This window comes from Oncorhynchus tshawytscha, linkage group LG04 (assembly GCF_018296145.1).
Source record: "Oncorhynchus tshawytscha isolate Ot180627B linkage group LG04, Otsh_v2.0, whole genome shotgun sequence".
Taxonomy (NCBI): domain Eukaryota; kingdom Metazoa; phylum Chordata; class Actinopteri; order Salmoniformes; family Salmonidae; genus Oncorhynchus; species Oncorhynchus tshawytscha.
The window spans coordinates 48681552-48791943 of NC_056432.1; the positions used below are offsets into that span (position 1 = coordinate 48681552).

At 42.4% G+C, this 110392-nt stretch overlaps 1 protein-coding gene and 1 long non-coding RNA gene across 2 annotated transcripts; one reads left to right on the forward strand and one right to left on the reverse strand.

The window, feature by feature from the left end:
* The first annotated feature begins 27362 nt into the window (after window positions 1-27362).
* On the forward strand, window positions 27363-32238 carry LOC121846370. The gene is made up of 3 exons (XR_006083247.1): window positions 27363-27935; window positions 28935-29051; window positions 31254-32238. It is a non-coding gene; the product is annotated as an uncharacterized LOC121846370 (long non-coding RNA).
* An 893-nt stretch (window positions 32239-33131) lies between these two features.
* cmya5 (cardiomyopathy associated 5) lies at window positions 33132-96842 on the reverse strand. The gene is made up of 14 exons (XM_042320177.1): window positions 96485-96842; window positions 88971-91620; window positions 84856-85296; window positions 63192-63287; window positions 62681-62905; window positions 59429-59451; window positions 55203-55324; window positions 54973-55107; window positions 53431-53577; window positions 53181-53328; window positions 46473-46606; window positions 46069-46186; window positions 45741-45917; window positions 33132-34202 (listed from the first exon to the last, which is right to left on the reverse strand). The coding sequence occupies exons 1-14, from the start codon at window positions 96580-96582 to the stop codon at window positions 33950-33952; spliced, it is 4767 nt and encodes a 1588-aa protein (XP_042176111.1). The 5' UTR covers window positions 96583-96842; the 3' UTR covers window positions 33132-33949.
* Window positions 96843-110392: the final 13550 nt, after the last annotated feature.

Below are 110392 nucleotides of genomic sequence, written 5' to 3' on the forward strand. Positions count from 1 at the left end.
TTTCCCCGGTCAACTATAAGTTCTGTTATTGTGAAAGGGAAACGTCAATGAGCAACAACGGCACAGCCGCAAAGTGGTAAGCCATACAAGCTCACATAACTGGCCCGTCGAGTGCTGAAGTGCGTAGGTCATAAAAATGGTCTGAACTCAGTTGCAACACTCACTACCGAGTTCCAAACTGCCTCTAGAAGCATCTTCAGCAGAAGAACTGTTCGTTGGGAGCTTCATGAAATGGGTTTCCATGGCCAACCAGCCGCACACAAGCCTAAGATCACCATGCGCACTTGGTTTTACAGTGTATTGTACACTTGAATATGACAACATTCAGTATAAAGCAAACCACTGTCTTTCTGATTCACCAATATAATTAGTTCGTAAAGGCTCTCCAAAGCAGATTTTTCTTAACCCTAAATAATATACAAGATCAGAGTATTTTTAAATATACCAATTGGTGCTGAAAATTAGATAACTGTGTTTATTTAACTTTGTCAAAGCAACAAAATAACTAGTCTTACAATGATGGTGAAACTTGGGAGTATTTTTTGGGAGGGGGCTAGTGGGTTAATATCTTCCTAGAAGTCACCGAGGGTGCATGCAGGGCACTCAGAAGTCTTTTTTCATATTGAAAATCTGATTTATAGAGATGTCCATGTAGTCCATATTAAAGGGCACTTAATTTCATATAACAGGCTTTTAAAATTCTATATTAGTGCATAATTTCTACTAAACATAAAGGGATTCAAAAGCATCTCATGGAATGACCCAGTACATGTTAGTTCTGCTGTTGGACGTTGGTTGCAATGCTCTCGTCAAGTTTGTTTATTTGTCATATGCACATGAAAGACATCACAACATGACCAATAACGAGTCACAACATGACCAATAACGTATCATATTTGTAGTCGTATTAGTAGCCATTTAAATGCATGTTAATGCTTTTGGTATGTATCAAGTACAATAAAAAAATAATTTTGAGAAAATATATTGAACCGGTGACAGCCTATTGGAATACTTGGAGGCGTGGATTGTTTGGAGCTAGTCTTTGTCTTATACCTTTTTGCCATTCCTTGAGAAGGATTGTCATGCAAGTTAATGTGTGTTCTGTGAATAAAGGTTAAGATTGCAGAAATGGCACTGTACAGTCTTAATGAGACATAAGTGAACATGATAACAAAGAGCCTACTAAAGTTTCACTGTTAAGACAGTCACCATTGCACTACTATATGATTTGGCACATTGTTTTATATTTAAATGCTTGTAGGAATATATTTGTAAAACATTTTTACAAAACACACACACATATATACATTTAACATAGAGTACATTCGGAAATAATTCAGACCCCTTGACATTTTCCACATTTTGTTACAGCCTTATTCTAAAATTGACTAAATCATCCCCCCCCTCAATCTACACACAATACCCCATAATAAATAAATAAATCACATTTACATAAATATTCAGACCTTTTAATCAGTACTTTCTTGAAGCAGCTTTGGCAGCGATTAGCCTCAAGTCCTCTTGGGTATGAAGCTACAAGTTTCTTCCATTCATCTCTGCAGACCCTCTCAAACTCAGGTTGGATGGGGAGTGCTGCTGCAAAGCTATTTTCCATTCTCCCCAGCAATGTTCGATCGAATTCAAGTCCGGGCTCTGGCTGGGCCACTCAAGGACATTGAGACTTGTCCCGAAGCCACTCCTGTGTTGTCTTGGCAACCGTGTCAGCGTGCATTGCGCCTGGCCCGCCACAGGAGTCACTAGAGTGTGATGGGACAAGGACAACCCAGCCGGCCAAAACCCCCCTTAATCCATACGATGCTAGGCCAATTGTGCGCCGCCTCATGGGTCTCCCAGTCGCGGCCAGCTGCGACACAGCCTGGGAATGAACCAGGATCTGTAGTGATGCAGCTAACACTGCGATGCAGTACCTTAGACTGCTGTGCTGCTCAGGAGGCCCTTTTTTATGATATAATGATGGTCCACAAACCATCGTTTAAAGGTGCATGCTGCCAACTACTGTGCTGGTGTGTGTGGTCAATTACAGTTTACAACATTTCTAAATCATTCTACCTAACTTAGTACTTCTAAGAAAATAAAAAAAGAGCCCTACACTCCAGACACAAACCATTCACATGCTTACCAACCAGATGTAATGACGTGTTCATTGTCCTAAGCGCAATTGAACAAACACCACCTCTTCCTTCCTAATATGACCTTTGAATCTTGGTCTGCCGACCTTTCTTCGGAGGGCATATAAATGCCGGCCCTTGTGCTCGGAGTGCCCTCTCTTCTGCCACACATCTATCAAAATGGCTCTGATATTACATTGGCCTCACCTCCACCCAGTCGAACATTACAGTTTTGTCTGATTGCTTAGGCACTCTCCTTGAAACTATAGGCTATTTTTTGCAAAACTACACACTAACCACAAAACCTTACACCAAACCAGCAAAACATTATAAATCTCTTGCAAAAGCAAACAATTCATGCAAAACTCTTCAAACTCTTTAAAAAGTGTTTATTTGTGTCAATACAGTACACACAAACCATAATTTGAATAAGCACACGAAGCACCAACTACGCACTGATAGTATAATTGAAAAACACTTGTGGCTTGTGCTTTTTCTGTGTGCAGGGCATAGCAGTTTGCAATAAAGTTGTCATACATGTAGTAAACACGCATACACACAGGTATCCAAATGTGTAAAGTATGGATGTTTATTCCGAACATTAAACATATATTAGCTGATGATGCACTGTATCTGCTTCTAGCTCCATGACTCTCTGAAAGAGGCAAGAAAAAACAATGTAGCACAGTACAAAAATACAGGGATGAGTCAATATGATGTAGCACCATAGATCATAAGTATGGTGACCGCCGTCCGGCATCGCCAGTCTTCTAGCCATCATTGATCCACTTTTCATTTTCCATTTGTTTTGTTGTCCCACATACCTGGTTTCAATGCCATCATTACATATGTGTATTTAACCCTCTGTTCCCCTCATGTCCTTGTCCGGAATTGTTTATTGTAAGTGCTTGTGCACGTCATATCTGGTGTGCGAAGGGTTTTGTACCCATTGTATTTGATCGTTTACGGTGATTTTATTATTAAACTGCACCGTTGTAACACAGTTTTTGCTCTCCTGCGCCTGACTTCTCTGCCGCCAGTACGCACCCCTTAGTTATTGTGTTCCTGACTCCCCTTCCTTGTCCTGCTTCACCTCTTCCTTCTCCTGCACCTCCTACTTCTTCTTCACCTCCTCATCCTCCACTTCCTCTAGTTCTCACCCCCTCATCCTCCACTTCCTCTAGTTCTCACCCCTCTAACTCTGTCCATTATTGGCCTCCATTGTTGTCCAAAACAAATGTTTACCTGCAGCCTATTGATAGTGCTCAAGCTCTGATTTGTAAGTGAACTCATTATCTAAAAGTGTTTTCACGTGTCAATGTGGAAAGTCAATTGGCGAAGTAGTGTTGCAATCTAGAGACCTATGTTTACAGTTTTGCTAGAAACGTGTTGTTAAATTGCAAACTGAGTGTAAAGCAGTGAGTTGTGTTAACAGCTTGCAAAAGTGTGTTATAAAATGACAAACTGAGTGTAAAGCAGGGAACGTGCATTCCATTTTGCACACTTGATAAATGCATTGGCAACAAGTGTTAATGGTTTCAGGGATAGTGCTTCAAGAATCACTGTGAGTGTTTTAAGCATTCAGAAAAAAACTAATATCAATTATATCTAGTTTCAAAGCCCTTTTGGCTAACAATTTCATTCCCTTCCACAACCGAATGTGGGAACCAGCAGAATCTCACTTCCACACCTATTCTCTCAATTCTCCATAATAACATTAATACCTCCAATAGTAAATCACTCCTATTAGATTTACCAGATGATAAACTATTCAATAAAGACAGATAATCTGAGCATACTATAATTCTAACAGGTTGTACGTCCTCCACCCACTGGAGGGAAACTATTATCGCCAACAGTTCAACTGAGTATACAGACAGTTCATCTGTTAGTCTTCTACATATCTGCAAATTAAATTCAGGAACGTAAACGCCTACGCCTGTGCGCCCACTATCTGGGTTCTTGCATCAATCTGTGAAAAGCTGTAAAAAAAAAAAAGCAAAAACAAACTTACCTACACTACGGGTCAATAGTTTCAGAACACCTACTCATGAAAGGGTTTTTCTTTATTTTTACTATTTTCTACATTGTAGAATAACAGTAAAAGACAACAAAACTAAGAAATAACACATGGAATCATGTAGTAACCCAAAAAGTATTAAACAAATCAAAATCTTTCATATTTGAGATTCTTCAAAAAGCCACACTGCCTTGACAGCTTTGGACACTCTTGGCATTCCCTCAACCAGCTTCACCTGGAATGCTTCAAGGAGTTCCCACATATGCTGAACAATTGTTGGCCGCTTTTCCTTCACTCTGCGATCCAACTCATTCCAAACCATCTCAATTTCGTTGAGGTTGGGTGATTGTGGAGGCCACGTCATCTGATGCAGCACTCCATAACTCTTCTTTTTCAAATAGCCCTTACACAGCCTGGAGGTAATTGTTCTGTTGAAAAACAAAATGATAGTCCCACTGGGGCTCCCGAGTGGCGCAGCAGTCTAAGGCACTGCATCTCAGTGCAAGAGGAGTCACTACAGTCCCTGGTTCGAATCCAGGCTGAATCACATCCTGCCGTGATTGGATGTTCCATAGGGTGGTGCACAATTGGCCCAGGTTTGGCTGGGGTAGGCCGTCAATGTAAATAAGAATTTGTTCTTAACCGACTTGCCAAGTTAAAAAAATATATATAATTAAAGCACAAACCAGATGGGATGGAGTATCGCTGCAGAATGCTGTGGTAGCCATGCTGGTTCAGTATGCCCTGAATTCTAAATAAACCACAGACAGTGTCACCAGCAAAGCACCCACACACCATAACACCACCTCCTCTATGCTTTACGGTGGGATATACACATGCGTCTCACAAAGACACAGCGGTTGGAACCAAAAATCTCCAAATTAGACTCCAGACCAATGGACAAATTTCCACCGGCCTAATGTCTATTGCTTGTGTTTCTTGGCCAAAGAAAGTATCTTATTATTGGTGTCCTTTAGTAGTGGTTTCTTTGCAGCAAGTTGACCATGAAGGACTGATTCACACAGTCTCCTCTGAACAGTTGATGTTGAGATGCGTCTGAGCCAGTTTCATCATAGCGCTTGATGTCTTTTGCGACTGCACTTGAAGAAACTTTTAAAGTTCTTCCTTATTGACTGACCTTCATGTCGTAAAGTAATGATGGGCTGTCGTGTCTCTGTTTATTTGAGCTTTTCTTGCCATAATATGGACTTGGTATTTTACCAAATAGGGCTATCTTCTGTATACCACCCCTACTTTGTCACAACACAACTAATTGGCTCAAACGCATTAAGGGGGAAAGAAATTCCACAAATGAACTTAAGAAGGTACACCTGTTAATTGAAATGTATTCCAGGTGAATACCTCAAAGCTGGTTGAGAGAATGACAAGCGTGTGCAAAGCTGTCATCAAGGCAAAGGGTGGCTATTTGAAGAATCTCAAATATATTTTGATTTGTGTCACACTTTTTTTGTTTACTACATGATTCCATATGTGTTATTTAATAGTTTGTCTTCACTATTATTCTAAAATTTAGAAAATAGTACAAATAAAGAAAAACCCTTGAATGAGTAGGTGGTCTAAAACTTCTGTCCCGTAGTGTATGTACAGTATTTGTCAACCAGTTTCCCTATATCACTGACTTCTGACCAATATTTCCTTTTCTCTATCTAGGTTAGATAAACAACAGGATCTGGGAGTAACCATGAAGGAACATCCCCTATCACCACAGAAGGGCCAGCTTCCAACTCACTCAAACCGCTCTCATCAGCAAGCTTGCCAACTGTCCTACCAAAACCACTGCCTTGTCTACTAGTACAGTGCCTTGCAAAAGTATTCATCCCCCTTGATGTTAGTACTATTTTGTTGCATTACAACTTGTAATTACAATTGATTTTTATTTGGATATCATTTAATGGACATACAAAATAGTCCAAATTGGTGAAGTGATAAAAAAAATATATATATATATATATATATTTTTTTTTAATAAGTGGTGCGTGCATATGTATTCACCCCCTTTTCTTTGAAGCCCTTACATTTTTTATTTATTTATTTTTATTTCACCTTTATTTAACCAGGTAGGTTAGTTAAGAGTAAGTTCTCATTTGCAAATGCGACCTGGCCAAGATACCACAAAGCAGTTTGACACATTAAACAACAGAGTTACACATGGAATAAACAAACATTCAGTCAATAATAGAGTAGAAAATGTCTATATGCTGCATGTGTAAATGAGGTAGGATAATGGAGGTAAGGCAATAAATAGGCCATGGTGGCGAAGTAATTACAATATAGCAATTAAAACACTGGAATGGTAGATGTGCAGCAGATTAATGTGCAAGTAGAGATACTGGGGTGTAAATGAGCAAGAAAAATAAGTAAATAAATAACAGTATGGGGATGAGGTAGTTGGAGGGGATATTTACAAAGGGCTATGTACGGGTGCAGTGGTCTGTGAGCTGCTCTGACAGCTGGTGCTTAAAGTTAGTGAGGGAGATATGAGTCTCCAGCTTCAGTGATTTTTGCAGTTTGTTCTAGTCATTGGCAGCAGAGAACTTGAAGGAAAGGCAGCCAAAGGAAGAATTGGCTTTGGGTGTGGGTGTGGGTGGGTGTTGCTTTGGTGACCAAAGCAACAAGAGCAACATCATTGATGTATACAGAGAAGAGAGTCGGCCAGAGAATTGAACCCTGTGGCACCCCCATAGAGACTACCAGAGGTCCAGACAACAGGCCCTCCAATTTGACACACTGAACTCTATCAGAGAAGTCTGTTGAATCTGCCGATAAGAATGTGGTGATTGACAGAGTCGAAAGTCGTGGCCAGGTCGATGAATACGGCTACACATTAATGTCTCTTATCAATGGAGGTTATGATATCGTTTAGGACCTTGAGCATGGCTGAGGTGCACCCATGACCAGCTCTGAAACCAAATTGCATAGCGGAGAAGGTACGGTGGGATTCAAAATGGTCGGTGATCTGCTTGTTAACTTGGCTTTCGAAGACCTTCGAAAGGAAAGGTAGAATAGATATAGGTCTGTAGCAGATCCAGATTTTGCAGCTCTTTCAGAACATCAGCTATCTGGATTTGGGTGAAGGAGAAATGGGGGAGTCTTGGACAAGTTGCTGTGGAGGGTGGAGAGCTGTTGATCGTGGTAGGGGTAGCCAGGTGGAAAGCACGGCCAGCCGTAGAAAAACGCTTATTGAAATTCTCCACAGAGCTCGGATTACGGAAGAGTGGCCAGGAAAATGCCATTGCTTAACTTCTTATGGTATAGGGGACAGTTGCGTCCCACTTGGGCAAAAAACAGGGAAAATGCAGCGCGGCAAATAAAAACAAAATGATATAAAAATCTAACTTTCATTAAATCACACATGTAAGATACTCAATTAAAGCTACACTCGTTGTGAATCCAGCCAACGTGTCAGATTTTTAAAAGGCTTTTCGGTGAAAGCATAAGAAGCCATTATCTGATGATGGCACAATAGTAAACAAAGAGGGTAGCATATTTCAATCCTGCAGGCGCTACACAAAATGCAGAAATTAAATATAAAACATGCATTACATTTGTTGGCACTCCAATATGTCCAATATGTCCCATAAACATCACAATTGATCCTTTTGTTCGATTAATTCTGTCCATATATATCCAAATATCCATTTATGACGCGTTTGACCCAGAAAAAAACAGCTTCCAAAAAACGCAACGTCCCTACAAAATATTTGAAAAGTTGCCTATAAACTTTGCCAAAAAATTTCAAACTACTTTTGTAATACAACTTTAGGTATTTTTAAACGTTAATAAATCGATAAAATTATAGACTGGTCTATCTGTGTTCAATACAGGAAGACAACAAACCAACGCTACTTTTCATGTCTTGCGCACTCTCAACAGTGTTACCCAGTTCCTAGATGGCCTACTTCTTCATTGCACAAATGAATAACCTCAACCAAATTCCAAAGACTGGTGACATCCAGTGGAAGCAGTAGGAACTGAAAACAGGTTCCTAAGAAATATCATTTGCCAATGAGATAGACAGAGACCAAAAAAAAATATTCCTGAAAGGTTAGTCCTCAGGGTTTTTCCTGCTACATAAGTTATTTTATACTCACAGACATGATTCAAACAATTTTAGAAACTTCAGAGTGTTTCTATCCAAATCTACTAATAATATGCATATCTTATATTCCTGGCATGAGTAGCAGGAAGTTGAAATTGGGCACGCTATTTATGCAAAAGCAAAAATGCTGCCCCCTATACCTTAAGAAGGTTTAAAGACAAAAATAAGCAAACATGTTTGGTGTTCGCCAAAAGGTATGTGGGAGACTCCCCAAACATTTAGAAGAAGGTACTCTGGTCATATGAGTCTACAATTGAGCTTTTTTGCCATCAAGTAAAACACTGTCTGGCGCAAACCCAACACCTCATCACCCCGAGAATACCATGTTTTTCCATCGGCAGGGATTGGGAACCTGGTCAAAATTGAAGGAATGAAAATACAGGGAAATTCTTGAGGGTAACCTGTTTCAGTCTTCAAGAGATTTGAGCCTGGGACAGAGGTTCACCTTCCAGCAGGACAATGACCCTAAGCATACTGCTAAAGCAACACTTGAGTGGTTTAAGGGGAAATTTAAATGCCTTGAGTGGCCTAGTCAAAGCCTAGACCTCAATCCAATTGAGAATCTGTGATATGACTTAAACACTGCTGTACACCAGCGGAACCCATACAACTTGAAGGAGCTGGAGCAATTTTGTCTTGATGAATGGACAAAAATCCCAGTGACTAGATGTGCCAAGCTTATAGAGACATGTGCCAAGCTTATGGAGACATAACCCAAGAGTCTTGCAGCTGCAATTGCTGCAAAAGGTGGCTCTACAGAGTATTGACTTTGGGGGGGGTGAATAGTTATGCACACTCAAGTTATTTTTTGTGTGTCTTATTTCTTGTTTGTTTCACAACAAAATATGAAAAATGCCAAAAGGGGGTGAATACTTTTGCAAGCCACTGCTCGATCAAACAGCTTTTCAACCTAACCCAATAAACTAATGACAATTGTTTATGCCATATATCCAAAGGCATCTCACCTGCATCCACTAGTATGGCATGTACAGATGTTGATTTAAATGCACGAATACATATTCTTATAGCTTTTTACTGGATTCTGTCGAGCTTCTGAAGCCAAATCTTCGCCGCTGTTTCATAAACTATACACCCATAATCATGTATCGTCCTGATCAGAGCTCTATAAAGATCCATCAACGATTGTCTGTCAGCACCCATCGACATGCACTGTCAACTGGGACCTAAGACAGGTGTGTGCTTTTCCAAATCATGTCTAAACAATTTAATTTGCCACAGGTGGACTCCAATCAAGTTGTAGAAACATGGATGATCAAGGATGATCCATGGAAATAGGATGCACCTGAGCTCAATTTCAAGTCTCATAACAAAAGGGTCTGAATACTTATGTAAATACATTTTAAAAAATGTATACATTTGCAAAAATGGCTAAAAACCTGTTTTCACCTTGTCATTATGGGGAATTGTGTGTAGATGAATGAGGGGAAACAATATTTAATCAATTTTTGAATAAGGCTGTAACATAACAAAATGTGGAAAAAGTGAAGGGGTCTGAATACTTACCGAATGCACTGTACATGGCTTTCTTTAATTCATCCCTAATATTCTGGAACGTTCTCTCCATATGTTCTAGTGTATGTTGAGAAAATCTAAATTAAAAAGGTACTTAGTGATGGCTTTAGATAAATGTACTGAAAACCCTACTGAATTTAAACTCCACAAGAACATCTGTTGGACAGCAAATGGAGAGGGTTTTCAGCGGCTAAATTTAATTTAGGGAACAATGTCTGCACAGCCCGTTACGTACCTGCATAATGTAAGTCTGAAACCTAACTACTAAAAAGTGCATAAGAAAGGCGTACATTTTCTAAGTCTGAATTGGGTTCTTGCTGTATTATTTACTGCTGAAACTAGCTATGTGTACAACTCCAGGATGCTGGCTTTTCACTGTTGACGTTGAGACTGGTGTTTTGCAGGTATTACTTAATGGAGCTGTCTGTTGAGGACTTGTGAGGCGTCTGTTTCTCAAACTAGACACTAATATACTTGTCCACTTGCTCAGTTGTACACCGGGATCTCCCACTCCGCTTTCTATTCTGGTTAGAGCCTGTTTGCGCAGTTCTGTGAAGGGAGTAGTACTCAGCGTTGTATGAGATCGTCAGTTTCTTGGCAATTTCTCACATGGAATAGCCTTAATTTCTCAGAACAACAATAGACTGACAAGTTTCAGAACCCACAAATGCTGATGCGCCAGATACTCAACTAGTCTAAAGGCTAGTTTTATTACTTATTTAATCAGCACAGTTTTCAGCCATGCTAACATAATTGCGAAAGGGTTTTCAAATGATCAATTAGCCTATTAAAATGATAAACTTGGATTAGCTAACACAATGTGCCATTGGCACACAGGAGTGAGGGTTGCTGATAATGGGCCTCTGTACGCCTATGTAGATATTCCATAAAGAATCTGCCATTTCCAGCTACAATAGTATTTTGCAAGATGAACAATGTCTACTCTGCATTTCTGATCAATTTTATGTTGTTTTAAAGGACAGAAAATGTCATTTTCTTTCAAAAACAAGAACATGTCTAAGTGACCCCAAACTTTTGAACGGCAGTGTATAGGTGTATCTACCCAACAATTGCTTCTGTAAAAGTCTGAATACTACATGAGCTAGCACACACACCATGTGGTGAGTGCACAAGCTTCTGAATCTAAGATTTGATTGATCAATATCCAACACATCAAAAACCGTTAGCAATTTTACTGATTTCACAACGCTGAAAAAGAATAGACAATGAAAATACCATAACCTTGATGAAAGTTAGCTATACAGAGATGATCAAGATGATCCAATGTGAGGTGCATGTTGTTTTACAAAAACGTTTCTTAAAAAACATTATGAACGTTAGATTGCCTGTCCCAGTCTTTACAACACTGTAGAACATGCAAACAAAATTCTAGACACTTCAATTTGGTCTGTATTGCTTCATTAATATCTCATCTTCATCATTCAAATAGGGGGACAGTTGTGAGCCAAGAAATATGATTGACTGAAAAGCCTTTAAGACTTGGCCTCCTACTCTGAAATGGACAAAAATCATGTGATTTCCTACTTAAACTTTTAAAATATAGCATGATCCCAACATATAGACCTTAAGGATAAGTGTAAACATGTTTTAATTTCGAAATTACAATTATTTGGGCATGCGCAGGTTGACTATTCAACAGAATCACCCATGAATATCCATAAAGTTTTTTTCAGAGTTAGAATGGCTGCAGTGTACGAGACCAGTGTCTACAGTAAGAGAATGAGACTGTTTAATATATTGCCCACAGCGAATGATGTGATGTATTTCTGCTGTGCGCATCCAGACCCCTGTTCCTGATCTGCTGTGATCAGTGGTCACTTCCTGAACAGAGACATCGGCACAGCATCTGTCTCCATTACAACAAGCAGCATATTCATCAGAGAGAGAGAAAGAGCAAGAGCAGACTCCCTGGTGCCTCACCATGCCTCTAATAACCCACTTCATTCACCTCAACTACCTTCCACTCTGGGTCAATGTATAAAATTATTGTCTATTGTTACAGCATTGCCATGAGCAAATAAAATGTATACCAAAATAAAAATCGATAGAATCTGAGATGCAGCAAACATCAGTGATAGAAACTAACCTGATCAGAACCAGCCTACCAGTCCTTGTGGCTCCACAGACATTGAGCTGTTCCAACGGCAACTCTCAGTTTGGAGTCATTGACTTCGGAGATCAGAGCCAATATTCATAAAGAGGAGTGCCTTTTAGATTATAATGAATGGACCTGGAGGGGGGGGCCCGATCCTAGATCATTACTCCTAATCTGAGCTGCTCTATGAAGTCCAGCCCTGTGGTTTAAGCAGCAACTGGGATCACTGAGACTACCCCAGAGCCATGCACTGACTGCACTGAACCTTGAACCTACCCCTTTAACTAAACTGCAAATTCTCCATTGTAAAACAACCCCCCAAAAAACAAAACAAAGTGTTGAGTCTATGGACCCAAAGACACTAGAACAGAAAACTACACCCATCGTTATCATATTTCCCAGCATGCTCTATTGCAGGTTGAAATCCAGAATTGTTTGTTTCAATATATGTTTGTGCATGTACATGAATTGATTAGTCGTATGCCACACAAAGATAAATAACATACATTTTTCTAAACTAATCCAAACAGTTTTTTTGCACTCGTTACTGAAATGTTTGTTCCAGTTTATATGCCTTGAGTAGTCTCCTCACAATGTTTCTAAACTTGGAATTCATTCTGATTGTAGGTTGCAGGTTAATACAAATTCCAACTGTTGGATATCCTACTTCTGTCTGGTTCTAGTGATGGGAAACAAAGGCTTTCTGAAGGCTTTGGTGCTTTCACCAAATTGTGTCGAAGAACGGTTCTTCATTATCTTTTCACAATGCACATTAGTGACATCTGCGGGTCAGCAATAAATAGCAGCGAGTGAATATTGCTTTCCCCCCCATACTTTTTATCAAAACTCCATGGTGCAGCGATAAATTGTTGGCTTTCAGGAGCCTATTATCAGTTGGAAAACCAGGCTTGCATCTTACATCACGCTTCTCTTTTTTGCCTTCAAGTTGACTGTTTTTTCTAAAACGTAATCTGTGGCACTATTTAGGATACTTAAGACAGAAGCTTATACTATACTAAATAAAACAAATGATTTGAACAGTGCAGAAAGTGTGGTTTCACAAAACATTAAGTGCGTCTTCAGACGGATTAAACCATATACCCTCACGTAGTAACTGAATGTTCCATAGTTACCTACTCTACCTGCTAAAATACCAGTCAGGTGAAACGTTTTGTACAAAATCCTAATTATATTTGCAAGTACGGTGTACAGTAGAGGTTGGTGTTTGAAAGCAGCTTGGAATCGAAGAAAGCACTGAAAATAAGGTGAAATCAGTGGGATCTCACATTTTGCAACACATAGCTTATGATCAAAAGAAGCGTCGGACGTCATTATTGGCGTACTTCCGATAAAGAGATGCACGCATCGGCACACTGCTTCAAAGTTAGCTGCATTCCTCGGAGCTCCGGTGTCAAAACGTAACAACCCTTGCAGGTAGGGTTGCAACATTTTGGTAATTGTCCCAAATTCCCAGGTTTTCCAGAAATTCTGTTTGGAATATTCCTGGAAACAGAAGCAGGAAATCCAAAATCCTACAACCAGGATTTTTGGAAAATCTGAGGAAAGTCAGACTTTTGCAGCCTTACTTGGAGGCCTGATGTAGCCTGAGGTATGAACTAGGGTACAAAAATACACTTATATAGTGCTCACAAGTTTGTAGTCCTAAAACTAGAAATAAGTACAGTTGAAGTCGGAAGTTCACATACACCTTCGCCAAATACATTTAAAACCTCAGTTTTCACAATTCCTGACATTTAATCAGAGTAAAAATTCCCTGTCTTAGGTCAGTTAGGATCACCACTTTATTTTAAGAATGTGAAATGTCAGAATAATAGTAGAGAGAATGATTTATTTCAGCTTTTATTTCTTTCATCACATTCCAGGTATGTCAGATGTTTACAAACACTCGATTAGTATTTGGTAGCATTGCCTTTTTAAATTGTTTAATTTGGGTCAAACGTTTTGGATAGCCTTCCACAATCTTCCCACAATAAGTTGGATGAATTTTGGCCCATTCTTCCTGACAGAGCTGGTGTAATTGAGTAGGCCTCCTTGCTTACACAAGCTTTTTCAATTCTGCCCACAAATCTTCCATAGGATTGAGGTCAGGGCTTTGTGATGGCCACTCCAATACCTTGACTTTAATTTCCTTAAGCCAATTTGCCACAACTTTGGAAGCATGCTTGGGGTCAATGTCCATTTGGAAGACCCATTTGAGACCAAGCTTTAAATTCCTGACTGATGTCTTGAGATGTTGCTTCAATATATCCACATAATTTTCCTGCCTCATGAAGCCATCTATTTTGTGAAGTGCACCAGTCCCTCCTGCAGCAAAGCACCCCCACAACATGATGCTGCCACCCCCGTGCTTCATGGTTGGGATGGTGTTCTTCGGCTTGCAAGCCTCCCCTTTTTTCCTCCTAACATAACAATGGTCATTATGGCCAAACAGTTATATTTTTATTTCATCAGACCAGAGGCCATTTCTCCAAAAAGTACGATCTTTGTCCCCATGTGCAGTTGCAAACTGTAGTCTGGCTTTTCTTATGGCGGATTTGGAGCAGTGGCTTCTTCCTTGCTGAGCGGCCTTTCAGGTTATGTCAATATAGGACTCATTTTACTGTGGATATCGATACTTTTGTACCGGTTTCCTCCAGCATCTTCACAAGCTCCTTTGCTGTTGTTCTGTGATTGATTTGCACTTTTCGCACCAAAGTACGTTCATCTCTAGGAGACAGAACGCGTTTCCTTCCTGAGCGGTATGATGGCTGCGTGGTCCTATGGTGTTTATACTTGCCAGAGGTGGGACCAAGTCATTGTTTTACAAGTTACAAGTAAGTCTCAAGTCTTAGCACTCAGCGCCCAAGTCAAGTCCCAAGTCAAGACAGGCAAGTCCGAGTCAAGTCTCAAGTCTAACTTTGAATTTCGAGTCCTAAACAAATCATAATGTGCTCTTCACCAAATGTAATACCATTTCATATGTTTAACAAAGAGTAATAGTTTGTATATTACATTTACGCAAATCATGAATGCTTTTAAAAATATCTATATAATTTATTACTTTCCAAATAAACGTTGCATTTCCATGGAAATAGCCATGAGAAAAACTTGTACGCAAATCACCCAACCACAATCGCCCAACCTTGTTTTAGGAACATCAGGCAGGATGTAGGCTACCAACTGCCTAGCCAGTTGTAGCTCAATCTTGGGTGCAATGATCATGTTCCCGCACCGACTGACTGTGTGGCGGCTCATTGATTTAACGTTACGCTAGCCTACATGATACCCTATCAAAGTAATAAAATATATAGTTGTCGGCTATATTAGCCACGACCATTCTTTGTGCAGCTTCAAATGTCGAACAAAGTTGGAAATTGTTGTGCCTCCGTCTGTAATTTTCTTCCCATATGTTTTGCAAGTTACAATTTGTTTATTGATGATACAGCATCGTCTTTATATCCGAAAATAATAATTTGGGGTATCCTCTTTCCAAGCGCACCATCTGAATTCATCCGCCAACGTTCCTCTGCACTGTCACCCACAAGTTTTTCTCAGCTGGCACAAATTGAATGGCTGCTGTCCGATTCAAACTGTAATCCGTTAAATGAAGAGTTTAATGCACTGTACACTTTTTTAAATAACATGTTTAATATTTGGGCTTGGAGAGGGTATCAAGTTAGGTCGAGTCATAAGGCTCAAGTCCAAGTCAAGTTATGAGTCATTGGTGTCAAAGTAGAGTTGCAAGTCATCATATTTGAGTCCACACCTCTGATACTTGTGTACTATTGTTTGTACAGATGAACGTGGTACCTTCAGGTATTTTTAAATTGCTCCCAAGGATGAACCAGAATTGTGGAGGTCTACAATTGTTTTTCTGAGGTCTTGGCTGATTTATTTTGATTTTCCCATGATGTCAAGCAAAGAAGCACTGAGTTTGAAGGTAGGCCTTGAAATACATCCACATATACACCTCCAATTGACTCAAATGATGTCAATTAGCCTATCAGAAAATTCTAAAGCCATGACATAATTTTCTGGAATTTTCCAAGCTGTTTAAAAGGCACAGTCAACTTAGTGTAAACTTCTGACCCACTGGAATTGTGATACTGTGAATTGTAAGTGAAATAATCTGTCTGTAAGCAATTGTTGGAAAAATTACTTGTGTCATGCACAAAGTAGATGTCCTAACCGACTTGCCAAAACTATAGTTTGTAAACAAGAAGTCTGGAGTGGTTAAAAAGCGAGTTTTAATAACTCCAACCTAAGTGCATGTAAACTTCCGACTTCAACTGTACCTCTGGTTCGTCCAGCCATTCCTATGGGGGAAGATAATGGAGAAAGAATGGGGTTTTGGGAAAAACGGTGGGATGGAGTTGGTCTGCCTGGTGAAATAAGTTAATTGACCAATTAGAAAACCTTTCAGCTTTCCCCTCCCCACTCAGACAATCGTAGCAAAATTCTTGCTTGACAAATTGTGCTTTGCTAAGAAGCTATGTGTTTATTTTTGATCATTTTACTTGAGAATAATTACAGTAAAGTACTTAATTGTTACCCAGAAATTATTTGATTGAGATAAATACATTTGAGTTGGATCGGTAAAGGCTACCACTACAGCGGCAAGTGTTTGTACACCTTTAGGAAAAAGGTTTAGATTTGTTCCTAGAGTGTAATATAATAGAGCTCCACAGAGGATGTCATGATGCCCATAAAACCAAGCGGTAAAACAGGGAAATGGTTCCAATCATTTTTCCACCATACATTTTTCTCATAGGTAATTTTAGAAACACTTAAAATAAGGGCTGTGTTTCATGTACGCTAACCCTGGCGTAACGTTTTGATAACCATGTAAATCACTTCCGGACAAGGTGACTTTTATCAATATATTAAGCTCCATTTACTCTCAGATTAGAAAATGATCATTAACATCAAAGTAGACATCATGCAAGTCTACAAATCCTTGCAAGCTCCTTCACGTTATCTCTAGCTGACACCTTTGCTAACAGGTATTGTGTCAATTTAAAACTTGCCGAAGACAGTTCACAGAATTGTCAATTTAAAGAAATGTAGCCAATGTATTTATTACTACATTTAGCTGACATTAGATAGTTAATCCAGAGATTCTTATTTTAAAAAATATATATATTTCACCTTTATTTAACAAAGTAGGCCAGTTGAGAACAAGTTCTCATTTGCAACTGCGACCAGGCCAAGATAAAGCAAAGCAGTGCAACAAAAACAACAGAGAGGCAAACGTACAGTCAATAACACAATAGAAACATATGTACAGTGTGCGCTAATGTAGTAAGATTAGGCAGTAAGGCAATAAATAGGCCATAGTGGCGAAATAATTAGAATTTATCATTAACACTGGAGTGATAAATGTGCAGATGATGTGCAAGTAGAGATACTGGGGTGCAAAAGAGCAAAAAATAACAATATGGGGATGAGGTAGCTGGATGGGCTATTTACAGATGGGCTGTATACAGATGCAGTGATCGGTAAACTGCTCTGACAGCTGATGCTTAAAGTTAGTGAGGGAGGAAAGTCTCTAACTTCGGTGATTTTGGCAATTCGTTCCAGTCATTGGAAGCAGAACTTGAAGGAAAGGCGGCCAAAGGAGGTGTTGGCTTTGGGGATGACCAGTGAAATATACCTGCAAGAGCACGTGCTACGGGTGGGTGTTGCTATGGTGACAAGTGAGCTGAGATAAGGCGAAGCTTTACCTAGCAAAGACTTACAGATGACCTGGAGCCAGTGGGTTTGGCGACAAATATGTAACAAGGACCAGCCAACGAGAGCATACATGTCGCAGCGGTGGGTAGTATATGGGGCTTTGGTGACAAAACGGAGGGCACTGTGATAGACTGCATCCAATTTTCTGAGTAGAGTGTTGGAGGCGATTTTGTAAATGACATTGCCGAAGTCAAGGATTGGTAGGATAGTCCGTTTTACGAGGGTATGTTTGGCAGCATGAGTGAAGTATGCTTTGTTTGCGAAATAGGAAGCCAAATCTAGATTTAACTGTGGATTAGTTATGCTTAATGTGAGTCTGGAAGGAGAGTTTACAGTCTAGCCAGACGCGTAGGTGTTTATAGTTGTCCACATATATTCTAAGTCAGAATCGTCCAGAGTAGTGATGCTAGTCGGGAGGGCGGGTGCGGGCAGCGATCGGTTGAAGAGCACGCATTTAGTTTTACTAGCATTTAAGAACAGTTGGAGGCCACGGAAGGAATGTTGTATGGCATTGAAGCTCGTTTTGAGATTTGTTAACAGTGTCCAGAGGGGCCAGATGTATACAGAATGGTGTTGTCTGCATAGATGTGGATGAAAGATTCACCCACAGCAAGAGCAAAATAATTGATATTTACAGAGAAAAGAGTCGGCCCGAGAATTGAACCTTGTGGCACCCCATAGAGAATGCCAGAGGTCCGGACAACAGGCCTTCTGATTTGACACACTGAACTCTATCAGAGAGAAGTAGTTAGTGAACCAGGAGATGCAGTCATTTGAGAAACCAATGCTGTTGAGTCTGCCGAGAAGAATACGGTGATTGACAGTCGAAAGCCGTGGCCAGGTTGATGAAGATGGCTGCACAGTACTGTCTTATCAATGGCAGTTATGATATCGTGTAGGATCTTGAGCGTGGCTGAGGTGCACCTGTGACCAGCTCTGAAACCAGATTGCTTAGCAGAGAGGTACGGTGGGATTCAAAATGGTCTGTGATCTGTTTGTTCACAGTTTGTCTAGAGTGTCTCCCCCTTTCCAATCTTTAGGAATCTCAGACAATACTAAAGAGAGGCTGAACAGACTAGTAATAGGGGTTGCAACAATGGTGACGGATATTTTTAAGAATTGTCTAGCCCAGCTGATTTGTATGGATCCAGATATTGCAGCTCTTTCAGAACATCAGCTGTCTGGATTTGGGTGAAGGAGAATCGGGGGGAGTTTATGCAAGTTGCTGCGGGGGGTGCAGAGCTGTTGGCCGGGGTTGGGGTAGCCAGGTGGAAAGCATGGCCAGCCATAGAGGAATGCTTATTGAAATTCTCGATTATCATTGATTTATCAGTGGTGACAGTGTTTCCTAGTCTCAGTGCAGTGGGCAGCTTGGAGGAGGTACTCTTACATAAGCCCTACCCTGTTTACAGATCTGAGGAAGCTGAAGGTGTGGGCTTGTGGCACCATTCATCCCAGCAGAGTGGGTTTTATTTCTTTGAATAGCGCACCCTCCAGTTTCAGAGGTTGTCCCACTAGCGGGACGCCTAGCCCAAACAAAAGACTCCACTATGCAAGTAACCATTTCAATAGAATGTCACTGCGACAACTGATGATAGACGTAGGTGGTAAATTCATTCTGGCGCTCTACTCCGTTTTCAGAGCACTCTCGTCTGAGTGTGCCAGAGTGCAGAATAACTGACAAATTTACAAACGCTCAACACCCGTTGAATACGACCTTTGTCGGTAAACGTTGGCAAAAAAAACATAATTAAATTGTTGCCAACAGCAGAGTTGCAGTCACCAACAACCTGTATACCATATAAAACAGCCTATCCAGCTCTGCTAGGGAGAGAAAGGGTCAGTGAGCTGTTCTCTCATTTGTTTCTGTAAGTAGCTAACCAAAGTTTGTCCAGCACCCAAGCTAACTGGCTGAATGCTTGGATCAAACCTACTCCTCTGCCAGACTGGCCAGTGTGCACTCTGAACTCCACGAGAGCGAAACATTGTCAGATTGTATGTTCGTCAATTCAAAGCTCTGAGTTTACGGGCGGGCTATAGCTTAAGATGGTGTGAACACTGCTGAATGGGTGTAGACAAAGAAGAGCTCTCCAGTGAGTGAACCAAAACATTCAAAGCCCATTTTCTCAAAAGTGGGGTTCCAAGTGTATCAACTTTCAAAGCAGAATTAATTTCCCATTGGTCCTCAACTGTAATGTATGATATACCATTTTCTAGCTCAGAGTCTCTACTTTTATCCATGTAAAAACCAAAATTTTAAATGTTGCTACATAGAACCAGATCGAGCTGGTCGGTCAAAATTACATAATGTTTGCAGTGCTGTTTCTATTCGTCAAATTAGGCCTACACAATAACAACATATGCAGGCTGTATAGGAGTATTTTTTGTAGCTTTATTTAACTAGCCAAGTCAGTTCAGAACAAATTCTTACTTACAATGACGGCCTATCCCAGCCAGACTACGCTAGCCTTTATGAAAGAAAAGGTTGGAGACCCGTGCTCTAGCCAAAACTGTTTAAATATGACCCATAAGTTTGACATTTTCTTATTTCTATTGCAGATTCAGGGGCCACAATTTATGGATATACAGTGCCTTCAGAAAGTATTCATAACCCTTGACTTTTTCCACGTTTTGTTGGGAATTGAAAAACTGATTAAATATTTATTTTTTCTCACCCATCTACACACAATACCCCAGATTGACAACATGTTTTTAGAAATGTAAATGCAAATAAGAATTTGTTATTAAGCGACTTGCCTAGTTAAAGGTAAAAAAAAAAAAAAAAAAAGTAGTGTTAAAATCTTTTTTATTTTTTTATTTTTACCCCTTTTTCATGGTATCCAATTGTTTTAGTAGCTACCATCTTGTCTCAGCGCTACAACTCCTGTACGGGCTCGGGAGAGACGAAGGTTGAAAGAAGAAGGTTGCGTCCTCCGATACACAACCCAACCAAGCCGCACTGCTTCTTTACACAGCGCGCATCCAACCCGGAAGCCAGCCGCACCAATGTGTCGGAGGAAACACCGTGCACCTGGCAACCTTGGCTAGCGCGCACTGCGCCCGGCCCGCCACAGGAGTCGCTGGTGCGCGATGAGACAAGGACATCCCTACCTGCCAAACCCGGACGACGCTAGGCCAATTGTGCGTCGCCCCACGGACCTCCCGGTCGCGGCCGGTTACGACAGAGCCTGGGCGCAATCCCAGAGTCTCTGACGGCACAGCTGGCGCTGCAGTACAGCGCCCTTAACCACTGCGCCACCCGGGAGGCCCGGGATGTCATATCTAGGAAAACCAAAATTCCAAAGCCTGGGCCTAATAGAGTGTATAAGAGGTCATACAATAAGTTTTGTAGTGATTCCTATGTAGTTGATGGTAAAGAATATTTGGTGATCCGTGGTGTGGAATGAAGAGCAAACAGATGTTGCACTTGACACGGTTATGAAATTGCTTTTCTCAGTTACTAATAAGCATGCACACATTAAGAACTACACTATGAAACAAAGATACATGACAAAGAATGATAGTAAAAAGCTTTGGCACTCATTCAAGGACACTTTGGGAAAATAGGCAAACTCAGCTCCATCATTCATCGAGTCAGATGGCTCATTCATTATAAACCAGACTGATATTGCCAACTACTTTAATGATTTTTTCATTGGCAAGATTAGCAAACTTAGGCATGATATGCCAGCACCAAACGCTGACACTACAAAGCCAAGTACAGTATATCTGACCCAATGATGAAAGACAAGAATTGTAATTTTGTTAAGTCAGTGTGAAAGAGGTGAAAAAAATTGTTGTCTATCAACAATAACAAGCCACCGGGGTTTGACAACTTGGATGGAAAATTACTGAGGATAATCATGGACGATATATATTGTCACTCCTATTTCCCATATCTTCAATTTAAGCCTACTAGAAACTGTGTGCCCTCAGGCCCGGAGAGAAGCAAAAGTCAATCCACAACCTAAGAACAGTAAAAAAAACTTTCAAATAGCCAAACAGTCAGCCTATTACCAACCCTTAGTAAATATTTGGAAAAAATTGTGTTTGACCACATACAATGTTATTTTACTGTAAACAAATTAACAGACTTTCAGCACGCTTATAAAGAAGGATATTCAACAAGCACAGCACATACACAAATTACTGATGATTGGCTGAGAGAAATTGATGATAAAACGATTGTCGGGGATGTTTTGTTAGAGTTCAGTGCCGCTTTTGACATTATCGATCATAGTCTGCTGCTGGAAAAACTGATATGTTATGGTTTTATATTCTGGATAAAGAGTTACCTCTTTAACAGAACACAGAGGGTGTTCTTTAATGGAAGCCTCTCCAACATAATCCAGGTAGAATCAGGAATTCCCCAGGGCAGCTGTCTAGGCCCCTTACTTTTTCAATCTTTACTAATGCCAGTGTGTCCATGTATGCGGATGACTCAACAATATAAATATCAGCTACTACAGCAACTGAAATGACTGAAACACTTAACAAAGAGCTGCAGTTAGTTTCAGAATGTGTGGCAAGGAATAAATTAGTCCTAAATATTTCCAAAACTAAAAGCATTGCATTTGGGACAAATCATTCACTAAATCCTAAATCTAAATCTTGTAATAAATCATGTGGAAATTCAGCAAGTTGATGTGACTAAACTGCTGGGAGTGACCCTGGATTGTAAACTGTCATGGTCAAAACATATTGATACAACAGTAGCTAAGATGAGAAGTCTGTCCATAATAAAGCGCTGCTCTACCGTCTTAACAGTCCTATCAACAAGGCAGGTCCTACAGTCTAGTTCTGTCGCACCTGGACTACTGTTCATTCATGTGGTCAGGTGACATGGCCCTCTCTACATATCGTTCACCAAACCCACTCGCTCCAGGTCATCTATAAGTCTTTGCTAGGTAAAGCTCCACCTTATCTCAGCTCACTTGTCACCATAGCAACACCCACCCGTAGCACGTGCTCCAGCAGGTATATTTCACTGGTCATCCCCAAAGCCAACACCTCCTTTGGCCACCTTTCCTTCCAGTTCTGCTTCCAATGACTGGAACGAATTGCCAAAATAACTGAAGTTGGAGACTTATCTCCCTCACTAACTTTAAGCATCAGCTGTCAGAGCAGCTTACACAGCCCATCTGTAAATAGCCCATCCAGCTACCTCATCCCCATATTGTTATTTTTTCGCTCTTTTGCACCCCAGTATCTCTACTTGCACATCATCATCTGCACATCTATCACTCCAGTGTTAATGCTAAATTGTCATTATTTCACCACTATGGCCTATTTATTGCCTTTCTGCATTTGCACACTCTGTACATAGATTTTTCTATTATGTTATTGACTGTACGTTTGTCTATCCCATGTGTATGTGTTGTTTTTTGTCGCACTGCTTTATCTTGGCCTGGTCGCAGTTGTAAATGAGAACTTGTTCTCAACTGGCCTACCTGGTTAAATAAAGGTGAAATATATATTTTTTTTAAACAAGAATCTCTGGATTAACTATCTATTGTCAGCTAAATGTAGTAATAATCTGTGAACTGTCTTCGGCAAGTTTTAAATTGACACAATACCTGTTAGCAAAGGTGTCAGCTAGAGATAACGTGCAGGAGCTTGCAAGGATTTGTAGACTTGCATGATGTCTACTTTGATGTTAATGATCATTTTCTAATCTGAGAGTAAATGGAGCTTAATATATTGATAAAAGTCACCTTGTCCGGAAGTGATTTACATGGTTATCAAAACGTTACGCCAGGGTTAGCGTACACGAAACACAGCCCTTATTTTAAGTGTTTCTAAAATTACCTATGAGAAAAATGTATGGTGGAAAAATGATTGGAACCATTTCCCTGTTTGACCGCTTGGTTTTATGGGCATTATGACACATCCACTGTGGGGCTCTATTATATTACTCTTGGGAAAAAGGTTTAGATTTGTTCCTAAAGGTGTACAAACACTTGCTGCTGTAGTGGTACCCTTTAACGATCCAATTCAGATGTATTTATCTCAAAATCAAATAATTTTTGGGTAACAATTAAGTACCTTACTCTATCTATCTATCCCTCCAGTGTTAATGCTAAATTGTAATTATTTTGCCACTATGGGTTATTTATTGCCTTACCTCCCTAATCTTACTACATTTGCACACACATGCTGAGAAATGAGTTCGGATTGGTCTGCCACGTAGCATGCCCATAACATCAGCTGCTCACTATGTGTAGATAATCCTTTCTACCACAGCTTTTTTGAAAGATATCATTGAAGAACTGCAAAAGTGTTGCTTCTGCTCTCAACTTTCTGGAAGACGATAGTGTCATACGGACTCTCCCTGACTCTGAAAATGAATCAGGCAATGAGGAAATGCCTGATTTAGGTAAAAACATTTTAATTGAACCAGACATTGTGAAGTCTTCTGACAACAGTGATGGGGAATAAACGGTGACCAATCATGTAGTCGTCATGGAAGAAGCTGACTGAATTTTGAAAATCAGTGGAATGCCCAGTGAAAGCACAGTATGATAGCTAAGGATATGGAGAAAATTTAGGCGTTTGAGTGTGAATATGTGGAGGGTCGAAAAAAGACAGAAGGCTGTTGTAAAAAATTTTAAGTCTCCAGATTACATCTTCAAACTAAGGGAAAACATGGCATCTGTGACAGAGAGGGAGATATATCTAACTTTGTCAAAGTCTTTTTCATTGCAAGTTAATGCATACTGTTAGCAAGCTAGCTAACGTTAGCTGGCTGGCTTGCTAGCTAACGTTACATGTATGATCTGTGTAGTAATATTATTTTTTATCTCAGAAAACCATTTGCATTGCTAGTTATAGCCTAATGTTAGCTAGCTAGCTAACATTGAACTTAGTTGGTTAGCTTTAGCTACCTGGAGATTCATGCATGGTGGCTAGCTATGATAATCAGTATGGGTTGGGATTGTTGCCAAGTTCAAAACAACTGGGAACTCGGAAATCTACAACTTCAGTTTGTTCAAGACAACGGGGAACTCAAAAATATTTTTTTATTAAAAAAATTAAAACAAGCTCCTAATGAACGGTCGTCCAACTCGGAATTTCAACTCAGGATCTCGGGCCTCTTTCTGGAGCCTGTCACGAATATTACCGAGGGTGACTCCCCTTCTTGTTCGGGTGGCGCTTGGCGGTCGTCGTCACCGGTCTACTAGCTATCACCGATCCTTTGTTCTGTGTTCGTTTGGTTTTGTCTATTGGTATCACCTGTTTTTGTTTGGTTGTTAGGGTGGGGTTATTTAGTTTGTTCAGCCCGCTTCTGTTTCGTGCGGGCTTGTTCGTCTGTTTTGTGTTAGAGTGTATTTTGTTTGCATTTTGGGTGTCGCGCTGTCCGTTAATATTTCTGTTCATTTGTTTTCCTACTTTTGTTCATGTTATTTTTCCTGGACATTAAAGCGTGTTTTCCCCCACATCCTTTTTCTCTCTGCGCCTGACTCCACACCTCTTCACTCATTGCACGTTACAGAGCCCCTACTTTCTGATCTGAATATCACTGACATCCTGATTTGACTTCATATTTTTTCAAGTTCGCAGTTATTTTGAAAGCACCAGTGTTTAGCTAGCTAGCTACATGGCTAAACAAAAGACTCTACTTTGCCAGATGATAACATTACCGATCAAGTTAGCCCAGTGTGTCTGGAGGTGATTACGGGCATCTATTGTATTTCATGAACATGTGTACATGTTTAGACAATAGTGACCCATCCACTTAGCTGGATGTGGCTGGGTGGTGGTTATAGCCTTTCTTTCACATGACCCATACAAGTGTGTCTTGGGAAAAATCATCTAATAATTATAAAATATTTATACAATATTTATCTGGACACTTTCTATATTGCTACTATGCAACTAACCATTTCACTGTGCCGTTTACACCTTCTGTATCCTGTGCATGTGACAAATAAACAGATTTTATTTCATATAGTGTGTGTTTACCAGAGGTGGTAATGTGAAGAACATGACCTACACCAAAATCAGATTAGGATATAGGCCAATGAGTAGAGAGTGTATTTTTCTTCTACTTTCACCACTTTTAGTCTTGAAATATTTGGTTATTAACTACACTTACTCGCTCTGTTTAGTGAGTACACCTTACTCACTGTTTAGCACATGGCCTCACATGTGAATACTTAAAGAGATAGGTGGGGCTAAGGCTTAAGAGGTTGTGAACGATGTTGAATGGGTTTAGACAAAGAAGAGCTCTCCAGTAGATGTACCAAAACATTCAAGGGCCATTTTCTCAAAAGTGGGGTTACAAGTTCATAAACTTTCAGAGCAGGATTACTTTCCCCATTGTTCCTCAAAGCACTGTATGATATACAATTTTCTAGCTCTGAACCTCTACTCTTTTATCCAATGTAAAAAAACAATTTCAAATGTTGCTACATAGGACTGGTTCGGTCACAAATGTTAATGAACATCAAACATATACCTACAATGCAGATTCCTTTACCTCTAGTGACTAATTTTAGGCTCACAAGTTGACAGTTCCCATGTGGATATTGCAGAGACAGAGTCAGAAAAACAATTTCACACATCAGCGAGCTAAATTATACAAAATACTAACTTCCATTGCATGGGGTCTGTCCATAGGCAGTTAAGCTCAATATCAGAAGGCTCCACTGCAGGGATAAATATGATTATTTCTAGCTAGATCTACAGTAGCTAACCAGTTCTAGCTATATTGCGGTCAGAGAAACCCAGCCCTCACTAAAAAGCTATCTAGCAAGACGCATATTGCTTTGCAAGCAACATTTACCATTAACTAGCTAGTGTTGGCAATACAATTATATCTAACACATATGAACTCAAAGCTTTAATATCTAGATGTGTTAGCTAGCTCGGTGAAAACTCTTGCTCGCAGGCAGTTTAAGAAAATATATTCTTCCTGTCACCCGCCAGGTAAAAAACACATTTTAAATTAATGTTATGATTATATTATCAAATAAAATGCCATTATCCATGAGAACGATTTTTGGCGCTGACACCTGCCCTTCTCCATCTGGAGAACTTTCAACATTGCAACAGCTGCTCTGTTAGTTGGAGGTGGGCTGGGGGCAGAGCTTAGAAGCATTTCAAATTGTGATTGACAGCTCAGGAGAAATATATTTCTAGGTTCATGTATCTCTTTTCGAAATAAACATAGCTAATATTAGTATGTTTAATAAATGGCAGGTAGCCTCAATAGTTGCATAATTAACTTTAAACTTTTGCATGCAAACCCCACTTTGGGAGCCTCATGCCAAGCTACCAGAGGTCAATAGACTCAACATTAAACAATTCAGCATGATACATTTTAATTAAATAGATTTTTTCACCACATATATACCATTTTATATACATTTTATGTGCTCAACTTCTATATTTAATGAATATATTCTGGAAATGTATGTTAACACATGTCGAATTGCCCTCATATATGTACACATATTATAATACATGAGTTTTCCATATGGGGAAACTATTAGTGTGTATAAGATACTACTGTAAAAAGCTGTATGAGCTATGGAATAGCAGTTTCCTGCACTTTGTAACACAGTAATGTAGCATTCCAGCAGCCTTACTCACCAACAGCTTTTTTTCTTTGTTTCTTTCTTTCAGAAACTCTGACTGCAACCTTTTTTCGTAAGGTAAGAGTTATAAATAAATGTGTGAATGACAGAGAGAGAGCGCGTGAGAGAGAAACTACAGTAAACTATTGCTCTCGTGAGACGTCAACCAACGACCACGTTACCTAAGTTCGCATGTCACAAAATTTGGATCTGATGAACGCACGTCCCAATGGAAAAAACTACAATGGAAAAGCATCCTATGCATCCAGTGTACTTGCCTAAGAGAAAAAGTTACCAGGCAGGACAATTCATTCGTTCAAGGCGACCTATATGCTGCTCCTTGATCTGCGCGGTGAGGTATGGGGGCTGTGCAGCTTTGTGAGCAAAAAGCCTTCAGCGCACGGAGGGCAATATAACGTGACGCAAGACTACTTTTTGGTTGAGTACCCAGTGAATCATCAATTCAATAATTCCAAGTTGACTGTACAAACATAACAGAATTCATAAACATTTACCGGTCCGAAGCTTTGGTGAGGTGGCTAACTTGGAGCTTTCATGTTCGTGAACTGCTGCTGTGCTGTGCTCCTGATTGAGCTCTCACCTTAAGTAGCCTAGGGTCTATACTTGGGTCTAGTGATCTCTCGTGGACGTTTGGAGCCTTTCCATACTGTAGATGTCACAACCAACGCCTCGACCACGCAAAATGGTAAGCTGCATCATCTGGATATATGTGCAACAAAAGTTCAGCATTCACTTTTTGATACCATTTATGTAAAGCAGCCTACGCATACAATTTGATAGATACGTTCGATGAATCCAACATATGCACCACGTAGAAGCACTGCCTCTGCAACGCAATGCAGCAAGGCAAAGGCAGCATTCCATTGGAAATTAATGTACTTCTGGTGTACCAAAACGCAAGAACACTGTTGGTGTGATCAAGGTGTAAGTGGGGTATGGGTGCATCCCAAAAATATCTCCTTTCTCCTGAAGTGTCCACCAGGTAAGTACTTTCCACAAATCTAAACACATTGGATTGGTGGAGGCAATTTGTGTTGTGTTGTGACAAGTTCGGGATGGTTAGGATGAGGAGCACGCAGATGAGCTTCCCTGAGACGGTTTCTGACAGTTTGTGCAGAAATTTTTCGGTTGTGCAAAGTTTCATCATCTGTCGCTGTAGCTGGTCTCAGACAATTCTGCAGGTGAAGAAGCCGGATGTGGTGGTGCTGGGCTGGAATGGTCAAACGTGGTCTGCGGTTGTGAGGTCAGTTGGACGTATTGCCAAATTCTCTAAAACAACGTTGGAGGTGGCTTATGGTAGAGAAAGGATCATTCAATTATCTGGCAACAGCTCTGGTGGACATTCCTGTAGGCAGCATGCAAATTTCACGCTCCCTCAAATCTTGAAAAATCTATGGCATTATGTTGTGTGACCAAACTGCACATTTTAGCTTCTTGATATGCCACACCTGTCAGGTGGTTGGATTATCTTGGCAAAGGATAAATGCTCACTATCAGGGATGTAAGCAAATTTGTGCACAACAATTTTGAGAAATGTGTTTTTTTGTGCATGTGGAACATTTCTGGAATCTTTTATTTCAGCTTATGAAACTCTTTAAATTATGTGTTTATATTTGTGTTCAGTGTACTTCATTACTGATTTCCCCCCTCTCTCTTTCTCTCTCTTACGAATATACACCGATAGGACCATTCACACAGTTCAGTCACTCAGCCATATCCAGTGGACATGATGCTATAAAGGTCCTGCACTACCACCTCCTACAACATCCTGATGAGAAGCATTAACCCTAGCCCCATGACTGTAAGTCTGCATATCTCTCTAACCCTGCTGCACCCTACTGTGCTGAGACAATATGACTCTAGAACAGTTTTACAGTAGTTTACTAATTGAATGCTCAACTGTGATTATTCTCTCTCTCAATTCAATTCAAAGGGGCTTTATTGGCATGGGAAACACATGTTAACATTGCCAAAGCAAGTGGAATAAACAATCACAAATTAACATTTAACTCTCCCTTTATCTCTTTCTCTCCCTCTCTTTCTCTCTCTGTCTTGACAATCCTCACAGTTCACTCACAGATGATACAGTTGAAGTCGGACGCTTACATACACCTTAGCCAACTAGATTTAAACTCAGTTTTTCCACAATTGCTGACATTTAATCCTAGTAAAAATTCCCTGTCTTAGGTCAATTAGGATTTAATTTAAGAATGTGAATTGTCAGAATAATAGTAGAGAATTATTTATTTCAGCTTTAATTTATTTTATCACATTCCCATTGGATCAGAAGTTTACATACACTCAATTAGTATTTGGTAGCATTGCCTTTAAATTGTTTAACTTGGGTCAAACGTTTCGGGTAGCCTTCCACAAGCTTCCCACAATAAGCTGGGTGAATTTGCCACCATGATGCTGCCACCCCCGTGCTTCACGGTTGGGATGGTGTTCTTCGGCTTGCAAGCCTTCCCCTTTTTCCTCCAAACATAACAATGGTCATTATGGCCAAACAGTTATATTTTTGTCTGGCTTTTTTATGGCGGGTTTGGAGCCGTGGCTTCTCCCTTGCTGAGCGGCCTTTCAGGTTCTGTCGATGTAGGACTCGTTTTACTGTGGATATAGATACTTTTGTACCTGTTTCCTCCAGCATCTTCACAAGGTCCTTTGCTGTTGTTCTGGGATTGATTTGCGCTTTTCACACTAATGTACTTTCATCTCTAGGAGACAGAACGCGTATGCTTTCTGAGCGGTATGACGGCTGCGTGGTCCCATGGTGTTTATACTTGTGTACTATTGTTTGTGCAAATGAACGTGGTACCTTCAGGCGTTTGGAAATTGCTCCCAAGGATGAACCAGACTTGTGGAGGTCCACAATTTTATTTCTGAGGTCTTGGCTGATTTATTTGGATTTTCCCATGATGTCAAGCAAAGAGGCACTGAGTTTGAAGGTAGGCCTTGAAATACATCCACAGATACACCTCTAATTGACTCAAATTATGTCAATTAGCCTATCAAATGCTTCTAAAGGCATTAAATCATTTTCTGGAATTTTCCAAGCTGTTTAAAGGCACAGTCAACTTAGTGTATGTAAACTTCTGACCCACTGGAATTGTGATACAGTGAATTATAAGTGAAATAATCTGTCTGTAAACAATTGTTTGAAAAATTACTTGCGTCATGCACAAAGTAGATGTCCTAACCGACTTGCCAAAACTATAGTTTGTTAACAAGAAATTTGTGGAGTGAAACAAAAAAACGAGTTTTAATGACTCCAACCTAAGTGTATGTAAACTTCCGACTTCAAACCTATGCATCTGTTCGCCACAGTTGAGTAAAAAGAAAATGGTAGGGGTGTGGATCAGAAAACCAGTCAGTATCTCTTGTGACAACCATGCAGCGTGACACATCTCCTTCGCATGGACTTGATCATGATTGTGGAATGTTGTCCCACTCTTTAATGGCTGTGTGAAGTTTCTTGATATTATGCGGGAACTGGAACACAATGCCTTACACGTTGATCCAGAGCATCCCAAACATGTTCAACGGGTGACATGTCTGGTGAGTATGCAGGCTATGGAAGAACTGGGACATTATCAGCGTACAGGAATTTCCTTGCTTGCTTGAGGTGATGGCGGCGGATAAATAGCATGACAATGGGCCTCAGAATCTCGTCACGGTACCCATGTGCTTTCAAATTGCCATCGATAAAATGCAATTGTGTTCGTTGTCCATAGCGTTGAAAAACTAGTTTTAATGACTCCAACCTTAGTGCATGTAAACTTCTGACTTCAACTGTATGTAGGCTGGTTGATGGCATCTGCAGGCCTGTTTGAGGGACAACTTGACAGAACATATCAGAATTATTGTACTTCAGCTGAGATCCTCCTCTCCTTCCCTGTCCTTTAAGAAAATACCCTTCTTTACACTTCCTATTAGGCATGATGCTATCAAAGTGTGTCTGTCCATTTCTCTCATGTCGTTTGGTATTATCTCTCTTTCTGTCCAGGATACATCAGAGGAAGTTGTCTTGCTGTTGGCACCAATTCCATCCTACTAAACTTTGTTCTCTCTTGTTCAACTGCCCAATTGCCCAATGTTTAAATTTGCTTCAAATATGTTTTTTACTGAAGGGTGACAGATGACACTTGTATGGAGGGCTGTGGGTGTGGGGGAGAGAATGGATGTAGATGGGTTTGGTTGAAGAAACTCCCTCTCCCCTACCTCCCTTCCTTCTCTTGATAGGGAATAAAAGTGAATGTTATTGCTGCATTTTACCTGTGACCCCAAATCAACTATTTTATGAGTCACAAGCTAAGACAAAAACACACATATATATATATATATATATATATATTACTTTATTTACACATCTATTCACTACTGGCCAAATGCAGTCACCTATCTCTTCAGACAGCATTTCCAGTTTTTAGGACTGTTTAAAAAATCTAAGGTAAACCACTTTATATTTGCCATAATAATAATATTCGGGAATCAAACCCACCCACCAGGCATTACAAGCACCATAATCTACCAACTGAACAACAATGGACCACTTTGGATTAAGCTTAAAAAATGTGATAGACTGTATTATTATGCTTATGTGTTGGTACTGTATGTACAATGAGGAATCGAATATTCTTCAATCTGTCATGGGTTGAAGTTACCACTATTAACTATTAATCCTGTGCCAAGTCTCATATATGGCTGAATTGTAGTGTATTTAAAGAATATGCCTTGTGTTGTACAATTCTTATACTCTAGATGGCAGTAACGTGCTACCACCTTCAAAGAGGTCTGTAAGAGTTTTTCTATTCGCCCTTCAAGTACTGAGCAAATGTCCAAATTAATGAATTCTCTGAATTTGCATTGCGAATGTTGCTTTTATTGATACTAGATATGACTGGTTGTGATCCAGTCCCATATGGAACATGTGACATGCAAAGTTCAATTGGGTAATGTCACACATTTTTAGCAAAAAAAAAACGCTGTTTTTTTTTTTGGGGGTGCTTTCCTGTTTTGCATGTTATTGTGGCATTAACATGTGTCACATATCAGATTGCAAACTATGTAAAAATTAATATATATATAATTGTGTTAACTTGTGTTGCAACACTTTTCCATGCTAAATTTTTTTGCATTCAGATCACAGTACGCATGGTAGCTTGTGTCAAATATAGTGGGGTGCCCTAAAACAGCCAAAATCAAGCTCTCTTTCAAGTTGCGTGACTCAGTGAGTCAGTGATTCCACAGTTTGTTTGCACGAGTCTTAAGAAGCATATTTGCTATTTTGTTCGTCTCCTGTATTTTATTTTAGGGTGGGTTGGGTTAGGGCTTTGCTGCATTGTCATGTATGTTTGTTTATTAAAAATAAATGTATACTTTCCCGCAAATATCTCATTGAATTTGTCCAAGAATATTAATCTTTAATTTTGACCTAATGTTGCTCATTCATTATATTGTTTTAGGGCCAGATTCAAACCGTAACGCTGAGGTTCCACGCTATAGTATGATTGAAATGTAATGGCAATGTTCTCTGTTCGTGGAGACTGCATTCATGGTAAAACATGCATGTCAGCTCAATTGAAAATTACCATTAAAAATCAAGCTCGCTATAGCGCTGAACTTCAGCAATACGGATTGAATTGAGTCCTTAACCTTTTAGGAAGTGATGACATTATTTGTTGTAATTGCTCCTGATAACGGCATTCTCTGGTTTAGTGCATGCTGTCACATCAGTCCCAAGCTGTTGCAGTTGTCAGGAGTCGCATGTGTTGTCTTTCAGTTCATGAAATTAAAGATCCTTCTAGATCTCCTTAGGAGTTTATTCAGTGCTGTCTCAAATACAAAAATAGCCATCTCTCCATCAGACTCTAACATGAAGACATTCAACAAAGAGAAAAAACTTTAATTCATCATCATTCAGAAATGATTCCAAACAAACACACAGAAGAGATTCAACATATCTGTTTACAAGGTTATTTATACACCAGTATTCACAACATGAAACAAAATAGTTACTAGTATCTTTATCCACACAATCTCCAAGTAATTAACTTGCCTTGCAAGTAGCTCAGTGGGCTAACACAGTATTGAGTCACACAGACTACCTGGGTTCAATACCCTGGTAGTTACATACAGTTTAATGTGCATCTCGGCTGTGTGCCTACTGTACCTACTAAAGGCTCTAGGAGAGATGAGTAAGATTGCTGAGAAAAGAGAGAAGGAGATACTGGAGAAATTAAAGCACACTTGACAAAACATGTTAGAAAATATAGCCAAAATATGAATTAATACTAATCTCAGAGATTAAACATTTCACCTCAACAAGAACACACTCAGTCAAATTCACAAGAGAAATAAAACAGCAATAATTGAGCGATAGATATTGACTATTGCTCTGATTGTTTTTCCTATTTATAAAATATTTTTCCTATTACCTTCAAGATTTGCACTTTCTTTCAAATCTATACTACTGAAGCAACTACAGTTCTTCCTCTCACTCCTGTCTCTTTCATCACTGAGTCAGTGAATGTCCTGATACAGCTGTAGCCACCACCCTCATCGGGGAGAGTCCAGAGAGATTGGCTATTTATTCCATTAAAAGTGTTGCTATCACTGTTCTAGCTTTATAAAATTTGATTTCTATTAAATCCATGGGTACTTATGATCACATATCTTGCATTGAGAAGTTCTGGTGCTTGGCTAGCTATGCTTGGCAAAGTCGGCCACCTCCAGGGCCATGCTGACTTTCAGGCTGCCTGGCTGCTCCATGCCCAGGACAGGGTGGCATGGCTGGGTGAAGCAGTGGGCGAGGGTCCCGAGCAGCTGGCCGCGCTGGGTGTTATAGAAGGACAGACGGCCTTGCTTGTAGTCTAGCAGTGTGCCAATATGAGAGGGCACCTCCCCCACGAACACATCTGACTGAACACTGCCGTGGAGCAGCTCAAACCGACAACTAGAGAAAGACGTGAGGGAATAAGAGTGAGGGAGTGAGAAAAAAAACATTGAGATAATTTCACTGTCAGTTAGCATTACGCAGCACTGTTTTAGTACCATATCAGTAGAGGTTGCATTTTAAAAACGCAGCAGCAATGGTTTTCGATGGGTGGGGGGTGGGGGGTAGTACGTAGTGGGAGGGCCGTTGTGATGCTCTGTTTTTCCATCAGAAAAGTTGCGTTTCCGTCAAACAATTGAAAACGTAGAACACTGTTTTTACCTAATCACTTCTCCTTACCACTACGCCCTCAGAGCAGGCATATCGCTTGTTCAACACGTACCTGTGTTTTAGTTTCAATGTGATTGCAATGTAAAAATGGGCTCCATTTCACCTTATTTTACCAGGGAAGACATATTGAGACCTAGGTCTCCTTTTCAAATGAGCCCTGCACAATACAACACATAAATACACTATATACAGTACCAGTCAAAAGTTTGGACACACCTACTAATTGAAGGGTTTATCTTTATTTTGACTATTTTCTACATTGTAGAATAGTGAAGACATCAAAACTATGAAATAACACATAATTATGTAGTAACCGAAAAAGTGCTAAACAAATCAAAATATATGTTATATTTGAGATTTTTCAAAGTAGCCACCCTTTGCCTTGATGACAGCTTTGCACACTCTTGGCATTATCTCAACCAGCTTCATGGAGGTAGTCACCTGGAATTTCAATTAACAGGTATGCATTGTTAAAAGTTAATTTGTGGAATTTCTTTCCTTCTTAATGTGTTTGAGCCGATCAGTTGTGTTGTGACAAGGTAGGGGTGGTATACAGAAGATATCCCTATTTGGTAAAAGACCAAGTCCATATAATGGCAAGAACAGCTCAAATAAGCAAAGAGGACTGACCGTCCATCATTACTTTAAAGACATGAAGCTCAGTCAATCTCAGTCAATCTGGAAAGTTTTCTTCAAGTGCAGTTGGTAAAAACCATCAAGTACTATGATGAAACTGGCTCTCACGAGAACCACCACAGGGAAGGAAGAACCAGATTTACATCTGCTGCAGAGGATAAGTTCATTAAGAGTTACCAGCCTCAGAAATCAGGAATTAACTGCACCTTAGATTGCAGCCCAAATAAATGCTTCACAGAGTTCATGGAACACACACAATCTCAACATCAACTGTTCAGAGAATCAGGCCTTCATGGTCAAATTGCTGCAAGGAAAACACTACTAAAAGGACACCAATAAGAAGTGACTTGCTTGGGCCAAGAAACACGAGCAATGGACATTAGATCTGGGGAAATCTGTCCTTTGGTGTGATAAGTCCAAATTTGAGATTTTTGGTTCCAACCACCATGTCTTTGTGAGACACAGAGTAGGTGAACGGATGATCTCCGCATGTGTGGTTCCCAGCTTGAAGCATGGAGGAAGTGTGGTGGTGCTTTGCTGGTGACACTGCTTTATTTAGAATATACAGCACACTTAACCAGCATGGCTACCGCAGCATTCTGCAGTGATACGCAATCCCATCTGGTTTGCACTTAGTGGGACTATCATTTGTTTTTCAACAGGACAATGACTCAAAACACACCTCCAGACTGTGTAAGGGCTATTTGACCAAGAAGGAGAGTGATGGAGGGCTGCATCAGATGACTTGGCCTCCACAATCACCCGACCTCAAAAAAATTTAGATGGTTTGGGATGAGTTAGACTGCAGAGTAAAGGAAAAGCAGCCAACAAGTGCTTAGCATATGTGTGAACACCTTCAAGACTGTTGGAAAAGCATTCCAGGTGACTGGTTTAAGCTGGTTGAAAGAATGCCAAGAGTGTGCAAAGCTGTCATCAAGGCAAAGGGTTGCTACCTTGAAGAATATCAAATATAAAATATATTTTGATTTACAATGGAAAGCATAGGGGCATATCCAAATCCAGCTCCCAGATTACAATTCCTATGGCTTCCACTAGATGTCAAAAGTCTTTGTTCAAGGTTTCAGGCTTGTTTCTTCCAAAACGATGAAGGATTATGAGTTTTAATACTGGTACTTAGAGTTGGAAATCAGTCTGTGTGCGTGCGCATCTGCTAATATTTTCCTATTGAACATACTTCTTTCCATATGAAATATTATACAGTGCCTTGCGAAAGTATTCGGCCCCCTTGAACTTTGCAACCTTTTGCCACATTTCAGGCTTCAAACATAAAGATATAAAACTGTATTTTTTTGTGAAGAATCAACAACAAGTGGGACACAATCATGAAAACTGATAGAGACATACCCCAAGCGACTTACAGTTGTAATCGCAGCAAAAGGTGGCGCTACAAAGTATTAACTTAAGGGGGCTGAATAATTTTGCACGCCCAATTTTTCAGTTTTTGATTTGTTAAAAAAGTTTGAAATATCCAATAAATGTCGTTCCACTTCATGATTGTGTCCCACTTGTTGTTGATTCTTCACAAAAAAAATACAGTTTTATATCTTTATGTTTGAAGCCTGAAATGTGGCAAAAGGTCGCAAAGTTCAAGGGGGCCGAATACTTTCTCAAGGCACTATAGTTTAACTACATTTTAGGGTACCTGAGGAAAACATAGAAATATATTTTCACTTGTTTTAACAAGATTTAGCGATAGCTTTTTGGATTCTTTTCTCTGCATGTTGAACGACTGGATTACTCAAAATCGATGGCGCCAACTAAACTGACTTTTGGGGATATAAAGAAGGATTTTATCTAACAAGTGTGATGAAAACCTACTCCAGAGCGCTCAGAACCTCAGATTGGGGCAAAGGTTCACCTTCCAGCAGGACAACGTCCCGAAGCACACAGCCAAGACAATGCAGGAATGGCCTCGGGACAAGTCTCCAAATGTCATTGAGTGGCCCAGCCAGAGCCCAGACTTGAATCCGATCAAACATCTCTTGCGAGACCTGAGATAAGAATGGGAGACACGGGCCTCCAGAGTGTTGCAGCAGTCTAAGGCACTGCATCACAGCCGGGTATGATCCCAGGCTGTGTCACAGCCAACCGTGACCAGGAGACCCATGAGGCGGCATACAATTGACCAAGCATTGTCCAGGTTAGGGGAGGGATTTCCTTTTTTCATCATGCTCTGACTACTTGTGGCGGGCCGGGTGCCTGCAAGCTGACTTCGGTCGCCAGCTGGACGGTGTTTCCTCCGAACACATTTGTGCTTCCGGGTTAAGCGAGCAGTGTGTCAAGAAGCAGTGTGGCTTGGCAGGGTAGTGTTTCGGAGGACCCATGACTCTTGACCTTCACCTCTCGAGTCCATACGGGAGTTGCAGCGATGGGACAAGACTTTTAACTCCAATTGGATCTCACGAAATTGGGGTAGAAATAATGTGAGAAACTTCTCAAATACAGGTGTGCCAAGCTTGTAGCATCATACCCATGAATACTCAATGCTGTAATCGCTGCCAAAGGTGCTTGGGCCAAATCAAGGCCAGACTAAATCTGAACCAAAAATGACGCCTATGATTGGTTCAGATTTGGTCCGACCAGAAATCAAATTCCGTGGATGAGATTCCCTAAAAACAAGCCACTTCGCTATAGCTATGTCTTCTTCATAGCAGGTTAGGAGACTTAGGGCTAGGCGTCCCACTAGCGGGGCACCTGTCGACATCTTCCGGTGAAACTGGAGGGCGCACAATTCAAATAAATAATCATACAAATTATGGATATTAAACATTTGGGTACATACTAGTGATGATAGTCGGGAAGGTTGGTGTGGGCAACGATCGGTTGAAGAGCATGCATTTAGTTTTACTAGCATTTAAGAGCAGTTAGAGGCCACGGAATGAGTGTTGTATGGCATTGAAGCTCGTCTGGAGGTTTGTTAGCACAGTGTCCAAAGGGCCAGAGGTATACAGAATGGTGTCGTCTGCATAGAGGTGGATCAAAGAATCACCCGCAGCGAGAGCGACATCATTGATATATACAGAGAAGAGTCGGCCCGAGAATTTAACCCTGTGGCACCCCCATAGACTGCCAGAGGTCCGGACAATAGACCTTCCAATTTGACACACTGAACTCTATCAGAGAAGTAGTTGGTGAACCAGGAAAGGCAGTTATTTGAGAAACCAAGGTAATTAATTCACATATGGTGTCCAGGGCACAGCTGGGGGCTGAGGGGGGTCTATGACCTCCACATCACCAGAGGAAGAGAAGAATAAGGGTATGGCTAAAGGCTATAAGAACTAGTCGTCTAGTGCGTTGGGGACAGAGAATAAAAAAGAGCAGATTTCTGGGCGTGGTAAAATAGATTCAGGGCATAATGTACAGACAATGGTATGGTAGGATGTGAGTACAGTGGAGGTAAACCTAGGTGTTGAGTGACGATGAGAGATGCTTAAGGACAACAAATTCAAGGTGTTGGAGTGGTCCTCACACAGCCCTGACCTCAATTCTATAGACAATTCAATTAAAATACTAATTGAGTGTATGTAAACTTCTGACCCACTGGGAATGTGATGAAAGAAATAAAATATGAAATAAATAATTATCTACTATTATTCTGACATTTCACATTCTTAAAATAATGTGGTGATCCTAACTGACCTAAAATAGGGAATTTTTACTAGGATTAAATGTCAGGAATTGTGAAAAAAATAGTTTAAATGCATTTGGCTAAGGTGTATGTAAACTTCCGACTTCAACTGTATACTGTTTTTGCATTAGGATTACACACCCGATTCAGAGGGGCTGGCCCACCTCTGTCCAGTGTCTGTTCTTTTGCCCATCTTAGTCTTTTATTTTTATTGGCCAGTCTGAGATATGGCTTTGCCTTTGCAACTCTGCCCAGAAGGCCAAGTGTTGTTTCCTACCTTCACCACCTGGGGGTGACCCATCAGGAAGTCCAGAACCCAGTTGCACAGGGCAGGATTCAGACCCAGATGGTGTTAACACGTTTAAATGTCTTACTCACATCGGCCACGGAGAAGGAGAGCCCAACAGTCCTAGGTAACGGGCCACGTCGGTTGCACGGTGTTATCCTCAGAGCGGGTGAAGGTGTTTAGCTCGTCCGGAAGCAAGACGTGTCGGCGATGTGGCTTGTTGTTTTCCTTTTATAGTCCGTGATCGTCTTTTGACCCTGCCGTTGAATTGCGACTTCACCTTCTCTATACTGATGTTTTGCCTGTTTGATTGCATTGCAGAGTGAATAACTGTTTGTATTCTGCCATATTCTCAGTCACCTTCCCATGGTTAAATGCGGTGGTTTGCGTTTTCAGATTTGCGCGAATGCTGCCATCTGTCCACGGTTTCTGGTTAGGGTAGGTTTTAATAGTCAGAGGGTATGACATCTCCTATACACTTCCTGATAAACTCAGTCACTGTTTCAGTGTATTAATTTAAATAATTTTTTGAACATATCCCCGTTCACCTCATCAAAACAATCCTGAGCGTTGAATTCCGATTGGTCAGACCAGCGTTGAAAAGTACGAAGCACGGGTACTTCCAGTTTGAGTTTCTGCCTAAAGGAAGGGAGCCGCAAAATGGAGTCGTGGTCAGATTTGCCAAACGGAGGGCAGAGGAGGGCCTTGTAAGCATCCCAGAAGTTTGAATAGCAGTGGTCGAATGTTTTACCCGTGTGAGTACAACAATCGATATGTTGGTAGAACTTCAGCAGCCTCGTCCTCAAAATCCCCAGCTACAATAAATGCAGCCTCAGGATATGTGGTTTCCAGTTTGCATAAAGTCCAGTGAAGTTCTTTGAGGGCTGTTGTGGTATTGGCTTGAGTGGGGATATAAACGCTATGACCGAGGAGAATTCTCTTGGGGGATAATACGGTCTGCATTTTTTTGTGAAATATTTTAGGTTGGGTGAACAAAAGGACATGAGTTCATGTATTACAATTACACCATCGTTAATCATGAAACACACACCTCCGCCTTTCTGCTTCCCGGAGAGATATTTATTCCTGTTGTCGTAGCTGAATCTAAATGAGTTTTTATTTTCATAATATGTTTGTGGGGGAAAAAGTCACTTGGGGCCCAGAGAGGGGAGAGGTCAGGATTGTCTTAATATGTGAATATTTGTTAAACCATGTGAAGGGCTACACAATGTCTACTCCAGTCATTCCCTCCTTTTCCCATTGGAGGGAGGAGTACGGCAGTGTCTGGAACCATTGTATGTCCCCTCCGATGTTGAAACGTATCTTTCATAGTATATGACCTAGAAGCTCACTCCTCTCAGAGAACTTGTCCAGGGGTGGGTTGTATTTGAGATGGGAGTATCTAGAATTGACAATTGATATATGCCATTGGATGAGGTAATGTTTCGGTAATAGGAAGTACCAAGAATGAGAAGTAGAACCTCGTCTTAGAGATCAAACTGAACGATAATTTATAGCTAATGCTATCTGGCTATGGGATTACTCTTCTTTCAAGGAAAAGGCCCTTTGTGACGTTTCTACTGTGGTTCGTCATTGTGAGTTGAGAGGGGTGTATCTTGGCTATAAAAGATGACGTATTCTTTTGTAAGCACTCTCAGAATTCATTTATAGACACTGAATTGATCTGAGAGTCAAAGGGCTATGGTGAAGCTCATATTATTAAAAGATTAAGTTTAAAGTATAACTCTGACTTGTGTGTGGTTTGTAAACTCTCCTTTCACTTAGTAATACAGGAAATTACCACGTCACTGTCTTCGCGATGAACTGAGAATCCCTCTGGCTGGACCGATTTCATTCCAGAGCGCCAAGTTTCCGTGAAACAAAGTATGTTACAGGCCCTGATGTCTCTTTGGAAAGAAATCCTTGCCCTGAGCTCGTCAACTTTGTTATCCAAAGACTGAACATTAGCCAGTAATATACTCAGAAGCGGTGAGTGGTGTGCAAATCTAACCAGCAGGCCGCTCCAAGTTCCTCTCCTCCGCCAGCGATGTTTTGGGTCGGCCTCTGGAATGAGTTCAATTGCACTGGGGAGAGTGAACAAAGGATCTGCTTCAGGGAAGTGTATTCCTGGTCGTAATGCTGGTAGTTCTGGTAGGTTACCGCCGCTCTGATATCCAACAGTTCTTCCTGGCTGTATGTAATGACACAACATTTCCTGAGATAATAATGTAAAAAATACATAAAAAACAAAATACAGCTAGTCGCGAGGCCGCCATGTCCATCGGCGCCAGACATGCATGTAATCATGTAAGTCTTGGTGGGGCAAACGAGAAAAAAAATGGGATGCATGCCAGCAAAGCCACTACACAACACTAAACAATAAATTGATTGCACTATAACGGTGACAAACGGGTGCCCACAAACTGTTTGGGCCTGCATAAAGCTGTCCCAACACCTTACCATTGCTACACCTGGCTATCAGTGGAGCCTTGTCTAGAAGCAAAAAAGTTCATTCAGCCTCATTTACTGCCTTTAAAAAACATAGCTGATAAGGCTGACTTGTTTGAACAAATGTCGTTTCTACTGACAATTTGAAATCAAAAAAACTTTTGATTTCACACAAATGTAACATTCTGTCATAAAGAGAGCATTGTACTTAATTATAAAAACACATTTTTCCATTCAAATAAACTCAACCTTCATTTACGTTGTGACATACTTCGGCACAAATGTTTTGGACATGACTGACTTTATGACCAAAACTATCCTATTTACATTTTGTAGTTAATGTTTGATTTCTTTATTCATCAGTATATTTTTTGTTATAACCTTGTCAATCCAAATGCCCAGGTATTTACACGCAGAAACCCAATGAATAGATATGTAGTTCATCAGATTTGTTGTTGAGAATTAGAGAACAACATGTACTTAATGTGGGCAAGACTAAATACAAGTTTTTGTAAGACAACAATGTCAGATTGTAGCTCTATCAAGGCCTGGTCTACATTTGGGGCAATGGCATACAGTGCCTTCAGAAAAGGTTCAGCCTGATTTTAAAATGGATTACATTTGAGTTTGTCACTGACCAACTATGTAGTTGCATGTGATAGAACGTTATTTGTTAGCTTTTCCCATCACATAACCTGACATAGCCCTATGCTAACACCAAAAGCTGGACGTAACAAAGTCTGTATCAGCCAATTACAAATGTTGATGTAGTTTGACGTGATTTAACACTTCATGAGAGCGTCCGTAACAGAAGTCACACGGCACCATCTGCTAATCAAAATTACTAGAACACACAAAAAAGTTTAATTCAGTGTTGCGAGCTAGGCTTCTGTTAATCTTTGCCATTTGCAGCAAGTTCAAATCCCAATTGAGTTTTTTCATTTGAAATGACAATTTAGATTTAAAGTGATAGTGAGTTGCCAAGAAGGGTGCAGCAAAAACCTTGTTAAATATATTCGTTACATATTAATTTATGAGGGGCTTCTTGCAGTCCCTCTTGCAGACCGACATAGAATACTGCTAGACAGAGGTGTAGATCTGCCAGAGCGTATCGGAGCCACGCTTCGCCACTTCTCAGAATGGTGCTTGTTTAATACATTTTAGATCAAAGCTAAATCAATGTCTTACAAGATCACTTAATGATTCATTAGTATTCTACATAGGCATATCATACCAAATATTACAGCATAGTTTAACATTACTTTTAGAGCAAAAAAACACTTAATTTCTGATGTAGGCTACACTCACATGCAGTGGCGATATTAGCATGTAAATCTTGGTGGGGCAAAAAAAAAAATGTAGGATCCATAAAGCTGTCCCAACACCTTACCACTGCTATCAGCGGAGCCTTGTCTGCCAGCGAATATTCATTACATATTCATTTCTAAGGTTTTGGCTGCACCCTTCTTGGCAACTCAATAACTATAATTTACATTTCAAATGAAAAAAATGAAAAAAAATTGGGATTTGAACTTTAAAAATTAAGAGAAGCCTAGCTCGCAACACTGAGCTCTCTCTCCAATTGAACTTTTGTGTGTGTTTTAGTCATTTTGATTAGCAGATGGTGCCGCGTGACTTCTGTTAAGGACGCTCTCATAAAATAAAGTGTTAAATCACGTCTAACTACGTCAACATTTGTAATTGGCTGATACAGACTTTGTTATGTCCAGCTGGTGTTGTTAGCATAGGGCTAAGTATGTCAGGTTATGTGATGGGAAAAGCTAACAAATAGTGTTCTATCACATGCAACTATATAGTTGGTCAGTTACAAAAACTCTAAATGTAATCCATTTTAAAATCAGGCTGAAACCTTTCTGAAGGCACTGTATGCCATTGCCCCAAATGTAGACCAGGCCTTGATAGAGCTACAATCTGACATTGTTGTCTTACAAAAACTTGTACTTAATGTGGGCAGGACTAAATACATGTTGTTCTCTAATTCTCAACAAATCTGATGAACTACATATTTATTCATTGGGTTTCTGCATATAAATACCTAGGCATTTGGATTGACAAGGTTATAACAAAAAAATATATACCGATTAATAAAGAAATCAAACATTAACTACAAAATGTAAATAGGATAATTTGTCATAAAGTCAGTCATGTCCAAAACAATAGTTCCGAAGTATGTCACAATGTAAACGAAGGTTGAGCTTATGTCAATGGGAATATGTGTTTTTATAATTAAGTAGAATGCACTCTTTATGACAGAATGTTACATTTTTACCAAGTTACTCATCTCAAAAGGCACCGAATTGGTGAAACAAACCTTGATGTATTTTGGACATTGTTTTTTTTTATGTTGACTACTTTAAAGACATGCTCCAGAACATTGGCGACTACAAAATATTTTTTAAACCTCCCGCTTTGGGCTGGATATGTCAAAGTGTAGTTCATACATGCATAATCTATAAGCAGAATTATTGTTTTACCTCAATTAGCCAAGAAATCTCTTTTTTTCTGAAAGCTGTGCACCACCATTTTCCCTATATTTTCCCCCACGTAACATTTTCCCACTAGCAATTCAAGTTCTACCAACGAGCTTCAGCCCCTTGCCATTTGAGTGACATCTAGCAAGAGGCACATCATGCACACATAGCAGAGTAAAAGAGAGAGCAATGACGTGGTGCACATGTCACATAGTATGCAATTTTCAGGGACCACTTTTGGCTCCTGAGCACTACATTCAGAGCTACTGGCTAATAAGTAAACAAAACTACCGGAGAATCTCTTTAAACATTTTCTTCTCTATAACGGCTGGACCAATCGGCACCAAATTTAGTAAGTAGCATCTCAAACATAAAAGGCTGTAACGTAACAAAATGTGGAAAATGTCAAGGGGTCTGAATACCTTCTGAATGCACTGTACCTTCATTTAAACAGGGAGTCACCATTGAAACCATGGTCTATTTCACAAGGGAGCCCTGCATATACAATTCATAATAAATTCAAAAATCAGATACAATGTAAAATTAAGATTACAGAACACAAATATTCCAGAAATACAGTGCGACGGTCCCCAATCAATAATTGAAATTGTCCAAGCGGCACAAAAACATCCAATTGTAATGTATTTTGTAGTTGGTTCCAGCAATGATGTGCATTAAAACTAAGAGCGGATTTACCTAGTTGAAGATCTTGAATGTTTTTTCCTGTCCAATAGTGCCCCCATGTGGCCAAACATGACTTTACAAGTTCTCTAGACTGACATCCATCTGAGTCTAACAGTTCGAGATATACAGTGAGCACCATCATTTATTGGACAGTGGCCATTTTTTGTTATTTTGGTTCTGTACTTTAGCACTTTGAGTTTGAAATGATACAATGCCGATGAAGTGCAGACTGTCAGCTTTAATTTGAGGGTATTTTCATACATATCGTATGAACCGTTTAGAAATGACAGCACCTTTTGTACATGGTCCCCCCCATTTTAAGGTACTACAAGTATTTGTTGAACTGGTGTGTGTCGTTAGGCAGGTGTATTCATTTGTGTCGTTAGTGAATGCAGGAGAGCTGTTAATGAATAGTATTGATTCTAGACTTTGCTATTGCCTTTGGAGGTGTTGTTGGGGTGTGACAACATGAGGAAGACAGCTGTGTCAACTCAAATGAAGCTGGCAGTCATAAGGCTCAGAAATGAAAATCAATCCATCAGGAACATTGCAAAAACCCTGGGCATGCCCAAGTCAACAGTTTGGTTCATCATTAACAAGAAAAAAAACTACCGGTGAACTCAATTATGTCAAAAGACCCGGTAGACATACTACCTCAAATCAGCCTGACTAACCGGTGTCTATATGTAGCCTGTCTTTTTACTGACATTTTATTTTTTTACCTACCTATTGTTCACCTAATACCTTATTTGCACTATTGGTTGGAGCCGGTAAGTAAGCATTTCACTGTAAGGTCTACACCTGTTGTATTCAGCGCACGTGACAAATAAACTTTGATTTGATATTGCTTGAGGGGGTGTAGGCCTGGGCCCTTTACCGTCTTGCAAAGTCTTCACCTTGTAGACCTTACCATCTCACAGGAATTTGCATTGGAATTTGCCCTTACAGAAGAAGAATTAATGCCAACAAATAGAATAGGGTTTCTCGCAGCTTCGCTGCTTGAACCCCTAATAGAAAAGGCTGTTGGGAAAGAGGATAGATAAGAGATTGGATATAAATAAAGGAATAGATACCTGTAGGGTGTAGGGACACAATGCAGACACCAGGAAGTGCTGTTCTCCCCCAGTAGACTGTCCCTATTGGCTGTCTCATATGCCACTCCCACCCGGTATGCAGAACTTCTGGTCACATTGGTCTCCCAGTAGTGATGCCCCCTCATGGGTAACAACTCACCCAGGACAGATGGACATCTAGGGGTAAAAAAAAAAACACACACACACTTAGCATCTCATTTATCCAGAGACCTGGCAAAATGTCAGCCAAGTAAAAGCATAAACTTTGCATTACAGAGCAGCACACACATCACACAGACAGAAGATACCTGAGCAATACAAAACTCACTCGTTAACCACATCCCCTCTCTCTGTGTATGTGTCCTGGGGGTAGTACAGGGTGGTCTGGTCCTCAGACAGTTTCAGGACAGGGTGAGCCGAAGCCTTCAACAGGTGGAACCTAGTTCCTGGATACAGTGTACAGAGGTCAGTTTTAATTTTTTTAAATTTTACCTTTATTTAACTAGGCAAGTCAGTTAAGAACAAATTCTTAATTTCAATGACGGCCTAGGAACAGTGTGTTAACTGCCAGTTCAGGGGCAGAACGACAGATTTGTACCTTGTCAGCTCGGGGGTTTGAACTTGCAACCTTCCGGTTACTAGTCCAACGCTCTAACCACTAGGCTACCCTGCCACCACAGTGTGTGTGGGTGTGTGTATGTTAGTGTATGTGCGCGCGGGTCTCGCTCTCACCCCTGGTAGATATGAGAGCAGCTTCGCTCTGTTCGCTGGCTCCAGCCTTGTTGACAGCTTTGATGTAGAACAGGTAGTTCTCATTGGGATGCAGTATTATCCTCTGTTGTCTGCCCTGGATACCTGAGATAGACCTACACACATCCATGCACCCACCACACACACACGAGGGATAATCCATTGCTTGACATCTTTGAATGACGACATGATAGCAGTTTGTAAATGGAAACGAAGGTTACGTATGCAACCACGTTAATGTGAGCTATATGGATCACTCCAATATATTGGTATCATTGCGCGGAGGAAGGATACATCCGAGGTGAGGATTAACAGACTTACTCCAGTGTACACCTGTGTCACGGCTGGGGTCTGCCCCAATATACAGACCCCATGGCCGCGACACGTTCTACATCATTTGAGGTGCCTCTAGCACCGTAGAGGTTTGGAGTGATCCATATAGCTCAAATAATCATGGTTACATAACTAACCTTCGTAATGTATCACTATATTGGATCACTCTAATATATTGGTATACCCGTACCAGATTAGTCAGTGCTAGAGGGACCTGGCCAGCCAGCGGCAAAGCTCCAGCGCGGGACCGAGACCCAGGGGCCATCAATGTGGAAGGGGAAGCAACGCCCAGGACCACTGAACCAACTGCAGAGGGAGGTGCCATATTTACCGGATAGTACCTAGCAAAGGTGCAAGAAGAAGCCCAGCTGGCCGCAGCACAGATATTAGCGCCCAGGACGCAGCCACACCTCATGCTGAATGTGCCACCTCTGTAGTTCTCACTGACCTTGTCCGCTCCACATAGGCAGCCAGTGCCCTCACAGGGCACAACATGCCGCAGGGAGGCCCAGACTCCCCCACCACTGCTGGGGGGAGGTCATAAGCAGACAGGATAAAAAGGGATGTTCACATGTCTGCCTGACAGAACCTTCGAGAGGAATAAAGGGTTGGGGCGGAGTCCCTCAGTCCACTCTGATGGTTGATGTAAGCCACCACTGTGTTGTTGGCTGTTCTCACCAGGACATGTCTTCAGATGTGGAAGGAAAGACTACAGGGCAAGCAATACAGCTCGGAGCTGTAGTGTATTGATGTGCCTGCCACTCTAAGTGGGTAGCCAACAGCCGCTGGCCGACCTGGCCTTGGTCAGGTCCCAGGGGAATAAACAACAAGGCTGCCGACAGAACCTTGGGGAGGGATGAAGGGTTGGGGCGGAGAGATACACTCCTCTCCCCAGGGTCCATCCAGTAGCACTCAGAACTCACCAAAAGAGCATGGAGCTCACCCAGCCTCTTCATGGAAGTTATCGCGATCAAGAAAACCACCTTCACAGAGAGGTGTTTCAGGGAGGCAGGCTTCAACAGTTCGAAAGGCCAAAGCTGCCAAGACCACATCCAGATCCCAGCTCGCCATTGAGCGGGTCATAGCTGGACACAGGCAACAACAACAAAAAAACTTCATAAACCTAGAGACCAAGTGATGGTGTCCCTCTGGCCTGTCCATCCACCCCGCATGGCAGGAAGATATAGCGGCCAAATACCCTCTCAGTGTAGAGGCTGCCAAGCCCTCATCCAAGCAAGACTGCAGGTATTGGAGGACATACTGCACCCCGCATGACTCAGGCACAACCTCAATACCAGTGCACCAAGAGCAGAACAATCGCCAGCGCAACTGGTATGCCGCGGTTGTAACCAGCGCCCTTGTGCTCTGCATGGTGTTCATTACACCCTCCTGTAGTCCTAACATGCACCATTGGTGCCGTTCAGTGGCCAAGCCACAGACTGAGGTGGTGCAGCCTCGGATGCCAAAGAGTTCCCCCGACCTGAGACAGCAGATCCGGTCTCAGGGGAAGTTGCTAAGGTGTCCCAGACAACAGTAACACGATAAGGCTGAACCAGGGTCGTCTGGGCCAGTATGGGGCCACCAGAAGCAGACAATGCTCTGCTATCCTGGTCCTGTCCAGCATAGCTTGGATCAGGGGAGAATGCCCAATCGTGAGCCAGAGTATCCAAGCCAAGAGGCCCTGGTGGCTCCGACATAGAGTACAACAGGTGGCAGTGTGCATTGTCCAGAAAGGCAAACAGGTTCACCTGCACCCTACCGAACTCGTCCCACAGGTGCTGCACCACCTGGGGATGTAGGCTCCAGTCCCAAGTTAGCTGGCCCTCCTTTGAGATCATATCCGCTGCCACATTTAGGATGTCAGGTACATGCGCTGCGCGTAGAGATGCTAGACGTCCCTGAGCCCAGAGAAGGAGGTCCTGTTCCATAATATGGAGGCGCTGGGACCTCAGTCCACTCTGATGGTTGATATAAGCCACCACTGTGGTGTTTGTTCTCACCAGGACATGTCTTCAGATATGGAAGGAAAGACTACAGGGCCAGCAATACAGCTGTTGTGTATTGATGTGCCTGCCACTCTAAGGGGGTAGTCAACAGCCGCTGGCCAACCTGGCCTTGGTCAGGTCCCAGGGGAATAAACAACAAGGCTGCTGTCAGCAAGCCCAACAGGCGTTGGCCGGTTAGGGCAGATAGCAACCACCCCTGTCGAAAGGGGTCCAAGCAAAATAAGATAGCCTGAACCCTTCTGGTGGGCAGGCATGCTCTCATGAGAACTGAGTCCAGTTCCATGACAATGAAGGCCACTCTCTGGGTGGACATCAGATGATTCTTCTTGTCATGTATAATAGTGCAAATCCCACAAATGTGGGTCAGGAGCCTGCCACTGACAGTACCTGGGTCCTGTTCGGGGCACAAATCAGCCAATCATCCAGGTAATTGAGGCTCAACAGTCCTCGGGACGTGAGAGGTGTCAGGACAGCATCCATGCACTTTGCGAAAGTGCGGGGTGCCAAGGAGAGGCCAAAGGGAAGAACCATGAATTCGTAAGCCCTCCCTTCGAAAGCGAATCGGAGGTACTGCCAATGACCTGGGTGAACAGGAACATGGAAGTACGCATCCATCAGGTCCGGCGTCACAAACCACTGGTCCCTGGACACGGCCTGCAACACGTGGGCTGGGGACAGCATATGGAACCTCAGTACCATCAAGTACCCATTGAGGTTGCAGAGGTCCAGAATCGGTCAAAACCCTCCGTCTCTTTTTGGGAACACAAAATAGGTAGAGTAGAAACCACCTAGCGGTTCTCAAACCTGCGGATGACACCCTTGTCCAGGAGTGAGGAAATCTCTAGCAGCAGGGTTTTCTTCAGGGGGTCGCCCACCGTGGTCCCTGAAAGATGGAGAACTGCACCAGAATTGGAGTCGGTACCCCTCAAGCACTGAAGACAACACCCAACACCCACCTCCCACTTTGCACTTTGAGACCGGGAGAAGCGGCCGGGGAAGGGAGTGTCAGGGGACCTACCAAGGCCCGCCTCTACTCTGGCGCCCAAAGCGCATGGGTCCCCCAGGCATGTCCCTATGGCGGTGACGGTTGACACCATCACACCTGTCACAAAGGGAAGCTCAGCCAAGCCAACAAGGCCATGGAACTGTTTAGCCATAATGACCATCATTATATTTGGAGGAAAAAGGAGGAGGCTTGCAACCTGAAGTACACCATCCCAACCGTGAAGCACGGGGGTGGAAGCATCATGTTGTGGGGGTGCTTTGCTGCAGAAGGGACTGGTGCACTTCACAAAATAGATGGCATCATGAGGAAAGACAATTATGTGGATATATTGAAGCAACATCGCAAGACATCAGTCAGGAAGTTAAAGCTTAGTCGCAAATGGTTCTTCCACATGGACAATGACCCAAAGCATACTTCCAAAGTTGTGGCAAAATGGCTTAAGGACAACAAATTCAAGGTATTGGAGTGGCCATCACAAAGCCCTGACCTCAACCCCATAGAAAATATGTGGGCAGCACTGAAAAAGTGTGTGAGAGCAAGGAGGCCTACAAACCTGTCTCAGTTACACCAGCTCGGTCAGGAGGAATGGGCCAAAATTCACCCAACTTATTGTGGGAAGCTTGTGGAAGGCTACCCGAAATGTTTGACCCAAGATAAACACTTTAAAGGCAATGCTACCAAATACTAATTGAGTTTATGTAAACTTCTGACCCACTCAGAATGTGATGAAAGGAATAAAAGCTGAAATCAAATCATTCTTTCTACTATTATTCTGACATTTCACATTCTTAAAATAAAGTGGTGATCCTAACTGACTTAAGACAGGGCATTTTTAATTGGATTAAATGTCAGGAATTGTGAAAAACTAAGTTTAAATGTAGTTGGGTAAGGTGTATGTAAACTTTCGACTTCAACTGTATATGTGGCTCTCAAGTCCACATCAAATACTCTGGGGGGGTCGTCGCGGGTTCCGCCCTGGCAGTGGCCCAGCTCTCCTGCATGGCCTTGCGGAACTCAGCAGAGATTCGGACAGATGGAGAGTCCTCACTGTCCACCAGTTGATGTCCAGTGCAGTGGCTACCCAAGTGTAGGCCGCTCATACCTTCGAGCCGCTCGGGGCGATGAAGCCCCGCTGGCGGCTTCAGATGGCCCGTCAGCCTGGTAGCTCCACTCACATGGTGAACAGTTCCAGCATCGTCTCCCAGGAACAGCCTATCACTGGCCAACAGGGAACAGTTGTCGTTTCCATCGAAGCTATCAACCTCCTGACGCAGGGCATGCGCCCTCCGTTCATGGTGGTCCCAGCGGTCCATACAGGACTGGCGGTTGCTCTGGCCACATTTCCTTGGAGGGGTACTGGGCCCAGTAGAGGGATTAACAGCTCGCTGCTGCACCAATCCTGAGGGAGGGAGCTCGTCCCCAGCCTGAGCCCCAACCTGGCTGACCCACTTGCGCATGGCATCCAACCGCGCCAGGTGCAGGCGTTCTAAGAACACCACACAAAACAGGCATCCAGTATGGTTGAAACCCAAGCAGTGCATACACGAGGTATGCGGATCCCCAGGGGGATGCCACCATCACCCCAGTCACAAAGGGAAGCCATAAGCTCAGCCAAGCCAACTAGGCTATGGAGCAGGGGTCTGATGCCCTGGGAGAGCTATGTCGTGACCCGCTCGGAGGAATAGGAACCCGGTGGGGGATAAATTACCCAGTACCTCTGCAAACACAGGGGTAGACCCCTGTGGGAAAAAGTCAGACAAAAAAAAAACAGCAACCAGGTAATTGATAAGATTTATGTGTGTTTTTGTTTTACGCCAACTACGATTTCACCTAGCAGGATTCATATCCAAGTAGAAAACAAAAAACAGCACCATATGATGGAGTAACTCCATTAAGGAACTCCAAATTTAATGTCTCAACGTAGTGCCAGCCCACCACCATAATCTTACATTCCGCAGTAGAAAGAACAAGAAACAAGCGTCTGCATTGCCAAGGGCTAAAATAGAAGAAGTCACTTCTATTTGTAATGCAGATCGCACTGCAAGTCCTGCCTCTCCCATCTCCTCATTGGTTTGTAGAAGCAGGTACACACGTGCCATCTCCTCATTGGTTATACCCACATGGGTGACTGAAAGACTAACGAGGTCAGTGGCAGTAACACACCTAATTTATGAAAATTGCCAACCACAATATAAAGTCAAAAGAAAAAGCCTGGAAGGAGGAGAGAGATTTGGTTAACCGTTTTATGTGTGGATTAATTGTCGGAGTGCATTTCAAGTAAAACAACGCAATGTTTGTATCCCAGGACAAATGAGCTAGCAACAGCAAGCTATCTAAAAAGGACAAATTAGTTAGCAAGTGCAAGCTAGCTAGCTAAACTGCCATACATGTTTAATGATTTTCAACCTGTCTCCAAGTTAATGTAATTTCGTTCAGAGTTGGTTTTGATATTTTAACCTGCGTGTCGTGATCGGGTTGGTGTGGGGGGACAAAATACATATATGCACGATGGAGCACGAGCGCAGCCGGTTTGAGTTCCGTGTAACGCTAACGAAACACAAGCACGACAAACCATGGGTGGAGGATTGGACCACCCAAGAAGAGGGGCTGGCCATGTGGCCATGGTGCAAACAACCATTGAGTATACTTCCACGCAAGATATTACACTTACCAGTGACTTACCAAGGGCACTTCAGAAAGTTTGTACCTCAAGCCATACGGACATCCGCCGAGAAAATTAAACAGAACGTGTCGCGGTCATGGGGTCTATATATAGGGGAGGAACCCAGCCGTGATACAAGGTGTACACGGGAGTAAATCTTTAAATCCTCACCTCGGATGTGTCCCTCCTCTGCGGAGCAATACCAATATATTGGAGTGATCCAATATAGTGAAACATAACTGTCATTTAAAGAAGAGCTGTCGCAAAAACAAACAAAAAATCCGGCATCTATTTTACTCACCCGAGCAGAGCTGGTTAGACTATTTTCATTGTTATCAAGAAGGTTAGTAACTGTTACTGTTAATAGCAAGAATTTACACCCAACAATTATTACTGAAACCTGTCTTAACAACCAGGTGTAGGTCGTTCGTAAATGTATAAGTTATTCTGCACTCTGGGACTCTCAAACCAGAGTGTTCTATTATCGGATTAGATTGCCGAAGTGAATTTACCCTTGGTAACTTGGAAACACCCACATCAAACCACGCCTCCAAGACACAAATCTCGTTTTCAGTGGCATTTTTTTGTGTATGCTTGAAGTGATGGAGGATATTAGAGTAGTACGTTGTGTGTGTGAGTGGGGGGGGGGTTGCATGCCATGTGTGTGCCTGTGTGAGACCCACCTAAGCCCTTCTCCCTCAAGGGCGTACTGTCTGCAGTACTCCAGGGTGTAACACTGCATGGGTGTTTGGTTGTCCACATTCCAACGTAACGTGGCCGAGTCCCACAGTATTGTACACCGCCCCGTATCAATCACTGGCACCGATGGGGCTGTCAACCAATTAATCAATAAATCACAAGAGAACCATGCATTGGTCCATATGACCACAGTATGACATCAGAATACATTTCTGCTTTACCGACGAGACTCACCCGTTCTGAAGGGTAGTCTCTCACTGGGCAGAGAGCAGCCGGTATAGTTGACAGCCATCACCCACACTTTATACACCTTGTCAGGCTCCAGCTCCTCTAGAACACAGTAACTCTCCTTCACTGTCACACGGTACTCATCCGACACCGCTGGGCAGAGAACACAAAGAGCTGTTAGGCTGCGTTTAGACAGGCACATTCTGATGTTTCTGGTCTTTTGACCAATCACATCAGATCTTTTCACATTAGATATTTTTCAGACCTAAAAAAAAATACATATTTGTGAAATAAACATACAAATCGGGCTGCCTGTCTAAATGCAGCCTGTGCGTGTGTATGCTTCCTCCTTGTGGGTCCTGTCTAAATGCAGCCTGCGAGTGCGTAGGCTACCTCGTTGTGGGTTATGTCTCTTAGAAAGCCTGTTTGTGTGTGTATGCTACCTCCTTGAGGGTCCTGATTTTATGCAGCCTGTGTGTGTAGGTTACATTCTTGTGGGTCCTGTCTAAATACAGCCAGTGTGTGTGTAGGCTACCTCCTTGTGGGCCCTTTCTAAATGGAGCATATGTGTGTAAGCTACCTCTTTGTGGGTCCTGTCTTAATGCAGCCAGTGTGTGTGTGTGTAGGCTACCTCCTTGTGGGTCCTGTATAAATGCAGCCTGTGTGTGTGTAGGCTACCTCCTTGTGGGTAATGTCTAAATACAGTCTGTGTGTGTGCCGGCTACCTCCTTATAGATCTTGTCTAAATGCAGCCTGTGTGTGTGTGTGTGTGTGTGTGTGTGTGTGTAGGCTACCTCCTTGTAGATCTTGTCTAAATGCAGCATGTGTGTGTGTAGGCTACCTCCATGTGGGTCAATTCTAAATGCAGCCTGTGTGTAGGCTCTTTCCTTGTGGGTCCTGTCTAAATTCAGCCTATATGTGTGTGTAGACTACCTGCTTGTGGGTCCTGGCTACCTCCTTGTGGATCCTTTCTAAATGCAGCCTGTGTGTGTGTGTGTGTGTGTGTGTGTGTGTAGGCTACCTCATTATGGGTCCTGCCTAAATTCAGCCTATATGTGTGTGTAGACTACCTGATTGTGGGTCCTGGCTACCTCCTTGTGGATCCTTTCTAAATGCAGCCTGTGTGTGTGTGTGTGTGTGTGTGTGTGTGTGTGTGTGTGTGTGTGTGTGTGTGTGTGTGTGTGTGTGTGTGTGTGTGTAGGCTACCTCATTATGGGTCCTGCCTAAATTCAGCCTATATGTGTGTGTAGTCTACCTGCTTGTGGGTCCTGGCTACCTCCTTGTGGGTCCTGTCTTAATGCAGCATGTGTGTGTGGAGGCTACCTCCTTGTGGGTCCTGGCTACCTCCTTGTGGTTCCTGTCTAAATGCTGTGTGTGTGTGTGTGTGTGTGTGTGTGTAGGCTACCTCCTTGTGAGTCCTGTCGAAATGCGGCTTGTATGTGTTTGTATGCTACTTCCTTGTTGGTCCTGTCTAAATGCAGCCTGTGTGTGTGTGTGTAGGCTACCTCCTTGTGGGTCCTGTCTAAATGCAGCCTGTGTGTAGGCTACCTCCTTGTGGGTCTTCCATACAGTAGACCTGGAAGCAGTCTATGATGTCTCCAGGGTTGACCCTCCAATAAACAGTCACACTGGTGCTGCTGGCTGAAGCACACTCCTGAGGCTGCAGAGACGGCTTCTGAGGAACTGAGACACACAGAGAGACACACAGGGAGAGGGGGCAAATAGATAAGAGTTAAAGAGAAAGAGAGAGTGTTTGTTTCTGTTCTATAGAGACCCACCTGGGATTCCCTTGCGTCGTGTGTGTGTATTTGCTGCATTGCCCTTGGCGTAGTCTTCAAACACTAGTAGTCCCCGAGGACCCAGCTCCAGAGACATGGCTGACTGTAGTGCTTCTGTTAACCTTGGAGAGGCAAACAACAGTTATGAGAGTTTTTGTGTGTATGTGGCAACGGTCATCGAAACAATTCTAATAAATGCAACAGTTGGACAGTGGATGAAGATACTCAAAACTTTTAGCATTTTTATATTCCGTTAGATATTGACTGAATTATAGCACATAAAACGTTTTACTGGGACAGGGATTTTGGTGGGAATTCATGTATTAAATTTTGCAAATGTCACCTTTTTTTATTAGAATGAACTCATACAGTATATACATTTTTCTTATTGTACTTATTGTATCAGGTATTTATTACATTTTTTGTGTTAAAATAAAGAAAATGTTCCTCATTTGCATAAATCCACCGGGTATACATGTATGAATAAATTAACATAACGGGGTGTAACAGGACTGCAACCACTAAACACTTACTCTGTCTACCCTACCTACCTGCACTCACCTGCACTGTCTAGACTACCTCATGAATTACTGTTGGTGTCAAAGTCTATTGTAAAATAAAATAAAATGTTATTGGTCACATACACATGGTTAGCAGATGTTAATGTGAGTGCAGCAAAATGCATGTGCTTCTAGTTCCGACAGTGCAGTAACAAGTGTGTCAATAGCAGGATACCCTCAGATAATAGCAGGATACCCTCAGACACTCAGTATACCAAACATTAGGAACACCTTCCTAATATAGAGCTGCAATCCCCCTCCCTTTGCCTTCAGAACAGCCTCAATTCGTCAGGGCAAGGACTCTACAAGGTGTCGAAAGCATTCCACAGGGAGGCTCGCCCATGTTGACTCCAATGCTTCCCACAGTTGTGTTAAGTTGGCTGGATATCCTTTGGTTGGTGGACCATTCTTGATACACACATGAAACTGTTGAGCGTGAAAAACCCAGCAGCGTTGCAGTTCTTGACACAAACCGGTGCGCCTGGCACCTACTACCATACCCTGTTCAAAGGCACTTAAATATTTTGTATTACCCATTCACCCTCTTAATGGCACACATATACAATCTATGTCTCAATTGTCAAGGCTTAAAAATCCTTCTTAAACCTCATACCCTTCATTTACACTGATTGAAGTGGATTTAACAAGTGACATCAATAAGGGATCATAGCTTTCACCTGGTCAGTCAGTCTATGTATGAGTTCTTAATGTTTTGTATACTCAGTGTATATTACACCTATCTAAACATACATGTTTGAGAGATCAGACATATCACTATAATCCCAGTGTTCATTTCTTTCATTTCAGCGTATCTAATTTGTAAAAATGTCAACTGTATTAACACCCATCAAAATAAAGTTGTCTTTCGTCTCTGTCTTGTTATGTAAGTGTCGAGACGGTGTGTAAAATCCCCAACGAAGCTTTTGCATTTTTATAGATTCTACGGAAAGACAATGTATTACATTGAGCACATTTCAGCCATTACCGGGGTGTTTGACAGGTCATTACAAACATTTCCTCTGTCGTAAAATTAACGGGAAAATAAGACGGGCACAAGTGAGAGTTTGAAAGAGTCACAGGAGTCAAATGAAAGAAATCAATCCAGAGAGATTTAAGTGACAAGTGGATTTTGCACCCCTCAAACACAGGAAATAGATTGCTGCCAAAGACCTCAGGTGGGCAGGGCATGCACATTGCTAGTGTGTGTGAGACCCATTGCCAGAGACATACAGGTAACTGCCAAAATAAAGGAAACACCAACATAAAGTAATCTTAATAGGGCATTGAACAGCTTCAATGCATCTTGGCATAGATTCTACAAGTGTCTGGAACTCTATTGGAGGGATGCGACACCATTTTGTTGATGGTGGTGGAAAACGCTGTCTCAGGCGACACTCCAGAATCTCCCATAAGTGTTCAATTGGGTTGAGATTTGATGACTGAGACACACGCACACACACACACACACACACACACGCCCTTTAAACCCTGTATACTCCTTTGCGACCTCTGTTTCAAAGTCACTGAGATCTCTTCTTGTAGTCATGGTAGCCAAAATGATGTGTAAACTGGGCATTTTTATACATCACCCTAAGCATGATGGGATGTTAATTACTTGATTAACTCCAGAACCACACCTGTGTGGAAGCACCTGCTGTCAATATACAGTGGGTCAAAAAAAGTATTTAGTCAGCCACCAATTGTGCAAGTTCTCCTACTTAAAAAGATGAGATGCCTGTAATTTTCATCATAGGTACACTTCAACTATGACAGACAAAATTAGAAAAAAAATCCAGAAAATCACATTGTAGGATTTTTAATGAATTTATTTGCAAATTATGGTGGAAAATAAGTATTTGGTCAAGAACAAAAGTTTATCTCAATACTTTGTTATATACCCTTTGTTGGCAATGACAGAGGTCAAACGTTTTCTGTAAGTCTTCACAAGGTTTTCACACACTGTTGCTGGTATTTTGGCCCATTCCTCCATGCAGATCTCCTCTAGAGCAGTGATGTTTTGGGGCTGTTGCTGGGCAACACAGACTTTCAACTCCCTCCAAAGATTTTCTATTGGGTTGAGATCTGGAGACTGGCCAGGTCACTCCAGGACCTTGAAATGCTTCTTACGAAGCCACTCCTTCGTTGCCCGGGCGGTGTGTTTGGGATCATTGTCATGCTGAAAGACCCAGCCACGTTTCATCTTCAATGCTCTTGCTGATGGAAGGAGGTTTTCACTCAAAATCTCACGATACATGGCCCCATTCAATCTTTCCTTTACACGGATCAGTCGTCCTGGTCCCTTTGCAGAAAAACAGCCCCAAAGCATGATGTTTCCACCCCCATGCTTCACATTCTTTGTCCTCCAAACACGACAAGTTGAGTTTTTACCAAAAAGTTATATTTTGGTTTCATCTGACCATATGACATTCTCCCAATCTTCTTCTGGATCATCCAAATGCTCTCTAGCAAACTTCAGATGGGCCTGGACATGTATTGCCTTAAGCAGGGGGACACGTCTGGCACTGCAGGACTTGAGTCCCTGGGGGCGTAGTGTGTTACTGATGGTAGGCTTTGTTATTTTGGTCCCAGCTCTCTGCAGGTCTGTGGTTCTGCGCTTTTTGCTCACCATTCTTGTGATCATTTTGACCCCACGGGGTGAGATCTTGCGTGGAGCCCCAGATCGAGGGAGATTATCAGTGGTCTTGTATGTCTTCCATTTCCTAATAATTGTTCCCACAGTTGATTTCTTCAAACCAAGCTGCTTATTTCAGATTCAGTCTTCCCAGCCTGGTGCAGGTCTACAATTTTGTTTCTGGTGTCCTTTGACAGCTCTTTGGTCTTGGCCATAGTGGAGTTTGGAGTGTGACTGTTTGATGTTGTGAACAGGTGTCTTTTATACTGATAACAAGTTCAAACAGGTGCCATTAGTACAGGTAACGAGTGGAGGACAGAGGAGCCTCTTAAAGAAGAAGTTACAGGTCTGTGAGAGCCAGAAATCTTGCTTGTTTGTAGGTGACCAAATACTTATTTTCCACCATAATTTGCAAATAAATTCATTAAAAATCCTACAATGTGATTTTCTGGATTTTTTCCCCTCATTTTGTCTGTCATAGTTGAAGTGTACCTCTGATGAAAATTACAGGCCTCTCTCATATTTTTAAGTGGGAGAACTTGCACAATTGGTGGCTGACTAAATACTTTTTTGTCCCACTGTACTTTGTATCCCTTATTTACTCAAGTGTTTTGTTTATTTTCACGGTTACCTGTACCTGCCTGCAGCACTTAATGTTAGCTTAGAAACAAAACCTCACAGTCACATGCCATCAACAGAACCAGCTGCTTGGAATGTTAAATCAATCAACATGATCACCAGGGTTGGGCTCAATTCCGTTTCAAATCCAGTCAATTCAGAATGTAAACCAAATTCCAATTCCACATTTTCCTCATTGAAAATAATTGAAGAGTATTGTAATTTCAGTATACTTCCTGAATTTAAATGGAATTGACCCCAACCCTGGTGGTCATTACACTCTGAATATGATCAACCCCACCAGTCAACAAAATGACGACACACACCTAAACAATAATTTTGTCCTTTGCTCAGTATAATCATGCTAGTATAGCTTACATCCAATATTGTGAGTACAGCTGACACAGTGCAGTTACCTCATATAGATGTCTTTGGATGTCTGTGGATAAGAGGTTTCATTAGGTACATACAATAATAACCTACAATAATAACCACAAGGTTTTCATCCAACTGCTTCCACCAATTCAACCTAGTTCTCAATGGGCCTGAAACTTCAAGCCCGGTCCAACCCAAGCCCGATGAGCAGACATCACAAAAATGTAATGAGCCCGAACTCGAAAAAAGCCTGATTTCTAGAAAACAGCCCAACCTTTTCCTAGACCATGTTGTTATTTTGCGAAAGTTAACCAGTAGGCTATTAATTTACACTGGTGTTGACAACAACACGGCAGAGACGGCAACACGCGGAGTGAGGAGGTGAGAGGGAAAAGCCCTTGCCTTGTCTAAGTAAAGTGAGGAGAGGGAGAAAACCCAACTTGAATATAATCAACAACTGTTATATGTGGACTCGAAGTGTGTAAAACATCCATATATACAGTATCTATGTAAATTAGACAGATTCTACTTCTGTTGCCTGTTTTTAAGTGTTTGTTTGATTCCGTGAGCTCCAATGGTCTCATGCAGCCTATATAAGTACAAGTCAGTCAGTCATGCCTTTAAAATACAGCTTTTTATTTTGAAAATAATAAATGAAATGTTCTAGCTAATTAAGTTATGGCCTAAGTATTAAGACAACAGAAGAGAACACAACAGAAGAACAAGTCAATAACATAAAAAATGTAGTCTTGAATAATTAAAGTATAAATACATGTTCTGGATATTATTAGCTATAGACCTATGGCCTAAATATTAAGACAACAGAACACAACAGAAGAACCTGTCTTTGTTCTCCTCGGGTCGATGGTCCGGCCTGCCATGCTGAATATCCTTTCGCTGCTGGTGCCTGGGACGCAAACCACCCGTTCACTAACTTGGCTGTCACGCCCTGGTCTTAGTATTTTGTGTTTTCTTTATTATTTTGGTCAGGCCAGGATGTGACATGGGTTAATTATGTGGTGTGTTTTGTCATGTTTTTTTTGTAGGTATCGGGATTGTGGTATAGTGGGGTTATCTAGTAAAGTCTATGGTTGCCTGAAGTGGTTCTCAATCAGAGGCAGGTGTTTATCGTTGTCTCTGATTGGGAACCATATTTAGGCAGCCATATTCTTTGAGTGTTTTGTGGGTGATTGTTCCTGTCTCTGTGTTTGTTTGCACCAGATAGGCTGTTTAGGTTTTTACGTTTCTTGTTTTGTATTGTTCGTGTTTATTAAACATGTATCAAAATTACCACGCTGCATTTTGGTCCTCCTCTCCTTCACCGCAAGAAAACCATAACATTGGCTAGCAGTGGATATGTTGTGCTGTTGGACTTTCACCAGCCCAACATCTCTCTGTCATCCGTCATCACAGGTCACTTCACGGTGTATTTTGTCACCTCATCATCCTCTTCTTCATTCTCTGCTGTGGACATTTTCCCACTCTGAAAAGCCAAGCTCTGCTCTCTTGGCGGTGGGTGGCACTGAAGTCATTCTCTGTGGCCTGTGGAAGTGTGCTCATATGATCACATCTTGCCTGTCTTGGGGGGGCCGCATCCTCAGCTGGTTAAACTTCGGCCAGAGAAATGTTGCCACCTTGTGTATATCTTTGATGTCCACCTTCCTCTCCAACCATTCACTGTGTCGTAGTCACACTGCAGCCTGATGTTGTGAGTCTTGCGCATTGAATTAACTGGAACTCTTCAGTTATGAAATGACATATTGTTGTCAGATAACTAAGCTTCCGATTGTCATCCCCACTGTGCCCTCTTTCAGGATATCCTTTACCTTATCTGTAAGTTCTTCTCTTTTGTCCTCTTGCACCTGGCAGAGACGGTATTGTAGAGTAGAACAAACTCTCCCATAAGTGGCTCCCACATATATATAAGCTCCTGTCGTCTTTGAAACAAAAACTGAAAAATGTGTCTGTCACTGCCTGTTTTGTTTTCTTTGAGAGTTACCGTTTTGAAGCTGACATAAAAGCCTGAGTAGGCTGTCGCGCCACGGCATTGTGCAAAATGGCGCTGCAGGGAAGAAGCACATGTCGTCTTGCTGTCATAACGTAGAACAGCCTCGCATCCTTTGCAATTGACATGGCAGTTGATTCTCCCGTTGTTTGAACAACCAAGTCGAATGACATCCACACATCTGATTGGCATCCAATTCGCTATAACATGTGTTATAACGGTATAACAGAGTTGTTGTAACCGATGTATCCTATGTTCAGACCCTACTGTGTTGGTCAGTCACAGGTGTATGAATGTGTCAAGTGAAAGAAGTATGGCAGGGAAGGCACAATTAGCAAATAGGGAATGTTTTTGCACCCTCAACAAATTAGGGATTTCAGTAACATGACTTTTCAGACAGAGAAACAAGTAGGAAACAAGTTAATAGCTGTTATTAGATAGCAGTTTCAGCACCCCGTACAGCGCAATACACAATGGAGCCTGTGCCTGCTCCTGCAGCTGACAGGGAGGAGGAAAGAGAGACAAGGTGCGCCAGTCACAAAGGCACGCGCAGTAAAAATATTTTTTTACACGTCGCGGAAAGTTAGAGCCCAACCTGGTCCAAATCAATTCTTGAAAACACATGGCCGGCCCGAACCTGTCGGGCCCGGGCTGAAATTGAGAACTAATCCAACCCTCTGAGAACTGATTATCTTAACAAAGGATGCATTTGTCAGTAGTTTCAAGTTTCTCTGTCACATACACAAGTACAGTGAAATGCCTTTAGTGCAAAGCTCTAACCCCAACAATGCAGTAATCAAAAACAATGTATACTAAAAATAACAAGGTAGAACAAAAACACATGAGATACAAAAATAAGGGGGGAAAAAAGAGCACTAAGTAAGCATAATATATAAAGGGTAACTTCCAGTACCATATTTACAGTGTGCAGGGATACTGGATTGATAGAGGTACAATAGATACAGTATGTATAAGGTTAAGGTGACACGGCATCAGGAGAAATGATATACGGAGTAGCAGCAGCGTATGTGATGATTGTATATGAGTGGGTGTGTGTAGAGTCAGTATATGTATGTGCATATAATGTGTGTATGAGCAAATTATGAAGTGGTGTTTGTGCGTGTGTTGGATTATCAGTGTGTGTAGTGTGTAGGGCCCTGTGTGTGTGCATAGAGAAATAAAATACAAAGGTTAACTCAGACATTCTGTGTAGCCATTTTGATAGCTATTTAGTTAGCCTTTTAGCAGTCTAATTAGCACTACACTGTATTGTGTGTGTGTCCCTCACCTGTGTGTCTGGGTCTATATCTGCCTCTCTAGCGGTGGTGTCCAGTGTGACCTTGGTCTGGTCTATACTCTCCTGGAAGGAGACGATCTGGTCGTAAAGCTGCTCTAGCTTTGCCTTCTTTTCCTCCTCCATGCTCAGAGACATGGTGTTGTACTGCTCCATCACCAGAGCCATCATCTCCTCATTCTGAGCCTCCATTACCTCCTCACTGTCCCTGCAATGGTCCTGGGACCATAGAGATCAGGAGGTACAGGGGACAGAGAGATGTACAGGGGAAAGAGAGAGAGACAGGGGACAGAGAGGGACAATGAACAGTGACACGGAGAGGAACACAAAGTCTAAACTGGTCCATTGGAAGAGAAACTGAAAGAGAAGGGTTAGGCCAGAAAATAATCTGCAGTTTTGTGGTAACACTTTGCATTAGAACATGCATTATTCTACGCATTCAATAACACACAAGTGTACAGTTACTTCAGTTTGAGAAGATAGCAAGTTCAGTCTTTCCTCCTACCTCTACAGTGTTGTATCCCAGCTCTAGTTCTGACACCAGATCCTCAATGTTCTCTGATCTCTCCTGCAGTTCTGAGATCCACTCACTCAGCCTCTCCTGGAATACGAACAGAGCACAGAAACACACTGAGTGAAAACTTGAACTAGGAAAATACAATACAGGCTAGTGTAAGGATGGGCTGTTTTAGATGCATGTTTTAGATGCTGTTTTAGGTGAACACAATAAAAGTGTTGGTTTTGCTCTACTGTAAAATAAATAATTCAGTCTCTCCCATTTGTCGCTCAACTCTCCATATGTAAGGACCATGTAAATGTACTTGGGACACAAAACAATAGTTGTTGGTTCAAGCCCCTGCTGAAATGGTGCCAAGGTGGCGCCGATAGAGATGGCAGCTTTGCTTCTAGTCCTTAGGAAGCTGTGCAGTATTTAGATTTTTTAATGTATTATTTACTACATTGTTAGCCCAGAAAACCTTAAGTGTTATTACATAAAACCGGGAAGAACTATTGGATATCAGAGAGACGTCAACTTACCAGCACAACAAGCACTACGATCAGGAATACGACTTTCCCAAAACGGATCCTTTGTCTGCACCTCCCAGGGCATTTGAACTGATTCCAGAGGCCAACCCAAAACAATGCCGCCGGAGGAGAGGGTGCCGGAGCGGTCTTCTAGTGAGACTTCGGATACGCACACACCACCTACTGCTCCCTAGTATATTACTCACAAAATGTCCAGTCCCTAGTTAACAAAGTCGATGAAATACGGGCAAGAGTTGCTTTCCAAAGAGATATCCAGGATTGTAACATAGTCTGTTTCACGGAAACATGGCTAGGTGGGGACATGCTGTCGGAGTCCATACAGCCAACGGGATTTTCAGTGCATTGCGCTGGCAGGAATGAACATCTCTCCGGTAAAAAGAAGGGCGGGGGTGTATGCTTCATGATTAACGACTCATGGTGTAATTGTAGAAACATACAGAAACTGAAGTCCTTTTGTTCACCTGACATAGAATTCCTCACAATCAAATGCCAACCATATTATCTCCCAAGAGAACTCTCCTCGGTTATCGTCACAGCCGTGTATATCCCCCCGCAAGCGGATACCAAGACATCAATCAAGGAATTTCACTGGACTTTATTCAAACTGGAAACCATATATCCTGAGGCTGCATTTATTGTAGCTTGGGATTTTAACAAAGCCAATTTGAGAACAAGGCTACCTAAATTCTATCAGAATATCAATTGTGGTACACGAGCGAGTAACACGCTTGACCATTGCTACTCTAACTTCCGCGATGCTTACAAGGCCCTCCCCCACCCTCCTTTTGGCAAATCTGACCATGACTCCAGCTTGTTGCTCCCCTCCTATAGGCAGAAACTAAAACAGGAAGCGCACGTACTTAGGTCTATCCAACACTGGTCTGACCTATCGGATTCCACGCTTCAAGATTGCTTCGTTCACATGGACTGGAATATGTTACGGGTAGCCTCAGATAATAACATTGACGTTTACGCTGACTTGGTGAGCGAGTTCATAAGGAAGGGTATAGGAGATGTTGTACCCACTGTGACTATTAAAACCTTCCCTAACCTGAAACTGTGGCTTGATGGCAGCATTCACGTAAAGCTGAAAGCACATACCACCGCATTTAATCATGGCAAGGGAAATATGACCGAACACAAACAGTGTAGTTATTCCTTCCGTAAGGCAAACAAACAACCAAAGTGTCAGTATAGAGACAAACTAGAGTCACAATTCAACGGCTCAAACACGAGACGTATGTGGCAGGGTCTACAGACAATCAAGGACTACAAAAAGAAAACCAGCCCTGTCGCGGACATCGACATAGTGGCCCATTACCAAAGACTGTGGGCTCTCCTTCTCAGTGGCCGACGTGAGTAAAATATTTAAATGTGTTAACCCTCACAAGGGTGCCAGCCCAGACGGCATCCCTAGCTGTGTCCTCAGAGCATGCACAGACCAGCTGACTGGTGTGTTTCGGGACATATTCAATCAATCCCAATCCCAGTCTGCTGTCCCCACATGCTTCAAGACAGCTTTCTTGGGAACAGGAACAATGGTGGCCAAGGTAACTGAACTAAATGACTATCGCCCTGAAGCACTCACATCTGTCATGAAGTGCTCTGAGAGTCTAGTCAAGGATCATATCACCCCCACCCTACCTGTCACCCTAGACCCACTTCAATTTTCTTACCGCCCCAATAGGTCCACAGACGATGCAATCGCCATCACACTGCCCTATCCCATCTGGACAAGAGGAATAACTATGTAAGAATGCTGTTCAGTGACAACAGCTCAGCATTCAACACCATAGTAGCCTCCAAACTGATCATTAAGCTTGAGACCCTGGGTCTCAACCTTGCCCTATGCAACTGGGTCCTGGACTCCTCACGGGGTGCCCTCAGGTGGTGGAGGTAGGAAACAACATCTCCACAGCGCTGATCCTCAACATTGGGTCCCCACAAGGGTGTGTTCTCAGCCCCCTCCTGTACTCCGTTCACCCACAACTGCGTGGCCATGCACACAAGTTTGCAGACGACACAACAGTGGTAGGCTTGAGCAGGCGAGCAATAGCATTTTGTCTTATGTTGTCTATGATGGGATGTTTCTTTGTTACCTAGCTCAACAAGGAATAGAAAATGAAACCAGACATGAAGCTGAGCAGATAAATATTTTGTTTTGTCCATTCTTTAGCAATGACAGATGAGCAGAAAGCCAGGCTATCCACCAAGAGGCCCCTAACGAAGGAGGAGTATGAGGCTAAGCAGAGTGTCATCCGCAGGGTCACTGGCCACTTTAAGAAATGGAACACCAGTCACTTAAATAATGTTTACATACAGGGCCAGTCAAACATTTTAGAACACCTACTCATTCAAGGGTTTTTCTTTATTTTTACTATTTTCTACATTGTAGAATAATAGTGAAGACATTAACACTATGAAATAACACATATGGAATCATGTAGTAACCAAAAAAGTGTTAAACAAATGTAAATATATTTGATATTTGTGATTCTTCAAATAGCCACCTGTTGCCTTGACTGCTTTGCACACTTTTGGCATTCTCTAAACCAGCTTCATGAGGTAGTCACCTGGAATGTATTTCAATTAACAGGTCTGAAAGTTCCTTCAAGTGCAGTCGCAAAAACCATCAAGCACTATGATGAAACTCGCTCTCATAAGGACTGCCACAGGAATGGAAGTCCCAGAGTTACCTCTGCTGCAGAGGATAAGTCCATTAGAGTTACCAGCCTCAGAAATTTCAGCCCAGTAAATGCTTCACAGAGTTCAACTAACAGACACATCTCAACATCAACTGTTCAGAGGAGACTGTGTGAATCAGGCCTTCATGGTCGAATTGATGCAAAGAAACTACTACTAAAAGACAACAATGAGAAGAAGAGACTTGCTTGGGCCAAGAAACACGAGGAATGGACAATAGACCGGTGGGAATTTGTCCTTTGGTCTGGAGTCCAAATTGGAGATTTTTGGTTCCAACCACCGTGTCTTTGTGAGACGCGGTGTGAGTGAACAGATGATCTCCGCATGTGTATTTCCCACCATAAAGCATGGAGGAGGAGTTATGCTGTGGGGGTGTATTGCTGGTGACACTGTCTGTGATTTATTTAGAATTCAAGGCACACTTAAGTGACTTAAGATACCGTAGAATAGTATACATGTGTATACAGTGTATACATGAGATGAGTAATGCCAGATACTGTCACGCCCTGGTCTTAGTATTTTGTGTTTTCTATATATTTGGTCAGGCCAGGGTGTGACATGGGTTTATTTTGTGTTGTGTTTTTGTATTGGGGTTTTAGTAGGTATTGGGATTGTGGCTGAGTAGGGGTGTCTAGCATAGTCTATGGCTGCCTGAGGCGGTTCTCAATCAGAGTCAGGTGATTCTCGTTGTCTCTGATTGGGAACCATATTTAGGTAGCCTGGGTTTCACTGTGGGTTTTGTGGGTGATTGTTCCTGTCTCTGTGTTAGTTGTCACCAGACAGGCTGTATTAGGTTTTCACGTTCCGTTTCTTGTTTTTGTATTGATCGTGTTTTGTCTTTATTAAACATGTATCGAACTAACCACGCTGCATTTTGGTCCGACTCTCCTTCGACGGAAGAAAGCCGTAACAGATACACTACTGGTCAAAAGTTTTAGAACACCTACTCATTCAAGGGTTTTTCTTTATTTGACTATTTTCTACATTGTAGAATAATAGTGAAGACATCAAAACTATGAAATATCACATATATGGAATCATGTAGTAGCCAAAAAAAGTGTTAAACAAATCAAAATATATTTTATATTTGAGATTCTTTAAATAGCCAACCTTTGCCTTGATGACAGCTTTGCAAACTCTTGGCATTCTCTCAACCAGCTTCACCTGGAATACTTTTCCAACAGTCTTGAAGGTGTTCCCACATATGCTGAGCACTTGTTGGATTCTTATCCTTCACTCTGCGATCTGACTCATCCCAAACCATCTCAATTGGGTTGTGGTCGGGTGATTGTGGAGGCCAGGTCATCTGATGCAGTACTCCATCACTCTCCTTCTTGGTAAAAATAGCCCTTAAACAGCCTGGAGATGTGTTTAGTCATTGTCCTGTTGAAAAACAAATGATAGTCCCACTAAGCCCAAACCAGATGGGATGGCGTATCGCTGCAGAATGCTGTGGTAGCCATGCTGGTTAATTCATTCCTACTTCCATTTGTGTGTATTGGGTATATGTTGTGTAATTTGTTAGATATTACTTGTTAGATATTACTGCACTGTCGGAGCTAGAAAAACAAGCATTTCGCTACATCTGCAAATAACGTGTATGTGACAATCAAATTAGATTTTATTTGAGAAGGAGAGGGGGCAGTCAGTGGCGGTGGTGCTGAATTGTCCTCAAAGTGGGCAAAGAAGGTGTTTAGCTTGTCTAGAAGCCATAGGTCAATGTCCGTGACGTGGCTGTTTTTCTTTTTGTTTTCTGTAATTGCCTGAGCCTCTTGCCTGAGCCGTTGAATTGCAACTCCACTTTGTCCCTATACCAACATTTCACTTGTTTGATTGCCTTGCGGAGGGAATAACTACACTGTTTATATTAGTCCATATTCCCAGTCCTCTTTCCATAGTTAAATCTGGTGGTTCGCACTTTCAGTTTTGCATGAATGCCGCCATCCATCCATGGTTTTTGGTTAGGGTAGGTTTTAATAGTCACAGTGGGTACGACATCTCCAACGCACTTCCTTATAAACTCACTCACGAGTCAGCGTATAGATCGATGTTATTCTCTGAGGGTGCCCGGGAACATTGCCCGGTCCGCGTGACTCCGACAACATATCCTTGAAACAGAGAATGTTACAATCTCTGATGTCTCTCTGGAAGGCAACCCTTGCCCTAATTTCGTCCACCTTGTCGAGAGACTGGACATTGGCGAGTAGTATACTCGGAAGCGGTGGGTGGTGTGCACTCCTTTGAAGCCTGACCAGGAGGCTGCTCCGTCTACTTCTTCTGCGGCGACGTTGTTTTGGGTCGGCCTCTGGAATTAGATCCAATGTCCTGGGTGGTGGTCCGAACAAAGGATCCGCTTCGGGAAAGTCATATTCCTGGTCGTAATTTTGGTAAGTTGACATCGCTCTTATATCCAATAGTTCTTCCCAGCTGTATGTAATAACACTTAATAACAAAAATAATATTTTGGACAGATTTTGGTGATTGAAACCTTTCACTTCACCTTTTTCTCCCATGCCCCTCCCCCTACCACTCACAACAGCCAAGATGAGAGATCACTTCTTCCTCTCTGACAAACGGTTTCAACTTGCTATTTGCATTTGAGGTTTGGTCCAACAGAATCGGTCATATGGACAACAAAACAAATGGAGACATTATTTTACTGTAATAGAGGAGAAGTTAACCTTTCGAACCATACACTGTTTATTTTTCAACTCCTCAAATTCTGAGCAGACCAGACACTACTAAACGGATGTACCAATGAACATTCATTCTGGGAATTTAATGCTCAGTCTATTGCGCGTGCATTACGGTACCATGTACTGGGTGGTTATACTAGCTGTTTAGTCTGTGTTTTATAAATGTGCAATAAGCATGAAACAATTATATAGGGAATTGGCAACTCGTTCTCATTCTGAGAAATAAGGTTGGTCACTTGATTTCAACATCTAAACAAAGTGGACAGGCTAGCATGCTGTTCAAACAGTTGAAGACTAACAGAAGGTTGTGTTAATAACAACTGTTTTCAACTGTTTTGCCTTGTTAGCTGAATTCAGAGCTTGTGCAATTATTCCTAGATCCAATTTGGCTTAAACTTAATATATAAATATTAGCTGGTGTCACGCCCTGGTCAAAGTATTTTGTGTTTATCTTTATGTATTTGGTCAGGCCAGGGTGTGGCATGGGGTTTTTGTAATTGTGGTGTGTTTGTCTTGGGGTTTTGGTGGTGGTATTGGGATTGTAGCTTAGTGGGTTATCTAGCAAAGTCTATGGCTGTCTGGAATGGTTCTCAATCAGAGGCAGGTGCTTATCGTTGTCTCTGATTGGGAACCATATTTAGGCAGCCATATTCTTTGAGTTTGTCGTGGGTGATTGTCCTTAGTGTCCTATGTGTACTCTCGGTTAGTTTGCACTAGATAGGCTGTTTCGGTTTCGTTTATTGTTTTGTGTAGTGTTCGTGTTTCTTTGTTGTATTAAACATGGATCGCAATCGACACGCTGCAGTTTGGTCCGACTCTCCTTCATCACCACTAGAAAACCGTTACAGAATCACCCACCACCAACGGACCAAGCGGCGTGTCAACAGGCAGGAGCAGCCGAAAAAGGAGATGCTCAACAAGGATTTCTGGTCATGGGAGGAGATCTTCGACGGGAGAGGACCCTGGGCTAAACCAGGGGAGTGTAGCCGCCCAAAGGAGCAGCAGGAACAGAGGCAACAGAGGCAACAGAGGCAGCAACAGCAGGAGCAGCAGCTGCAGTGGGAGAGGCTGCACTACCTGGAGAAATGGACATGGGAGGACGTACTGGACGGTAAAGGACCCTGGGATCAGCCTGGAGATTATTGTCGCCCCAAAGCCGAGCTGGAGGCAGCAAAAGCAGAGAGGCGGCATTATGAGGAGCTAGCACGGCAGAGCGGATGGAAGCCCGAGAGTCAGACCCAAAAATTTCTTGGGGGGCTCACAGGGAGTATGGCTATGCCAGGTAGGAGACCTGCGCAAACTCCCTGTGCTTACCGGGGGGCTGGAGAGACCGGGCAGGCACCGTGTTATGCTGTGGAGCGCACGGTGTCTCCAGTGCGGGTGCACAGCCCGGTTCGGTATATTCCAGCTCCTCGTATCGGCCGGGCTAGAGTGGGCATCGAGCCAGGTAAGGTTGGGCAGGCTCGGTGCTCAAGAGCTCCAGTGCGCCTGCACGGTCCGGTCTATCCAGTACCACCTCCACACCCCAGCCCTCCGGTAGCAGCTCTCCGCACCAGGCTTCCGGTGCGTGTCCTCGGTCCAGTACCACCAGTACCAGCATCACGCATCAGGCCTACAGTGCGCCTCGCTTCTCCAGCGCTGTCGGAGCCTTTCTCCTCTCCTGCGCTGCCGGAGTCTCCCGCCTATCTAGCGCTGTTAGAGTTTTCCTCATCTCCAGCGCTGCCGGAGTCTCCCGCCTGTTCAGCGCAGCCAGAGCCTTCCTCCGACACAGCGCTGCAGGAGTCTCCCGCCTGTTCAGCGCAGCCAGAGCTGCCAGTCTGCATGAAGCAGCCAGAGCTGTCAGTCTGCATGAAGCAGCCAGTCTGCATGGAGCAGCCAGAGCTGTCAGTCTGCATGGAGCAGCCAGAGATGTCAGTCTGCATGAAGCAGCCAGAGATGTCAGTCTGCATGAAGCAGCCAGAGCTGTCAGTCTGCATAGAGCTGTCAGTCTGCATGGAGCTGCCAGTCTGCAAGGAGCTGCCAGTCTGCAATGAGCTGCCAGTCTGCAAGGAGCTGCCAGTCTGCAAGGAGCTGTCAGTCTGCAAGGAGCTGTCTGTCTGCAAGGAGCTGTCAGTCTGCACGGAGCTGTCAGTCTGCAAGGAGCTGTCAGTCTGCAAGGAGCTGTCAGTCTGTAAGGAGCTGTCAGTCTGTAAGGAGCTGCCAGTCTGCAAGGAGCTGCCAGTCAGCACGGAGCCGCCAGAGCGGTCAGTCTGTAAGAAGCCGCCGGAGCTGTCAGCCTATATGGAGCAGCTAGTGTCGCCAGTCTGCCCAGCGCGCCAGTGCCCCCAGTCTGCCCAGCCCCAGTCTGCCCAGCGTCGCCAGTCTGCCCAGCGCCGCCAGTCTGCCCAGCGCCAGTCTGCCCAGCGCCGCCAGTCTGCCAGTCTGCCTAGCGTCGCCAGTCTGCCCAGCACCGCCAGTCTGCCTAGCGTCGCCAGTCTGCCCAGCGTCGCCAGTCTGCCCAGCGCCGCCAGGCTGCCCAGCGCCGCCAGATCTGCCAGTCAGCCAGACTCTTCCAGATCCGCTAGTCAGCCAGACTCTTCCAGATCCGCTAGTCAGCCAGAATCCGCCAGTCTGCCAGGATCTGCCAGGATCCGCCAGTCTGCCAGGATCCGCCAGTCTGCCAGGATCCACCAGTCAGCCAGGATCCTGCCAGATCCGCCAGTCTGCCAGGATCCACCAGTCAGCCAGGATCCGCCAGAAGTGCCAATCAGCCAGGATCTGCCGGAACCACCAGCCAGCCAGGATCCACCAGTCAGCCAGGATCCAGCCAGTCAGCCAGGATCTGCCAGTCAGCCAGGATCCGCCAGTCTGCCAGGATCCACCAGTCAGCCAGGATCCGCCAGAAGTGCCAATCAGCCAGGATCTGCCGGAACCACCAGCCAGCCAGGATCCACCAGTCAGCCAGGATCCGCCAGAACTGCCAGTCGGCCAGGATGCGCCAGTCAGCCAGGATCCGCCAGTCAGCCAGGATCCACCAGTCAGCCAGGATCCGCCAGTCTGCCAGGATCCACCAGTCAGCCAGGATCCGCCAGAACTGCCAGTGCCAGTCAGCCAGGATCTGCCGGAACCACCAGCCAGCCAGGATCTGGTGGATCCATCAACCTGCCTGAGTCTGCCAGGATCCGCCTCTCATCCGCCAGTCTCCTGAGCTTCCGCCTGCCTCAGCCAGGATCTGCCGGAACCACCAGCCCTGAGCTTCCTCTCACTCCCTGAGCTTCCTCTCACTCCCGAGCTTCCTCTCACTCCCGAGCTTCCTCTCACTCCCGAGCTTCCTCTCACTCCCGAGCTTCCTCTCACTCCCGAGCTTCCTCTCACTCCCGAGCTTCCCCTCGGTCCCGAGCTTCCCCTCGGTCCCGAGCTTCCCCTCGGTCCCGGTCCCGAGCTACCTCAGTCCAGTGGGGCCCGTTGTTAGGTTTCCTAGGCCAAGGTTAGCGGTGAGGGACGCCACTCAAGGGACACTAAGGAGGTGGACTAAGACAATTATGGAGTGGGGTCCACGTCCAGCACCAGAGCCGCCACCGCGGACAGATGCCCACCCAGACCCTCCCCTACAGGTTTAGGTTGTGCGTTCGGGAGTCCGCACCTTAGGGGGGTTCTGTCACGCCCTGGTCAAAGTATTTTGTGTTTATCTTTATGTATTTGGTCAGGCCAGGGTGTGGCATGGGGTTTTTGTAATTGTGGTGTGTTTGTCTTGGGGTTTTGGTGGTGGTATTGGGATTGTAGCTTAGTGGGTTATCTAGCAAAGTCTATGGCTGTCTGGAATGGTTCTCAATCAGAGGCAGGTGCTTATCGTTGTCTCTGATTGGGAACCATATTTAGGCAGCCATATTCTTTGAGTTTGTCGTGGGTGATTGTCCTTAGTGTCCTATGTGTACTCTCGGTTAGTTTGCACTAGATAGGCTGTTTCGGTTTCGTTTATTGTTTTGTGTAGTGTTCGTGTTTCTTTGTTGTATTAAACATGGATCGCAATCGACACGCTGCAGTTTGGTCCGACTCTCCTTCATCACCACTAGAAAACCGTTAGCTGGCTACTCACTAGCACGTGGGCTTGTGCTTGAGATATTGTTTATGAGACCAGTGTTCATTTTCTATAATGCCTGCTACATTATTAGTGTGTATTATGCATGGTTCTGGTTAAATGTGTTACAAAAAGGGCATTTTTATAGACAGACCTGAAAGCCAGATCAGTAATTATTTTTTTTAAAGCAGGTACAACTCTTTTCAGCCTAGGTATAGTATAATTTCACAAGCTCTGAATTCATTGGATTATTGCTGACAATTTTAAATACAGTGTATTTTACCTTTAATTGCACAAAAAAGGTTATTTAGAGAACTTTAAAAGAAATTGAGATATATATCGTGAATCGCCCATAATTTAAAAAAAGTGAGATATGAGTTCTAGGCCATATCGCCTAGCCATACACCTCCTTGGCCACTCGGGACAGGGAGGGGGGCAGTTAAATATCACTGCACCACTTTCAAACTAAGATAATGGTTGGCCTGAATACAATTTTTCTGTGCAAATCTATTTGGTTAAATGTTTTTTCTATGTTATGAGTCTAGAGACAGAAAGAGTGAATCATTTTCATGGGGTAGGGTAATTATCGATACCAAACACACACTAACAGGCTCACGAAAGCACTGTGTGTGACTGAAATATGAGCTGTGTCTTTACATTGCCAATGACCTACACTGAGTGAACAGGGAGAACAGATCACATATCAGTGTCACCGCTTGATGATGTCACATGGGACATTTACACGGATTAGAACAGGTGACATAATACTTTCTGAATGTACATCACTGAGGCCTGAGGAGGGGATTTGGCATGGGAAGACACGGGCCCCTTCCATATGGACTCAGAGAAAATTGAAACAGCGGAACAATACAGATAACTGGCGAGTGTACAAAACATTAAGAAAACCTGCTCTTTCCATGACAAAGACTGACCAGAGCTTAGATCCCTTATCGATGTCACTTGTTAAATCCACTTCAATCAGTGTAGATTAAGGGGAGGAGACAGGTTAAAGAAGGATTTTTAAGCCTTGAGACAATTGAGACATGGATTGCATACGTACGCCATACAGAGAGTGAATGGGCAAGACAAAAGATTGAAGTGCCTTTGAACAAGGTATGGTAGTAGGTGCCAGGCGCACCAGTTTGTGTAAAGGCCTGCAACGCTGCTGGGTATTTCATGCTCAACAGTTTCCTGTGTGTATCAATGTTCCACCACCCAATGGATATCCAGCCAACTTGACACAACTGTGGGAAGCATTGGAGTCAACATGGGCCAGCATCCCTATGGAATGATTTCTACACCCTGTAGAGTCCATGCAAATTGTGGCTGTTCTGAGGCCAAAAGGGGGGGGGGGGATACAAAAAATGTGGAAGGTGTTCCTAACGTTTGGTATACTCAGTGTAAAGAACACACCAACATAACGTGTTTTAATAGGGCTTTGGGTCACCACGAGACAGACCAGCTTTAATGCACCTAAGCATAGATTCTACAAGTGTCTGGAACTATTGGAGGAATGCAACACCATTCTTCCATGAGAAGTTCCATCATTGATGTTTTGTTGATGGTGGCCGCTCCAGAATCTTCCATAAGTGTCCAATTGGGTTGAGATCTAGTGACGCCATAGCAAATTATTCAGTGACCACTCGTGCCCTGTGGATAGGGGCATTGTCATCCTATTGTCATGGAAGCCAAAATAATGGCCTGCCCAGCATTTTTATACATGACCCTAAGCATGATGTTATGTTAATTGCTTAATTAACTCAAGAACCACATCTGTATGGAAGAACCTGCTTTAAATATACTTTGTATCCCTCATTTACAAGAGTGTTTCCTTTATTTTGGCAGTTACCTGTATCTTGGCACTATAACTGACTCAAAACTCACCTGGACTCCTAACACAAAACAGATATACAAAAAGAGACAATAACAACTATATATCATGAGGAGACAAAACTAAATATCAGGTCAATACAAAAATAAACATATTGCACACATCCTTCATTAAGAGTGTTCTCACATTCTGTTTCCAAGCCCGGTACAATTACCTTTCTATCTCAAACAAAAAACAATTACATAAAATAGTAAAGCTGGCAAGTAAAATCAGTGGTGTTAGTTTAGTGAGCATGAAAGCACTGTTCTTGGAGAGAGTGGTGAGAGTAAGGATTGCCACTCATCCAGGAGTACCAGCTCCTACCATTCCAGTTCTGTTCCATTTCTTTTCACTGTTGTAGCACATTTGACATGCATACATTCATCCTGCTCTATTCATTGCATTCCATGTGTGTATTTATTATTCCTTTTAAAACCTCTTAAGGATCCGCCCATTTTTTTTTTAAATCGTAAAATGACATACCCAAATCTAATTGCATATAGCTCAGGACCTGTAGCAAAGATATGCCTATTCTTGATACAATTTGAAAGGAAACAGTTAGAAGTTTGTGGAAAAGTGGAATTAATATAGAAGAATATAACACATTAGATATGGTAAAAGATAATACAAAGAAAAAAAAACGTGATTTTTTTGTTGTTGTTGTTTTGTCCCATCATCTTTGAAATGCAACAGAAATGTCATAATGTATTATTCCAGCCCAGGCATAATTTAGATTTTGGTTAGTAGATGGGAGCAGTGTATGTGCAAAGTTTTAGACTGATCCAATGAACTATTGCATTTCTGTTCAAAATGTTGGCTCAAGACTGCCCAAATGTGCCTAATTGATTTATTAATACATTTTCAAGTTCATAATTGTGCACTCTCCTCAAACAGTAGCATCATAATAACTACTGTAAATTGGACCGTGCAGTTAGATTAACAAGAATGTAAGCTTTCTGCCCATAGTCAGAACTTTCCAAAAATAATTTTCAAATACATTCCAATATTCAATTACAGTGGGTATCATAACTATTCACCAACTTGGATTTCTTCACATTTTGTTGCATTACAAAGTAGGATTTAAATTAATTAATTTAATTTGATTTTTTCCTGTCATTGATCTACACAAAATACTCTGTATGCCACGCCCTGACCATAGAGAGCTTTTTATTCTCTATGTTGGTTAGGTCGGGATGTGATTAACGGTGGGTTATCTAGGAAAATTATATATCTATGTCGGCCTGGTATGTTCCCCAATCAGAGGCAGCTGTTTGTCGTTGTCTCTGATTGGGGATCATATTTAGGTAGCCATTTCCCCATTGTGCTTTGTGGGATCTTGTCTAGGTATAGTTGCCTGAGAGCACTACTCTGAGCTTCACGTTTCATTTGTTCGGGTTATTGTTTTTGTTCTTTAAGTTTCTCTTCCAAATAAAAGGATGGAAACATACCACACTGCATCTTGGTCCACTCCTTATGTTACGGATACAGTTATCCTGTGTGTGTGTATCCTGTGTGTGTTTCTTTTCTCTCCTTCTCCCCTCACAGGTGAAAATCATCACTCCCCAATCAGTCAACAATCAATCATCAATCAGAAGACACACCTCCTCCTATTTCCTACCCTATCACAGTTCCTTTCCCTTGGTTTAAAAACCCCATCATTTGTTTGCTCTAGAGCTCAATCTCTCTGTAAATGCCATGTCTGTAGGTCTCTGTCGGACCACCCACTGTATTTTTGGTTAGGTAGTTAGCTGTTGTTAAAGTAGACTAGTCTAGCTTAGGGGTGTTTTTGTATATTTATTGTTTCTTTCCTTGGGTCCAGCTCAGCCCCTTTTCCTGCTTCCCCCCCATTACCGTGTGTTTATAAATAAACCTGGAGATTGACGGTAGATTTCTGTTGTCGTGGTTATTTCGTTCACCCTTTTACTTTGTCACAATAATAATTTGCATGAGTTATGTTACGGGTCTCATTACCATCCCCCCTAGACTGTCGGGCCAAAAGGGATTCATAACACCTTATAACGATCGTGACACTAATGTCAATGTGCAAGCAACATTCAAACATTTATTTTAATTATTGAAAAATACAGGACTAATATCTTGATTAGAGGTATACTACCCTGAGTCAATACATGTTAGAAACACATTTGGCAGCAATTACAGCTGTGAGTCTGGATTGTACAAAATTTGCCCATTATTAACTTCAAAATTCTTCAAGCTTCAATCTAAGCCTAGAATACGGAGTGTTCCCTCAGGCCTGGAGGGAGGAGCACCCTTTAATGGTTGAAACAGCAGACCAATCAGCCTGTTCCGTTGCTTAGCAAACTTTCAGAAATGTTTTTCGACCAAATACAATGTCATTTTACAGAAACAAATTAACAACAGACTTTCAGCATGCTTATAGGGAAGGGCACACAACATGCTCTGCCCTGACACAAATGACTGATTATTGTCTGAAAGAAATTGCTAATAAGAAGATTGTGGGAGCCGTTTTGTTAAACTTCAGTGCAGCTTTTGATATCACTGATCATAACATATTGCTGAAAAAATGTAGGTGTTGTGGATTAACATTCTCTGCCTTATCAAGAATGGACAGTTAGCTATACAGTAGATCATAGAGGGTTTTCCTTAATGGAAACCTCTTTAATGCAAATTTGGTTGAGTGTGGTGTACCACAGGGCAGCAGGCTTGGACTATTATTGTTTTGTGCATGTATAATTACCTTCCACTGACCTTGAATAAAACATGTGTGTCCATGTTGGAGGGGTCTTTACACATAAAGGACCAAGATTACTATTATAACAATGTCTTTTCTTTTTGACTCAACAGTATACACAATGGCTGCAACAGTAAAATGAATAACTGACACCCTTAAGTTAACAACACTGTCATCTCAGATTTTCAAAATATACTTTTCAACCATAGCTACACAAGCATTTGTGTAAGAGTATTGATATCTAGCATAGCATTAAGCCTAGCATTCAGCAGGCAACATTTTCACAAAAACAAGAAAAGCATTCAAATAAAATAATTTACCTTTGAAGAAATTCGGATGTTTTCAATGAGGAGACTCTCAGTTAGATAGCAAATGTTCAGTTTTTCCAAAAAGATTATTTGTGTAGGAGAAATCGCTCTGTTTTGTTCATCACGTTTGGCTAAGAAAAAACCCCGAAAATTTAGTCATTACAACGCCAAACTTTTTTCCAAATTAACTCCATAATATCGACAGAAACATGGCAAACGTTGTTTAGAATCAATCCTCAAGTTTTTCACATATCTATTCGATGATAAGTCATTCGTGGCAGTTGGGTTTCTCCTCTGAAGCAATTGGAAAAATACACGCAGCTGGAGATTACGCAATAATTGCAACGGAGGACACCAAGCGAGCACCTGGTAAATGTAGTCTCTTATGGTCAATCTTCCAATGATATGCCTACAAATACGTCACAATGCTGCAGACACCTTGGGGAAACGACAAAGTGTAGGCTCATTCCTTGCGCATTCACAGCCATATAAGGAGACATTGGAACACAGCACCTTCAAAATCTGGGGCATTTCCTGTTTGAAATTTCATCTTGGTTTCGCCTGTAGCATCAGTTCTGTGGCACTCACAGATAATATCTTTGCAGTTTTGGAAACGTCAGAGTGTTTTCTTTCCAAAACTGTCAATTATATGCATAGTCGAGCATCTTTTCGTGACAAAATATCTTGTTTAAAACGGGAACGTTTTTTTATCCAAAAATTAAAAGAGAGCCCCCTATAATCGAAGAAGTTTTAACATAGAGCTCTAGTCAGTTTTAGATTAGGTAACTAACAATAGGCTGGTGCTAAATATCTAAAAAACTAAAAGCATAATGTTTGGGACAAATCACTCGCTCAACCCTAAACCTCACCTGGATCTATTGAATAATGTGGCAATTGAGCAAGTTGAAGAGACTAAACTGCTGGGTGTCACCCTAGATAGCAAGCTATCGTGGGTTTTTCTTTATTTTCTTTATGCCAAGAGCTGTCATCAAGGCAGAGACTGGCTACTTTGAAGAATCTCAAATATAGTTTTTATTTGTTTAACACTTTTTTTGGTTACCACATGCCAAAGCAGCAGCTACTCTTCCTGGGGTCCAGCAACATTAAGGCAGTGATATACAATTTAAAATATGACATGACATTACCATTCATAACACTTTTCACAACACATTAAGTGTGTTCCCTCAGGCCACTGCTCTACTATCACATATCTATGATACAAAATCGATCTGTGTGTAGAGTGTATGTCTTATCATGTGTGTCTGTGCCTGTGTGTCTCTTCGCGTCCCCACTGCTCCATAAGGTGTATTTTTATCTGTTTGTTAAATCTGATTCTACTGCTTGCATCAGTTACCTGATGAGAAATAGAGTTCCATGGATCTATGTAGTACTGTGCACCTCCCACCGTCTGTCCTTGACTTGGGGATTGTGAAGAGACCTTTGGTGGCATGTCTTGTGGGGTATGCATGGGTGTCTGAGCTGTGTGCTAGTAGTTTAAACAGACACTTAGGTGCATTCAACATGTCAACACTTCGTACAAAAACAAGTAGTGATGAAGTCAATCTCTCCTCCATTTTGAGCCATGAGAGATTTACATGCATATTATTAATGTTAACTCTCCGTGTACATTTAAGGGCCAGCACGTGTTGCCCTGTTCTGAGCCAATTGTAATTTTCCTAGGTCCCTCTTTGTGGCACCTGACCAAAGGACTGAACAGTAGTCCAGGTGTGACAACACTAGAGCCTGAAGGACCTACCTTGTTGATAGTGTTATTAAAAATGCAGAATAGCTCTTTATTATGGACAGACTTCTAAACCACTTTAGCTACTGTTGTATCAACATGTTTTGACCATGACAGTTTACAATCCAGGGTTACTCCAAGCAGTTTAATCACCTAAACTTGCTCAATTTCCACATTATTTATTACAAGATTTAGTTCAGGTTTAGTGAATGATTTGTACCAAATACAGTGCTTTTAGTTTTTTTATATTTAGGACTAATTTATTCCTTGCCACCCATTCTGAAACTAACTGCCACTCTTTGTTAATTGTTGCAGTCATTTCACTCACTAGCTGACGTGTATAGTGTTGTAGACACACTGGCCTCACCCAACGCCAGTGGCAAGTCACTAGTAAAAACTGAAAAAAGTAAGGGGCCTAGACAGCTGTCCTGGCGTATTCTTGGATTATGTTGGAGAGGCTTCCATCAAAGAACACACTCTGTGTTCTGTTAGACAGGTAACTCTTTATCCACAATATAGTAGGGGGTGTAAAGCCACGTATGTTTTTCCAGTAGCAGACTATGATTGATGACGTCAAAAACCACACTGAAATCTAACAAAACAGCCCCCACAATATTTTTATCATCCGTTACTCTCAGCCAATCATCAGTAATTTGTGAAAGTGTCGTGCTTGTTGAATGTCTTTTCCCACAAGCGTGCTGAAAGTCTGTTGTCAATTTGTTTACAGTACAATACCATCGTATCTGGTAAAAAACATTTTTTTCCAAATGTTTACTAAGGGTTAGTAACAGGCTGATTAGTTGGTTATTTGAGCCAGTAAAAGGGGCTTTACTATTCTTGGGTAGCAAATTACTTTTGCTTCCCTCCAGACCTGAGGGCACACACTTTATAGTAGGCTTAGATTGAAGATATGGACAAATAGGAGTGGCAATATCGTCCGCTATTATCCTCAATAATTTTCCCTCCAAGTTGTCAGACCACGGTGGCTTGTCATTGTTGATAGACAACAATCATTCTTTCACCTCTTCCACACTCACTTCACTTCACACTCACAGAATTACAATGCTTGTCTTTCATAATTCAAATCAGTTATACTTGGATGTGTAGTGTCAGCATTTGTTGCTAGCATGTCATTCCAATAAAAAAATCATTTAATTAATTGACAATATCATTGGGTTTTGTTATGAATGAGCCATTTGATTCAATGAATGATGGAACTGAGTTTGCCTTTTTGTCCAAATTTTTATTTAAGGTGCTCCAAAGCTTTTTTCTATCAATCTTTATAGAATTGATCTTTGTTTCAAATCAAATTGTATTTGTCACATGCGCCGAATACAACAGGTGTAGACCTTACAGTGAAATGCTTACTTACACACCCTTAACCAACAATGCAGTTTTAAGAGAAATACCTACCAAAATAAGAAATAAAGTAACAAATAACTAAAGAGCAGCAGTAAAATAACAATAGAGGCTATATACAAGGGTGTACCGGTACAGAGTCAATGTGCAGGGGCACCGGTTAGTCAAGGTAATTTATGTAATATATACATGTGGGGTAGAGTTATTAAAGTAACTTATGCATAAATAATAACAGAGAGTAGCAACAGCGTAAAGGAGGGGGGAGGGGCAATGCAAGTAGTCTGGGTAGCCATTTGATTAGTCTTATGGCTTGGGGGTAGAAGCTGTTTAGAAGCCTCTTGGACCTAGACTTGGCCCTCCGATACCGCTTACCGTGCGGTAGCAGATAGAACAGTCTATGACTAGGGTGGCTAGAGTCTTTGACAATGTTTAGGGCCTTCCTCTGACACTGCCTAGTTTGGAAGCCCTGGATGGCAGGAAGCTTGGCCCCAGTGATGTACTGGCCGTACGCACTACCCTCTGTAGTGCCTTGTGGTCAGAGGCTGAGCAGTAGCCATACCTGGCAGTGATGCAGCCAGTCAGGATGCTCTCGATGGTGCAGCTGTAGAACCTTTTGACGATTTGAGGACCCATGCCAAATCTTTTCAGTCTCTTGAGGGGGAAAAGGTTTTGTTGTGCCCTCTTCACGACTGTCTTGGTGTGCTTGGACCATGATAGTTTGTTGGTGATGTGGACACCAAGGAACTTGAAGCTCTCAACCTGCTCCACTACAGCCCAGTCGATGAGAATGGGGGCGTGCTCGGTCCCTCCTTTTCCTGTAGTCCACAATCATCTCCTTAGTCTTGATCACGTTGAGGGAGAGGTTGTTGTCCTGGCACCACACGGCCAGGTCTCTGACCTCCTCCCTATATGCTGTCTCATCGTTGTTGGTGATCAGTGCTACCACTGTTCTACCACATCAGCAAACTTAATGATGGTGTTGGAGTCGTGCCTGGCCGTGCAGTCATGAGTGAACAGGGAGTACAGGAGGGTTTCATAGTATAATTTCTTATTTTTATTCAGATGGACACATGATTTCTGAATATGCAGTACGTTTACCAATCGGTTCTGCAGCCAGACTTACAGTATGTGCCATTCCTTTTGCCTCATACCTCTCGACCATTACATTTTATCAATTCCTCATCAATCCACAGGGATTTAACAGTGTTTGCTGTCATTTTCTTAATAATGGGTGCATGCTTAATAGTAACTGGAATAAGCGATTTCATAAATGTGTCAAGTGCAGCATCTGGTTGCTCCTCATTACACACCACAGACCAACGAATATTATTTACATCAACAACGTAGGAATCACTACAAAACGTATTGTATGACCTCTTAGACACTATATTAGGCACAGCCTTTGGAACTTTGGATTTCCTGATCACTACATGATCACTACATCCGATGGATTTGGATACTACTTTAAAGCAAATTTCTGCATCAATAGTAAAGATGTGATCAATACATGATTATGATGTCATTCGTGTCCTGTTTGTAACTACCCTGTTAGGTTGACTGATAACCTGAACCAGGTTGCAGGCACAAGTTACAGCTTTTTCAATATTTAAATCACCCAGAAAATGTATCCTGAATATTTTGGTACACCTACTGGAGAGCTCTTCTTTGTCTATACCTATTCAGCATTGTTCACACCCTCTTAGAGCCTTAGCCCCACCCATCTCTTTAAGGATTCACATGAGGCCATGTGCTAAACAGAGTGAGTAGTTTAGTAAACAACCAACGATTTCCAGACTAAAAGTAGTAAAAGTAGTAGCCAACAATAAGGAAAAACTTCAGGTAAAAATACACTATCTAGTCCTTGGCCTATATCGTAATCTGACTTTGCAGGTCATGTTGTTCTTCAAATTACCATCTGTGGTAAACAGACACTATATCAAATACAATCTAAGTTTATTTGCCACATGCACAGAATACAGAAGGTGAAAATAGTTCAGTGAAATAGTTACTGCATAGTAGCAATTTCAAAAACAGAGAGTGTCCAGATAAATATACATTATAATTATTAGATGATGCTTACCCGACACACCAATCTAAATTGATGGGCCATGTGAAGGAAATGCTATAACCACCTCCCAGCCACATGTAGCTATGTGGAAGGGACACTATTGTCTACACATGTTCATGAAATACAATAGATGGCCATAATCACCCCCAGACACACCTGGCTAACTTGATGGGTCATGTAATCATCTGTCTTTTGTTTAGACATGTAGCTAGCTTGCAAAACAATGAACCGGCATAATCCCAACTCGTACTACTACCAATACAAACATTGTCATAGCTGTAGTATGAATCTGCAGGTAGCTAAAGCTAATCAACTTGGTTCATTGTTAGCTAGCTAACATTAGTCTAAAACCAGCAATGCAAATGTGTTTCTGATTCAATTAATATTACGACACAGATCAAGTAAATACGAATTTGTTCTTAACTGACTTGCCTTGTTAAATAAAGTGATATAAATAAAATGACCTGAAACATGATAGCTAGAGCGCAATGAGCCAACTGTAAAGCCTTGTGTTGTAGGTTATTGTCCTGGAGATAGGTGAATTCCTCTCCCAGTCTCTGGTGTAAAGCAGACGGAAGCAGCCATTCCTCTAAATAAGGAGGCAGTTACTTAGTGATGTGTTGTGTTGGATTTGCCCCAAACATAAGGCTCAGCATTTAAGGCCAAAAAAGTTGATTCCTTTGCCGTGTTTAATTTTTTTTTCAGTTTTAATTTAGTGCCTTGTTGCATGTTTTTTTTATTTTTAAATTCAGCATTTTATATTTTCACTGTCATTTAGCCGATTATTGTGGAGTAAACTACAATGTTGTTGATCTATCCTCTGTTTTCTCCCTTCACAGCCCTTGAACTCTGTAGCTGTTTTAAAATCACCAATGGCCTCATCCTGCAGCTCAGTTCAGAGTGACGACTCGATCTTTGTTGTGTCTGGGTGGCAGAGTGACGACTCGATCTTTGTTGTGTCTGGGTGGTTTAATAAATCACCCACAGCACAATTATTAACTTGACCATGTTTAAAGAGATATTAAAATGTATTGGATTTTATTCAACCTTTATTTAAGCAGGAAGGCATGCTGAGACCACAGTCTCTTTTGCAGATGAGCCCTCCATAAACACATAAATAACCAACAATCATATGAAACAAACACTTGAATCATTGTCTGATTTGTTATTATTATCCATTTACCAATCACTGCTCTTCTTTATGAAACTTTCAAAAAGATCCCTGGTCTTTATAGTTGACAAAAAAAATCACAACTAAATCCATTTCAATCCCACTTTGTCACACAACAAAAATGTGAACAAATCCAAAGGGGTGAATACCCACTGTACTTATTTTGTTTTGAAATGTATTTAAAAGTAATGAAATACCTGAAATAGTATTTGAGCCCAGGTATGATCCACAAGTGTTGTATCTAGTTGTATAGTGCTGATTTACATTGTTTTATGCATTTATGTATAATTGCACTAAATGTGGTGATGCTGTGCTGTTGAGTATAAGATGCAAGACAAGTTTCCAGGAAGGGACACAATAATGAATTACCTGAATTGTGACATGGTGTGATGTGAATAGTGTACTCTATCCACTAACATCTAACTTTGTCACTCACCCTGATGTCTTTGTAGGCTGTCTCCACGCTGGTGACCTCATGATCCTGGTGTCCTCCAGACAGTCTTTCAGTCTCAGAGAGCAGACAACCACAGCCCAGACAGAAGCAATCCATCCCCTGTAGGGCAGCAGCTGCTCTGGCCTGGCTCTCCTCCTCCGCATCGAATATCTCAAAATCAGCCTCAATGGGCTCCTCGTAAGCGGGGAGATCCAACCCTCTCTCTTCTCTTACCCTCTCCTCCATCTCTCGCTCCTTCTGCCTCTCCATATCCATCAGCAGGTTCTCTCTCACCCTTTCCTTCTGCTTTTCTCCCTCCAATACTAACTCCATCTCACTCTTCCTCTCCTGTCGCTCCTTCTCCTTCAGCCTCTGATTGTCTCTTTCTCTCTCCCGCTCTCTCTCCTGTCTCTTCTTCTGCTCCCTCTCCTCCCTCTCCTGTCTCTCCTCCTCCCTCAACAACTCTCTCTCCCTCTCCTTTTCCTCCCTCTCATGTCTCTCCTTCTCTGCCCTCTCCTGTCTCTCCTTCTCTGCCCTCTCCTGTCTCTCCTTCTCTTCCTTCAGCCTCTGCCTGTCCTTTTCTCTCTCCCTCTCCACCTGTCTCTCCTTCTCCTCGCTCTCCTCCTTCAGCCTATGCATCTCCCTTTCTCTCTCCCTCTCTAACTCCATCTGTCTTTCCCTCTCCTGTCTCTCCTTCTCCTCCCTCTCCTTCAGCCTCTGCCTCTCATTTTCTCTTTCCCGCTCCAACTCCATCTGTCTCTCCTTCTCCTGTCTCTCTTTCTCTTCCTTCAGCCTCTGCCTGTCCTTTTCTCTCTCCCTCTCCATCTGTCTCTCCCTCTCCTGTCTCTCCTTCTCCTCGCTCTCCTCCTTCAGCCTATGCATCTCCCTTTCTCTCTCCCTCTCTAACTCCATCTGTCTTTCCCTCTCCTGTCTCTCCTTCTCCTCCCTCTCCTTCAGCCTCTGCCTCTCATTTTCTCTTTCCCGCTCCAACTCCAACTCTCTCTCCCTCTCCTTTTCCTCCCTCTCATGTCTCTCCTTCTCTGCCCTCTCCTGTCTCTCCTTCTCTGCCCTCTCCTGTCTCTCTTTCTCTTCCTTCAGCCTCTGCCTGTCCTTTTCTCTCTCCCTCTCCATCTGTCTCTCCCTCTCCTGTCTCTCCTTCTCCTCGCTCTCCTCCTTCAGCCTCTGCCTCTCCCTTTCCTTTTCTCTCTCCCTCTCTAACTCCATCTGTCTCTCCCTCTCCTGTCTCTCCTTCTCCTCTCTCTCTCCTTCAGCCTCTGCCTCTCCCTTTCCTTTTCTCTCTCCCTCTCTAACTCCATCTGTCTTTCCCTCTCATGCCTCTCCTTCTCCTCTCTCTCCTTCAGCCTCTGCCTCTCAATTTCTCTCTCCCTCTCCAATTCTATCTGTATCTCCCTCTCCTGTCTCTCCTTCTCCTCTCTCTCCTTCAGCCTCTGCCTCTCAATTTCTCTCTCCCTCTCCAATTCTATCTGTATCTCCCTCTCCTGTCTCTCTTTCTCTTCCTTCAGCCTCTGCCTGTCCTTTTCTCTCTCCCTCTCCATCTGTCTCTCCCTCTCCTGTCTCTCCTTCTCCTGTCTCTCCTTCTCCTCACTCACCTCCTTCAGCCTCTGCCTTTCCCTTTCTCTCTCCTTCTCCTCTCTCTCCTTCAGCCTCTGCCTCTCCCTTTCCTTTTCTCTCTCCCTCTCTAACTCCATCTGTCTTTCCCTCTCCTGTCTCTCCTTCTCCTCTCTCTCCTTCAGCCTCTGCCTCTCCCTTTCCTTTTCTCTCTCCCTCTCTAACTCCATCTGTCTTTCCCTCTCCTGTCTCTCCTTCTCCTCTCTCTCCTTCAGCCTCTGCCTCTCAATTTCTCTCTCCCTCTCCAATTCTATCTGTATCTCCCTCTCCTGTCTCTCTTTCTCTTCCTTCAGCCTCTGCCTGTCCTTTTCTCTCTCCCTCTCCATCTGTCTCTCCCTCTCCTGTCTCTCCTTCTCCTCACTCTCCTCCTTCAGCCTCTGCCTCTCATTTTCTCTTTCCCGCTCCAAATCCATCTGTCTCTCCCTCTCCTGCCTCTCCTTCTCCTGTCTCTCTTTCTCTTCCTTCAGCCTCTGCCTGTCCTTTTCTCTCTCCCTCTCCATCTGTCTTTCCCTCTCCTGTCTCTCCTTCTCCTCCCTCTCCTTCAGCCTCTGCCTCTCATTTTCTCTCTCCCGCTCCAATTCTATCTGTCTCTCCTTCTCCTGTCTCTCTTTCTCTTCCTTCAGCCTCTGCCTGTCCTTTTCTCTCTCCTTCTCCATATGTCTCTCCCTCTCCTGTCTCTCCTCCTTCATCCTTTGCCTCTCCTTTTCTCTCTCCCTCTCCTTTCTCTCCTTCTCCTCGCTCTCCTCCTTCAGCCTCTGCCTCTCCTTTTCTCTCTCCCTCTCCAACTGCCTTTCCCTCTCCTGTCTCTCCTTCTCCTCTCTCTCCTTCAGCCTCTGCCTCTCATTTTCTCTCTCCCTCTCCAATTCTATCTGTCTCTCCTTCTCCTTCTCCTGTCTCTCTTTCTCTTCCTTCAGCCTCTGCCTGTCCTTTTCTCTCTCCTTCTCCATCTGTCTCTCCTTCTCCTCGCTCTCCTCCTTCATCCTCTGCCTTTCCCTTTCTCTCTCCCTCTCCTGTCTCTCCTTCTCCTCGCTCTCCTCCTTCAGCCTCTGCATCTCCTTTTCTCTCTCCCTCTCCACCTGTCTCTCCTTCTCCTCACTCTCCTCCTTCAGCCTATGCATCTCCCTTTCTCTCTCCCTCTCCAACTCCATCTGTCTTTCCCTCTCCTGTCTCTCCTTCTCCTCCTTCTTCTTCAGCCTCTGCCTCTCATTTTCTCTCTCCCTCTCCAATTCTATCTGTCTCTCCTTCTCCTGTCTCTCTTTCTCTTCCTTCAGCCTCTGCCTGTCCTTTTCTCTCTCCTTCTCCATATGTCTCTCCCTCTCCTGTATCTCCTCCTTCAGCCTTTGCCTCTCCTTTTCTCTCTCCCTCTCCTGTCTCTCCTTCTCCTCGCTCTCCTCCTTCAGCCTCTGCCTCTCCTTTTCTCTCTCACTCTCCAACTCCATCTGCCTTTCCCTCTCCTGTCTCTCCTTCTCCCCCCTCTCCTTCAGCCTCTGCCTCTCCTTTTGTCTTTCCCTCTCAAACTCCATCTGTCTCTCCCTCTCCTGTCTCTCCTTCTCCTCTCTCTCCTTCAGCCTCTGCCTCTCATTTTCTCTCTCCCTCTCCAATTCTATCTGTTGCTCCTTCTCCTTCTCCTGTCTCTCTTTCTCTTCCTTCAGCCTCTGCCTGTCCTTTTCTCTCTCCTTCTCCATCTGTCTCTCCTTCTCCTCTCTCTCCTTCAGCCTCTGCCTCTCATTTTCTCTCTCCCTCTCCAATTCTATCTGTTGCTCCTTCTCCTTCTCCTGTCTCTCTTTCTCTTCCTTCAGCCTCTGCCTGTCCTTTTCTCTCTCCTTCTCCATCTGTCTCTCCCTCTCCTGTCTCTCCTTCTCCTCCTTCAGCCTCTGCCTCTCCCTTTCTCTTTCCCTCTCCTGTCTCTCCTTCTCCCCGCTCTCCTCCTTCAGCCTCTGCCTCTCCCTTTCTCTCTTCCTCTCCAACTCTATATGTCTATCCCTCTCCTGTCTCTCCTTCACCTGTCTCTCCTTCTCCTTCTCCTCCTTCAGCCTCTCCCTTTCTCTCTCCCTCTCCAATTCTATTGTTCTCTCCCTCACCTGTCTCTCCTTCTCTTCTTTCAGCCTCTGCCTCTCCTTTTCTCTCTCCCTCTCCATCTGTCTTTTCCTCTCATGTCTCTCCTTCTCCTCCTTCTCCTTCTCTTCCTTCAGCCTCTCCTTTTCTCTTTCATTTCCCACCTGTATCTTCCTCTCCTGTTTCTCCCTCTCCTGTCTCTCCTTCTCCTCCTTCAGCCCCTGCCTCTCCCTATCTCTCTCACTTTCCAATTGTATATGTCTCTCCCTCTCCTGTCTCTCCTTTTCCTTCCTCTCCTTGTTCTCCTTCTCCTGTCTCTCCTTTGCCTCCTTCAGCCTTAGCCTCTCCCTTTCTCTTTCCCTCTCCAACCCCATCTGTCTCTCCTTCTCCTGTCTCCCCCTCTCCTGTCTCTCCCTCTCCTCCCTCTCCTGTCTCTCCTCCTCCTTGAGCCTCTGCTTCTTTCTCTCCCTCTCCAACTCCACCTCTCTCTCCTTTTCTTTCTCCAGCTCCCTCTCTCTCTCTAGATTAGAGTTAGGGCCTGGGCAGAGCTGTTTTCTCTCTGTCTCAGACACCATCATCTCTCTTGCCTCCTGCTGCGAGATTATCTCATACTCCAGCTCTTCTGCAGTCTCCCTGTGCAGCTCCATCTCTGAAACTACAGTTTCTCTGTGCAGCTCAGAGAGGTCTTCCTGAGGAGCAAAGCTCCTGAGGGGAGTGAACACCCACTCGTCCTCACCTTCCAAGTCCTGCTTCTTCATTGGCTCTTTCTCCTGTCCCTTATCTCCCTCAGCAGGGGCAAGAAGTGACGCCCATCGCTCCGCAGCTTCTGCAGGAGGGGCAGTTGGAACTACTTCGGCTTCAGGATTGTGTGTGAAGGACTCCTCCGCTACACTCACAGGCTCCTCAGATCTATTCTCTACTTTTTCAACTTTGTGTGCTTCAGCTAGCATTTCCATTCTATTGATTGCTTCAGCTGCAATTTCAGATGCCATTTTAGTATCATCTGCTACTTTCACAACAGCTACTGATAAATCAGTAACTGCCTTTTGAGAGACCCTGTGTAGCTCCAGTGATCCTGCTATGGCCTCAGTTGGATCTTTAATAGCATCCTCTGCTCTTACAGGTTCAGATGCTTTAACTACAGTCTCTGTTTTACTTTCAGTTGACACCTGGTTCACCTGTACAACCACAGGCTCCTGAATTACAACTGGTTTTGCCACTCTAGACACTTCTACTTCGTCTTCTTTTTTCACCTCCTCTGCCTGAGCTAGTAGCTCTGTTTCATGGGATACTTTATCTGACACTACCTCCTCCTGGCTGTCAACCTCTGACTCATGTGACTCAGGTGTTGTCTCACTTTTAGCTTCCTCTACCACATCAACCTTCTCAGGTTTCTTTCCTGGGACTAGATGGTCCTTCTCAACTTGAGACACTTTGCTGTCTGTATTTACAGACTCAGAGTCTTTATCTGGACCAGTTTCCTTGATGTGCAGCAAAGATTTCTCTGTTGATTCTTCCATCTCTGTTGATTCCTCCATCTCTTTATATCCTGCTGGTTGCAGGTACCCATTCATCTCTGCAGCTTTGATCTCCTCCTTCTTACACTCCTCCTTCTCCTCTTCTTCTTCTTCCACCACTCTCGTTAGGAATCCGGTCAGCTCAAACTTACTCTGCGACCACATCATTAGCCCCTCCCCTTTACCATCCACTTCTTCTGATTGGTCCTCCACATTGGGAGTCTCGTCTTTCAGGATAAACTTCTCCAGGTATCCGTCTGTTTCCTCTGAATCAGACAGTCGCCTCTGGAACGATCTGTCCGACCCCACGCTCTCTGCCTCTGAGCCTTCCTCGTCGCTCCTCCTCCTCTCCCCCATGGCGTCCTCGTACAGGTCGGAGTAGAGGAAGGACATGGCTGTGGGTTCCTCTAGTAGGATGGGATCAATGATCTTAGGGGGTCCCGGGGAGAGGAAGATGGGGGTGAGGATGCTCTCCTCTCTGCCGAACAGTGCTGACCCACTTTCCTTCAGAGACCTCAGACTCTCCCTTCTTCCTTCCTTCCCTCCCTCCTCTTCATCCTCTTCTCCCCTTTTCATCAGGTCCTCTGGGGGTGCATGGTGTTTGTTCCCGTAGAACACCTCATCCAAACGCTCGCTGGCAATCTCCATGTCTGTGACAAACACAAAGTCATCGTCCGGAACTGCAGAGAGGCTGTCTGTGGCTGTCATCTGCCCCAGATTAGTCTCCTCTCGTTGGGGCTTCGTGGGTGTCTCGTCTCCCACTGGCTCTGGAACCTGCTGCCCAGGAACCACCTCATCCAGGAGGGTAAATGCCTCAAAGTAGTCCATGTTACTGGTGCCGTCCTTGTGGCTGTGAGGCCCCTGTTGCTCTGTGGGTTCTGAGGGCTTAGACTCTCCTACTTCTTCTCCTTCTGTGCCCTCCTGTACCTCCTTCATTTCTGGGTAGTCCTGGGCAGGTAAGGCCTCAGAGCCCCGCCTGGATTTGGACCTGATCCTGGGTGTCTCCTCCAAGTAGGACAGGTTATCCTGCAGCTCAGTGCTCTCCTCCTCGTCCACTGTGGGCAGTTTGGACGGGACTTTGATGTTGAGGATCTCATAACCCTCTGAAATCAGACTAAACAGCTCCTGCTCTTTGTCTTTCACTTCCCCTGACTCTGTGTCTGACTCTACACTCTCCACTCGGATGTTTGGCACAGACACCTCAGCCATCTCAGGCCTCTCCACCCCCAGTGCCGAGCCAGACCTGGAGCTCCCGGGTCTCCTTAGCCTCTCCCCCAGCCTGGCCTTTCCTCTCATCCTCTTCCTCCTCCGAACTATCTTGTCCTCATCGAAGACAATGGTAATTTTGCCCTGTGCACCTCCACCACCGGTAGCAGAGCCGTCCAAACTGTAGGTGTCAGAGCTGTAGCTGGCCTCCGACGCCCAGGGGGTGGAGCATCGGCTGGAGGCCGTTTCCCAGACTATGCCGCTGTCCTCACTCTGAACAGTCACCATGGAGAAGGACGGGTCCACCATCAGACACTGCAGCTTGGGCTTCACAGACTGGTCCTGGACCACCTCCCGCAGACTGAAGAAAGGAACAGGGAGTTAGATTAGTTACTTGGGAGCACATAAGAACATAGGTCTACAAGTGAAATGCACATGTAGGGGTACTTCAGGGGGTACTCCGGGAATAGCAAACTGTGAGCAAAAACCTCACATTGAACGTGATTACCTTAACCATTTCTCAGCTTGATAACTAGAGAAGTGTGCATCAACTTGCAGTGTGTGTGTGCATATCAGTGCCTGTGTGTGATAAGTGATCAATCAATCAATGTCTGGTTGTGCGCGTGTGTTTGGCAAGGGGCATCGCTTGACCGTAGCTCTGTGAATCTTAATTGTACAAACCCTATTATCTGGCAGGCAGGGAATACTATGTCTAGATCAATTCTAGAGTGAAGATTCTTCACCCCACTTTGCTCAAGCTGATCCTCTCCAATGGACTTAGAAGTTGAAGCTAAAAATGGGTCAATTTGGGGCAATCAAAGGGGAGAGTCAATAGGCAGGTTTCCATCGCCCCGGGTTTATTTAACAAAATCAACATCCCATTGGGCACACAGTGGTTGAATCAACGTTGTTTCCAGGTCATTGAACCAACATAGAATATGCATTGAATTGATGCCTGTGCCCAGTTGGATGTGTAAAGGAAATGGCAGCTACAGGATAAATGTTCTAAAGATCAACAACATTTTTATCTGTTCAAAAGAGTTGTATTTTTCTTTTGTTGAACTTTCTTTATTTGGATAGTAGCTGCGGCACACCTTTTGTAATATCCAGGAAAGTAGACCGGACACCATCGCAAATCACACATTGTGTCCTGTCACAGATAATTCTCTAACCACTTGCAAGAAGCCTGATCCAGGCCTATTTAAGTCAAGTCGGTCTTTGAGTGAGAATGTAATGGTCAACAGTGTCGAAGGCCTTGGAAGGTTTATGAATAAGGCAGCACAATGGTTTTTATGATCTAAGCAATTTAACACATCATCTATAACAAGCGTAGCAGCTGAAACTGTGCTCTGTCTGGGTCTAAAACCAGACTGGTGCACATTTAGAATAGAATTGGAAGTTTAAAAAGGTCTTAGCTGAGAGTTGGCCAGGGATTCTAAAACTTTGGAAAGGCAAGATAATTGATCTAAGTCAAAATGATCTACTCCGTTGTTTAGGGGGGAGGACGTGTCACTTTCCAGATCTTAGGGATAACACCAGGAACAATTGTCAAGTAAAAAAATATAGGCTAATGATTCTGCAATAAGTGGGGCAGAGAGCTGCAGTAAGAAGGGATCAAGAGAATCAGCCCCTGTGGATTTGTTAGCAAGGGACTTACTAAATCATAGATATAAAATGGTTGAAATGAAAATAGAGAATGTGTATCTGGGAGTGCATCATTTTCAATAGTTTCGAGGGGAATAAATGAGGAATTTCTAGAAACTATTATTTAAAATAGATGGCCAGCTGAGGCAAATTGGTGTTTCCATCTGTCTGAGCTGATCTCAGTCCAGCTTTCAACTTAGTCTTGAAAGTTGTAATAGTAGAATGCACAAGGTGCAATTTCGAAATCGGTCATCAGTTTTCCTCTTGTCATTGTCAGTCATTGAATACCTTAGAGAGCTATTTATAACTTGGCAGAAACGTCCAGATCAACTAGCCCATGTCAGCTAATGTTTTTTTAGCTAGGCTTTCAGAGATTTAAGTACTTTCCAGAAGTTTGCTGGATTCCTACTATTCTGACATACACAGTTCAAGAAGTACAGTATGTTGACTTTGCTTTCCAAACCAAAGACAGACATCTACAGTGCCTTCAGAAGTATTCACACCACTTGACTTTTTCCACATTTTGTTGTGTTACAGCCTGAATTTAAAATTGATTACATAGAGATGTTTTGTTACTGGCCTACACACAATATGCCATCATGTCAAAGTGGAATTATGTTTTTCAAAAGTTTTACAAATCAATTAAAAATTAAAAGCTGAAATGTCATGAGTAAATAAATATTCAACCCCTTTGTTATGGCAAGCCTAAATAAGTTCAGGAGTAAAACTGTGCTTAACAAGTCACATAAGTTGCATAGTTGCATAATGACTACCTCATATTTGTACCCCACAAATACAATTATCTGTAAGGTCCCTAAATCGAGCAGTGAATTTCAAATGCAGATTCAACCACAAAGATCAGGGAGGTTTTTCAATGCCTCACAAAGAAGAGCACCTATTGGTACATGGGTAAAACAAATCATTAAAAAGCAGACATTGAATATCCCTTTGAGTATGGTGACGTTATTAATTACACTTTGGATGGCGTATCAATACACCCAGTCACTACAAAGATACAGGCGTCCTTCCTAGCTCAGTTGCCGGAGAGGAAGGAACCCGCTCAGGGATTTTACCATGAGGCCAATGGTGACTTTGAACAGTTACAGAGTTTAATGGCTGTGTTGGAGAAAACTGAGGATGGATCAACAACATTGTAGTTACTCCACAATACTAACCTAATTTACAGAGTGAAAAGAAGGAAGCTTGAACAGAATAAAAAATATTACAAAGCATGCATCCTGTTTGCAACAAGACACTAAAGTAACACTGCAAAAAATGTGGCAAAGCAATTAACTTTTTGTCCTGAAAACAAAATGTTATATTTGGGGCAAATCCAATACATCAGTGATTACACTCTCCGTATTTTCAATCATAGTGGTGGTCGTCATTGAAAATAAGACTTTGTTCTTAACTGACTTGCCTAGTTAAATAAAGGTAAAAATAAAGAAATATCCATTGCAGTGTGGAATGCAGCCTAGTTGTATTTACACCATCCCAGCAGATATCTTCAGAAAATAACTATGCTCTTTGCTTTTCCGAGCATGCACTTAATTTAATTGAGACCGGTAATGAATTGGCCTTGTCAAGCATCATTCTAATGTTCTTCAGTAGAGGGCGCTAGTGGTCTTAAGTCCCAAACACACACTGTATAGTCTTTTGCAATTGTAATGGTATTGAGTTGGGTTGGGTTTAATGGTAAATGTCACAAATCACACTGCATATAGAGCTGTTTTCTAATAATGTTATTGGAAATATAAGACTGCCTTGCAAGTATTACAATTGTATTACAATTTTAATATTTTATTAGGGTTGTTAGAACCTTTTAGTCGCTAGCCCATTTCTCCAAAGTTTTAGTCTTGTAAAAAAGGTTCATTGCACCATAGGGATAGCCCTCTCAGAAGGCTGCCTTGTTGGACTATTCAAGGAATGTTGGGTTGAAGCATTAAGTTGCTAAGAGAAAGACAAAATGAATTTATTTCATGAAGGAATGACTTGAATTGTGAGGATGACCAAGTTGCAAAGGAAATGTGATCCATTTAATAAAAACAAGGGACCAGCAAAATGTCTGGCAGCATAGCAGGAACAGCCGCATTTAGTGGTCAAAACCTGATATTTTCACACTAATTTATGGTAAAAAATTGCAAGACTTCAATTTCAAATTTCTCAGAACAGAGGAAAATAACCATCACCAAATTCACAAAGAACACATTACATAGTAAGAAGAAACAATACTCCAAACTGCATATTCATACTACTTGTCAGACATAGAGATCTTATATTGTATTCTGGTTGTTGGGGTGGGATTGAAGTGAGGGGTTTGTGGGTGGCTTTTGAGTATTTTATTGGATTCCTCATGTCTTACTCATTTGTAGGAAGACGTTTGGTCCAAATCGGATGTTGGGTGCTATATTTATTGAATATATCCTTTAAACTTAAATGGACAATTTGGGTGCAATCAATTTTATACATTTTTCTGAGATTAAATACAATTTCAACAAAATAAGGTTTCGGGAATGTCAATCTTACCAGTTTATAATTACAAAAACGATTTCAGAACAATGGTGGGTGTCATGGCTTGCTGAAATGACATGGAACGACTCAAATGGTATGACACTTATGGAATGATTTAGAATTTTGTGCAGTAGTATTTACTGATAGCCAGAAACAGTGAACACAATTGCACACATTTATTTTATGATGAAAACAACGTGTTAATATTCTGTGAACAAAACAATGAACTTTGTACTATTCACTGATGAGGTCTAAGATATGTGGTCTAAGATATGTATTTGAGCATTTGATCATTGCTGTTATGCTATAGATACGTTTCAACACAGATCGAAAAATTGCTTGTACGCGATTGAGAAAAACTGTATAACAAATGATCCTATATGCACTGAGCACTCGCTCTGTCCAATAGTAGATCAAAACTGGGAAGGCTAGTGTCCCCGAACATCATCGTGACTGGGGCTGCGGGACAACTATCTATGTAGCTACAGTAGCAATATTCAGAATAACCTAATTAGAGAGTAAAGCACTAAACTGTGTGATAGTGTAAGGCCTAGATTCAATTAGATCAAGTGTTAACTGGTGATCACCGCATACTGATGTTTTGGTGGTGTCTGAGATGTAACTGCATGGGAGTTGTCAAACCGGTGAGCAGCTGCTCTTGATCATTGTCACAAAGCCACACAGTTCAGAATGAGAAAATGTAGGCTATATAGAAATAATGATGCTCAAATTGAAAATCATTAAACAAAATAATTAAGGTTTTCTATCAGTCTAAATCGCTTTCCAGTGTTCGAACTTGTAAACAAGCCTGCATACGATTTCTCGTAATGTGACTCTGTGCAGCCATTGGCAATGTCCGCTTTAGGTATAATGACAGGAGTCGCTTGTGGATTTGACAGCTCTAACGCAGTTTCAACTCCGACACGACCAAAATAATAGCTATACGGATGTTGGCTAAAGCGGATCTGAATTAATAGAGCACTAATTGTCCTAGTGTTGTAGAGTGTGTGTGTGTGTGTGTGCTCCAGAGCACAGTAAGACAGTGAAGCACTTAGCTGAAATTCAAGCACCTGTTCCTGAGTTCCTCCACGTCGTCTTCATCCTCCTGAACGACGGCCTCTGGCAACTCATGCTCCTGTAATTCCGTCAAAGCCATATCAGAGTCCATTTTTGTAGTTTATAGCAGGTTCCTTTAGCAGGTTTCAGTATTTTTCCGTAGTTCCTGATGTTTTCTAAAGTTTCTTGTTATTTTTCTGTTGGTATCTGACCCTCTTAGAGGATTGGAGTCCCTCTTCCTATTTGTGTCATTCCAAGCTGGGAGCTATTCGCCTGACTCAGCTAGCACTGGAAATAGACTGACAGAGAGGGACAGAGCGAGACAGGAGAGGGCTAAGGGAAAGGGAGAGAGGGGAGGGGAGAGAGATGGAGAGAATATGTAGGCTGAAAGAGAGGGACAGGGCACTGTGTCTTTCTGCCCCCTGCGTTTCAGTCTGTGGACCTACAACAACACCCTCAGACAGAGACGTAACATGTCACTCACTGCAACAACTGTTCCCTAAGATACAGTGCCTACATTATCTAAAGCTGTGCAAGTTTGCTCCCTGTGTGCAACAACACAGAGGGAATTATAAATCAATGTCCTCCAAATGGTAGGTCCTGGTTAGAAACATGACATGGTCATAACACTAAAATAGCTTTAAGTGGGTCACAGTGCCACAGTGTTCTAGTGGCAGCATGGATCAGGGTCAGTGTGAGTTTAAAGGGATAGTGCGAGCATGCTAGCTGTTCTGGGAGACTTCCAGGCATTGCGCTAACGCTAGTTAGCAATGGCTCTCAAAACTATTTTTTAACTTCCTTTAACTACACTCAGAGATATACAAATGGTATCTCTAAAGAAGGAATAAGTGCTAAAACGTGTTAGCCTTCCCAGACAAAAATAAAAAGGTGAAATCAGGTGACCTTTTTTGTCTTTTAAAGTTGCACTATGCAGAAATCGCTCCGCCATTTCCTGGTGGCTAAAACTTTAATAGTTTGCCAAATTTCAGTTTATGTTACAAAATAAACTAGTATTGTGTTGATAATCATTGTACCATCTAAACCGCTGTGAAATATATTTTCCATAACCAAAAATATTGTTGTTTCAGCTGTTTAAAGCTAATGTACGAAAAACCAAAAGTAAAATATGCAAAAACAAAACTTAAGAACAGGAAGCAAAGAAATAGCTTGTTAGACTTACTTTCAAGTAGAATGATAGATCTATAACACACATTTCTATGTGAATAAAAAATCAAATTGTAGTGCCGTTTCCCAATGTTCTTGAACTTTCATTTGAAAGTTTATCGGACTCTGGGTAAGTAGAAAAAGGCCTTACCCTTTTACACTTGTGGGAATTGGCCTATAAGGATAGGGCTACATTGAAATGTTTCTCACAGAAGAAAAATGAAAAGCATATGCTCAAATGCATACATATAAGCATGGTAGCAAATGAAAGGGAACGGTTTGGAGATTATGGGACAATTGAGCACAACAGTTCATCTGACAAGACTGAATCCAAACGTTACACTGTTGATTTTATGTATATTTGACATTTACTGTACTTTAACACATTTGTTGATCATCTGAAAATACTCTGGATACATTCAGTAACATAAGAATATTGTGGGTTTGGGTGAGAAGACTAACTGGTGTCTCCAAGTGGCCAGACACCTCTCCAAAGTGTGCACAGTTCCTAAGTAATTTCAAGGCACTTTTCAAGGCACTCTCCTAGCTGTGCCGTTGAGGAACTAGATCAAACACACTTGTAGTTGCTTTGTTTGGAACACAACCCTGCATCCCCGCCATCACACAATTGTTGTTATTGTTGACGCAATCCCAAAAACGGACATTTATAAATCACAATCTGGTTCAGGTGGGCATCAGCGGACAGGCTGTGTGAAGGCAAAACTTCTGAAAGGATGGCGTATAGGACCTTCACGGGAGAGAACAGAGGCAGCTGCTGTCTGTGTTGTGCTTTTTCTCCAAGTTGTAAAATGCTGATACAAATTATGAAACCAGCTGCCAAGCGATTGAAAACTGAAATTCTGGCGTTTTTTCTGAGTAAAGACAGTGTGTCTATAAAAGCGGATGACTAAACATGTCAGCTACTACAGCGACTGAAATGACTGCAACACTTAACAAAGAGCTGCAGTTAGTTTCAGAATGGGTGGCAAGGAATAAGTTAATCCTAAATATTTCAAAAACTAAAAGCATTGTATTTGGTACAAATCATTCACTAAACCCTAAATCTCAACTAAATCTTGTAATGAACAATGAGGAAATTAAGAAAGTTGTGGTGACTAAACTGCTTGGAGTAACCCTGGAGTGTAAAACTGTCATGGTCCAAACATAATGATCCAACAGTAGCTAAGATGGGTCGAAGTCTCTCCATAATACATCGCTGCTCTTCCTTAACAGCACTATCAACAAGCCAGGTCCATTTGTCGCACCTGGACTACTTTTCAGTCGTGTGGTCAGGTGCCACAAAGAGGGACTTAGGAAAATTGCAATTGACTCAGAACAGCCCTTAAATTTAAACTGAGCGCTAACATTAATAATATGCATGGCAATCTCTCCTGGCTCAAAGTGGAGGAGAGATTGACTTCATCACTACTTGTATTTGTGAGAGGTATTGAAATGTTGAATGCACCGAGCTATCTGTTTGAGCTATTGGCACACACCCATGCATAACCCACAAGACATGCCACCAGAGGTCTCTTCACAGTCCCCAAGTCCAGAACAGACTATCGGAGGTGCACATTACTACATATAGCCATGACTACATGGAACTCTATTCCACATCAAGTAACTCATGCAAGCAGTAAAATTTGATTTAATAAACAGATAGAAATACACATTATGGAACAGTTGGAAAATGTGAAGCAACACAAACATAGGCTCAGATACATGCATATACACACACGATAGCATATGTACTAAACTCAGCAAAAAAAGAAATGTCCCTTTTTCAGGACCCTGTCTTTCAAAGATAATTCGTAAAAATCCAAATAACTTCACAGATCTTCATTGTAAAGGGTTTAAACACTGTTTCCCATGCTTGTTCAATGAACAATAAACAATTAATGAACATGCACCTGTGGAATGGTCGTTAAGACACTAACAGCTTACAGACTGTAGGCAATTAATAAGGTCACAGTTATGAAAACTTAGGACACTAAAGAGGTCTTTTTACAGACTCGGAAAAACACCAAAAGAAAGATGACCAGGGTCCCTGCTCATCTGCGTGAACGTGCCTTAGGCATGCTGCAAGGAGGCATGAGGACTGCTGATATGGCCAGGGCAATAAATTGCTATGTACGTACTGTGAGACGCAAAAAACAGCGCTACAGGGAGACAAGATGGACAGCTGACAGTCCTCGCAGTGGCAGACCATGTGTAACAACACCTGCACAGGATCGGTACATCCGAACATCACACCTGCGGGGCAGGAACAGGATGGCAACAACAACTGCCCGAGTTACACCAGGAACGCACAATCCCTCCATCAGTGCTCAGACTGTCCGCAATAGGCTGAGAGAGGCTGGACTGAGGGCTTGTAGGCCTGTTGTAAGGCAGGTCCTCACCAAACATCACTGGTAACAACGTCTCCTATGGGCACAAACCCACCATCGCTGGACCAGACAGGACTGGCAAAAAGTGCTCTTCACTGACGAGTCGTGGTTTTGTCTCACCAGGGGTGATGATTCGCATTTGTTGTTGAAGGAATGAGTGTTACACCAAGGCCTGTACTCTGGAGCAGGATCGATTTGGAGGTGGAGGGTCCGGCATGGTCTGGGGCGGTGTCACAGCATCATCGGACTGAGCTTGTTGTCATCGCAGGCAATCTCAACGCTGTGCGTTACAGGGAAGACATCCTCCTCTCTCATGTGGTACCCTTCCTGCAGGCTCATCCTGACATGACCCTCCAGCATGACAATGCCATCAGCCATACTGCTCGTTCTGTGCGTGATATCCTGCAAGAAAGGAATGTCAATGTTCTGCCTTGGCCAGTGAAGAGCCCAGATCTCAATCCCATTGAGCATGGTGCCTTGCAGGTGCCTTGGTAGAAGAGTGGGGTAACATTTCACAGCAAGAACTGGCATATTTGGTGCAGTCCATGAGGAGGAGATGCACTGCAGTACTTAGTATCTGGTGTGGCCACCAGCTGCATTGACTGTTACTTTTGATTTTGACCCCCCCTTTGTTACGGGACACATTATTCCATTTCTGTTAGTCACATCTCTGTGGAACTTGTTCAGTTTATGTCTCAGTTGTTGAATCTTGTTATGTTCATACAAATATTTACACATGTTTAGTTTGCTGAAAATAAACGCAGTTGATAGTGAGGATGTTTTTTTTTGCTGAGTTTATATACACACGTATACATGGATTTTGTGTTGTAGATATGTGGTAGTAGAGTTGGAGCCTGAGGGCACACAATGTGTTGTGAATGTATTGTAATGTTTTTAAAATTGTATAACTGCCTTAATTTTGCCTGACCCCAGGAAGAGTTGCTGCTGCCTTGGGATCCATAATAAATACACATTTGAAAGCTTGTTCTATTGCCAACATGACTAGGTAAGTTATAAAATAAGATCTTAGTGTTAGGTTTTCACAGTGCAATTCAGAGAAACAGATCGTCATTTTGGTGCGCATAGAAAGGAGTCATGCATGCATTCAGGTGTGTGTTCCGAGGCAAATTTTCTTCATAAGACAAACATAGTTCAGGGTATGACGCCATGTCATCTAGTAATTGTACATCAAACAAAGTGATCATAAACATTGACTGCATATGAGTTTTGTGATATGGAAATGTGAAGTGCAAATTTGGACTTATGGGTGTTTGGCATCAAAGTGGTATTAATTATAATCCTCAATGTGTCATCTTTCAAAATATATGGAACAAAAATATAATTGCAACATCCCTCTTAGTGAGCATTTCTCCTTTGCCAAGATAATCCATCCACCTGGCAGGTGTGGCATATCAAGAAGCTGATTAAACAGCATGAACATAACACAGGTGCAGGTTGTGCTGGGGACAATAAAAGGCCACTCTAAAATGTGCAGTTTTGTCACACAACACAATGCCACAGATGTCTCAAGTTGAGAAAGTGTGCAACTAACTAGCATGATTACTGCAGGAATGTCCACCAGAACTGTTACCAGAGAATGAAAAGTTAATTTCTCTACCATAAGCCACCTCCAACGTCATTTTAGATAATTTGGCAGTACATCCAATCTGCCTCACAACCGCAGACCATGTGTAACCACACCAGCCCAGGACCTTAACATCTGACTTCTTCACCTGCGGGATCATCTGAGACCAGCCACCCGGACAGCTGATGAAACTGTGGGTTTGCACAACTGAAGAGTTTCTGCACAAACTGTCAGAAACCTTCTCAGGGAAGCTCATCTGCGTGCTCGTCATCCTCACCAGGGTGTTGACCTGACTGCAGTCCGGCATCGTAAACGACTTCAGCGAGAAAATGCTCATCTTTGATGGTCACTGGCACGCTGGAGAAGTGTGCTCTTCATGGATGAATCCCGAATTTAAATGTACTGAGCAGATGACAGACAGCATGTATGGAGTTGTGTGGGGGAGCGGTTTGCTGATGTCAACGTTGTCACACAGAGTGCCCCATGGAGGCAGTGGGGTTTTGGTATGGGCAGGCATCAGCTACGGACAACGAACACATTTTATTGATGGCAATTTGAATGCAGACACCGTGACGAGATCCTGAGGCCCATTGTTGTAGCATTCATCCGGCACCATCACCTCATGTTTCAGCATGATAATGCACGGCCCAATGTCACAAGGATCTGTACACAATTCCTAGAAGCTGAAAACGTCCCAGGTCTTCAATGGCCTGCTTACTCACCAGACATGTCACTCATTGAGCATCATGTACTCACTGTGTACAACTGCTTGTTCCAGTTCCCACCAATATCCAGCTACTTTGTACAGCCATTGAAGAGAAGTAGGACACCATTCCACAGGGCAAAATCAACAGTCTGATCAACTCTCTGTCATGCTAAATGAGACAAATGGTGGTCACATCAGATACTAATTGGTTTTCTGATCCACACCCCTATCTGTGATGCATATCAGTTTTCCCAGTCATTTAAATCCATATATTAGTGTCTAATGAACAAAAATGTGAATTTACTGATTTCCCTATACTGTACCAGTAAAATCTTTGAATTTGTTGCATGTTGCGTTTATATTTTTGTTCAGTGTACATCGACTCGGACAACAAAAATGTTTTGATAGTTGCCCAATTAGCAGGAGGGAAGGGAGCTACTTCTTGTCACGTATGGTGATCAAGTTCAAAACGGCTGTCAGTCGAAACCCATACAGCGCTGTGAAACGCAGAGCCTGAGCTCTGTTATAATTTATAGCATGTTACTGTATAACCACTGCATTTCAATTTAGGCGCTTATCAGTGCCCAAACCTGCCATTTTAAACCTGTATACAGGTGTGAGTATAAAGGGCTAATTGACGAAATCTTGCAGCTATCCCTTTAAGACTAGATTCTCCGTGGCTGGGTTAAATATAGGCACTGTACCCCCTTGTAGCACAGGCGTGAACAAACATACATGCACACATAGCTATGTCTGACTAACACCATGTCCCTCCTCATGCCAACACTATGCACTGGTCATAAAACTAACGTAATTCGGCATTAAAATCACAGAGACAAACTAATAAGGGTCTGGGAACCTAGAGGTCTCAGCCTCAGTTAACATTTCATTCCAATGAAATACGCTGGGACACAATTTTTCTTATCACAAAAATAAAACATTGAAAGTGTGTTCAGTACAAAAAGTCACAAGGAACCACATTAACAAAATATTACCAATAAAAGTAGCTATACTCACGTCGAGGTGAGAGTAGATTGTCGCACTGGTCTGTCTAGCAGTTAACTGATCAAATATGAGTGACTGTCAATGTTTAGAAGAACAAAACTAGTCGCTGAATCAGACACAGCAATCCAATCATAGGAAAATAAAGGGTTTGAACAGAAATGTCTTAGAATTTCCCCAATATAATTAACAAATTTGAAAAATACAGAAAGCTTCCCAGCAAACCGGGAACATTCCCAGAACATTAGCTAAGATTCCCATTAAATTCTAGTTAGGATTTTATATAACATTAGGATGATAACATGTTTTTTTGTTGTTGAATAAAAAAATAAAAAATGTCCTTAGAATGTTCTACTAACGTTAAAATGTTGTGCATAACAGCTGTAACATCCACCACAGAACATTCTTCAAACGTTCTCATTAGGTTTCCAGGTAATAACAATGTAAAATAAATGTTTTTAGAACATACTGCTGCAACAAAATGTGAGAGCAATAGAAATGGTTCTGAGGAAACATTACAGGAACATTCTCTGTTGAATGTTGAAGGCGATGTAATTAAATTAAAAACACCCATAGCAACAAGCAGGGAATATTCCCACAATGCTCTCATAATGTTATAGTGTGGCATTATGACATGATGGTTCCAATAACGCTCCCAAAACCTTCTTCAGCAGTCATGTCTGGGTTCAATTAAATTGGTTATGAGAGAACATTACTAGAACATTTCCCTGACATTAATGCATATGTCAACCGAGACACCGATCCAGGTATAGAATCTTAATTTGACCAGTTTCTCACAGCAGGAAAAGAATCCTGCAGCTACAGGAAATGTGAATTACTATGTGGATTATAATTAGTGGTACATTTTGTATCGGTTGATAAAATTTTGGTTTGAGCAAAAACAAGTCTGACATTTTAAAGTGGAAATTACAAACTTTAGAAGAATTTTATTAACCTTAAATAAAATAAAGTTTTAATTTCCTATGGTGCAGGAAGAAATATCCTACAACAAGGTGGTCAAATTAAGATCCTGTATTTAACAACCTATGATGTGTATTTATAACAACCAACAGCCCAGCAAACCGGGAACATTCCCAGAACATTAGCTAACTTTCTTATGAAGTTCTAGTTAGGTTTTGAGATTTGAGAATGATAACGTCCCACAAACATTCAAAGCATTTTTTTGATCACCAAATATTATTTTCTACGATAAAAAATTTTAAAAAAATTGTTGGAATGTTCTAAAAACTATCAAAGAACATTACACTAAGGATCTCATTAGGTTGCCGGGGGTAACACAATTATCCGTTAATGTTCTTAGAACATAATTCCGCAACAAAATGTGGAAGCAATAGAAGTGGTTCTGAGGAAACACTAGCATTCTGCTAATGTTGATGGATATGTTATTCAAACACATAACAGCAAGCAAGGAATATTCCTACAATGGTCTCATAAAGTTATAGTGTGACATTATGGTCCTAACCTTCCCTGTTGGAGCAATATAAATTGTTCTAAAAAAACAAATTTTTATTTATTATTCAGGTAATGTTGGGATGATATTAATACTAACACCTATAACAACAAGAAACATTCCTGTGAGACTCTTATGAAGTTATTCTTTAAAGATTATGACATGATGATCCAGAATTGTTCGAAAAACATACGTCAATGATAATGGAAGTAGTTTTCAAAAAAATTGCTGTTTAAGTGCTGCTAATATTGATGTGTGTTGTAACACTATTATATGAAGTTGCCAAACTTTTAAAGAAATGGCATTTCAATCTTCTTACATCGTTATATTTTATTAGGGTAATGTCCAAACATAACTATAGCTTTTTTAAAGAATGGTAATCAAATAGATTTGAACATCGTCAAGCCCTGTAGGCTACTGAGTCTGCTACGCCACCAGGATCCTAATGTTTCCCGTGGATTTCCCTTTGTATTGAAATACTTTAATTATGATCCAAACTATGGTCATATGTCTTCGTATATACAGTACAGGTCAAAAGTTTGGACACATCTACTCATTCAAGGGTTTTATTATTTTTACTATTTTCTACATTGGAGAATAATAGTGAAGACATCAAAACTATGAAATAACACATATGGATTCATGTAGTAACCAAAAAAATGTTAAACAAATCCAAATATATTTTATATTTGAGATTCTTCAAAGTAGCCACCCTTTCCCTTGATGACAGCTTTTCAAACTCTTGGCATTCTCTTAACCAGCTTCATGAGGTAGTCACCTGGAATGCATTTCAATTAACAGGTCTGGCATGTTAAGTTAAATTGTGGAATTTCTTTCCTTAATGCGTTTGAGCCAATCAGTTGTGTTGTGACAAGGTAGTGTTGGTATACAGAAAATAGCCCTATTTGGTAAAAGACCCAGTCCATATTATGGCAAGAACAGCTCAAATAAGCAAAGAGAAACGACAGTCCATCATTACTTTAAGACAATCAATCCTGAAAATTTCAAAAGTTTCTTCAAGTAGTCGCAAAAACCATCAAGCGCTATAATGAAACTGGCTCTCATGAGGAACGCCACAGGAAAGGAAGACCCGGTTCATTAGAGTTAGCAGCCTCAGATTGCAGCCCAAATAAATGCTTCACAGAGTTCAAGTAACAGACACATCTCAACATCCACTGTTCAGAGGAGACTGTGTGAATCAGGCCTTCATGTTCTAATTGCTGCAAAGAAACCACTAAAGGACACCAATAAGAAGAAGAGACTTACATGGGCCAAGAGACACAAGCAATGGGCATTAGACAGGTGGAAATCTGTATTTTGGTCTGATGAGTTCAAATTTTAGATTTTTGGTTCCAACCGCAGTGTTTTTGTGAGACGCACAGAGTAAGTGAATGGATGATCTCCACATGTGTGGTTCGCACCTTGAAGCATGGAGGAGGGGGTGTGATGATGTGGGGCTGCTTTTGACATTTTTATTTAATCTTTATTTAACTAGGCAAGTCAGTCAAGAACATATTCTTATTTACAATGACGGCCTACCAAAAGGCAAAAGGCCTCCTGCGGGGACGGGGGCTGGGATTTTAAAACACACATCCATCAACATTAGCAGAATGCTCCTGTAATGTTTCATGGTGACACTGTCAGGGATTTATTTAGATTTCAAGGCACACTTAACCAGTATGTCTACCACAGCATTCTGCAACGATATGCCATCTCATCTGGTTTGCACTTAGTGGGACTATCATTTTTTTTCTCTAACAGGACAATGACCCAACACACCTCCAGGCTGTGTAGGAGCTACTTGACCAAGAAGGAGAGTGATGGAGTGCTGCATCAGATGATCTGGCCTCCACAATCACCTGACCTCAACCCAATTGAGATGGTTTGGGATGAGTTGGATCGCAGAGTGAAGGAAAAGCAGCCAACAAGTGCTCAGAAAATGTGGGAACTCCTTCAAGATGGTTGGAAAAGCATTCCAGGTGAAGCTGGTTGAGAGAATGCCAAGAGTGTGCAAAGCTTATCAAGGCAAAGGGTGGCTAATTTGAAGAATCTTAAATGTAAAAAATATTTTGATTTGTTTAACAATTTTTTCGTTACTACATGAATTAGTATGTGTTATTTCATAGTGTTGACGTCTTCACTATCATCCTACAATGTAGAAAATAGTAAAAAATAAAGAAAAACTCTTGAATGAGTAGGTGTCCAAACTTTTGACAGGTACTGTATGCAAAGATAAAGACCACAATCTGGAAGTCAGAGTAAAGGTGTAAATTGCTTTAACTGTATGTTAGTCCCTTCCCAATGGCGCTATGGATTAATTCCAGGGATAACGCTCCCAGGTCCGATCCCCGCTTGAGACTATGGCAGAACTGTTTGTACAATAAATTGTCATGTAATTACAATTAATTGCCAGATGTGTTTCTATATGGATTGTTGTACAACTAACTTTGTCAACAGTAAGATAACACTAACACATGAAAGAAACCTCCATGGACTGTTCAAAACTGAATTTGATCATTCTGAGAACATATAAATAACATTCAAGGGAAAGTTTTGTGCACCCTGATACAAACATTGTAAGAATGTCATCTCAAATGGACAGATTTTCTGTTTTGGGAACCCATCTTGTCGTATCCCGAAATGTTCCCACAACCTAAAGAAATGTTTTAACAACTTTTAAATAACATAAGAAATATGTTCTGGGAACGTTCTTGCAAACTAATATAAACATTGTATAATCATCTGGACAGGTTTTGTGTTTTGGGAACGTTCTTGCAAACTAATATAAACATTGTATAATCATCTGGACAGGTTTTGTGTTTTGGGAACACATATTTTGTGATGTCCCCACAATGTTCCCACCAGACTGTTCCCACATTCTGGGAACCTTTAAAGAACAGACTAAATGTGTTCTGCGAATGTTCTTGCAATGTCAGGTGAATGTTTTATACAAACATTGTATAATCATCAGCACAACGGGACAGTTTTTGTATTATGAGAACATTTACCGCAACCTAATGAATGTTCTGGGAACTTTCACAGAACCAACTTTGGTTTGCTGGGTGCTCATACATGCCATCATAGCCTAGAATCCCAAATGGATTTCTTAGTTGTTATTCCCACAAAAGCACTTCTGCAGACACTACCTCTACCTATTGTCATAGAGACAACAGAATAATGACAGCAGAATGACAATGTTCCATGATAATAACATTCTAATATGCATTCTACCTAGGATTGGTACTTCACCCAACAACATTGTCAATGTCATAGATAATCATAGATAAGCTGGAAACATACAGGTGCTGAGGAGCTAATATTAGAGAGCTGACTGGAGGTTCCGAGATGTGTTCTTGACCAAGGGTTTGACCTTTGATCTCGGGAGGACAGGTCCCCCGTGGTATGTAAAGAGCAGAGGAAGTAGAACACAGTTCAGGGAGAACCTTAGGACAGATCATTACAATTCCATGTGCAAGGGCAGACACAGAGGAGAGAAAGAGATGGAGATGAAAAGAGAGTGGGGTGAAGAAAGGGATATTATCATAGCTATGTTTTCTGTCAGGGTCCGCTCTTATCTAAGGGGACAATTCAGACCAGTTACACGCTCGTAAATGTACTTTATTACCTTTTTTTGCACTTTTCTGTCTAAGCGTATTCTGACCTTGAATTTAAGCTTGGGGGAAATGCCAGTAAGGTATCTGTTTGGGGTGCAGATCAAATAAATGATACGATAAGAGCTATTGACAAGAGCTAGGTAATCCGTTTGGATATGGGGATTATACATATAGGCTAAATAACAATTGTTTTAGATCTACTTTACCTTATGATCACTGCAGATGAATGGAAGGAATCTGAAAAACATATAAACATGACAGGTAGGCCTATTTATGCCACTTTCCCACAGTGAAGTATGAAATGCTGTGCCATTATGCAGAATTTTAATTGTATGGCCTTATAACTTGCAGGGATTAAATGAATAGCCTATGTTAAATATTATAAGCAACTGTGGGTAGCTACCATAACCACATATATTTAACTCCCAATTTAATGTTCGCAGCCTAACTTTATTTCTTTCCACTGTAAGGGCGTCCTTGTGGTTGTGGCGGAGGGTTGAATAATAGTGGATACTATTTAATGAAGGCCAAATACAAATTGTAGTAAAAATAAATAATTATGGACTTCAAACTGTTTCTTTGAACTTGATGCATGACGCAAAACTTTGTACTTGCCATCAAACAGTTCAATGATCAATGCGGGCAATTAGGGAATATTTATTATATGATACTGCTGTATACTATTCTACATATTATAATTATTTTGTAGGCTACATTACTTCCAACGTTACCATTGATGATCTGAATGTGGCAGCTTTCACAATGAATCAAACCACCTTTCTTCATTTGCCCGTAAAAGGCAACATTTCTCCATTAAGTAGGATTCATGATTATTCCCTAAACATAAATGTGTAAATCTACCCATGGGTTCTGAAATTGAGGCAAATATGTACAGTGGGGAGAACAAGTATTTGATACACTGCCGATTTTGCAGGTTTTCCTACTTACAAAGCATGTAAAGGTCTGTAATTTTTATCATAGGTACACTTCAACTGTGAGAGACGGAATCTAAAACAAAAATCCAGAAAATCACATTGTATGATTTTTAAGTAATTAATTTGCATTTTATTGCATGACATAAGTATTTGATACGTCAGAAAAGCATAACTTAATATTTGGCACAGAAACCTTTGTTTGCAATTACAGAGATCATGTTTCCTGTAGTTCATGACCAGGTTTGCACACACTGCAGCTGGGATTTTGGCCCACTCCTCCATACAGACCTTCTCCAGATCCTCCAGGTTTCGGGGCTGTCACTGGGCAATACGGACTTTCAGCTCCCTCCAAAGATTTTCCATTGGGTTAGGCCACTCCAGGACCTTGAAATGCTTCTTACAGAGCCACTCCTTAGTCCTTAGTTGCCTTGGCTGTGTGTTTCGGGTTGTTGTCATGCTGGAAGACCCAGCCACGACCCATCTTCAATGCTCTAACAAGATCTTGCGATACATGGCCCCATCCATCCTCCCCTCAATACGGTGCAGTCGTCCTGTCCCCTTTGCAGAAAAGCATCCCCAAAGAATGATGTTTCCACCTCCATGCTTCACGGTTGGGATGATGTTCGTGAGGTTGTACTCATCCTTCTTCTTCCTCCTAACATGGTGAGTGGAGTTTAGACCAAAAAGCTCTATTTTTGTCTCATCAGACCACATGACCTTCTCCCATTCCTCCTCTGGATCATCCAGATGGTCATTGGCAAACTTCAGACGGGCCTTCAGACATGCGCTGGCTTGATCAGGGGGACCTTGCGTGCACTGCAGGATTTTAATCCATGACGGCGTAGTGTGTTACTAATGGTTTTCTTTGAGACTGTGGTCCCAGCTCTCTTCAGGTCATTGACCAGATCCTGCCGTGTAGTTCTGGGCTGATCCCTCACCTTCCTCATGATCATTGATGCCCCACGAGGTGAGATCTTGCATGGATCCCCAGACCGAGGGTGATTGACCGTCATCTTGAACTTCTTCCATTTTCTAATAATTGCGCCAACAGCTGTTGC

Excerpts from the sequence above, each read along its gene's own strand:
- cmya5 (XM_042320177.1), bottom strand. The coding sequence starts at position 96,582 with ATGGACTCTGATATGGCTTTGACGGAATTACAGGAGCATGAGTTGCCA. Across the intron at positions 55,325-59,428 it reads TCCAAAGACATCTATATGAG|GTTAACAGAAGCACTACAGT; the intron begins GTAACTGCACTG and ends TGCCTCTCCAAG. Across the intron at positions 55,108-55,202 it reads ACGACGCAAGGGAATCCCAG|TTCCTCAGAAGCCGTCTCTG; the intron begins GTGGGTCTCTAT and ends TGTGTGTCTCAG.